Source organism: Thalassophryne amazonica, chromosome 4, assembly GCF_902500255.1.
Source record: "Thalassophryne amazonica chromosome 4, fThaAma1.1, whole genome shotgun sequence".
Lineage (NCBI taxonomy): Eukaryota > Metazoa > Chordata > Actinopteri > Batrachoidiformes > Batrachoididae > Thalassophryne > Thalassophryne amazonica.
In genome coordinates, this window is record NC_047106.1 from 25,100,868 (window position 1) to 25,222,763 (window position 121,896).

Sequence of the window (121,896 nt, forward strand, 5' to 3'; positions counted from 1 at the left end):
GTCTGTGTGACATGCACGACGAACGGCTTGTAGGACTCGGGTAGCCCTTTCACTACCATTGCAATCATAAGTCCATCACTGATTTGTTCGTCTGCTCTCCTTAAGGACGTGAAAATAGTCTCTGCTCGAATTATGTACTCGGTAGTCATCTCATCGTTAGCTTTGCAGAGTGAGGACAGTTCGCAATAAAGACTCACGATTCGTGGCTTATCTTTGCCAACGTAATGTTTTTGTAGGATCGCTAATGCTTTTCTTCCGTCTCGTTCTGCTTCTCTCATCATTAACGATAAACTTTTGTTGTCCAAAACTTGCACAAGTTCTGCATACGCCTCACCATTCTTTGCTTCATCTTCTGCGAGAGCTCCTTCATCCCCCTCGTCGATATCTGGTGTTTCCGTGATGGTCTCCCTGAGACCACGGAGCTCCATGTGAGCGAGGAACCTTGCTTCCCAGAGTTCGTAATTTTTCTCTTCGCCGTCGAATAAAAGTCTGTTCCACCTGTAGCCTACGTGACTGGGCCCATAACCTGTAGAAATGTTCACCATCTCTGCTCGGCAGCACTTGCGTTTTACTTAGGAGTAACACAGTGGAAGATCTTTATCGGCTAACATGAGTAAGAGAAAAACGCTGGACAACCGTGTTTCTTTTGCTAGCACACCTGCTCACCGCATCGGGGAGACCGCCATTTATTAGAGAGTACAACGCACGCACACACACACGGTTATAAGCCTGGGCATACACAAGATCTCTGACGTCATTACGTCTTATAGATCTAATTGGGTGCTGATCAACATGGCTTTGTCTTAATAACTAATATGCCCAACAAATCCATTTGATTGCTTGGGATGAAGTGAGTCCATCTCAAAGGAGCTGCTGTGGTCGTAAATGATGCATGTGCAGTGGAGGCAGGGCGGATCAATTTTTAGGGGGGGACCATTTAGTCGGCAACACCGGATCAAACATTTCAGTTGATAAAGGACACTGCCCAACATTACGCTTTCAAATATGAAATATGTTTGCTCTTTTTGGACAGAGTTATGAATTTTGAAATTTCATTCAGTGCTAAAGATAGGGATTTTTCCTGACTTTGACCTTTGACCTATGACCTTGAAACTTGAATCAGTTCTTGCCTATCAGGATATGAATCTTGGAGTAAAAAAATAAATAAATTCATAATGGTGTGAAAAATTGTGGGCTCCAGGCTGTTCACAAACAAACAAACAAATAAACAAACATGGACCTTCATTCTTCTCTACAAGAGTCAAGACAGAAGTAAGACTGCAGAGCAAGAAATTTAGCTGAGGCAGCTTCTGCAATTAGAAGAAAAATGTCCTCGTGTCAAGCAACCCAGTCCAGTCAAAGATTCAAGCTTCTCTACTATGGAAACCACCTGGACAACTGAGAGCCTTCACAGAAACAGGGGCAAAAGCATAATCTCCTCCAGTTGGAAACTAACATACCTATGACAACAAGCTAACATGCAAAGAGAAAGAATGTTGGAAATACAGTGCATTCGGAAAGTATCCACTACGCTTCACCTTTTCCACATTTTATGTATACCCTTATTCCAAAATGGATGAAATTCATTTTTCCCATGAAACTTCTACAAACAATACCCCATAATGTTAATGTGAAAAGTTTTTTGTTTTTTTTGTTTTGTTTTTTTTTAATGAGCGGCCTGATTATTTTATTTTAATTAAAAATATAAATACAAAAAAAAATCACACGTACATAAGCATTCACAGCCTTTGCCATGAAGCTCAACATTGAGCTCAGGTGTATCCTGTTTCCACTGATCATCCTTGAGATGTTTCTACAGTTTAATTGGAGTCCACCTGGGGTAAATTCAGTTGGTTGGACATGATTTGGAAAGACACACACCTGTCTAGATATAAGGTCCTACAGTTGACAGTGCATTGCAGAGCACAAACCGAGCATGAAGTCAAAGGAATTGTCATCATCCATACATCATTATCATCCATAAAAGGAAGAAGTTCAGATCCATCAGGATTCTTCCTAGAGTTGGTCGCCTGTCTAAACTGAGCCACCATGGAAGAAGGGCCTTAGTCAGGGAGGTTGATTCCCAGGAATGCTGTCAGAGCTCCAGCATTCCTCTGTGAAGAGAGGAGAACCTTCCAGAAGGACAACCATCTCTGCAGCAATCCACCAATCAGGCCTGTATGATAGAGTGGCCAGACGGAAGCCACTCCTTAGTAAAAGGCACATGGCAGCCCACCTGTAGTTTGCCAAAAGGCACCTGAAGGACTCTCAGACCATGAGAAACAAAATTCTCTGGTCTGATGAGACAATGATTGAATTATTTGGTGTTGCCAGGTATCATGTTTGGAGGAAACCAGGCACCATGCCGACAGTGAAGCAGCATCATACTGTGGGGATGTTTTTCAGCAGCAGGAACTGGGAGACTAGTCAGGATTGAGGGAAAAATGAATGCAGCAATGTACAGAGACATTCTGGATGAAAACCTGCTCCAGAGCGCTCTTGACCTCAGACTGGGGCGAGGGTTCATCTTTCAGCAGGACAGTGACCCTAAACACACAGCCAAGATATCAAAGGAGTGGCTTCAAGACAACTCTGTGAATGTCCTTGAGTGGCCCAGCCAGAGCCCAGACCTGAATCTGATTGAACATCTCTAGAGAGATCTGAAATGGCTGTGCACCGACGCTCCCCATCCAATCTGATGGAGCTTGAGAGGTGCTGCAAAGAGGAATGGACAAAACTGCCCAAAGATAGGTGTGCCATGCTTGTGGCATCATATTCAAGAAGACTTGAGGCTGTAATTGCTGCCAAAGGGGCATCAACAAAGAGTTGAGCAAAGGGTGTGAATACGTTTTTATTTTAATAAATTTGCAAAAAAAAATGTGTTGTCATTATGGGGTATTATGAGTAGAATTATGAGGGGAAAATTGAATTTACTCCATTTTGGAATAAGGCTGTAACATAACAAAATGAGGAAGAAGTGAAGCACTGTGAATACTTTCCAAATACACTGTATATTAACTGTGCCTGGTTTTCGCTTTCATTCCCAGTTCAAACCCTGATGTGAAGTAAAACTCCAACATTGCCGGATCATGAAATTAGTTTTGAGCACAAAGGAGAAGTAAATACCAAAGAATGTTGGAACTAAAGCACTTTTTTTCTCCTGCTATGAAGAGAACTCTGGATTTTGACTTTAATTCCTTCATGTAAGGATTTGATCAATACCAGAAAAGTTGGTAGGCAACCAGTATTCTTTGGGACAAAACACAATTATCTATCTGCTGTTCAAGTCCAAGGCTTTGGTCAGTCACGCAAAAGGTACATATCATTTGCTGAGATTTAAGTGGTTCTCTGTCCAGTTTTGCCAAAAGAGTTTTTATGTCAAGAGTTAATTATGTCAATACATTATAGAATCATATTGTTCTATGTTGCCAGTTCTAACATAAATGTAAGTAATATATACATATATACACAGAAATATAAAGTTCTGTATCTTGAAAGGGATATGATCAGAAGGGTCTATATGTCCAGTGTTAACAGTTTTTATACAGTGTTAACACTGTGTTCACGAAGAACTGATCTGTTTTATCCTTGGGAAATGCTTTATGGATATTGTGTTAGATAGGTCCTTTAGTACATCTGCTGTTTCCGTATTGGATTGGCCATAGACCAGTTCATAACTTTGTTATCTTCATCTTTATCGTTGCTTTGTCAGTTTGTTGATTCGAGTGATGGTGGCAGAGAAGAGAAAGCTGGACAAACTGCTGGACATTATAGACGATGCCAGTCACCCTCTGTAGTCCGTCATCAGCAACCAGAGGAGCCTCTTCTGCCACAGACTGCTCCTTCCCAAGTGCAGGACCAACAGACTGAAAAAACTCCTTTGTCCCTCAGACCATCAGACTGTACAACTCCTCACTCAGGGGGAGGAGGAGTAACAGGAAGACAGAGGATGAGAAGGACAGGAACAGCAGTAACCAGTAAGCCAGTAGCAGGCAGGTGCTGTTATACAATGCTGCTGGAACCTCAATTTCCCATCAGGTCCATCGGACTGGTGTTCATCTCCAGATACCCTAATGTGAGGCAGACGTCAGTTTACAACTCCCCCTGGAATGGATGCCAGTCTGTAGCAGGTTACTTCCCCGGCCAAAGCTGGTACCCATTTATAGTTGAGTGGAGAGGAACAATGCAGGCAAAGTGTTTTGTCCAAGGACACTGACAGGTAATGTACAGCACACACCTTGAATCAAACCCTGGTATGTATATTGGTAGTCCTCCTGTTCTGCTCCGTGCTGATGACTGGTCCAAGTCTTTATGATCCTGGTGCTTCCTGACTTACTGCATTCATTGGTAACTGGAGGCTAACCAGTGACCTAAGGTGATGACTGGGTGTCTTTGGAACTTGGTCCCTTTAGAAGAGCCTTGGGTACCACTGGAATGTCTTTGTGTCAAACAAGCAGTTACTTAGAGAGACTCAGAGGAGGAGTATCATTTACATGATAATGATAATGTCAGTTATGACAAGATCAGGTAGTGCATTTTTCTGGTCATGACCCAGTATGAAGGTGCCTCAGTGGTGAGGGACCTGCCAGCTAGCAAGGCCAAGAGGATGCCCACATTCCACCCATCTGCGATGGATCGATGGTTACTACTGCGTGGTAGAGATGGACCGCTTTTCTGCCTGGGTGGTTACCATTCAGAAAATACGATGGTTCCATGGTATGATTCAGGGTGGTGGACTGTTGTGTTGGTTGGTCCCATCAATTATCAGGACTTCTTGTCATCCCAAATCCTCCTGGGTCTGGGGAAAACCAAACCAGAAAGCCAGGAGGGATTGTGGGTGCAGGGGTAGTTAGCAGTTCTAAACCCAGATGCCCTTTGTGATGGATCTTAGTGTTCATCTGCCCTTCCAGACAGGTACTGTTTTTAATCCTGTCAGTTTATCCAACCGTCTCAGTGCTTGCGGTGAGGAGGTTGGAAATACTGTCTGACAACGACAGCGATGAAACAGAAGGTACTAGTGCACGGGCAGCACGGTGGCTTAATGGTTAGCACTGTTGCCTCACAGCAAGAAGGTCATGGGTTTGATTCCCACCTGTGGCATTTCTGTGTGGAGTTTGCGTGTCCGGGTTTCCTCCGGGTGCTCTGGATTCCACCCACATTTCTAGACATGCAGATTAGGTGAATTGGAAACTTTATAATTGTCCAAGTCTCCCCTTGCAAAAGAGGCCTCGATCTCAACGGGACTAATGTGATTAAATAAATAAATGAAACTGGTTACACGGTACAAGTAGCAGTTAAAAAGCCAACCTGTCACACACCCCCACGTTGAATAATTTTATATTTATGTCAACAAACTGATATGAATAACTCCAAATTCTCTTTGGTTGTTTTGTGATGATGAAGTAAGATAAAAAGTGAAAGGGGAATTCCATAACACTTCCCTTTCCCACCCCCTCCACAGCCACAGAGAGTCCAGCAGTTCACCTCACAGCCATCAAAGCTACTTTGTCAAAAGGGGGGAAAAGAAAGGCAAAAGCGGAAGGAGGGGTTTTGCTGAGAGTGGAATGAGACGAAACTAGAGGCAGCGTCACTGATGAAGTCAGGACAGGACATGCATCACATGAAAGGGAGGAGAGTTGAGCAATGCAGAAACATATATGGAGAGAACCAAATACCACCAGGGGGAAATGAACTGTTTGTCAGCCACAAACTGACAGCACAGACCAGCTGCTTCCACTCCACCAGTGTTCATCAACACTTTGTGATGTACCATTAGACGGAGCAGCAGAGGGACCACCGCTCTGCAGCCTCACTCATGTCTGGAATAACGGACTGTGGTCTGGATTAGGATACTCTGTGAATAAACGAGGATATCTCACTGGAATCTGAACAAAAAAATGGATATACACCACAACATACAGTTTCTTATTTTCCTGAATATCTACACAAACTCTGTGTCAGGTAGGTCAGGTCTGATTTTTTTGAAAGATTTATGTTTTGTATTATTGTGGTTGTTTTTGTTATTTACAGAAGCACAATGCTTTCACGTGAGAGGAAAAAAATGCAGTTTTTCTGAATTAATGTAATGCATACAGTTGAGGAAAACAATCCCCTGTTTTTGTGAATTAACAACATATTTATCTCATTAAATGAGAAAAATGACCCTGTTTTTCTTATTGAAACCGAGACGTTTTTTTGGAGGCAAATATGTTGTTAATTCCCCAAAAACAGGGGATTTATAGTTTTTCTTCAACTTTATGCATTATGCTTCCATAATTATTATCATTATAATGCTGTTGCTATTATTATTGTTGATGCTGTTGATGTTATACTTTATATTATTGCTGTTATTATTATATTTAATAATGATATATTATTATTATTATTATTGGGGGAGGTGATGGTCTAGTGGTTAAGGCATTGGGCAAGGTCTTTAATCCCCTAGTTGCTCCCGGTGTGTAGTGAGCGCCTTGTATGGCAGCACCCTGACATTGAGGTGAATGTGAGGCATAATTGTAAAGCGCTTTGAGCGTCTGACACAGATGGAAAAGCACTATATAAATGCAGTCCATTTACCATTGTTGTCGATGCTGTTGATGTTATACTTTATATTATTGCTGTTATTATTATATTTAATAATGATATATTATTATTATAATTATTAATATTAAAAGTGACTAATTACTGTATGAAATTCTCAAAAAAGGCTGTCTGACAGAATACATTGAAACTTTTTTAACCAAAGTTTTTCAACATATCAAATGCCTGTTGAGGTGATATTTATGGAGGTGAAAAAAGCACATTATACGTAAGATCTGTGGTGAGGTTTCATGTACCAGCTGATGTGATAATTACCACATTTCCTCTGAAAACAAAGGAACTACAAAATGTAATGGTTATTACAGATCCCATGATTTGCAAGACTGGTTTCCTTTTATCATCCAGACTTCCTTTTCTTTACTTGACCACGTCCTGTGCTGAGCACTGATGTAAATGGACATTTTCTTGCATTTGCGTGATTTGCAGCAGATGGGTCTCTCTCTCTCACACACACACTTAAAAACTTAAGTTCAATTGCTGCCTTGAAAAGTAAACTCAACTCACATACTTAAGTTATGTTGACACATTTAAATTTACATTTCACTGAACTGGCTTACAACCTCGCGTTGCACTGCCAATAACCCATGAAGTTAAGGTGAACTCATTATGTTAAATGGAAGTAAAATATAGAAATAAGTTGTAGTAACTATTAGAGCAGCCAAAACAAAGATAACATATATAAAACATGAGGGTTTTTTCTTTTTCTGTCTGCAGGAAGAGACATTCCTCATCTTGACAAACCGACAGTGGATATTTTGGATGGAGAAGTCACTGTATTTTGGGATCATCCCGTGGACGCCCGCTCAAAGTCATTCAAGTATAATGTAGAGATGGCAAAGTACGTTTTATTTCACGTATTACAGCTAAAGTACAGCCATACTGTCAAGATCCTATTTCTACATTTGTCTGATGTGCATAATACTGTTTCCCTCATTACGCAAATTTTTGACCTAATCGAGCTGTTTAGCAAACAGCACTGACGCATGATGTAGTTCTGCTTCAGTTTCCCTGTTTTTTTTTTTTTTGTTTTTTTTTTACATTTCTCAGGTACGGGGGTGAATGGGCCGCAGTGAGGAGCTGCACAAACATCAGAGTGCCGTTCTGTGATCTTAGCAAGTATATACACGACTACAGTGCTGCCTACAAGGTCAGAGTTCAACTGGTCGTAGGAGACGAGGTGTCAGAGTGGGCAGTCAAGAAAAAATTCCTTATAAATACAAGTAAGCAGATTTGGACCCATGATGTAAAGTCACAGTCTGTGTGTTTTCTGTTTCAAACTGCATAGCTGCACGACTTTTTCTTTTTTTTTTTTTTTTACATTTTTCCTCCTGTGTTTCTGCAGGTGAATTACAGCCTCCGGTGTTCACTCTGTGGGCGACATCCAGCACTCTAACCATTAAAGTTCAACCACAACCCATTCTGAAAAAGATTTTCCCCTTTGGGCTCAGATACACCATATACCTGCAGGAAAAAGGACAAAATAATAAGGTGATTACTGTCAGTATCACTTTTATGAATGAATGAGAGATTTATTGTCATTGTCATTACAAATGCAACAACAACGAGATTACGTTTACACTCCAGTTACCTCAGAATACAGCAATTAATCCACAGTTATTACTTGTTTACCGTAATAAAGGCACACATCAAAATTAAAGACAACACATATACATTTGACATTGTTTATGTGCTCTAAAGTTGAAGTAGTCCATCATCCGAATTGAGGCAAAATGGGTGAAGGCTGCAGCAAACGTGAGTTGTGCTGCCATCAGCTTGAGGCTGAGTGGCGTGAGCGGGGGCCGGGATGGGGTGTATGGTAGGGAGTGGGGGGGGGGGAATGGAGCATGCTTCCAGTCTCTGTCCATGTGTGAGTCAGTTGTGTCCGTGTGACAGTTAAGACAAGATAAGGGAAGCCAAATGTTCACCAAGGCCATAGACATTCTTCTGGAGGAAAGCATCGGGCATTTTGTCCTTCAGAGGCTGATAAGCCTGCCGTGTTTGTGGTTGAGCAGTGAAAAACACTTTTACAGTTTCACATGACCAAACCAGATCCCAAATTAAGAATATTCCCCAGTCTCTGAAATCTTCTTCTGCAAGGTGCGCATCTGCTCCGAGATGTCATCCAACTTGCGTCTAAGTTCAGGGGTTAGCGCAGTCTGAGAAGGCATCGCCTTGCCCAACTTATTAATCATGACGGACAGGTGAGGGGTCGTGGTTCTGGTGGCAGCCATCTTGCCAATTTTCCGGTAGGTCAGGGCAGCACATAAGCCAAAAAGTACCAGCCCTCCTACCATGAAACCAAATATAAATAAATCCTTGATGTCCTCCACAGAGAATGGTGCAAAGCATGCAACTCTCCCAGGCGTCGAGAACATAGCACGCAGGGTAGGTTCCATCTGGGCACGCAGGGTCCCCCGGCCCTGATCTTCTCGTGGAAAAAATAGTGTCAATAGCATTCAGAGACCAGCTGATCAATTCCATGGTTAATCCAATATAGTTTGAAGAATTCACAGTCTGGTGAAGTAGGGACTTTGAAGGTTGGAGCAGAGATAAGGGAGGAGATGCGTCTGCCCTCGCCGGAGTGCCAAGCTGAATAAGGATCCAACATCCATTTGTCTCAGTGCCTTTCTGGGTTTCTTCACTACATTTAAACTGGCTATCTCAGCTGTAGTTCAGGATGGCCGGCTGGTAAATTATATGTATTTTAACTTCTTTTTTATTTTTTGGCATGCATTCTGCATGCCAAAATCTACAATCCAGTTTCCCTCTAGGGAACAATAAAGTAGCCGTCTATCTAGTCTAAGCCCTTTCAAAATTGTCATATGATAAGGAATCCTGGTTTTTCTTCAAAATAGACTTTTTCATATTTAAAAAAATACCAAAACAAGAGGGTCCACTCAGACAATATAACCTCGACGCCTTATGTGTGACACTGAATCATGCATCTGTCCACTTTACCATTGACTAATGCACAGCCCTTACAATACATGCTAGCTCCAAATCGCGTGAATTAAGCAGTTACGACCTTTCAAGGTCAAATGTCATGTTACCTATAGAAAGAAGAGACATGACATCATATTAATGTTTAATAGTAACTATTAACAGTTCCACAAAATAGCTATTCTAGGTAAATATCACTTTATACTGTATATAAGCATTGGCCCAAACATTTGACCTTGACTTATGACCTTGACTTTTATCTGATTTATCTGAAAATCAAGTCACTTTCTCTGTGACTAACCTTCAAACATTCCACCAAGTTTGGTGCAAATCAGATGGACAACAGGTTATTTTATTCACACTTGCACCAGTAGACAGTTCTTTTAAAAGTCTATGACTAGATGAAAACTAAGTCTGTGATTATTCTATGATTATTTGAAATTAATGTTTGCCACCAAACAGGAGTAAATCAAATACATAAAACAACAAGAGCTTGATTTTGTTAAGAAGATTCTGTGAATATATCTGCAGTCTGCAGATGGAATAAAGAATTTGCATCTTGCACCAAGAAGAATTTGAAAGCAGAGGTTTGAGTATTAAAAGGCTCCATGTTTTTTTTTTTTCTTTTCCCCTCACCCTGCAGAATACCACAGCATATCTGACAGATGATTTTGGAGATGACCAGAAGTCCAAGACCTTCACTTCACTGTCTTGGGGAAAAGAATACTGCATCAGCGTGAAGGTGGAGAGCATCAGCGCGCTCTCCAGCAGCGCTGCATCCCAGAACCAGTGTCTGCAGCTGCCAGAAGGAGGTGAGCCACAGCAACAGTCACACTGATGGAAGCTGATAATCACAAACCTGCAAACGTTTTTCAGTGCAAATGCACGAGCCATACCATAGTGACATATATGTGTGTGTGTGTGTGTGTGTGTGTGTGTGTGTGTGTGTGTGTGTGTGTGTGTGTGTGTGTGTGTGGTGTGTGTGTGTGTGTGTGTGTGTGTGTGTGTGTGTGTGTGTGTGTGTGTGTGTGTGTGTGTGTGTGTGTTTGCCTCCATCAGAGTGGTTCACATTGGCGGTATCATCTTTGTCCATTCTGGGCTTTTTGTCCGTTATTGCTGTTATGATCGCTATCCTCTTCTGCTTCCTGAAGCGTCCAGAGAAAACGCCCGTCGCACTGGTGAGTAGGTCAATGTCACATGTGACAGGAAACTGGGGAAAAAAGAGCAAAACAATTGATAGAAGGGGAGCAGAAATTAACATAGTGTGCAGGAAATAATGTGGTTTTGTGTGTGTGTGTGAACACAATCACTCAATCACAACAAAAAGTACATACATATCCACAACAGAGGAACCGTCTGAGCAGCAGATGAGCTGATTTGATCTGGAAAGAGTTTTATGCATAGTAAGACCCTTCGGCTGCTCCCTTGTTTTCACTGGGGGTCGCCACAGCAGAGCCGAGGTGGACCTGCATGTTGATTTGGCACAAGTTTTATGCCGGATGCCCTTCCTGATGCAACTCCACTTTGGCTGCCACCCCTGCCAAAGAGCTCTACGCATAAATTTGCATATTAAACAGAAAGCAATATCAGAAAGCAATATCAAGCAGAGTCTGCAGTGTACATATGGTCCCATGCTAAACCAGCTCAATCACAGTGCTTTGAAATACTGCATATTTTCCAGGTTTTCCATATTAATAAAAGATGGAATATCTTCAGTGTGTCTCACAGTCCCACAGTTTTACAAAATACTGTAGACAGTATGTTTGTCAAACAAGTGTGATGACATACGTGTTCTAATAACAACATACAAAGTGTGAGCGGGTCATTAAGCCAGTCAACTTCCCCTCGTTTTTATTTTATTTCATGACACATCTCTCTTCTGCTTCAGACATCTCCGGTCAGTGGCTGGCTTCCTCTTTCTGTGGGAGAAGACCTGATGGAAGTTGTCACTGACAAAGCGTGGTTCTTCACCCTCTCCAGAGCGGACGTGACAAACTGCATCACCAAGAAGACGGAAGAAGACCTCGATGAAAAAGCCGACAGGAGGACGAGCATGGACAGTGGCGTCAACATGGAGCCCGACTGTGTCAACAATGGAGGGAGTCCTCCAATGAGACACGAGGACAGTGGATTTGGAAGCATGGGAGGACGGGAGAACTCCTTGTGCTGCAGCGCTCGGTCAGATTACCCCGTTGAAGGTGAAACGACAGAGAGGAAGCGGGGCGACAGCGGGGTGGGACTAGGCTGCCAGCTTGATTGTTCTGTGAATCTGGGTGGACAAGATGTTGGACCTTCAACAGAAGGTGTTGTGGGGGGAGGTTATCACAGCCAGAACCCCCCAGCTGGGCAGAACCACTTCTGTGATGAAGATATGTTTAAAGAAATACTTCCTGAGTGTGCTTTGGCTGAAGTGGTCACAGGCTACAGAGCTGGACATCGGCCATGCATGTGCTCAGGAACAGGTCGATGCGCCTGGTGTCAAAACAGAGACGCCGCACCTGAACTGATTAAAGAATACCGAGCTACGCGCATCGAAAACATGCCTGTTTATAGTAAAAAGTACTTTGTGGACTCTTATGACGAGCTTAAACTTCCAAATTATCATAAAAAAACAGACACGTTGACTGTCGCAGATGCAGATGTCAATCAGACTTTCCCTCTGCTTACGTCTTTCTCATCGCTGCCCCTAGTGGATGCAGGACAGGACTTCAATATGAACAATATTTCCCTTTCGCTTTTTGACGTAGAGTTAAACACTGACTGATTTATGGTGAAATGAAATGCTGATGCAAGACACCTGGATGCTGGAATTCCCTTTTCTGGCATGACTCAATTTCAAAATGAGATCACAACATTTTGGAGTGTTTTGGGTAAAGAAATTGTCAGATAAGAGGAGACCAGCGGTGGAAGCAGTGCAGCGAGCAGGCACCTGTTACAGAGGAAGAGGCGTTGCGTGAGATTAGGGAAGTTGCTCTGTCTTTCAAACAGAATAACGCGCAGTACAGAGGAAGTGAAACTGCGTGGGGAGAAATGCAAAGAAACGGTTTGACAGTCAAATGCTTTTGGACATTTTGTGGCGCCTCTCTGTCTCTCAAGTTACAAACTGTAAGAAGCCAAAGCTCATGAATATTTTTAAGTTTAAAAATATTAGATAAAATATCTGAAGAGGAACATTTTCTCTTGATCTGATTCATGATGTGGAGGATATTTTATTATTGCTCCATAGTGACTTTTTTTTTTTTTTTTTGTATAAATGTAAGACTCTGACTCACTTTGAATATTTATTAAATGTTACAGAAGAATCTATTTATTTGTTATGTTCTACTGTAAATATGCCACTAAAATAATTGTCTCTGTATAAATGTGTGTGTTGTTTTGTTTTTGCACATTCTTAAAAAGCCCAAACAGGAAGCAGAATGAGGATCACAACCTATGACTCAGTGAAAGAAGCAAACACATGAAATTCCCTGAAACAACAAAGTGAGAGCGACTGGAAAGAAAACACCACATACGAATCATGGAGGCATACACGGGATTCCCACATGCACATTCTCTACGGAACTTAGAAACCAGGACATTGGTTTCAATGATTCTGAGCAAAGAAACACTTCGGGAAAGTCAGCAAAGAAAACAAGCATCATCAGAAGTTTTTTTATTTATTTATTTTTTTTACAGATACTATGTAGCTACATATCTCAGTAAAGGAACATCTTCTGATGTTGTGGTAGCAGGAAGACAAACAGTGTGACCTATTTCTCCATATGTCATATCAGGCTCGGCACCGGTGGCACAGGCCAGGTCCAGGGGTATTTCCAGAGTGTGCTTCCAAATACATCAATATGTCCTGAAATTTTCCCTACAAATAAAGTACGAATGTGGGTCCAGAGGGCAGCATGGCGGATTAGTGGTTAGCACTGTTGTCTCACAGCGAGAAGGTCATGGGTTCAATTCCCGTGGCCTTTCTGTGTGGAGTTTGCATGTTCTCCCAGCGTTTGCGTGGGTTTACTCCGGGTGCTCTGGTTTCCTCCCACATCCAAAGACGTGGGTTAGGTGGATTGGAATCTTTAAAATTATCCGTAGGTGTGTGGGTGTGTCTGTGTTTGTTTGTCTGTTTGTGGCCCTGTGACAGACTGGCGTCCTGTCCTGGGTGTACCCCACCTCGCGCTCTATGACTGCTGGAATAAGCTCCAGCCCCCCGTGACCCTTAATTGGACTAAGCGGTAGAAGATGAATGAATGTGGGTCTAGATAAACAATAATTTAATACTCTAAAAACATGTGATCAAAATGGATCCAAAGGGAACAAATAAACAGGATTACTTTGAAATGTAATCCAAAAGTAATCAGATTACAAGTAATCCAAATGTATGTACATACATATATGTAATCCACATGTATTCTTTCAAAGTAATCCTACCCAACCTTGCAAATAACAAAGGTAACAAGCATTTGCACTGAGGGTACAAGGCCATTTTGGGGAGTGTCAGAGGTCACGTTGTGAGTTAAGTGGTGGGAGATAGCGGCACAAAGCCGTTATCTACTACAAAATGGCCATAAATAATGAACGCGGGCTGTGTTTACCGTGTTCATTATTCGTGGTTCTTCTAATACTGTGATATCAAGTAGTGTTGTAGTACTTGAGTCCAGTCTTAGTGTCCAGACCATAATAATTATACAACCTCAATTCCATTGAAGTTGGGACGTTGTGTAAAATGTGAATAAAAACAGAATACAATGATTTGCAAATCCTCTTTAACCTATATTCAATTGAATACACCACAAAGACAAGATATTTAATGTTCAAACTGATAGACTTTATTGTTTTTGTGCAAATATTTGCTAATTTTGAAATGTATCCTTGCAACACGTTTCAAAAAGCCTGGGACAGTGGTATGTTTATCACTGTGTTACATCACCTTTCCTTCTAACAACACTCAGTAAGCGTTTGGGAACTGAGGACACTAATTGGTGAAGCTTTGGAGGTGGAATTCTTTCCCATTCTTGCTTGATGTACAACTTCAGTTGCTCAACTTTCCGGGGTCTCTGTTGTCGTATTTTGTGCTTCATAATGTGCCACACATTTTCAGTGGGTGACAGGTCTGGACTGCAGGCAAGCCAGTCTAGTACCTGCACTCTTTTACTACAAAGCCACGCTGTTGTAACACGTGTAGAATGTGGCTTGGCATTGTCTTGCTGAAATAAGCAGGGACGTCCCTGAAAAAGACGTTGCTTGGATGGCAGCATGTGTTGCTCCAAAACCTGGATGTACCTTTCAGCATTGATGATGCCATCACAGATGTGTAAGTTGCCCATGCCATGGGCACTAACACACCCCCATACCATCACAGATGCTGGCTTTTGAACTTTACGCTGGTAACAATCTGGATGATCTTTTTTCTCTTTTGTCTGGAGGACACGACGTCCATGATTTCCAAAAACAATTTGAAATGTGGACTCATCAGATCACAGCACACTTTTCCACTTTGCATCTGTCCATTTCAAATGAACTCGAAGCCAGAGAAGGCGGCAGTGTTTCTGGATGTTGTTGATGTATGGCTTTCGCTTTGCATGGTAGAGTTTTAACTTGAACTTGTAGATGTAGCGACAAACTGTGTTAACTGACAATGGTTTTCTGAAGTGTTCCTGAGCCCACGCAGTAAGATCCTTTACACAATGATGTTGGTATTTAATGCAGTGCCGCATGAGGGATTAAAGGTCACGGGCATTCAATGTGGGTTTTTGGCCTTGCTACTTATGTGTAGAAAGTTCTCCAGATTCTCTGAATCTTCTGATTATATTATGGACTGTAGATGATGGAATCCCTAAATTCCTTGCAATTGAACGTTGAGAAACATTGTTCATAAACTGTTGGACTATTTTTTCATGCAGTTGTTCAGAAAGTGGTGATCCTCACCCCATCTTTGCTTGTGAGCGGTTGAGACTTTTGGGGATGCTCCTTTTATACCCAATCATGACACTCACAATTAGTGTCCTCAGTTCCCAAACGCTTATTGAGAGTTGTTAGAAGGAAAGGTGATGTAACACAGTGGTAAACATACCACTGTCCCAGCTTTTTTGAAATGTGTTGTGCAGGCACTCATCACTCACTCATCTTCAACCGCTTTTCCGGGTCCGGGTTGCGAGGGCAACAGCTCCATCAGGGGACCCCAGACTTCCCTTTCCTGGGCCACACTGACCACCTCCGACTGGGGTATACCGAGGCGCTCCCAGGCCAGTGTGGAGATAAAATCTGTCCACCTAATCCTGGATCTTCCCTGGGGTCTCCTCCCAGATAGACGTGCCTGGAGCACCTCCCTTGGGAGGTGCCCAGGAGGCATCCTTACCAGATGCCGGAACCACCTCACCTGGCTCCTTTCAATGCGAAGGAGCAACGACTCTACTCCGAGCTCCCCACGGATGACCGAACTTCTCACCCTATCTCGAAGGGAGACACCAGACACCCTCCTAAGGAAGTCCATTTCGGCTGCTTGTACTCACGATCTAGTTCTTTCGGTCATGACCCAACACTAATGACCATAGGTGAGAGTAGGAACGAAGATTGACCAGTAGATCGAGAGCTTCGCATTTTGGGTCAGCTCCCTCTTCGTCACAACAGTATGGTAGAGCAAATGCTATACCGGCCCTGTTGCACCGATACTCCGGCCAATCTCACGCTCCATCGTCTCCTCACTCGTGAGCAAAGCCCCGAGGTACTTGAACTCCTTCACTTGGGGCAAGACTGTAGTGTTGCAGGCATCCATTTCAAAATGAGCAAATATTTGCACAAAAACAATAAAGTTTATCAGTTTGAACATTAAATATCTTCTCTTTGTGGTGTATTCAATTGAATATAGATTGAAGATCATTTGTAAATCATTGCATTCTGTTTTTATTTAAATTTCACAAAATGTCCCAGCTTCATTGGAATTGGGGTTGTACATATTCTTTAACTCTATAGCCTATAATGTACATATAATATATACTAAATATGGCGTATAGCATTTTTGGATGTGTTCTTGTTGGCTTAGCGGGACCCCCCCCCCCTTCCCCCATTACAGCAGCACTTCCCAAACCCAAATCCTCTTCCCACAGCCCTGCTCAAAAACACATATTCACTGACACGATCTTGTCTCTGAATTGAAAGCAATTGTACTCAACCTTGACTCGGCCTCAGACTAGAATGAGTATACACATTAATTAAAAATGAAAACAACAATTATTATTATATTAACAATTATTAACACACTCTAATATGAGCAGTCAAAAGAGCTCAATATCTAATCCAGAGACTTTTACAACATATTCAGTTTTTGTATATATATATATATATATTTTTTAACTTGAGACCTCATACAGTGTTGATCCCAGCTGAGCTGCTGAACCCATATATCACTGTTGAATATTAAGAGGGGTGATGTTAAGTCTACTAAAATTCATAGACTTGAAAACAGACTTGCTTTTATTAGTTCTTGGTCACGACTCTGTCTTGGATTGGTCTCAACCAGTCCAAAATCCCTAAGTCTTGGCGTTGACTCACACTCAATCTATTAAGGTCTTGGTTTCAACTTGGGTTTCACCTCTTTAAACTGGACTGTGCTCGGAGCAAGTGAGAAAAAGGAGTTCTGCAAGAGTGCACAGCAAACAACAGCCGCAAAAGCTCCCTGGGGGGGAGTGCTGCAAAACCAAGGTTATTTTTTTTTTCCATATGAAAGCTTACTTTAATTTCTTTTAATGGCTCCTTTCATGTATTTTACACATCTAGTGTCACCTGCCTTATGAGTGGGAGGAAAGCAAAGAAGGCACTCTTTAAAATGTGAAGGCTCTTTTTTACTTTTCGCTAAAGTGGTCATAATATACTGTCATGTTAATATTACAGCATGCACATGCATTGTAAAGCTGCTGTAAGAGAAACCTAGACTTTAGACCAGGTTTTTGGTGACCTGAGGTGCAAATACATCTTGGTGATAGAAAATACATGTGTCAACTCTGTACCTGATTACACCTCATTTTTATACCAACATGCCCACAAGAGTGCAAATGGTTGACTCTTTTTTAAACACACACCAACGTACAATTGCAGACATATAGGTAGCTGACATTTTTCAAGGGTGGTAATAAATTATGCAAAGTTTCTATAATGAGTTGGAATGGCGTGTGCATCCAAAATGTTTTTAGAACCTTAAACCTCAACAATGTTCAGAATAAAAACTCTTATTTCCTTTTATTTCCTGTTAATTATGTAATTTTGTAATGTTAATTTACTGTCTTAACGTATTTATAATTTTCTTAGGTTCCTGTTATCATATACACAATATATTATCATCATTATTGTTATTATCATTATTACTATTATTATTTTATTTATATTATTACTTGTATTTTTTCATTTGATTTTTAAATGGACCACAATGGAAATAAGTGTTTTCACTTTCTTGTGTCATCCATGTATTTTTAACATATTTACAATCATATTATGTACTTACATTGAACTTACGAAATAAAATCACACACACACACACTCACGCTTTTAATATAAAGATGATTTATCACCCCCTGCTGGAATGGCACATGACTCCAGAATGCAGTTAGCAATGGTAGATTATGTCCATAGCTTCTCCAAAAATATTAGTCCTATCAACATTCCATTTTGGCGGCATTCATCCTTAACCCAAAACACATAAATATAATAAATGGAAAATGTCAACTCTCCCTAGTTTGTCTATGATCAAAGTTACACACACGCACACACAAATACACAGCTTTTAGTCTTTTAGCAAAATTAGAAGCAGGTGCTTCTAATTTTAGATACAAACAGAGACAGTGGCAAAAGATGCAATGTTTGCCCTGAGAACGTGTTACATTGTGTGTTTATGGATTTAGAGAAAACTTTAGAGAAGAGTTGTGGTATTGTATGAGGAAGTCTGGAGTGGCAGAGAAGTATGTTAGTGTGACCGTAGGACCTTTGTGGCCAGGACGGCGGTGGGATCAAACCTCGGACTGCTCACACTAAAAACCAGAACTCTACCAGGTCAGCCAAAGGGGAATTCCCCATTACCCAAGCTAACGGGAACGTCTTTTCAATCCGGACTTCATCTTGCTATATATACTGCATGACATGTACAAGGACAGTGTGACAGCAGTGAGCTGTGCAGTATGAATGACAGACTCATTCAAGGTGGAGGTGGGATTACAGCAAGGATCAGCTCTGAGTCCTTTCTTGTTCGCAATGGTGATGGACAGGTTGACAGATGAGATCAAACAGGAGTCTCCATGGACTATGATGTTTGCAGATGACAATGTGATCTGCAGTGAGAGTAGAGAGCAGGTTGAGTCTAGCGTGGAGAGGTAGCGATGCTCTGGAGAGAAGGGGAATGAAAGTCAGTAGGAGCAAGACTGAGTAGATGTGTGTGAATGAGAGGAAGCCCATTGGAATAGTGTGGTAACAACAGGTAGAAGTGGTGAAAGTAGATGAGTTTTAAACACCTGGGGTCACATGTCCAAAGTAATAGAAAGGTAGAAAGGTAGAGTGCAGCCAGGGTGGAGTGGGTGGAGGAAGGTGGCAGGAGTGATGTGTGACTGAAGAATATCAGCAAGAATGAAGGGAAAGTTTACAAGACAGTAAGACCAGCTATGTTGGATGGCTTAGAGACAGCAGCACTAACAAAAAGACAGGAGGCAGAGCTGGAGGTGGTAGAGCTGAAGATGTTGTGATTCTCTTTGGGAGTGATGAGGATGTATAGGATTAGGAATGAACATATCAGAGGGACAGCTCAGGTGGGACGGTTTGGAGGCAAAGTCAGAGAGGTGAGACTGAGATGGTTTGGACATGTGCAGAGGAGGGACCCAGGGTATATAGGGAGAAGGATGCTGAGGACGGAGCAACCAGGCAGGAGGAGAAGAGGGAGGCCAGAGAGCAGGTTTATGGATGTGCTGAGGGAGGACATGCAGGTGGTTGGTGTGACAGAGAAAGATACAGAGGAAACGATTGATCTGCTGTGGCGACTCCTAACGGGAGCAGCCAAAAGAAGACGAAGAAGAGAAATTAACATGGAAAATATTCATATTACAATTTGTTGTCATGTTATGACTTAATAAATACCTAACACAACATTTCAACTCAAGCTTTTTGTATCAGTAATGTTTAAGTTACAATTTTCAATGAAGAGAATGTTTGACCTGAGTCCACCCGGCAGCTAACGTCATAAAAACAAGAGATGGAGAGAAACATTTTTGTGTTGTGCAGAGGAAAGAAATGAGACATCAAAGAATGTCTGTAATTTCATCAACAATAGGAAGTATCAAAAAGGTCACAAATAGGTGAATTTAGGGGAAAGCCATCAAAAGCTTACAAGAAGTCATCCAAGTCTCAGCTCTGTGGTTAAGATGTTTTTCTGCCATCGCCTCAACATTTTCTCATCAGCAGCCTCATGTTTGCACATGACTGTGTACATGTGTTGTGTGTGTGTGTGTGTGTGTGTGTGTGTGTGTGTGTGTGTGTGTGTGTGTGTGTGTGTGTGTGTGTGTGTGTGTGTGTGTGTGTGTGCGCACGCGCGCACGCACGTGTTGTGGATTACGTTTTGCTTCACAACAAACCAACACAGAGTTGAATTGCAAGTACATGTGTATTTATGTAGTGTATTTTGTAGCAATTATTTAAATTACATTAAAATGTCACAAAACTAATTTACATACATAGCAGCATGTTATATGTGTCTTTCATTTTCAAGAGAAAGCATTCATGTGGAATTTACCTTTTCCAAGGATGTTGCTTAGCTACTGACAGAATTTCTCAAAAACTCATGAACACATTTTTACAGAACTGAAAGGTTGCAGCTTCACAGGGAGATTTTTTTTTTTTTTTTTTTTTTTGGCAAACATTTACCCAAAAATCACACTGACTAATCTGATTTTCACAAAAACAATAAGTCAGAGTCAGCATTTGCCCTTTTGGCATTTGAGCATATTTAAAGAGGTTGTGATGTCATTCGAAAGCAGTACCTCAGAAATTCTAGTCCAGTCAAAATGGGCAAAAATGTTGGAAAAAATTAGTAAAAAGCTGAAAATTGGTGTGTGCTTTCCCATCAGTAGCCTTGATAACACAGAAAGTTCCCGTGTATCCTCACTGAGCTTTCACTGTTATGACATCATGACATCATAGCCTATATTTACATGAGAAATGACCTCGTCTGGATATATAATTTAGGGTATATTTTTGATTTTTTTTATTATTATTATTATTAAACAGCCATACAGTGCTTTGGAACATTGACATAAATAAACAAGATGACATGAGATCATAATGTCATGACCTCATTTATGACATCATAATATGATGTAATCATATTGAATGACTTCATAGTCTGTAATTATAGGGATTATCACTGGAATGTTGAAGAACCACAAAATACTTTTAAAAGAGGGTATTATATAATCCAGGATAGGTGTTCTATGCAATTTTTCAAATTTGAGGACTTGGGTTCACAATATTGTATTGCGGTTTGAATCAGACTGTGCCTACATGGAAAGTTATTAAGGGGAGTTTTGGTTTTGTGGATAAAAGTCACACTCATCAAACTGATCTTCGCCAGCCATCTTGAAATCAAATGTTTAATATTTGAGTATCAGTGAATTGGAATTGAATTCATCTTTGCTTTCTTTTCCATCAAAGTCCTGCTCTTGATCAGTGTCTGATACACAAGTGTTTGGTTTTTCAGAATTCTTGCAGCCATTTCCATGGCAATGGTCATATAGAATTGTACAGAACAGACCTGACTTCCTGCAACCACACGATCACTCACAACGGCGTCTACTTGATATCATAATATAATATTTGCTTTATTTTAAAGGAATCTTATCTATCAAAGAATGAAGATACATATACCACTGCAAATAATTAAATGATGAACAAACGTGTGAAACACTATTTTCGACATCCAAGACACTCACGGAATCATGACGTCATACCAGGAAAAGCTTGAGGAGGACACATGGGGACTTTTAGAATGTTGTTTATGACGGTTAAAGGGTTGCATCCAGCAATTTTCAGCTTTCTACCCATTTTTTCCGACCTTGTCCAAAAAAAAAAAAAAAAAAAAAAAAAAAAAAGATGATATTACTGGACAATTCTTTGGATTTCAGAATACTGATACAAAACAAACATCATGAAAAGGAATAATTTTTTTGAGCAATGCAGGGGTGATTATTGTTCTGTCAGATTGCAGGAAAGTGACAGAAAAGGTGTTTTCCCCTCTCCGGGTATGGATAAAGTTACGGTACTTTAAAAAAGAAGAAAACTGAACAATGCTGTTGTCACTTGATGGTGCCGCTGATAGTGAAGGGAGAATTCTTCTTCCCGCCCACCTTCCTAGAAAGAGAGAGAGAGAGACAGAGAGAGAGACAAACAAGCATGCCGTTAAGAAAGGTAAAAACACACAGACGTCTTTCCCCAAAGCAGGGGGGGGGTTAGACAGGGATGCAGTTTGAACCCAAACCTCTTTAACATATACATCAATGAATTGGTCAAATCATTAGAACAGTCTGCAGCACGGGGCAACACTTTAGTGGACACAGAAATCAAATGACTGTTTTTTTGCAGATGACCTGGTATTGCTGTCTCCAACCAAAGGGCAACAACAAGAACGTGAACTTCCACACAATTTCTCCCAAACCTGGGCTTTGACAATCAAATCAATTTTATTTATATAGCGCCAAATCACAACAAAAGGTTGCCCCAAGGCGCTTTATATTGTAAGGCAAAGCCATACAATAATTACGGAAAAACCCCAACGGTCAAAACGACCGTGAGCAAGCACTTGGCGACAGTGGGAAGGAAAAACTCCCTTTTAACAGGAAGAAACCTCCAGCAGAACCAGGCTCAGGGAGGGGCAGTCTTCTGCTGGGACTGGTTGGGGCTGAGGGAGAGAACCAGGAAAAAGACATGCTGTGGAGGGGAGCAGAGATCAATCACTAATGATTAAATGCAGAGTGGTGCATACAGAGCAAAAAGAGAAAGAAACACTCAGTGCATCATGGGAACCCCCCAGCAGTCTAAGTCTATAGCAGCATAACTAAGGGATGGTTCAGGGTCACCTGATCCAGCCCTAACTATAAGCTTTAGCAAAAAGGAAAGTTTTAAGCCTAATCTTAAAAGTAGAGAGGGTGTCTGTCTCCCTGATCTCACCACTTTAATCATATCTTAGATCTTGTTCTGACTTATGGTATGGAAATAGAAGACTTAACAGTATTCCCTGAAAACTCCCTTCTGTCTGATCATTTCTTAATAACATTTACATTTACTCTGATGGACTACCCAGCAGTGGGGAATAAGTTTCATTACACTAGAAGTCTTTCAGAAAGCGCTGTAACTAGGTTTAAGGATATGATTCCTTCTTTATGTTCTCTAATGCCATATACCAACACAGTGCAGAGTAGCTACCTAAACTCTGTAAGTGAGATAGAGTATCTCGTCAATAGTTTTACATCCTCATTGAAGACAACTTTGGATGCTGTAGCTCCTCTAAAAAAGAGAGCTTTAAATCAGAAGTGCCTGACTCCGTGGTATAACTCACAAACTCGTAGCTTAAAGCAGATAACCCGTAAGTTGGAGAGGAAATGGCGTCTCACTAATTTAGAAGATCTTCACTTAGCCTGGAAAAAGAGTCTGTTGCTCTATAAAAAAGCCCTCCGTAAAGCTAGGACATCTTTCTACTCATCACTAATTGAAGAAAATAAGAACAACCCCAGGTTTCTTTTCAGCACTGTAGCCAGGCTGACAAAGAGTCAGAGCTCTATTGAGCTCAGTATTCCATTAACTTTAACTAGTAATGACTTCATGACTTTCTTTGCTAACAAAATTTTAACTATTAGAGAAAAATTACTCATAACCATCCCAAAGACGTATCGTTATCTTTGGCTGCTTTCAGTGATGCCGGTATTTGGTTAGACTCTTTCTCTCAGATTGTTCTGTCTGAGTTATTTTCATTAGTTACTTCATCCAAACCATCAACATGTTTATTAGACCCCATTCCTACCAGGCTGCTCAAGGAAGCCCTACCATTATTTAATGCTTCGATCTTAAATATGATCAATCTATCTTTGTTGTTGGCTATGTACCACAGGCTTTTAAGGTGGCAGTAATTAAACCATTACTTAAAAAGCCATCACTTGACCCAGCTATCTTAGCTAACTATAGGCCAATCTCCAACCTTCCTTTTCTCTCAAAAATTCTTGAAAGGGTAGTTGTAAAACAGCTAACTGATCATCTGCAGAGGAATGGTCTATTTGAAGAGTTTCAGTCAGGTTTTAGAATTCATCATAGTACAGAAACAGCATTAGTGAAGGTTACAAATGATCTTCTTATGGCCTCGGACAGTGGACTCATCTCTGTGCTTGTTCTGTTAGACTTCAGTGCTGCTTTTGATACTGTTGACCATAAAATTTATTACAGAGATTAGAGCATGCCATAGGTATTAAAGGCACTGCGCTGCGGTGGTTTGAATCATATTTGTCTAATAGATTACAATTTGTTCATGTAAATGAGGAATCTTCTTCACAGACTAAAGTTAATTATGGAGTTCCACAAGGTTCTGTGCTAGGACCAATTTTATTCACTTTATACATGCTTCCCTTAGGCAGTATTATTAGACGGTATTGCTTAAATTTTCATTGTTACCCAGATGATACCCAGCTTTATCTATCCATGAAGCCAGAGGACACACACCAATTAGCTAAACTGCAGGATTGTCTTACAGACATAAAGACATGGATGACCTCTAATTTCCTGCTTTTAAACTCAGATAAAACTGAAGTTATATATATATATATATATATATATATATATATATATATATATATATATATATATATGTAGTAGTAGTAGTTGTAGTGCAACACAATGTTTATACTTTGTTAATACTAATGAGTGTTGTTGTAGCAGCTCAGTATCAAAGCACCACACGATCAGCACTGCTGGACATGCTCAAGAATACTATATCTATAGCCACTATCGCTTGGAATATGAGTTTAAAATTTGAAGCTATGTCCAAATAAAATGAGGGGCTTGCCGTAAAATGTGCTTCTTTCTTAGCCTTATTTTCAAATAAAACCATTTTATTTATAAAAAAAAAAAAAAAATGATTTTAGAAAAAAAATGTCTTGGGGGGGTCGTCTTATATTCAGAATAATTTACATGCATCAGAATATCAAAGATGTTGGGTCTGAACCCACAAATTTCTGGTGTGTCATGTCACAAATCTTTGTCTCTTTTCTAACTCAGCTCATGTATAGCGTTACAGTTATATACACTCCAGCATGTGCGTACACTCACAGACTGGATTGTATTTGAGAAAATAATGAAACACACTTACTTTAGCACTCTGTCTTTCAGCGGCGTCTCTACAAAAAGAAGGACACAGTGTGAATATGAATTTGTTACAGTTTATGAATGTTTGTGACCATTTGGGTCATTTAACGGCTTCACTCACTCTTTTTCTTTTTCTTGAAGAACTTTTTACACTTTTTGCATTTGTATTTCCAGCAGAACTGTACAATGGCGATGGTGAAGAGGATACCTAGGATCCCAAAGCCCACAGCGATGCCCACTGCCACAGAGTTTGATCTGCTCTCTGCAAACACAGACGTGGATCAATAACTGCATATTAACTATGAATGAATATTCACTCGGTGCTTGTACCACCAGATGAAAGATTCCCATGAAATATACTGTTATCTGTTACACTATTTTGTTCACATGCAGTTAACAACCTTCCATACTGTCATTTGAGTTCGTCTTCAGAGACGCTGTGTCAGGTCAACGTGTTTCCCTGTGATCGATTTTACAATTCCACTCCCAAGTGTAAATGGTAAATGGACTGCATTTATAAAGCGCTTTTCCATCTGCATCAGACGCTCAAAGCACTTTACAATTATGCCTTACATTCACCCCAATGTCAAGGTGCTGCCATACAAGGCGCTCACTACACACCAGGAGCAATAGGGGATTAAAGACCTTGCCCAAGGGTCCTTAGTGATTTTCCAGTCAGGTGGGGATTTGAACCCAGGATCTTCTGGTCTCAAATCCAACACTTTAACCACTAGACTAGTGTGGCAAAAACCCTTGTAAGGTACATGAGGAATTTTCAAAAATGCATGGAAATTATTCTTTCAGTGATAACTATTCCTAGACATGCCCAATACTGATGATTGTAGTATCAAATCTTTTAGACCACCTGAAATCCAAATTTGGAGCTCCACAAGCTATTCTCCAACTGCTGCATGCCAAGTGTGCAGCCTACTAACATGTAGACCTGGGTTCATACCTGGGTTCATATTCTACTGGTTGCGAGTGAAGTCACCCCACTGCGAACTTGCCCCAGTTGAAGTAACCCCAGTCCAGCTGAAGTCACCCCTCTCCAGCTATCCATGCTTATTTTTTAAATAATTAAGAATGACTAGTTTAAAGTTAGGGACACGCCAGTGTGATGAATATAAATGGGCAAAAAACTTGAGTAAGAACAGTGTATTATGCCACTGGTGTGTATAAAGAATTTATTACATGAACATATCAGAATTGAAATATAGTGTGAATGAATGAATGAATTTATTTATTCGGTGCACATAGATCCAAAAACAAAAAAGGTACAAAGAATGAACTGAATTTGCTGGTTATAAATGACTTTAGGTTGATAAACACTGCAGTATGTCGATTAGAACATAATATTTGTCCATTTGTGAAGAATCAGGTCAGTTGTAAGTTTCATCAGATTTAATCTGTGTGTGGTTTTTGCTAATGCACGCACAGACATTCTGCTGAGTTTTCTGAGGAGAACCAGTAACACTGGACCACTTCTTCTTCACTTTACTAACGTGGTTCCTAGAGAAGTTATTTTAGGTGGCTGGGAACATGCCTGAACAGAATACGCCACTAGGGGGTGCATAAACACAACAAACAGAATAAACTGGCCATTTTAACAGCCGCCCCCAAATCTATGCAAGTAGATTTGTGTCCATTTAGGCCAGTTGAGGATCTTCTTCCTCATGAGGAAAGGTAGGCAACTTGATAAGGCGAGCCACAGGTCTAACATAGGTTTTGTCCTTAACTTGAACTTCTGCAGCACGAACCTTGTTATCACTTCCCTGTAAGATGGTCTTGACAGTTCCAACCAGCCACAACGCTTTTGGAGATTGCGGGTCTACCAACATGACCACAGTTCCCACCTTAAGATCATCTGTATCCTCCATCCACTTGTGACGAGTCTGCTCAGGATCTGACTGTGTCTCCACCGTTTTCTGCTGAGGAGATCAGATTCAGGGTACACTACTTGTGGCAAAGCTGAGTCATGCCGCCCCATTAAGAGAGTGTTCGGAGTAATGGGGTATGGGTCTGCCACATCAGAGGACGCATAACCTAGAGATTTAGAATTCAAGATTCCCTCTATCTCTACTAACACTGTCCTCAGTACTTCTTCGGAGACAACTTGAACTCCCAGGGTGGTGCGTAGAGCAGATTTTACTGATCTTATCTCTCTTTCCCATGTTCCTCCAAAATGTGGGGCTTTAGGAGGGTTAAAGTGTAAATCAATCTGCTGAGAGGCCAACTTTGTTTTCAGTGGAGGGACTAGTTCACCAAAGGCTTGCTCTAGTTCAGCATTACCTCCCTTAAAATTAGTCCCTTAGTCAGAAGAAACTTTGTGAGGTTTGCCTCTTCTGGCTATCAGCCGGCGCATGGACATCAAGAAGGCATCACTATCAAGGCTGCAGAGGAGGTCAATGTACACAGCCCTTGTTGTCAAGCATTTATACAGAATGTCCCAACTATTTTCAACTCTTCTGCCCACCTTGACCTCTAGGGGGCCAAAACAATCCATTCCAGTGGAGTAGAATGCTGGATGGAACAGTCTGAGGCGGGCTGGAGGTAAATCTGCCATTTTTGGTACCTCTGGATTTGCTCTCCATTTCTAGCATTCTGCACACCCATGCTGGAACTTACGGATCGCTTGTCGGCCTCTCAGAATCCAATAACACCTGCGCATCTCTGCAAAGACTCGTTCAGCTCCTGGGTGATGTAATTGCTGATCATAGGATTTGATGAGAAGCTGTGTAATGTGATGTGCTGGATCAAGTACAGTCAGATGAAGAGTATCAAGACTCAGGTCACAGAGGCGGAGACGACCACCAACTCATATCAGTTCATTTTCTGGGTCCCACTCGGGTGATAGTTTCAGCAGCCGACTATCAGATTGCCCAGTTTTCCCAGCCTTTAGGTGCTCTACTTCAGTGGGGAAACTGTCACTTTGTGCCCGTTTAAGAATTAATTCAGCCTCCCTGAATTCTTCTGCTGAAGGGCTGTAGTCCTCATTTGCCACCCCATGAAGGCTACGGGCGGTGGTTTCCAGCAGGGCTTGGAAATGGTTGAACTGCTGCAGATCAGGTAGAGGTGTGACTGTGGTGTCTGAAATCTGACCACAGAATATGGATTTTCGCGTCTCTGCAGTACCGTAGCTCATTGTGTTTTCAGGTTTGACTGGTCACTGTGATGGATGCAGTCTCAGGAATTCTGGTCCTTGACTCCAATGGTTATTCTGTTTAAGGTAAGTTAAAGTCTTTCCTCGCGTGATGTCATCTGCAGGATTATTCTTGGAGTCAACATAGCACCAGGACTCTGGATGGGTGAGCTCCTGTATTTCAGCTATTCTTGTCCTGACAAACACTTTGTACTTACAGGACTCAGACTGCAACCACGTAAGAACTGTTGTAGAGTCGGTCCAGTAGATGTACTCCTGGATTTCAACAGTGAAGTCCCTTTTCAGAACTGCAGCAAGCTGAGCTCCACTGAGAGCAGCACAGAGCTCTAATCTGGGCATGGAGAGCTGTCTTTTGGGTGCCACACGTGATCTTGCTGCTAGAAAGGACACCTGAACACTCTTTTCATCAGAACTGGAACATAGGTAAGCTACCGATCCATAACCTTGCTCTGAAGCATCGCTGAAGATGTGAACTGTTCTATTGCAGGCGAACGGGTTGATCTTGAAGTTAGTGTAACATCGTGGAATGGAGATTTCAGTGAGTTGTGAGAGCTCATCCTGCCAGGTATTCCATGCTTTAATTAAGTCCTCTGGCAAATTTGGGTCATCCCACTCTTGCCCTTTCATCCAAAGTTTCTGCACTAATACCTTGGCTCTTGTGATGTACGGGCTGATGAATCCCAATGGGTCAAATTGACTGCGAGCACTTTGTATATGACTCTCATGGTCGGTTGCTCTCTGATTGATAGGGCTGGCTTGTAGCCCAGCGTATCGGAATGGCAATGCCACATCAACCCTAAGGCCAAATCTTGGGGTTTATGGCTGCTTTGGGTGAGCCATAATTTGGTGCTGTCTGAAGTGCATTCTGGTGGTAGGTGACTGATCACCTCTGGATGGCTGGTTGCCCACTGACATAGCTCAAAACCACCTTCTGCTAGTAAACACCTTAGTTTGTTGGCTAATGTCTTGGCTTGTTCGACTGTGAGCAGACTTTGTAGCCAGTTGTCCACATTAATCAATCAATCAATTTTATTTATATAGCGCCAAATCACAACAATCAGTTGTCCCAAAGCGCTTTATATTGTAAGGAAAGGCCATACAATAATTACGTAAAAACCTCAACGGTCAAAACGACCCCCTGTGAGCAAGCGCTTGGCGACAGTGGGAAGGAAAAACTCCCTTTTAACAGGAAGAACCCTCCAACAGAACCGGGCTCAGGGAGTGGCAGTCTTCTGCTGGGACTGGTTGGGGCTGAGGGAGAGAACCAGGAAAAAGACATGCTGTGGAGGGGAGCAGAGATCAATCACTAATGATTAAATGCAGAGTGGTGCATACAGAGCAAAAAGAGAAAGAAACACTCAGTGCATCATGGGAACCCCCCAGCAGTCTAAGTCTATAGCAGCATAACTAAGGGATGGTTCAGGGTCACCTGATCCAGCCCTAACTATAAGCTTTAGCAAAAAGGAAAGTTTTAAGCCTAATCATAAAAGTAGAGAGGGTGTCTGTCTCCCTGATCTGAATTGGGAGCTGGTTCCACAGGAGAGGAGCCTGAAAGCTGAAGGCTCTGCCTCCCATTCTACTCTTACAAACCCTAGGAACTACAAGTAAGCCTGCAGTCTGAGAGCGAAGCGCTCTATTGGGGTGATATGGTACTATGAGGTCCCTAAGATAAGATGGGACCTGATTATTCAAAACCTTATAAGTAAGAAGAAGAATTTTAAATTCTATTCTAGAATTAACAGGAAGCCAATGAAGAGAGGCCAATATGGGTGAGATATGCTCTCTCCTTCTAGTCCCCGTTAGTACTCTAGCTGCAGCATTTTGAATTAACTGAAGGCTTTTCAGGGAACTTTTAGGACAACCTGATAATAATGAATTACAATAGTCCAGCCTAGAGGAAATAAATGCATGAATTAGTTTTTCAGCATCACTCTGAGACAAGACCTTTCTAATTTTAGAGATATTGCGTAAATGCAAAAAAAGCAGTCCTACATATTTGTTTAATATGCGCTTTGAATGACATATCCTGATCAAAAATGACTCCAAAGATTTCTCACAGTATTACTAGAGGTCAGGGTAATGCCATCCAGAGTAAGGATCTGGTTAGACACCATGTTTCTAAGATTTGTGGGGCCAAGTACAATAACTTCAGTTTTATCTGAGTTTAAAAGCAGGAAATTAGAGGTCATCCATGTCTTTATGTCTGTAAGACAATCCTGCAGTTTAGCTAATTGGTGTGTGTCCTCTGACTTCATGGATAGATAAAGCCGGGTTTCATCTGCGTAACAATGAAAATGTAAGCAATGCCGTCTAATAATACTGCCTAAGGGAAGCATGTATAAAGTGAATAAAATTGGTCCTAGCACAGAACCTTGTGGAACTCCATAATTAACCTTAGTCTGTGAAGAAGATTCCCCATTTACATGAACAAATTGTAATCTATTAGATAAATATGATTTAAACCACCGCAGCGCAGTGCCTTTAATACCTATGGCATGCTCTATTCTCTGTAGTAAAATTTTATGGTCAGCAGTATCAAAAGCAGCACTGAGGTCTAACAGAACAAGCACAGAGATGAGTCCACTGTCTGAGGCCATAAGAAGATCAATTGTAACCTTCACTAATGCTGTTTCTGTACTATGATGAATTCTAAAACCTGACTGAAACTCTTCAAATAGACCATTCCTCTGCAGATGATCAGTTAGCTGTTTTACAACTACCCTTTCAAGAATTTTTGAGAGAAAAGGAAGGTTGGAGATTGGCCTATAATTAGCTAAGATAGCTGGGTCAAGTGATGGCTTTTTAAGTAATGGTTTAATTACTGCCACCTTAAAAGCCTGTGGTACATAGCCAACTAATAAAGATAGATTGATCATATTTAAGATTGAAGCATTAAATAATGGTAGGGCTTCCTTGAGCAGCCTGGTAGGAATGGGGTCTAATAGACATGTTGATGGTTTGGATGAAGTAACTATTGAAAATAACTCAGACAGAACAATCTGAGAGAAAGAGTCTAACCAAATACCGGCATCACTGAAAGGAGCCAAAGATAACGATACGTCTTTGGGATGGTTATGAGTAATTTTTTCTCTAATAGTTAAAATTTTATTAGCAAAGAAAGTCATGAAGTCATTACTAGTTAAAGTTAAAGGAATACTCGGCTCAATAGAGCTCTGACTCTTTGTCAGCCTGGCTACAGTGCTGAAAAGAAACCTGGGGTTGTTCTTATTTTAGTGATGAGTAGTAAGATGTCCTAGCTTTATGGAGGGCTTTTTTATAGAGCAACAGACTCTTTTTCCAGGCTAAGTGAAGATCTTCTAAATTAGTGAGATGCCATTTCCTCTCCAACTTACGGGTTATCTGCTTTAAGCTGTGAGTTTGTGAGTTATACCACGGAGTCAGGCACTTCTGATTTAAAGCTCTCTTTTTCAGAGGAGCTACAACATCCAAAGTTGTCTTCAATGAGGATGTAAAACTATTGACGAGATACTCTATCTCACAGAGTTTAGGTAGCTACTCTGCACTGTGTTGGTATATGGCATTAGAGAACATAAAGAAGGAATCATATCCTTAAACCTAGTTACAGCGCTTTCTGAAAGACTTCTAGTGTAATGAAACTTATTCCCCACTGCTGGGTAGTCCATCAGAGTAAATTTAAATGTTATTAAGAAATGATCAGACAGAAGGGAGTTTTCAGGGAATACTGTTAAGTCTTCAATTTCCATACCATAAGTCAGAACAAGATCTAAGATATGATTAAAGTGGTGGGTGGACTCATTTACATTTTGAGCAAAGCCAATTGAGTCTAATAATAGATTAAATGCAGTGTTGAGGCTGTCATTCTCAGCATCTTTGTGGATTCACACACTATAATGATCTTATCTGAGCTAAGCACTAAGTCAGACAAAAGGTCTGAAAATTCACAGAGAAACTCACAGTAACGACCAGGTGGACGACAGATAATAACAAATTAAACTGGTTTTTGGGACTTCCTATTTGGATGGACAAGACTAAGAGTCAAGCTTTCAAATGAATTAAAGCTCTGTCTGGGTTTTTGATTAATTAATAAGATGGAATGGAAGATTGCTGCTAATCCTCGGCCCGTGCTACGAGCGTTCTGGCAGTTAGTGTGACTCGGGGGTGTTGACTCATTTAAACTAACATATTCATCCTGCTGTAACCAGGTTTCTGTAAAGCAGAATAAATCAATATGTTGATCAATTATTATATCATTTACTAACAGGGACTTAGAAGAGAGAGACCTAATGTTTAATAGACCACATTTAACTGTTTTAGTCTGTGGTGCAGTTGAAGGTGCTATATTATTTTTTCTTTTTGAATTTTTATGCTTAAATAGATTTTTGCTGGTTATTGGTGGTCTGGGAGCAGGCACCGTCTCTACGGGGATGGGGTAATGAGGGGATGGCAGGGGGAGAGAAGCTGCAGAGAGGTGTGTAAGACTACAACTCTGCTTCCTGGTCCCAACCCTGGATAGTCACGGTTTGGAGGATTTAAGAAAATTGGCCAGATTTCTAGAAATGAGAGCTGCTCCATCCAAAGTGGGATGGATGCCGTCTCTCCTAACAAGACCAGGTTTTCCCCAGAAGCTTTGCCAATTATCTATGAAGCCCACCTCATTTTTTGGACACCACTCAGACAGCCAGCAATTCAATGAGAACATGCGGCTAAACATGTCACTCCCGGTCCGATTGGGGAGGGGCCCAGAGAAAACTACAGAGTCCGACATTGTTTTTGCAAAGTTACACACGATTCAGTGTTAATTTTAGTGACCTCCGATTGGCGTAACCGGGTGTCATTACTGCCGACGTGAATTACAATCTTACCAAATTTACGCTTAGCCTTAGCCAGCAGTTTCAAATTTCCTTCAATGTCACCTGCTCTGGCCCCCGGAAGACAATTGACTATGGTTGCTGGTGTCGCTAACTTCACATTTCTCAAAACAGAGTCGAGTGGGGAAAAATGGTTAGAAATGTGAACGGGTTGGCGGTGTACACGGGGCTTCTGTTTAGAACTACGCTTTCTCCTCACAGTCACCCAGTCGGCCTGCTTTCCCGGCTGCTCGGGATCTGCCAGAGGGAAACTAACGGCGGCTAAGCTACCTTGGTCCGCACCGACTACAGGGGCCTGGCTAGCTGTAGAATTTTCCACGGTGCGGAGCCGAGTCTCCAATCCGCCCAGCCTGGCCTCCAAAGCTACGAATAAGCTACACTTATTACAAGTACCATTACTGCTAAAGGAGGCCGAGGAATAACTAAACATTTCACACCCAGAGCAGAAAAGTGCGGGAGAGACAGGAGAAGCCGCCATGCTAAACTGGCTAAGAGCTAGTAGCTGCGCTAAGCTAGCGGATTCCTAAAAACACACAAAGTGAATAATGTGTAAATAATTTAGAGGTGATTCAGCAGAGGGAGTGCTTTAGTTAAGGCACGTGAAGATTACACTGTGAAACAAATCGTTATCTAGGTAACTAGATCAATCTAACTGCGCAGATTAAACAGCTAACAGATACAGCAAAACAATGCTGTGCTCCGGAACAGGAAGTGATACAATACCGCAGTGAGAGCCAACCACCAGTAGAGGCAAGCAAGAGCTGTCACATAAAAACAATGTTCAACTGCTGTGCGTGTGTCTTCCTTGGACTGACTGTGATTTATCACATGAGTTTGTAGAGCAAACATTGCACAGCAGGGGCTTGAGGTTCTTCCAAATGGTAGTACTAACCACTGGTAGACTGCCTGGTAGACTGCAGGAGGCTCCGTATTAGTGTCCTGCCATAGAAACCTCAGGTACGGCAGGTCCTCCGGTAAGAGATGTACCTGTAACCTTTCACATCACTACTTATGGCAACTGCATTCTCTCTGAATCGCAACAGAACACCTAGAAAAGTTGAGCCGAGTGTAGGCCAGGAAGTAGATGTTCATTTAATGATAGTCCTTTGTACTTGACTGAACAATTAAAGACAATATGGTTCTTTGCATTGTGGGTAACCATGTGGTGGGGGATGTACCATCCTGGAATTGCATGGGCTTCAGCAGGTGAAATCCTCTTCACATATCCCGAGTCGAGAAGCTTGTGTATTTCAGCTTTGTAGGCTTCAGTTCTGACACAATCATTTGCTAGCCGTTTCTCTGTACCTCGTAGGTCGGGGAATACAGCCTCTTTAGGTGTCTCAAGCTGAGGTAAGTTCCTTTTCCACAACAAGGGTGTTGCATACCTTTTGACGCCCTCCACTTCTACCTGCACTGTTTTCTCCCCCAGTGTCCTGAGTGCTTCAGAATCCTCCCATGACCTTGTAACAACCTTCTCACTCCGGTACGGCAAAATGTCCATCTACCATAAATGTTAAACGTGAGTAAAGAGGTCAGCTTGTGGCAGGGGAGTGGATGTGAATAAGCACTGTGCAGTAGGAAGGGAATGCTTTAAAAACTTTGACGGACCTTGAAGGATCCAGCCCATTGGTGTCTTTACAGCTGCAGGACCATCTGGAGGCCCCCGACGAACTGGCTCTGTTGGAAGGATAAGGTGTGGATGGTCAAACCCTATCAGTAGCAGTGGCTATGCATGTTCTATAGTAGGGATTTGGAGATCTTTGAGGTACCGATATTTTCTCTTGAGGTCTGCTACTGAGTAGGTATGACTTCCCAATGCTAGCTCCTTAGCCATAAAGGCATGCTGGATTTTGTACTCCTGATTAGGGTGAAGAGCAGAAGAAACTTAAAATGACACAGAGGCACCCTGAACAATACAGATGTCCTGCCGTCCCGTACGTAAGTGTAAAGCCTCTGGGCTTCCGTGGAGGCCTAGTGCCTGTGCTGCTTCATGAAGTAGGATGGTATGCTCAGATCCATCATCGAGCACAGCATAGGTGTCAACAGATGCGTCTCCATTTCTCAGGACAGCTCAAATAACTTTAAGAAGCACCTTGTTGCTAGAAGTGGGCCTGTCCACATACAATGTCTCAGTAGTAGAACTGATTGCAGGGGTGCTTTCTGCAGCAACAGGACCACTGGATGCAGGAGTAGAGTCATGATTTGTATTTACCTCATGTAAGATCTCTAGATGTCTCCCTTTTCATTTTTTACACTTAGCCTTTAATGTACATTGTGATGATAAGTGGTCTCGTCCACATTTTCAACATTTCTTGTTTGAACGAATCCAGTTGTCTATTTGCTCCTTTGTGAGGATTTTGAAGTTAGTGCATTGATTAAAGAAATGCTGTGTTGTGTTGCAGAAGGGGCAGAATTTAATTGGTTCTCTTGTGTTCTCCCGAACTTCCCGGTTGAATGATTGCTTGTCCATTTGTTTCCCTTACTCCCATGAAGTACAAAGGTGCCTTTGGTTTTGAATTCTCATCCCTGTTCCTTTCTGGTGATAGGGCACTCTTTGTTAGTACTGTTACTGACTTGTATGCTATCCTCTTGCACTCTGACTTTGTATTCCAGCCAGTCAGCGAGATGTAACAGAGTGGAAATGGGTGTTCGGAGAGGGTTGATATGTCTCCTGAAGTCAGCTCTAAGATGGTGTGGCAACTTAGTTAATATCTAGAGACATGTGACCCATATTTCAGTTCAGTTTGGCCAATGTTTCCCAGCTGATCCAACATTCCAACTAGAGCACGTACCTTTAATGCAAATTTGTGGAATGACTTTGTATCACCACTTCTGATATTTGTCTCATCCATGAGCTGGGCTATACGTGTCAATGCCACTGTATGGGGCTGACCATACTGTTCGTTAAGGGCATCCATAGTGTCATTGTAAGGGTGATAACTGTTACAGTATGAATCGGCGATCAGTAATGGCTCTTCCAACTTGAGGTGATCCAGTAAGATCTGGTATTTCAATTGTTCAGTGGCATCTAAGGGCAGCAGATTATCGAGTGCAACTTTCAATCGAGAGAACTCTCTAGGATCTTCATGCACAAAGTTAGGGATAGTTGGAGTTGGTCCTCGATATACAGGTTCGGAGCGCACCAAAGAATGATAATGTCTGTAGCGAGAATAATCATGTGACTCACTGTTGTGGTGTTCAGATTGCTGATTATTGTAGGACCCGTTGCTGTACTGCTGAGAGGCTGTAGAGTGGTATCTTGGAGTTGACATATTATGATAGTCAGGTGCATTCTTGATGAGTCGTAACGTCCATGGTAATGGACCTGTCCTTCAGCTTGGTAGTAGGGTGTACTGTAATGATGACACCTTGAAGATTCATGATGGGGATGACCTGAATATTCATGGTTATTATATCTAGTAGTCTCTTGTTGATGGTGTTGATTCAGAGACTCATGCTGACAATGTGGAGACCTGTGGTGGTGACATGGACTCTGAGACGCATGCTGACGATGTGGAGACTTATGGCGGCGTGGACTCTGAGACTCATACCGACGACCTGGAAACTTGCGACGGCGGCGTGGTCTCTGAGACTCTTACGGACGACCTGGAGACTTGTGGCAGCGACGTGGACTCTGAGACTCATACCAACAACCTGGAGACTTGTGACGGCGGCGTGGTCTCTGAGACTCTTACGGACGACCTGGAGACTTGTGGCAGTGACGTGGACTCTGAGACTCATACCAACGACCTGGAGACTTGTGACGGTGGCGTGGACTCTGAGACTCATACCGATGACCTAGAGACTTGTGACGGCAGTGTGGACTCGGAGAGTCATGATTCACGCCTCTTAATGTGTCTTTATTAGGTCATTGCCTGTCCTCTCCTACCTTCAGATCCTTCTTACATACTGTAGGGGGATTGTTGTCTACTTCTCCTCCAGTTGCTATGCAGGGAGACACCCTTCCCTCAGGTGACTGATCTGCTGACTGATCTCTTCTTCCTCATTACTTTCAACTCTGACCTCATAGTCTTTTAGGTAAGGTGGAGGTTGTGTTGAGCGATGAGGTCTGGCTGATTCATCCTGGGTGGACATTTTGTGGTCTGCAGTATTTTATCATCCGGCTCGAAGGACCATGAACTGAATTTGCTGGTTGTAAATGACTTTAGGTTGATAAACACTGCAGTATGTTGATTAGAACATAATATTTGTCCATTTGTGAAGAGTCAGGTCAGTTGTAAGTTTCATCAGATTTAATCTGTGTGTGGTTTTTGCTAATGCATGCACAGACAGACATTCTGCTGAGTTTTCTGAGGAGAAACAGTAACACTGGACCACTTCTTCTTCACTTTACTAACGTGGGTCCTAGAGAAGTTATTTTAGGTGGCCGGGAACATGCCTGAACAGAATACGCCACTAGGGGGCACATAAACACAAACAGAATAAACTGGTCGTTTTAACAAAGAAAGAAAAGAAAAGAATCCAACAATGCACCATGCACTCAAAAGGCTGTAGGCAGAAGCAAAAGCTTGTAAACGCCCACCCCTTTAAACAAAAAATAAAAATTATACTTATGTATATAAAAAATATACATATACCCATGATAACTAATACAAAGTATAAGGTAATCCCTGAACTAAACTTTCAAAAACACAAATATGCAAACAGCAGTGCACCAAAAACAAAACAAGATCAATAAACCTAGTTCATCGTGCTATAACAAGTAATCAAATAATTTTTGTAGATCCTTTTAAAGCCAACCAAACTACTGAGTGATTTTATGTTATCTGGACAATTATTCCAAATATTAACAACTTTAACAGAAACACAATGACTTTTTATGGTAGTTTGAATATTTGATTTCTGAAGTAATGATGTTCCTCGCAAATTATAACTGGACTCCCTCATTTTGAACAGGTCCTGGACATGTTGTGACAAAAGCTTATTTTTTACTTTAAACATAATTTGTATTATGATATAATCAATCAAATCCCAAAATTTTACAATATACAAACAAACAATGGATTTGTTAGCTCACTATATGGTTTCTTACTAATAATTCTCATAGCTTCTTTTGAAGTAAAAATATAGGATTTGTATTACTTTTGTAGGTGGTTCCCCAAACTTCAATACTAGAGTGGGGTGACTTCACCTGGGGTGAGTTCGCAGTGGGGTGACTTCACTATGAACCATCCCACTCATGATACCCGTCTGTGTTGTCAGACAATACATTTCATCTGTACCATTGCAGTTCAACCAGCTGTAACTGGGTACCAGCCTTGGCTGGGGAAGAAACCTCTGATGGACTGGCAGCCCTTTCCCTTTTTGGAGTTGTAGAATCACAGCACAGTCTCACGTTTTTTTTGTGCTCCCGTGATGAAATGAGTCAAATTTTCATGACAGGGTTTTTTTAACTCACTATTACTAACCCTACTCCTACCCCCGACCCTAACCTTAACCATAACCTCTTACTCTTTCCCCCCACCCTAACCATAACCATGAGGCGCTTTTCGTCACAATATCACGAACCAATTGATTAATGTGTATTTCGTGCTGCTGAATCACGACTTGCTGTGAGACTGGGTTGAGAATCACGTGATATAAGGAGATAAGCGCCGGACCAATGTGCCTCAGGTCATCAGCCACTTACTTATTCATCAACAAAAACGTTTTTCCAAACCGGTCCATGCTGGTGGGATTTTGTACAATTCAGTATGTCAACTTGAAAATTTTGAGTGGCTCTTTCATAAGAATAATGTCTCAGGAGTATTTTTTTTTTTTTTTTTTTTTTTACCAAATTTGGTGCTTGTACCACCATGTTAAAGACTGCTTCTGTTTTCTGCTGCACTGAAACAATATTGGCACATGGTTCCATTCAGTGAGAATTTAAAATGTTCCTCCTTCCGTCTCTTGGAACTCTACACGCATTTGATGGACTTTGTTACTGATTTAGATTTGAACATTAAAATCCTTCATCTTTCAGTGAATGTGCAGATTGTAAATGGTCTTTACAGACTCTAGACCAGCTTAGTGGAGACAACAAAGTCGCAGACTACATGAGACGTACAACAAACAAACACGTTGAACTTTTAAAGTAACGAATTTTAAAAAAAGAGAAATAAATTCTATACATTAGGAGAAAAGGAATATTGTGGCTAAATGTTTCAGTAAGAATTGTTACTGTATAACACTGTATAGAATGTAACCGAGCGGCTCGGCCCTTACTTACCTTGATTCCCCATCGCTGACGGGCCAGAATTCCAACCGTATTCTGTCCTCTGGTTGTTTAGCTGTAATTTGTATCACTTTCTTAACCTTACGAGTTCTAATTCTTTCTGTGATGTTTTAAAACAAAGTCTACAGTCGCTCCTTCCTTGTTTAAACACATTAGTCCACGTCCCCATACCAGACATTCCTAGAAACCGGTCCCGCTTCTTTCTCTCTTCTGCCTGTCTTCCAACTTGATTAGCAAATAAAACAAAAAGAACACAAAGCAATGAGTTGTTTTCACAGAGACGGTCTTTCCTTTAAGAGCTTTAACTTTAGCTGCCGTGATTCAGCACATTGTTTCTTTTAAGTCATTATCATAATCAACAGAAACTTATCAAAATTCTCACCAGAACACTCGAGTCTTTTCAGCTCGACCCTGAAGTGAGGGGCCACACACACACACACACACACACACACACACCTGATTGAAGCAGGGCAGGAGGACACCTACTGGATGACAGACTTACTACATGTCTTTGTCGTCAACAACTTGAGTTCAAAAGTATTTGGACAGTGGCACTTTGTTTTTTACTTAAAAGCACTTAGAAATAAAACTGTTTCCCCTCGACCTCCTTCATTTTTCCTTGTCTCCTTAGTTTTCTACTTCTCCCATAGAATAGACTAGAATAGAAATACTTCTTTGCAGTAGCAGCATTTACACTTAGACAGTGCACCCTTGTTCCCACTATTAATAGTAGAATAAAATAAGGAATAAAATATATAAAATTAAATTTCAAAATAAAGAAAAAAATATAATATGTACAGCAAAGTGTGCAATAATAATGTACAGTAACAGTATATTAGAGCTGATATATGGATTAGCAGTATACACCAGATGTCATGGGGTGTCTCAATATACTGATAAAGGATGGATCAGCTTTTATTATACAATGTGATAGCATGTGGCAGGAAAGATTTCCTGTATCTATCCCTTCGACAGCGGAGCTGAAGCAGCCTGTGTGAGAAGCTGCTCCATGGTCCTCCTTCTCCTTCTTCCCTCCTCTCCTTTTCCCTTTTTGGATCTCTCATCTCATTCTCCTCCTTTTTCCTTCCTCTTTTTTCTTTTCTACTTCTTTCTTTCTTTCTTGTTTATTTGATGAGGACAATGCACATTAATGAACACTTTGTACATTTTCATGCCTTAGTGTAAATATGCCAGATTTAGCTAAAAGCCACTTTCCATCACATCATCACCATTTCCATCACATCCATGTTGTTGTGTGTCCTCAGACACAGAACAACAAACAATAATTACAATAAATAAATTAAAACAAAACATGAGATTATGTACAGTACATCTCACCTGTGTTGACAGGTTTGATTGTATTGAGCCATTTTTTAAGATCATTTTTAAAAGCACTCAGAGTGGGACTGTCTCGTATAATTGTTTTTATAATTCTCCTCCCCTCTCCTCATCCTCCTTCTTATTATCTTCCAGTCAATTTTTTGGACTCGTTATATTATCTTGATTTTGATGTCTAATCACTGAAAAATGTTGTTGTCACTGAAATACAGTAAAGAGGGCTTCCTTGCGGGTTATATGTCAAAACTGTTTCCAGTAACTTTCAGGGGTAAAGTAAATTGAATTCGAATACACAGAAAGTGGTTGTTTCTGATTAATTTAAGCTCAGTGGTTCTGTCACGTTACTCGTACATAATGTCAAACCTGTCACGAAGAAGGTTCCGTGTACGATGGTCAGTTTGGTACAAATACAGACTACCTCACCGTATCTGTGTTTCAACAACTAAAAATTCATTCTGAAAACATTTTTCCTTTGAACATTTTCATTATTATATTTATTATTATTATAATTACTATTACATATGTTAACTTTTGAACACTTTAAAAGAGGAAACTAATGAAAGACAGTAGTTAACTACATATTTATTGAATACTGTTGATAGAGCCTGAGATAACGTTAGGTCATTGGCTCATGCCTGCTAAGTGGGCGGAATTTCCTGGTATTTAACCTCTGTGGATGAATCAGACTTCAACAAACCATACAAACTCAACCACAACATATTTCAAAGAATCACAATGACTTGACTTTCATTAACACCAAACTTCCCCAAAACCTGTTTCATTTTTAAACGTGACTAACGGCATCTTTATGTCATGCTGCTGCTGCTAGAAAGAGATGGAAATCCTTTAGATGAAACTATGACTTATGTGTTTACTGAGGTGATGGTCTAGTGATTAAGCGTTGGGCTTGAGACCAGAGGATCCTCTGTTCAAATCCCAACCTGACCGGAAATCACTAAGGTGCCCTTGGGCAAGGTCCTTAATCTCCCAGTTGCTCCCGGTGTGCAGTGGGCACCTTCCATGGCAGCACCCTCACATTGGGGTCAATGTAAGGCATTATTGTAAAGTGTTTTGAGCATCTGATGCAGATGGAAAAGCGTTATATAAATGCAGTCAATTTACCGAGTACCTCCTCAAGAAGGTTATATTGTTGCCGATAGCTGTTTAAAATGATATGAGAATGAAAAATAACTAAACAATTTTCATATAAATTTAGAAAACTGAAGACATATTTCCAAGTGAAATGGGATATTTGTTTCTGATGACATTCCCGATGGCTCAACTTAGCCTCAACATTATTCAGAGTAACTCATGGAAGGAAGGTTTTGTAGGGGGAAAATATTCAAGGTTTGTGGGAACATTCAAGGCTCCTGAGCAATTATACAGTAACAGAATTACAATGGCAGCAAAATTTGGCCATATTTTAGCTTACCTAGGGTCACCAAATGTCCTGTTTTCCCAGGACATGTACTAGTTTCACATCCTCTCCTGGCTGTCCTAGATTTTTTTAGAAGGTGATGAAAATGTGAAAAGTGAGAAAATGAGGAAGCTTTAAATGTATTGAAATTATCAGACATCTTTGAGTAAACATTGAGTATCATTTGAGTATTGCATTGCTGGGTCGAGTGTCCTGGTTTTCGGTAATCAAAATATGGTCACCCTAGGTTACCATTAAAAATTTGCTTTGATTGTAATTCCCTTACTGTAGAATTTCACCTCCTACAATCACTCATGCCTTTGCTCTGAATGTGGCAAATGCAGCGCTGGCAGAAGAACTCTGTTGGTCTCCCTTGAAATAACACTGCATCTCATCATGATGATGGCAAGCATAGCTTCTAGGAAAAATACTCTGTTTTAAAGAAACCCTGCTTCCACTCAAAGGTCTTCCACCCTCGCTGCTGGTCAAAACAAAAAAACAAAACTTTGAAGTAAGGAAATTCCACCGTGTAAGTACAGCGTAACAGAAAGCGAAATAATGATATTGTCAACTGATATCTCAATGTACATGGAAAATATCTCTCTGAAAGTTGGCTTTGGTGGCCACCAGACAAAGGCTTTGGAAATGGAAGCAGACAAACAAGAACATTTCAGACTACAAGAGACCTAAAAACCACACATATACCGAAAGAGACAAATTCATCAAATGACTCTTTTTTTGTTTTGTTTTGTTTTGTTTTGTATAGTTGTGTTCTTTGATTTCCTGTTTTCTGTTTCTTCAGCTTTGTAAAACTTTGCAAAAACCTTGTAACATAGAATGGCCTAAGCAGTGGGTCATCCCTTTGAGTCTGGTCTGCTTGAGGTTTCTTCCTCATTATCATCAGAGGGAGTTTTTCCTTACCACTGTCGCTTGTGTGGTTGCTCTAGGGGTTGTTAAGGTTAGACCTTACTTGTGGGTGATTCTTTAACTACGGGCACTATTGGCCTTGTAAATGTAATTTCCACCACACCATTGCCTTACAATATAAAGCGCCTTGGGGCAACTGTTTGTTGTGATTTGGCGCTATATACATGTGCTCTGATGTCACTGTTTATCTCCATAGAAACTACCCAAATAATCTTTCACACAAACTGTTTAGGGACATTACAGTATTGTGGTGGAAATTACGGCAACTGTGTGGGACAACTACATTTTGTTTAAAAAAAAATCACAACAGTTGTATGACATTGAATACCCCAATTATGTTTTGATTATTTTACTGATATTTTATTCAGAGATATTTTAAAACATTAGAAAAAACGTTTCTTTACCATTCATTTTTATCATTGAAGATCAAAAGTCTGGGTGTGGGACAAGCACAAAACGGCAATATTTGCATATAATGATGCTGAAAAAAGGTGAAAAGGTCATCATAGACTACTAGAACAAATTTCTTAACACACTTTCATTGTAAAGATAACTATAAAAGTGTGAAATTTCCCCTTTTTTCTGTTTTTCATACAATATGATCAAAGGACATAATAAGTGCCCATAGTCTAAGAATCACCCTTGTGTGAAGCTCCTTGAGGCAGCTTTGATTGTGATTTGGCACTATACAAATGAAAGTAAAATGAAACTGAAATATAAATTGAAAGGGAAGGCAGCATACAAATTTCTTTCTTCAGAGTTGTGTGAACTTGTGATCATGTTATTTGAGTGTTAGACCATAGTCACTGTTAAACAATAATAAATAAACAAATTTTCCAATGTACTTGTAGGACATTTCTGTATATAACTCTGTACTGAACCTCATTCACTGCATATTTCACTCAACCATCTTCCTCACTGTCTTTTCTTTTGTTGCTAAATTCATAGAAAATCCTTTCTGCAGGGTTGTGGAGTTGTGTGACCGTGTCATTTGAATTGTCACATAACTGCTGTGAAACAGTCAGAAAACAACAGTTGACTTTTTTTTAAATGTTCTGTCTCAGTGACAACCACACCTGCTCCTAATCCATCATCAGTCCAACATTCACAAACCATCCACTAGATGGCTGACACTTACAAATATTACATGGGCAAAACAAAGTTTTTACTGAGTTTGCCCTATTTGTTTGTCCTTTTAATCTGACAAGTTACAAGATTATAGCATAGCATATTTTTGAGACGGTCATCTTTAATCCAAGGAGTTTAAGAAAAAAAATACCATTCACTGTTTATGAATTGCATCCATTTGTATAGTCCTTCCAGTTTCAGAGCCCAAAGGTAATTGGACAAACTAAACATAAGGACTGTTGTTCATGCAAATCAGTACTTTAACAGGATTTTCTTTAGGCAAGTCAGGGGATGGACATGTGGACATTTCCCATCCACTCAATAGGTCTTGTACTTCATTTTTATCAATCACTAAGAAATACAAACAGTATGGTACGGTTTGGAGTAGACCATGCAAAAACTGAAAAAAGTGAAACTTTGAATCAACTTTTAAAATGTTACTCGAATTTGTTACACCTAAATATATAGATTTTTTTTCTCAAAATATATTGATAACATGGTTGAAACCTTTAATTATGAATTTGAGATAACAAACAGGTGTAACGAACTTGAGTAATCAAAGTTGGTCCAAGTTTCACTTTTTCAGTGAAGAAGACCGGTGACGAAAGCCACCAAGAAAATGCAAACACCTATACGAACAACTGTCCCGATAATGGACAAAAAGATATAATGCTTTCAGGTGGCCATGTTGACACTGATCAATCTGAAAGGGTCATTTGTCTGGACAACTGACCAATACAGCTTCCACACGCTGACAAACCAGCTTCTCAGGGGGTTTATTATTCTGTTACCAATTATAACTTGGCTAGAGATGCAAAGATAGTTTCATCTCGCATTTTTTAATACTGTAATTTAACATTTGCTTGACCCAAACAGTGGAACATTAGCGTATTTTCCTGTGGTGCAGACAGAGGAAAGTGTGATTATGGGAAATGCTTTTGGGATTTCCTGAACATAGCGTGCACTTCCAGGAAAGAATTTCAGATTACACTCACACATATTGAGAAGTGTCACTGATCCTCTGAACAGTGACACCGATAACAGAAGCATCAAGCTGTGATGACATTCACTAACACTGTGACATAACTGAGAAAACAACCCACTTCCATGTGGGCAGCCTAGGAGTGAGTTTTCCATTTCTCAGCAGAAAACAGAAGCCTTTCCTCGTACAGTAAATCCTGACAGTTGATACTGTGCGTGGCGGCTAACACAATGACACAGCTTTATGTTCCCACGGGACGGTGACGAGAAATTAAGATCACATTTGGCCTGATTATTTTTGGAAAATACATGGATTTACTTCATGATGCAATGATTATATGACTTTACGGCAAAAGTAACTTTTCACAGACATACCTGATGATATTCTAATTGTATTTCCTGTCTCCAGTCTTTTCTTTGCCCTATGTTCATTAAATGCACTCATTTCTTTTAAATAAATTATATCACTAAACTGACTCTAACATTAAAAACAGCTGTGGCTTGTCTTTAAAACCGAACGCTTTTAATAGCAATGATTTACAAAGTGTGGGCCATAGCTTCCTGGTTGGTTGCGAAGGTACTGCAGATGGGTCATGACTATAATATACAATTCAATTTTAATTTATTCAATTTATTTCATTTATATAGTGCCAAATCACAACAAAGCTGCCTCAAGGCATTTCACACAAGTAAGGTTTAACCTTACCAACCCCTAGAGCAAGCACACGGACGACAGTGGTAAGGAAAAACTCCCTCTGATGATATTGAGGAAGAAACCTCAAGCAGACCAGACTCAAAGGGGTGTGACCCACTGCCTAGGCCCTTCTAACAGTTTCAAGGTTTTTTTTACAAAGTTTTACAGAGCTGAAGAAATAGAAAACAGAAATTTTAAACATCTGCTGCATCAGTTTCAGGCATGGCATCTCACGGTCAGTCCAGCATCCTGTTGTCTACAGATGCCACTCCAGCGCATTTCCCTCCACACCTCGGACAGAGAGAAAAAGAGCAGAATCAGTCGGGTGGAAGAACCACACCTGAGGTATAATTCATCAACATTAAATTGACAGGAAAGCAGAGTTGAGAATGAAAATGACTTTAAAAGGGCAGAAAGCCTAGTTCCATACTATGCCAGTATCCTAGCCATATGAGTGGGAGAATAGACGTGTCTTCAGTCTGGACTTAAATGTCTCTACAGAATCAGACTGTTTTACGTGCATAGGGAGATCATTCTACAAAACAGGCGCACGATAAGAGAAGGCTCTGTGGCCCACAGTTTTTATTCACCCTAGGGACAAAAAGTAGTCCTCTGCCCTGAGAACGCAAGCCCCGAGCCGAAAAGTTGGGTTTAATAAGGTCAACTAAGTAGGGAGGTGCTAGTCCATGAATAATTTTATAGGTTAATTGCAGAACCTTAAAATCTGATCTCACAAGGACAAGAAGCCAGTAAAGAGACACCAAAATGGGTGTAATGTGGTCAAACTTTCTCCTTCCTGTAAAAAGTCTGGCAGCAGCATTTTGAACGAGTTGGAGAGTCCTAATGCTGGACTGGGGTTAATGCATGGATCAGAGTCTCCGCATCAGCCACAGACAGGATGGGACGAATTTTCACTATATTTCGCAGATAAGGAAGCAGTCCTCATAATATCTTTAATGTGTAGGTCAAAGGACAACATGGGATCAAAGCACCCCAAGGTCAGTGTGTCTTTGTCAGTGTGATGTATGACACACAAGCCAAGGTTAAGCGTTAGCTGTGCAAACAAAAATATCTTTGATTTTTAATTTTGTAATAAAGTCTAAAATGACCAAAATTAATTTAGCATTCCTTTTAAAATGTTGCCATAAGTAATAAAATAGAGCCATGGCATTTAATGTTTGTGTTGTCATTTATCTGACCTAGTTTAGCATTAGACAGACAGACAGAGGATTGAGGTTGATAGATCAATAGCTACAGACAGATAGCTATATAACAGATATAGATTGCTATAGACAGCTATCAAGTGCAATATGAATACAGAGATATTGGTCGAGAGAGAGAAAGAATAACATACCCCAGCAAACTTTAGTCAGACTGAGTGATCCGATAACTCAAGTAGGCATTATAACTACATAGAAATAGAACTAACAGAAAACCAATATTTACTATTTTTTCTTACTAGGTATGCTGTTGTCAATCAATCAATCAATCAACATTTATTTATAAAACGCTTTACAGCGCCGACTGGTGTCCAAAGTGTTTAACATTCAAAACAAAAATTCACAAAAATAAAACACGTATATAAGAAAATTTTAAAACAGCACGTAAAAACAGAACATGTCACCTCCCCACTAAGTGTTAAAAGCCAGTTCAAAAAAATAAGTCTTTAACTTAGATTTAAAAAGTGCTATGTCAGGAATAGTACTAATTCAAGAGGTATCTTGTTCACCCCAGCGTTTGTATTTTGACCTCGGAACATCTAAGTAAAGCTGTCCAGATGCCTGTAATGTCCTACTGTAAGTACGCAAAATTAAAATTTCAAACAAGTAGGGAGGTGCAAGGCCATAAATAGCTTTAAAAACAAACATTAAAATCTGAAAAATCAATTCTAAAACGAACTGGAAGCCAGTGGAGTGAGTACAAGATGGGCGTAATATTCTCACGTCTGAAAGTGTTTGTTAAAAGACAAGCAGCAGCATTCTGCACCAATTGGAGACGTGCAAGAGAAGACTGATTAATGCTAGAATAAAGTGCATTACAATAATCAAGTCTGGAGCTGATGAAAGCATGAATGGCTGTTTCAAGATCACATCTACTGAGGAAGTGCTTTATTTTAGCCAAAAGACGAAGCTGGAAAAAACTTGATTTGACAACAGAGTTGTTACACGAATAGGTGTAACATCTTACAGTATTTCTTTTAATTGATCCAAGTTTCACTTTTTCGGTGGCAGAGACTGGTGAGAGAAGCCATCAGTTGTGGATAATACTATAAATGTTACTTGCTTCTTTCATCCATTACCAATTAAACTCTTTAATAATGACATCTTCAATTGGACCCACTATACTGAAAATTATTAATCTGTCACAAACACGTGGCTCTGTTCCTGCATGCTTTACTGTAAATCTTAAACCTATTCTTCAGAAACCCAACCTAGATCCAGGTTCACTGGCAAATTATGCTGCTCAAAAATTCTTGAAAAAGCAGTTACACAGCAGCTTGTGATTTATTTGACTAACCTTATCTCTTTGAGTCCCTACAATTGCTTTTAGAACTCTTCGCCGCATGTACTGAAGTGGTAAATGATCTTCTGCTGGCAATGGACTGAGATACCACCACAGTACTGTTGATCTTAGTGCTGAGCTTGATATGGGTGATCACTGAATATTCTTGGATAGGCTTGGAAATTATTTTGCAATTCCTAGTTGGGTTCTCCCGTGGTTAGCATCATATTTATCTAACCAAACTCAATGTGTCTTGCATACCAACATTACTTCGAGACCCGCCCAGGTAAAATATGGGATACCACAGGGTTCTCTATTAGGCCCTCTGCTATTCTCTCTTTGCTGCTGATGCTATGGAATTACATTTATGCTGAAGACACTCATCTTTACATGCCAATCTCTCAAAAGAAAATTTATACAAGTGTCTGGTGTTTGTGAAAAAGTGTAATTTCTTACTTTTAAATACAGACACAGACACCAATTTTGATCAGGAGACGTTAACATTGTATGTATGTGTCATTGGTCATAGTAATAGAGCAAAAAAATCTAGGAGTGATGTTTTATCCCACACTGTCCTACTTGTATGACCTACACAACACATTAGAGAAATCACAAAGAAAGCTTTCTTTGAACTGCAAAACACTGTAAAGATTCAACCTATGCTGTATGGCAGGGGTCACCAACCCTGTTCCTGGAGAGCACCTGCCCTGCATATTTTCCATGTCTACCTACTGTTGAGGCCGAAGGATTTTCAGGTTTGTCTGTCGAAGAAGAAAGAGTCAGGACATTGACTGTTTGTCAAATAACAGGCTTTAATACAAAGTTTTGGATGCTATTTCAACCAGAGAGTGTGCTCTGATTGGAACAATGTAAAGTGTGGCTTTCTGAGCTCAGCTTTTATCCACATCAGGGCAGGAAGAAATTATACATACGGTGTTAACACAATACATTTGTTCACACATAAACACAGAGTGAGAGGAAAAGGAAGTAGTGGTTGTTCTATCTATGAGAGTGGCAGGGCTGTGATGATCAAAGGGTCCTTTTCATTTGCAAGTCCTTGGGGGTCTCGGAGCCACATCCCACTGTGAGACTGGGTGGCATTGTGACTGATCAGGGTTTTGCAGTGTGACACAAAGCCATTTGTGTGACATGTAACAAGAAAAGGGAAGGCTGGAGGAACGTCTCAGATACCTTCACATTAAGCATGTCTTAACTTTTAGGTACAGAAAGGTGACAGGGCTGTCGAACAGTACATTTAGTTAAATAAAACATTTAGTAAAACATGCGATATTTATCATTTTAACACTACTCAAGCCACAGCTGATTTTTTAAAAAGTGGTGTTTTCCAGCTCTTGATTGGCTGAGCACACCTGATAGAGTTAATTGCCTGGGAGTGGAACAGGGACAGTTAGAAAGCATGTAGGGCTGGTGCCCTCCAGGAACAGGGTTAGTGACCCCTGCTGTATGATGAATGCTTTTGTTTCATCTAGAATTTATTATTGTAATGGCGTCTTGTCTGGCTTGCCACACACACTCACAGAAATAATTAACCCTAACTTTTAAGATTTATGTAATTTTATTACATGACAAATTCCCATTTACTTTTTAAGATAATTTTAATACAAACCTACCAAATAAACCTTACATGATGCATATTAATTACTGTAATAAATCCTATTCATTTGAAATGCACAATCCTCAGCTTTATGTATTTAGTATTAATAAAATAGAATTACTCTAAGTCAATAATGATGGCAGTATTTATTTAAAATACAGTGGTTAATGTGCTTGGTTTCCGTGCAGAAGGTTCCGGGTTCAAATCCCACCCCTGCTACATTTCTCCATGTGATGTGGAGTTGCGTCAGGAAGGGCATCCGGCGTAAAACCTGTGCCAATTCAACATGCAGATCCACCTTGGATTTGCTGTGGTGACCCCGAGTGCAAACAAGGGAGCAGCCGAATGGACTTACTAAAGTATATTGTTTGAATTGCATAATAATTATGTTACCTATGCCATTTATCTTGTATAGGTAACATAATTATATGCATCATGTAAGTTTTATTTGGTAGGTTTGTATTAAAATTACCTAAAAAAAAAAAGGTAAATGGGAATTTGTCATGTAATAAAATTACATAAATCTTAAAGGTTAGGGGTAATTATTTCTGTGAGTGCACTCGTATCAAAGGTCTTCAAATGGTTCAAAATGATGATTTTAAGGTTTTTTTATACAAAATCCTACATGGACAAGTGCCTTCCTATCTGGCTGGTCCAGTTAAACCTTATGTACCAGCCCATACTCTGATTTCTTGGGATATAGGAATACTGTGTGTTACAAAGGTAATGAAGAAGTCAGCAGGTCACAGAGCTTTTTCTTACTGTGCACCTTTGCTGTGGAATGGTTTGCTCACTAAGATACATCTGATTCCATGGAGTTGTTTAAATCCAGATTAAAGACTCATTGTTGTGAAAGTGTAGGAACACGGACCCACAACAGGGGGCGCAAATGAACGGACAATGGAGGAAGTCAAATAACAACACTTTACTGTTGTGAATGAGCACAACAAACACGGCAGGTCACAATAGTATGCAATGAAGTCAATGTACAGAACGTGTCATGTGGGCAGGCTCGAAGATAAGAGACGTCTGTCCAAAGCAGAACCGGAACCACACGATTTCCTCCGCCACCGAACCCCGGGAATACTGGAGCCGCCAAGTCCCGAACTCCCAGGTGGTCACTGCCTCCGCTTGTCGGATCTGGTACTGCTGGCGAGGAACAAAAACAGTTAGATGTAGGTGGGTTTACACCCAGCAACACGTATGGTGGGAAAATCCACCTCCACCTCTCATCAAAAAGCTGGTAAATGCAGGAGTATGGTTACTTATCAACAGGTAGGAGAAAAGTCCAACTCGGTCTCCAGCTGCAAGCACTCACTCTGCTGTCAAAAACACAAAGCAACAATATTCTGCTGTCAGAAAGATAATTCAATCGGCTGAGCTCGTTACCTCCTAGGAATAGCGATATCTCGGCAAAGAGGTGGAGATGTCGTCCTGCTGATATACAGATGAAGATCAGATGATTGGTGACAGCTGTCATAGGTGATGAGTGTCAGCTGTCACCCCGGCGGCTCCTGTGAGGCGGCAGCGCCCTCTTGTGCCTGGAGCCCACACTCCAGGCAGGGTGCCCTCTGGTGGTGGTGGGCCAGCAGTACCTCCTCTTCAGCGGCCCACACAACACTCATCTGTTCTCTGTACTAATTGACATAGACTTAGTTGTACTGAATGACTGTCTTTCCCTCCATTACTGGTGGAGAACAATTCAGTCTTATCACATCCAAATTCTATGCAATGTTAGCAAAGCATAGGACAGTAATACCATCCCTGGTTCTCAAGACCAGGCACCTAAGTGGCTGTAATCTATTCTTTTCTATTCTCCTATTTTACTCTTCCTTTTTAGATATTTAGATATACCTTTGTATACTGGCATAGTTCCACCTTAGAACTGGAATATAATATATAAGATATACCTTACTGAATTTTCATGTAACACATGTAAGCTGAGGATTTGATGAACCATCATGTGAATGGAGTCTGGAGGGTGTTTCTGTGACTGATTTGACACTGATCACTGACACGGCATTTGTGGTTCATTTGTTGGAATTCTAGTCTCGGTCATTTGGATTTGGAATTTTATGCGCCATTGGTTGTTGTGACCAGGAGACTCCATATGATTGCTGAGCTGTAACATTTCTGTCTTTGCATGCGTGACAGTCGGACTTCACTGCATTGATATAGTGGTTTTATGGTCAAATCGCTTTACCCTGACTCCTCACATCCCCCACACCCCTACACAGTCACACAACGATGTCAGGGTGCTGCTGTGCAAGGTGCTCACAACACGCTGAGAGCAACTGGGAGCAATTCTTTGCTGCACTCTCTTTTATTTGTTATGTTGTTGTTGTGAACATGGTCAAAGCAGATGGTGAGTTTGGTCTACTTGAGGTTTCTTCCTGTCATCAAAAAAAAAAAATGCTTGAGAGAGGTTTTCCTGACCACTGTTGCTAATGCTTGCTAATGGAATGAGTAAACTTAGACTTTACACCTATGATGCGCCCTGGGGTGACTTAGTTTGTGATTTAGCTTTGTAAAAATAAATGGGCCAGGGGGGGATTTGATAGCAGATTTCTTATTTCAACATTGGCAGTGGTGTTCTCATGTGTGGGAATAACTGGTTCATATTAATACTTTAATCCTTTGCTCAAATGGGAGTCTGTCGGATTTCCATCAACAAATCTTTGACCTGCAGGGAACACGTAATTCCAGGGTGTTAATGATTAACCGGCTATTGTCCAAGCTTATCCGAAGCTTTACTTCCCCTAATCCTGTTTCTCAAGTAATAGGCAGGTTGTAAACAAACGAACATCCACATGCACAAAAGAGCCTTTCGGTATTTGGGCTGATACACAGATTTAATGGTGTAACAGGTGCGACAGCAGATTGAGGTGGTGAGAAAGGAAGAAATAAAGAGAGGGAAAAGAGTGAGAGTTAAATTGTTGGCTGTAGAAGTAGAGGACAGACACGTGGGACAAACAATGCAAGGCAGGCGGTAGCTGTTAAAAAGATAAATAATAATCATTAAAACAATATAGGATAGTTCAGAAGGCCTGAAAGAGAATCTAATGCAGAATTTTGGACACTGGGATTGTTTCAGCGTCACTGTTCACTGATCAGCAGAAGATCTAACAAGGACTAAAAGCCATATGACAGGTGAGGAACTTATGCACTTATTATGATCAGCTTGATGCTCCTTCTGCTTTACATCAACTTAAAAGAGAATGTGGTCGTATTAGGGTTGTAATAGAGGTGCACCGATCTCATAGTTTGGATCGGTTTTGGTCCAACACTGGCCAAAACTGTTGGTTTGGATACCAGGGAGAATCCAAGTTGAGTCTTCTACAGCATGTCATGTTGTGAGTTATGAATTTTTTTCTTTAGGGGAGTCGAACTTTTGGTTCACAGTCTGAGTTGGTATTTTGTAAGACAACTAGGTTAAAGTACATCTAGACAAATGTATTAATTAACAGATTTGTTGTTTTAAGGTAGAGGGAAGAGATGTTAAATTGGTATTTGGTATCAGCAGAGCTGAATCATTCCAGTATTGTTCACCAGTACAAGTCATGGTTTGGAGATCACGGCACAATAAAGGCATTGTGTGTTCCTCATAAACCTACAGAACAAAATACAAACACAAAATTAAAAAGCAGTAATATACTGTATCACTTGCAATGGTGAACAATTACATTAAAATACACATCTGAAGATGGCAAATATACTTCATGGTCAATAATTCAGACCTCACAGTGTTTTAACAGTTCACAGACCACAGTTCGGTCTGTGTGAAATATTGTAAGGTTCTGAGGGTCGTTTTTTGGCCTGTTGCACCCCCTAGGTTGTATCATGATTGCTTGGATGATTTTCATTCATTAATTTCTTTTTTTTTTTTATTTGTCCATGAGGGATGATTTACTGATGCAGACTCAGAACAGATCTATTATCCATCTTTAATCACGTTCCTTACTGAACTTTAGTGAACTATCCTCTTATCGGTCTGTCTGGGGAAAAATAAATAATAATCAGTATGATGTCTGAAAGAAATTCGCTCGATTTACATACAAGTTTTAATAGTTTGGCGGTCATGTAGTTTTGAATCCTAAAATTTACGAGTAAATTACTTTTACTTTTGTAGGTTTTTAAGAATCAGCCCAACTGTGCAGCAGGTTCTCTTTCTGCAAGAGAACCTCACTATTGTTGTTTTACATGTTTGTGTTTATTTAAGTCAGGAAAAATCTTGGATAACTGGAAAAATCCCTACAGTTGTATCTAAAAGTTTGGCACCCTTGATGCCAAACTTTGGCATCAAGGGTGCCAAAGTTTGGATCAGCAATTTCAGTTAAATATATCATATAGCAGACAAACACAGTGATACATGAGAAGTGAAATGAAGTTTATAGGATTTACAGAAAGTGTGCATTAATTCTTTAAGCAAAATCAGGCAGGTGCATACATTTGGGCACCCCAACACAAAAAATGCATCAATATTTAGTAGATCCTCCCAGAAATAACAGCCTCTAAACGCTTCCTATAGCTTCCAATGAGAGTCTGTATTCTGGTTGAAGGTATTTTTGACAGTTCTTTCCAACAAAACATCTCATGTTTGTTGGTTTCCGAGCATGGGCAACCTGCTTAAAATCACACCACAGATTTTCAATAATATTCATGTCTTGGAACTGAGATGGCCAGTCCAGGACGTTGTACTTGTTCCTCTGCATGAATGCCTTAGTAGATTTTGAGCAGTGTTTAGGGTCGTTGTCTTGTTGAAAGATCCAGCCCCGGTGCAACTTCAACTTTGTCACTGATTCTTGAACATCGTTCTCAAGAATCTGCTGATATTGACCGGAATCCATGTGACCCTCAACTTTAACAAAATTCCCAGTACCTGCACTGGCCACACAGTCACACAGCATGATGGAACCACCTCCAAATTTTAGTGTAGGTAGCAAGTGTTTTTCTTGGAATGCTGTGTTCTTTCTCAGCCATGCATACCGCCCCTTGGTATAGATAGATAGATAAGAACTTTATTAATCCCGAAGGAAATTGCATTTGGCCTGCTGCTCACAAAACATCAATCATACAACAAATAAATTGTTATGTGCCAACGCGGGTTGAGGAGCGGACCTGCGTCTGACTGAACCCAGCGCTAAATAACCAGAAAGCGGTTCCAAAAACAAAACATTTATTTCCCTTTCTGTGCAATAATTGTGTACAACATAATATATGGTTTGTCTGGCGGAGTGAAGGACGGCGCGCTCTCCAGCGCCCAAAGGGATCAAAGCCCGGTGCTTCTGGACTCAAATTCACAGCCAAACACCCCCCAGGTGGACACGACAAACTGACTCTCTGATATGTGCTGACAGCATGTGTCCCTCACCCGTCCTCCTTCACAGGCACGATGTGTCAAACCTAGGCACGGTCCTCAGCATCTCACAAACGAACGTCACAAGGTCGAGTTCCCGGCAATTCTGCTTGAATCACTCATGGCTTAAATGCAGAACACCATCTCATTATCTGCTTCAGCTGAAAGTCTTTAAGTCTGCACGTGAGCATCATCCACAGGAGCTGCGAGTCATTAGGCCTGCACATGAACATCCTCCACAAGTGCAGCCAATAATGTTGATGAGGGTGAAGGATTCTTCTGCCAGCACCTTCTCCACAGACAAAAACCAGTTTGCATACCACCTGGAGAGCAAAGAAAAGAAAACAACACAAAAACATCCAGCCAAACCCCCCAACACACAACAGTACCCCCCCATCAACGGGAAGCCTCCCGGCGACCGAACAGACCAGGCCCGAGAACAGCACCTCCCTCCGGGGTCCACGACAGCAAGCAGACAGCGTAACGCTCCCAAGGTCCATAGTAGACAGCAGGACAGGGCACCGCGGCTGGAAGGCCGGCTGGCATCAACAAAACCCCAAAAAAGTCCCATATACAACCCACCATACAAGAAAAACACAAAACCCACCCAAAACCTCCCCAGGGGACCGTCCCATCCAACCCCGGGAAGAAAAGAAAAACCCCCAAATGCAAAAACCCAACACAGCCCCAACAACACAATACACACACAAATTCACAAAGAAAAATAACAAACAACCCCCCCCCCCCCCCCCCCAGAATGATATGCAGAGCCCAATCCCCCCCCCCTCCCCCCCAGAAGACCTTTACCGCCAGTTCCAGGAGAGACAACCAAAACCGGAATCCTACAGAGGTCCCCAGGTTTACATGGAGGAGCAGCGCCCCCCAGAGGACCGTCCCATCAACCCTGGAGGTGGAACCCGGAAGGAAGCATAAAAACACAAAAATCCAACCCCCGGCGGACTTCATTAAAACACCCCGGGGGCAAATAAAACAACTGGAAAACCCTGTTACCTCCCCCAGCACCCCGAAAGACCCCAGATCACTCCCAGAGCCAGTCGTTAGCTCCATTTTGGCGAACGGCACAAAACCACTAAGCCGGGGAAGGAAACAGGAAAAACTAACCTGGTCCCAACCCCGAAGCGCAGCAGAAAACCGGAAATACGTCCGGTGCCCCTACCCGACCATACCACCAGCCTATCGGGAGGGGCGGAACTACCGAAATGGCGAACGGCAACAGATCGGCCCACCCCTCCGACTGAGGTATGTTCCCGCTGCACCACACCCCGGTAACACCAATGACGAACGGTCAAAGGCCCACCGAGGCTGGAGTGGAACCGGGCCCTAACCAAACCCAAAAAAACGCCCCTGACAACCCCCCCCAGGTGCAGAGGTCTTCTGAGAAACACTCAGCGTGACCAACCTGCACCACCCCACAACCCACAAGACAAACGGTCTTAGAGCAAATGAGGTTGGGGTTAGGGAAGCAGGGAAATAAAAAACAACAAAACAAAACGACCCAATCCCAAACAGAAAATACCTAAATTCAAATGATAAAAACCAACGATTGGCTGAGTCCAGCCGAGCTCCGAACCGCCAGTCGTTCACCCCACCAGAACCGCCTCTAAACACCCAAACAATTTATAACCCCTTACAAAAGAACAAAAACAGCCCACATAACTAATTATGTTTTTTTTTTTTTGTGTCCATTATTGTGCCTGTCCCAGAACACCTGGAGATACGTCATCACTATCTTTCTTGACGCTTATGTGACCGGGGCAATATGGCGGCTTCAGCTCGTCCGAGCTGCATGGGCTCATCTGCAAGAGGAGCCAGAGGTCCCGTCGGAGGAGTCTCAGTGGGGTGAAGAAGAGGCAGCCCAGATCTGTGTCGGGGAAAGCCCAGAGACGAAAAGACCCGCTCTGATGTCCACCCTCTCTCGCGTCCACGCTCCTTTATCCGATCATCTAGACGAATAACCAAAGATATTAGCTCATCTAAATCTTTTGGTTTGTCACGGACTGCTAGCTCGTCTTTTAATGAATCCTTTAAACCATCCACAAACACTCCTCTTAAAGCTGCGGCATTCCAACTGGACTGAGCAGAAAAAATTCGGAAATCCACGAAATAATCCGCCGCACTCCGCCTCCCCTGCCTGAGATTCAGCAACCGTTGGGCAACGGTATTTGTTTTCACTGGATGGTCAAAAACCAATCGGAACTCCCGGGAGAAATCCTTAAAGGATCCTAACAATGGAGAGTTATTACTCCACAACGCAGTGACCCAAGCTAAGGCGTCACCTCGGAGCAAATTTGTCACATATGAGACACGGCTACCATCAGAAGAGAAGGAAGCCGGTCGCTGAGCAAAAACCAGAGAACATTGCATCAAAAACGGAGCACAAGCTTCAACGTTTCCCGCATAAGGCTCCGGATGACAAATAATTGGTTCGGAAGCCAAATCTCTGGGTGATGGAGTTATCTGCACCGGTATCGATGGTGCCGCAGCTGGAGCAGCAGGAAACGGAACGGCTTGCGCTGCAAGCTCCGTAACGCGGGCATCTGTTTGTTTAATTTGGTTTGCGAGATGCTGTAATTGCTCCCATATTTTCTCCAAGTGTTCTTGAACTCTTTCGGCAAATGGAACTACTTCTGCCACTGGGCTTCAGTGTAAACATCCTGCAAGTGTCATTGTTCTATGACTATGCAAATAGAAATTCTGCTACTATAATTATAATAACATTTGGCCTTGGATGGCTCATTTTGGACTTCTGTCACATATGTCACACAAATCCACATCTGGAGTACATCAGTCTACTCATTCCAGCTTACTATAAAGAAGGCAAAACGCAGTGTATCACAATTTCCAGGGTGCCCATTTATTAAGTATCAGGAAGGATTTTAAAAAGTCTACTGTTGAAAAATACAAATTTTCGTGACATATGCAGGTATGTCCATAAACGTCATTTGACAGGGAAGATGGTGACTGTGAAGTACGTCCGAATCATTCCCAACTATACCCTCACTCACATCTACAGTGGTGGCCAAAAGTATTGAGACAAAACAAAAAAAATTAAATTTTTTAATCAAATTTATATTTTACAGAGAATCCTAGCTAAAATTACAGCACATAACAATGTACATCTGTTATACAGTACTCAGTACTTCGTATGGAGTCCTTTGTTCTTCAAAACCTGAGCAACCCGCTTTGGCATGGAATCAAACAGGCAATGACAGTAATCCGGTGTGACTTCTTGAATCCATGCTTGTTTGATTGTCTCTTGAAGTTCATGCACTGAGGAAGTTTTTTTTGGCAGCAACGGCTTTCTTCACTTGGGTCCAACAATTCTCGATTGGGTTGAGGTCCGGAGATGACCCTGGCCATGGTTCCAAGAGCTGGATGTCCTGGTCCCTCAGCCAATTCTTCACCACTTTGGCCATGTGGCATGGTGCTCCATCTTGCTGAAATATGGTGGTCCCATGGAATTTGGAAAAGTAAGGAAGCTCTTCCTTTAGAAACTCCAAGTACTTCTGGGAATTGACTGTTTCTTCTGGAGCCAAACTGTGAAGTCCAGCTCGCCCATGGCAGGAAATGGCACCCCAGACCATCACCTTTGGTGGGTTCTTGACAACTGGAATGGTGTACCATGGTGAATACCATTGGCTGCGTGGTCTCCGGATGGTTGCCTTGTAACAGTTGAACTGTAAGATCATTGCCTTGTCACTGAAAATAACTTTCTGCCAGTCCTCAGCAGTCCAGTGAACATACCGGCGGCAGAAGGCAATGCAAACCCGCAAATTTTTGCCATTACTAGTTTGTTTTGAACTGGGGTCTGTGATCGTATTTCTTATATATATATATATATATATATATATATATATTCTTCTTCTTTGTCTTTCGGCTGTTCCCGTTAGGGGTCGCCACAGCAGATCAATCGTTTCCATCTCACCCTGTCCTCTGTATCTTCCTCTGTCACACCAACCACCTGCATGTCCTCTCTCAGCACATCCATGAACCTCCTCTTTGGCCTCCCTGTTCTCCTTCTGCCTGGTGGCTCCATCCTCAGCATCCTTCTCCCTATATACCCTGGGTCCCTCCTCTGCACATGTCCAAACCATCGCAATCTCACCTCTCTGACTTTGTCTCCAAACCGTCCCACCTGAGTTGTCCCTCTGATATGTTCATTCCTAATGTTGTCCATTCTTGTCACTCCCAAAGAGAATTTCAACATCTTCAGCTCTGCCACCTCCAGCTCCGCCTCCTGTCTTTTTGTTAGTGCCACTGTCTCTAAGCGATACAACATATCACAAATCACTCCTGCCACCTTTCTCCACCCACTCCACCCTGCCTGCACTCTCTTCTTCACCTCTCTACCACACTCTCCATTACTTTGAACAGGTGACCCCAAATATTTAAACTCATCTACTTTCACCACTTCTACTCCTTGTAACTGCACTATTCCACTGGGCTCCCTCTCATTCACACACATGTATTCAGTCTTGCTTCTACTGACTTTCATTCCCCTTCTCTCCAAAGCATATCTCCACCTCTCCAGACTAGACTCAACTTGCTCTCTACTCTCACTACAGATCACAATGTCATCTGCAAACATCATAGTCCATGGGGACTCCTGTCTGATCTCATCCGTCAACCTGTCCATCACCACTGCAAACAAGAAAGGACTCAGAGCTGATCCTTGGTGTAATCCCACCTCCACCTTGAATGAGTCTGTCATTCCGACTGCGCATCTCACCGCTGTCACACTATTCTTGTACATGTCCTGCACTACCCTAACATACTTCTCTGCCACTCCAGACTTCCTCATACAATACCACAACTCTTCTCTTGGCACCCTATCATAAGCTTTTTCTAAATCCACAAACACACAACGTAACGCTTTCTGTCCTTCTCTGTACTTCTCCAACAGTATTCTCAGAGCAAACATTGCATTGTAGTGCTCTTTCTCGGCATGAAACCATATTGCTGCTCATAGATCTTCACCTGTTTTCTAAGCCTGGCTTCTACTACTCTTTCCCATAACTTCATGCTGTGGCTGATCAGCTTTATGCCTCTGTAGTTACTGCAGCTCTGCACATCACCCTTGTTCTTGAAAATAGGAACCAGCACACTTCGTCTCCAATCGTCAGGCACCTCTCACTTTCCAAGATTTTATTAAACAATCTGGTTAGCAAAGTATGATGCAATATTACATCTGACACATTTACAACCAATCAGAGCACATGATGAAATATTTCATCATACTTTATGAGTAATACGATAGAGCGCTAATAAGCAATTAACTAAAAATTCAATTTTATCATGCTGTGTCAATACTTTTGGCCACCACTGTAGTATGCAGTACTGTAACTGTTGGGTAGTATGAACTAACCGATGTTAAGTACATAATTGGTATTCAGATGCGGATTGGACTCCTGATTTCTGTGTGAGATGTGACCACTCAGCCTCTGCACTTTTTACCTGACACCCATACAGACTGTCGAAGACAGATTGAGAAGTCCTCTCTATAAAAAAAAGTGGGCTCAGTGAGCAGCAGCTCCTTCACATTTAAAGTGACAGGCACAGAAACAGGTCTTTTCTTTGAGAGCTGAGCATTGGATGTGTCAGCAGGCATCTTCTCAGTACCATCTACGTGGTGATTTCGGCTAAAATATTAATATCAGTTTCTAAGACAATTTTGACCTTTTGCATATCAGTTTGCTGAAACGCGTGTATAATGTGACCCCTTTAATGTACAAGCCGCAGTGGACTTGGTGGCCACCAGACCTAGGTTTTGGAAATGAAAGAAACTGACAAACACACTCATTTCAAGCCCCAAATCAGACAAAATTTGTACAGTATTGAAAATGGCAAACAAACAAACAAAAACATGCAACGATTCTTACATTTCACAGTATGACCCCCAAGATATTTCATATTCTATGTGGTCAGCTTCATTTTATTTGTTAATATACATCCATCCTTGGATTTAAATCCAAGTCATAATGCACCATTAACATTTTAGGACATTATATGCTATCTTCTTAAGTACTGATTCCATTTGCACACAATCTGTTGCAAACGTCACATGAGGTAAAAGTAAGCATTTTTATTTCTACAGTTGGGTTCAAAATAATAGTAGTGTGTTTAAAAAAGTGAGTAAAGCTCAAAATCCTTAAAATAGCTTTTATTTCCAAACACACAAATGCATTGAGAACGCTGCACATTCTATTCCAAATCAAAACAAAGAAAAATGTATCCAATTTGTTACTATTTTGCAGAAAGTGGAGAAAAGGGAATATTATGCTGTTCAAAAAAATAGCAGTATCTCCATTTTTCTTTACAAACTCATTTACTGTATAAACTGAAAAATGTTTGAAGATTCAGTGAATCAGTGAACTAATATTTAGCTGTAGAACCACTGTTTCTGAGAACAACTTCACATCTGTGTTGCATGGAATCGACCAGTTCTGGCACCTGTGAATTCCAGTCCAGGATGATTGGACTACATTCAAGAATTGCCTCAGAAACAGTATTTTTGAAGTCACCCCGCAAGTTTTCTCCTGGATTAAGGTCCTGGGATTGGGCTGGCCACTCCATAACATTAATCTTGCTGGTCCAGAACAAGGTGCTGCTTGCTTGCTGGTGTGTTTGGGGTCATTTGTCTTGTTGAAACAACCATTTCAAGGGCATTTCCTCTTTCGCATAAGGCAACATGATCTCTTCAAGTATTCTGATCAAACTGATCCATGATCCCTGGTATAGACAGACCCCACACCATAGTATGAGAAACATCCCCATATCATGATGCTTGCTCCACCACTCCTCACGGTGTTCACAGTGTACTGTGGCTTGGAAGTCATCTTTTAGATTAGATAGAACTTTATTGATCCCTTAGAAAGACAGGGAAATTGAGGTTACAGCAGCATTGTGTAACAGCACACAGGGTAAGAAGCACACAGAGCATCAAAAATGAAAGTAAAAAAACAATTTATAAATATAAATACACAAATATAAATACCAGACATACTGATCTCTACTAGTTTACTGGCTACTCCTGTTCCTCTCCTTCCTATCCTCTGTCTTCCTGTTACTCCTCCCCCCAAGAGAGGAGTTGTACAGTCTGATGGCCTGAGGGACAAAGCAGTTTTTCAGTTGGTCCTGCACTTGGGACTAAGCAGTCTGTGGCTGAAGAGGCTCTTCTGGTTTGCTGATGACAGTGTGCAGAGGGTGACTGGCATTACCCATAATGTCCAGAAGTTTGTCCAGTGTTCTTTTCTCTGCCACTATCACCAGAGACTCCAGCTTCATGCCAACCACAGAGTCAGCCCGCCTGATCAGTTTGTCCAGCCTGGATGTGCTGCCCCCCCAAGCACACCATGGTGTAAAAGAGGACGCAGGCTACTACGGACTGGTAGAACATCCACAGGAGTTTTCTGTAGATGTTAAATGACCACATCCTCCCCAGAAAGTTCAGCCTGCTCTGTCCCTTCCTGTACAGGTGGTTGGTGTGGGTTGGCCAGTCCAGTTTGCTGTCCAGATCAGAACTGGTCACGGTCTTGGTCTGGAGTCTTTTGGTCCCCTAGACTCAGAAAGTACAATAACTCAGCCACATGGGATGTGCAGCCATCTGTAGTGAGAGTAGAGAGCAAGTTGAGTCTAGTCTGGAGAGGTGGAGATATGCTTTGGAGAGAAGGGGAATGAAAGTCAGTAGAAGCAAGACTGAGTACATGTGTGTGAATGAGAGGGAGCCCAGTGGAATAGTGCAGTTACAAGGAGTAGAAGTGGTGAAAGTAGATGAGTTTAAATATTTGGGGTCAACTGTTCAAAATAATGGAGAGTGTGGTAGAGAGGTGAAGAAGAGAGTGCAGGCAGGGTGGAGTGGGTGGAGAAAGGTGGCAGGAGTGATTTGTGACTGAAGAATATCAGCAAGAGTGAAGGGGAAAGTTTACAAAACAGTAGTGAGACCAGCTATGTTGTATGGTTTAGAGACAGTGGCACTAACAAAAAGACAGGAGGCAGAGCTGGAGGTGGCACAGCTGAAGATGTTGAGATTCTCTTTGGGAGTGACAAGAATGGACAAAATTAGGAATGAACATATCAGAAGGACAGCTCAGGTGGGACGTTTGGAGACAAAGTCAGAGAGGCGAGATTGAGATGGTTTGGACATGTGCAGAGGAGAGACCCAGGGTATATAGGGAGAAGGATGCTGAGGATGGACCCACCAGGCAGGAGGAGAAGAGGGAGACCAAAGAGGAGGTTTATGGATGTGCTGAGGGAGGACATGCAGGTGGTTGTTGTGACAGAGGAAGATACAGAGGACAGGGTGAGATGGAAACGATTGATCTGCTGTGGCGACCCCTAACGGGAACAGCCGAAAGGAAAAGAAGAAGAAGACTCAGAAGGTACAGCCTTGCTTTCATCAGTCCACAAAATGTTGTGCCATTTCTCTTTAGGCCAGCTGATGTGATCTTTGTCTAATTGTAACCTCTTCAGTGCATATTGTTTTTTCAACAATGGGACTTGGTGGGAGCTTCTTGCCCATAGTTTGGCTTCACATAGGCATCGTCTAATTGTTACAGTACTCACAGGTAATTTTAGACTTTATTTGATCATGCTGGAGCTGATCAATGGCTGAGTCTTTAAATGTCTATTTTCTTCCACATTTTTCTGGTTTTCATTGCCGTTTTAAAGCATTTGAGATCATTCTGTCATTTTCTGCACTTCTTTAGATGTTTTACCCTCTTCAATCAACTTTTTAATCAAAGTACACTGTTCTTCTGAATAATGTCTGAAAGGACGCATTTTACTCCCATTTTCAAAGAGAAGTGCATTAAAACCAACAAGTACAACATCTTCTGCCTTTCTCCATAAGTAAGGGCCAAATGTAAGGATGTAATGACAGTCACAAAAAGAAAAAATGCAGAGACTGCTTTTTGGAACAGCATCGTATTAATTTTTCTTCACTTTCTGTAAAGTAATAACAAGTTTGATCTTTTTTTTTCTTTATGTTTTTATTTGGAATAGAATGTGCAGTGTTCCTAATCCATTTACATACTCAACAAAAATATAAACGCAACACTTTTGGTTTTGTTCCCATTTTGTATGAGATGAACTCAAAGATCTAAAACTTTTTCCACATACACAATATCACCATTTCCCTCAAATATTGTTCACAAACCAGTCTAAATCTGTGATAGTGAGCACTTCTCCTTTGCTGAGATAATCCATCCCACCTCACAGGTGTGACATATCAAGATGCTGATTAGACACCATGATTAGTGCACAGGTGTGCCTTAGACTGCCCACAATAAAAGGCCACTCTGAAAGGTGAAGTTTTATCACACAGCACAATGCCACAGATGTCACAAGATTTGAGGGAGCGTGCAATTGGCATGCTGACAGCAGGAATGTCAACCAGAGCTGTTGCTCGTGTATTGAATGTTCATTTCTCTACCATAAGCCGTCTCCAAAGGCGTTTCAGAGAATTTGGCACAAACTGTCAGAAACCGTCTCAGGGAAGCTCATCTGCATGCTCGTCGTCCTCATCGGGGTCTCGACCTGACTCCAGTTCGTCGTCGTAACCGACTTGAGTGGGCAAATGCTCACATTCGCTGGCGTTTGGCACGTTGGAGAGGTGTTCTCTTCACGGATGAATCCCGCTGTTCAGGGCAGATGGCAGACAGCGTGTGTGGCATCGTGTGGGTGAGCGGTTTTCTGATGTCAATGTTGTGGATCGAGTGGCCCATGGTGGCGGTGGGGTTATGGTATGGGCAGGCGTCTGTTATGGATGAAGAACACAGGTGCATTTTATTGATGGCATTTTGAATGCACAGAGATACCGTGACGAGATCCTGAGGCCCATTGTTGTGCCATACATCCAAGAACATCACCTCATGTTGCAGCAGGATAATGCACGGCCCCATGTTGCAAGGATCTGTACACAATTCTTGGAAGCTGAAAATGTCCCAGTTCTTGCATGGCCGGCATACTCACCGGACATGTCACCCATTGAGCATGTTTGGGATGCTCTGGACCGGCGTATACGACAGCGTGTACCAGTTCCTGCCAATATCCAGCAACTTCGCACAGCCATTGAAGAGGAGTGGACCAACATTCCACAGGCCACAATTGACAACCTGATCAACTCTATGCGAAGGAGATGTGTTGCACTGCATGAGGCAAATGGTGGTCACACCAGATACTGACTGGTATCCCCCCTAATAAAACAAAACTGCACCTTTCAGAGTGGCCTTTTATTGTGGGCAGTCTAAGGCACACCTGTGCACTAATCATGGTGTCTAATCAGCATCTTGATATGGCACACCTGTGAGGTGGGATGGATTATCTCAGCAAAGGAGAAGTGCTCACTATCACAGATTTAGACTGGTTTGTGAACAATATTTGAGGGAAATGGTGATATTGTGTATGTGGAAAAAGTTTTAGATCTTTGAGTTCATCTCATACAAAATGGGAGCAAAACCAAAAGTGCTGCGGTTATATTTTTGTTGAGTGTATGTGGACATTAATGCTATTTTAAGAATTTTGAACTTTACTTACTGGGTCACACTGCAATATTTGAACATAACTGTATATTGCCATAATGTGGCCTAGTATTTCACAACACCCTCAAATCCATGTTTTTTTTTTTGTTTTTGTTTTTTAATTTAGCATACAGTGGTTCTGTCCTCAAACATAGCACCAAAATGATCCTTATACCATTCTCCACATATGTGCTAATAGACTGCATCTCCAAAATGGGGAGTATTATGATATTGGTACCTAACATAATTAAAATGCCATTTTACAAAAAAATAATAATAGCCACAGACTGCTCCTTCCCAAGTGCAGGACCAACAGACTGAAAAACTGCTTTGTCGCTCAGACCATCAGACTGTACAACTCCTCATTCAGTGGGAGGAGGAGTAACAGGAAGACAGGGGATGGGAAGGAGAGGAACAGTAGTAGTGAGTAATCCAGTATTGATCAGTATGTCTGGTACTTATATTTATATTTGCAAACTGTTTTTTTTTTTTACTTTCATTTTTGATACTCTGTGTGCTTCTTACCCTGTGTGCTGCTATACAATGCTGCTGGAACCTCAGTTTCCCTGAGGGAGTCTTCCCAAAGGATGAATAAAATTATATCTAATCTCTAATCTAATCAAGTAATAATAATAATAATAATAATAATAATAATAATTTGGTTCGGACAGTTCTGTACCAGTCCATACAGTCTGCCCTTGGATCCTTTTCCCAACACCTTAAGAATGCAGGCATTACTGTCTCTTTTTATTTTTCCTTACAATATCAACTTTTTTATGATTTGGGATTGTAACTTCAAAAACAACACATACATACATACATACACACACATACACACACACACACACACACACACCATGTTGAGACAAAATAAGAGAGCATGAAGTGTCTGTTTCAAATGCATTCATACAAAACTGTGAGTGTATTAACTTTAACAACTTTGAAACACTCAGAAAATCATGAGGTTATTTTCCAAGATTTTCTACTTTTCTGTGTAGAAACAATCTGCCTCAAGAACAAGTACACCTGTTCCTAATCTATCATCAATTCAGCAACCCCAACTGCCCAGCAGGTGGCAAAAATGCCTACAAGATACTGCGTAGGCCAAAAAAAAAAAAAAAAATTAATTTTGTAACTTAGAAGATGATAGGATTTATTGTTTACTTAACTACCTACCTACCTAGCTACCATATTTTAGAGGATGTACCAAACATGGGTGCATGTTGTTGTGAAAGCTGACGGGAGTATGAACCAGATTAACCTGTTTCAGCAACATAAAGGTCAACAAGGGAAAAACACAAACGTTGTCAGTCAAACACGCCCAAACATGTCAAACATGAGGTCAGAGGAGCTGTATGATGCTTTATTGTGTAAATGGGAAATCACATACACTGGAGAATATGAAAAACAGATGAGTATATGTTTCATGTACAGTATGATGGGATGGTTTTTATATGGTATTACCCCAAAGCCATTGCTAACTGAATGATATTGAATTTAAAAAAAACAGCTAGATAAACATATAAAAGTAGACCATGTGCCAGGTTACAAAACCGTTATGATACTATAAAAGTGTTTTATGACTACCTGCATTTCAGTGAGGTTAAGAGAGGTTATTGCCTTAGAGACCTTTTCTCGAGAAGGTTCAGAGGCTGTCTGTGTATCACAGTATTTTAAAACATCTAGGTCTCACAACATGTTATGTTGGAATCAAACTGTTTCTCTGTTAAACAACCTCAATGGTTTTGGGGTTTTTTTGGGGGGGGGGGGGGGGGGTTCCTCACACTGCAGATTGAGATTATTTAATTTGTTTTATTTCACTGTCTCATGCCATTTGCAGTTTTACTTTTAGAAGCACTGACCTTGTGAAAAGAATGGTTATCACGTATTTTTAAAACATAGTTAATTAAGAGGTTTGACAGACATCACTGTTAATAAAACTACACAATGTTCAGATGAAATCACAGGTCAATTTTTGACTTATGCAATCAAATTTCTGAAATAATGTTTTCATGAAAATAAGCATTTCAAATGTATTCATGCCCTGGCTTGTGGGCAAGTCAAAGTTATTGGGAATAGTGAGTTGGGGTTTGCATTACTTACACCATGGTGTTGCCTTATGCAACAACACTTTATCTGCCTAAGAGTGTTTGAGTCTTTGACAATTACCGTCCAATTCCGACTATAAACCACACTTCCATGTAAGACTGAATGTAGATGAGGCTCAGTCGTCTATCGTGCACAGCCAAGTTTAGACCTACTGCACATATGCCAAATATTTTACAAATGCACGACTAATACAAAACATCAAAAACTGATAATACTTTTGATAAATTTAATCCTGAAATTTTGGAGAAAAAAAAAGTGGACAACCTGGAGTGAATGATTTACCCCAACCTGGTCGGCAGAAGTATAGATTTGCTATATGTCAAATTAATTGATTTATATTTATATATACTTATATTTCATAAGATATGGGCAAAAATAGCGCAATTATTAAATTAACCAAAGCACTAGTGAATAAGTGCCTGAACGTTAAGCTTCTCCCATTTCTGCACAGAGTCACCACAGCAGATCTGGTAAGGATCCTCATGTTGATTTGCCACATTTTATGACAGATAACCTTCTTGACACAACTCCAGATAAATGGGACAAGAGTAGCCTTGAACTTGAGACATTCTTGTTGGCAAGAAAACATACTAATCCCAAAAACTGTTCAACCTTGGGGCACACATTGACCTCACATGAAGAAGTCTAAGTCTACACAGGCCCAGACGTCTATTAGTGCCTGCTGCTCATGTCTGGATTCTGTACCATAGATGGCAGGCCAGTCTGATGCAGGTTTTTTAACCAAACAAGTTCAGTATCCATTTACAGCTGGGTGGACTGGACTGAGGCAAATAAGGTGTCTTGCCCCAGGACACAGACAGGTACAGTGACTGTGACTCAAACCAAAATGTACACATTGGAAACCCAATGCCTTTTCCCGAGGAGCTGCCTGTTCTACACTGATATCACATGAAAGACAGAAAATCATCTAGCGAAAGAAGGTGATTACATCCAAAATTCTTTGACATCTCATTTACATAATGTATGACTTGTTTGTAAATGAGATGAGATATACTTTATTGATCTCACAGTGGAGAAATTATGTTTACACTCCAGTTACCTCAGACAGCAATTAGTCCACAATTATTACTTGTTTACAGTAATAATGGCACACATCAGAATTAAGGACAGCACATACACATTTGACATTGTTTATGTGCACTAAATTTGAAGAAGTCCGTTATCCGAATTGAGGCAAGTGGGTGAAGGTCAAGCAGCAACCCTGAGTTGCGCCACCGTCAGCTTGTGGGGGGAACGGGGACCAGCAGCAGCTAAAACCGCGCCGCCCCTGCAGAAGAGAAGGGGGGTAACGTGAGCAGAAGCCAGAGTGGGGTGTGTGTGATGGGGGGTAGGAGGGGGGTGGGGGGAGGGAGTGGAGCATGCTTCAGTCCTATGAAAAACAGTTTATTTTCTTTGTGGGTTGAGATAAGAAAGGAGCCAAATAATAATCAGTAAGGCCTGAAGACATTCCTCTGGAGGAAAACAGTCAGGCAGTTTGTCCTTCAGGCTTGATAAGCCTGCCGTGTTGTGGTTTTAGCAATGAAAAACACTTTTTACAGTTCCACTTGAACAACCAAATCCCAATTATGAATTAAGAATATTCCTAATTATGAATTACGAATTTTCTCCGGCCTCCGAAATCTTCAACTTCATCTTGCTTTCAACTTCAATCAATCAATCAATTTATCAATCAATTTTTTTATATATCGCCAAATCACAACAAACAGTTGCCCCAAGGCGCTTTATATTGTAAGGCAAGGCCATACAATAATTATGTAAAACCCCAACGGTCAAAACGACCCCCTGTGAGCAAGCACTTGGCTACAACTTCAAATTCATATGGCAGCATTCATTCATTTTCCATTCACGGGGGGCTGGAGCCTATTCCAAAGGTCATTTGGAGAGAGGCGGGGTACACCCTGGTCAGGCTGCCAGTCTATCACAGGACCTACACATACAAACAAACAAATTCACACCTGCAGTTTCCACTTCATCGAACCTGCATGTCTTTGGAAGTGGATGGAAGCCAGCGCACCTGGGGTGCGTCCACACAAGCACGGGGACAACACAAAAAAGACCAGGTGGGAAGCAATCCCAGTACCTCCTCACTGTGAGGCAGCAGTGCTAACCACAAAGCCACTGTAATATGGGAGCATATGTTCTGAAATCGGTTTTCAAAGAGAGCTTATGTTATTTGTCATATTCTTGTTTTGGCATAAGAGGTTCTATGGTATGAGTCACAGCAGAAAATTCAGAAAAGACTTCCGGCAGATACCAACTGACTTTCATTAGACTGTCAGAACAGCATGCCTCGCCCTCAGGGCGACCGACCGTCAAACCACAACTGTCAGCTTTCTCTCATGTGCGTTTCAACTTTTCTATCTAACCTGTGCAGATGCACGGGCGTTTGAGTGTTCGATGCATTTTACCAAAAATTCAACCACTGGAGGGGAGTTAATGAAGTGACAGACACAAAAGGGGCACATAGTAAAGGGTGGTGTGCTTCTATGCAGAAAGTTTAGCACATCTGAAGTGGGAGGAGAACTGATGAAGATGCACAGGTAGGGAGCGGCACGGACACAGAGAGGAGGGTTGAAAATCTCATATTACCTACAGTCGTGTAGTTTTGTTTTGTGAGGAAGGTTGGGTCATTCGAAAACACTTCCCTCTCAATTTGAAACAGAAAACGACACAATATCACGCTTAATCACAGACTGTGAAGGGAAAGTCGGGTTTGAATCGTACCGGATTAGGTTACCCTACGGCAGAAACAAAAAGGGAGGAGGAAGAGAGAGAATAAACCAAACCTGGTTTTGGAGTTTAAGTCAGTGGAACAGGAGGGTTTAAGAAGAAGAACAAGGACATCCAGAGGACAGAGCGTTTAGGGGAGGCCCACCTCCAGGGAGGGAGGGCAGTGTTCACTCTGAGCCCCCGTTTGATGAGGTACATCTGGGCCTTAACAAGAAGGACAACTGCATCATGTGGGTGAGTGGAATAGGAAAAGGAACTGACAGACACGGACTACAAGATTCTGTGACAATGACGAGCCACGTTAGTGGTTTGAATCAGAGGGAATATCTGCAGCATCGTCGCCAGTTTCAGCACAAAGATGTGTTTTTTGAGCACATGACTACCGTCAGTTTCTGCTGTGTACAGGACTTAGTAGTTGACATTAGTCAGGGTACACACTGTAAGTGTACACACTTATTTTGATTATACCCAAAATTTAACACTTTGTAGCTCAAAAAGTCCTGAATGGATTTGCTTGGAAATTACACCAAAAGGCACTCGAGCACTACCAAAAATGTGTACATACCAAATATTCCTTGAAATAGCACACCAAAGTCCATTTTAGCTATTATTATTAATAATGTGATTAATGTGAGTCTTTCATGCAAAAAGACTCAGGACAACAGCGCAAATGCCACAAAACCCCATTTTCTCCCATTTTTGTAGATGTATAAAGACAGAATGTAGATAGAATTTTCATAACGTACCTAAGGGGCTTACTTACCTATGCTCAGTGTAGCCATAATGCACCCATTGTAATTTTTGGACACTACAGTTGTGTGTAAATGTTTTGGCACCCCTGATGATTTCCATGATTTTCCTTTATAAATCATTGGTTGTTTGGATCAGCAATTTCAGTTAAATATATCATATAGCAGACAAACACAGTGATATTTGAGAAGTGAAATGAAGTTTATAGGATATACAGAAAGTGTGCAATAATTCTTAAACAAAATTAGGCAGGTACATAAATTTGGGCACCCCAACAGAAAAAATACATCAATATTTAGCAGATCCTCCTTTTGCAGAAATAACAGCCTCTAAACGCTTCCTATATAGTCTGGATTCTGGTTGATGGTATTTTGGACCATCCTTCTTTACAAAACATCTCCAGTTCAGTCAGGTTTGTTGGTTTCCGAGCATGGACAGCCCGCTTAAAATCACACCACAGATTTTCAGTAATATTCAGGTCTGGGGACTGAGATGACCATTCCAGAACTTGTTCCTCTGCATGAATGCCTTAGTAGATTTTGAGCAGTGTTTAGGGTCGTTGTCTTGCTGAAAGATCCAGCCCCGGCGCAACTTCAACTTTGTCACTGATTCATGAACATTGTTCTCAATAATCTGCTGATATTGACTGGAATCCATGTGATCCTCGATTTGAACAAGATTCCCAGTACCTGCACTGGCCACACAGCCCCACAGGATGATGGAACCACCTCCAAATTTTACTGTAGGCAGTGGTGGGCACAGCTAACCAAAAAGTTAGCTTCAATAACAGATAATCAGCTAACTGAAAAGTTATCTTTTATAAAACTAAACCAATAAACCACCCCAAAATTTATCGGAAGCTACAGCTAACCGATAACTTTCAGTATTGTCTCCAATCCACTTACAACTACTAACAAGCTGATTTTGAGTTTTAACACAATGATCGCTTCTGGTAGCGTCAAAGACGACCACAGACCCAAACAATGAGTCAACACTTCTGTCTTTGTGCGCCCTGCCCACTGCTGGAAGCTCCTGTTTGCTACACAGCTTGCAGCAGTGAAACAGTCGAGAGGAGCACCGAAGCTCAACTCTCAACTCAATAGCAGTGTCGCTGTGAGGCGGAGGTCTTGGAAAATAAAGCAGTGCTGACATATGATTTGTGATTTATAAATAAAATGAATATGGATAGAATAACTCCATTATTGTCAATTCTGTCATTTGTACAAAGTTAAAATATAGCACATTTCTTTTCATTTTAAATAATGCACTAATTCTGAAGTTTTGTAACAAACGGACAGATGCGAATGGGATTATGAGTAACTGAGCCTCCACTAACACTGACTGGCTGACTCATTCATTCTATGTAAAAACCAACACGTGAATGTGACGTGACGTGTGTGTTGGTATTTAAATGTGCTTTTGTAAAATATGACATTTTATTTATATGTAAAAAAAAAAAAAGTCATTTGCAAAAGCCATCTAAGTCAAGTTGTGATTTGAAAACCGTCTGATGTAACTGGGGTCAGAATGCAACACTGCCATCTGCTGGCACCCAGACGCTCAGCCCCTTTCCCATAATCCTTTGTGTACCAGTTTTTTAAACAACAAAATCCACAATGACAATTGTAAATTAACATTATACAACCAATATGTATACTTTTATTTCTTTAGCTGCAGTAAGAAGCTGCAACAACTCTCAGGTGCGCAAAGAATTATAATTTATGGGATATCGCAATACTTGCGAATACTGCCATGAATACTACTGGCCAGTAGATGGCAGTAGAGACCATAGAGCAAACAGGAAAATACTGGAAAAGCAACCTGAGCTTCTTCTGATATTTAAACAAACACAGTAACAAGTAACAACCTCTATAAACCCAGAGAATATATTCATGAGAGTTTTAGGCACAATATACAAAGAGTTTAATGCTGTTGTCTGTGTGGAGCCTGGTGAGAGCGTCTCAAATGCATTTCTCCTGTCGTGACTGTACCCATAATGCACTGGGCAGCAGAGCATGTCCACACTAAAACCTTCAAAATTACTGCAGTACAGTGGTCCCTCGCTATAACGTGGTTCACCTTTCACGGCCTCGCGGTTTCGCGGATTTTTTTGAGTGCAATTTTGCATGCTTTTTTTTAACAGCACATTGTGTTCTGCGTCCTTATCAGGCGGGCCGGTCGCGGCACCGGTCGGCATCACCGTGATTGCTCTCACTGCCTTTGATGAGCTTACTGAGTCTGTGGGCTCGGTAAACGCAGCAGTGGGCCACTCCCACTGCCCTCCTGTCTGCTGTGCGGAGCTGCACTAAATCTGGCAACAGGTCCAGAGACTACGCTCGCTGTTTTGATGCGGCATTTTGTTGACCACAGCCGCAGAGCTCCATGGCCACCGAGAGAGGACTTGGATTCTTTGCGGGTCCCGCATCCGTACCTCCAGAGGCAGTGAGCGAAGGGAGAGTTCTGCGTGTGTCTGTTTATAATCTTCTCGCCCAGAAGAAAAAAGAGAGTGTTTACACAGGAGAGAAAAGTGAGAAAATGTTAATGCCTGTTTGAGAAAAGTGTATAAAATGCGTAGTGAGGGGTTTTGCAGCCTTAAAACATCTATAATAATTTCAAAAAAATAGAGCTGACTACTTCGCGGATTTCGCTTATCGCGGTTTATTTTTAGAACGTAACTCCCGTGATAAACGAGGGACCACTGTACTTTAAAACATATAGCTGATATTTTCACATTCTAAAACTTCAGAAGTGACGTTAATTTAAATAACATGTCCGAAATTAGTTTGGTTAAGATTTTAACCATAAGTTAAAACTGTATGCCTCTGGATGACTTGGGTGATATTGCCAGAGAGTTAGTATGGTGTCAGGAGCAATGATCTTGTGACCAGTTTGTCTCTAACTGCAGAGGATAGAGCAGTTTCTCCCTAAACCAGCTCTCCTCTGTTTATAAAGAACAGAGCTGTTTATCTGCTACAAAACAGGTAAGCGCTAAAATCTTTGATATCAGATTTAACAAAGGTTTTTTATCTGTTAAAGCGTTATTTACTTCACCTGCAAAAATATGTTAGCGATTTAAAAATTATCGGACAAAAATGTATCGGAAGATAATTGGTCTGATGATGGTTTTCAAAGTTATCTGAAAAGCTAATCCGATAATGGAAACATTATCTTCGATAATTAGCAGATTAGCGGAACTGTGCCCACCAGTGACTGTAGGTAGCAAGTGTTTTTCTTGGAATACTGTGTTCTTTTTCAGCCATGCATACCGCCCCTTGTTATGTCCAAATAACTCAATTTTAGTTTCATCATTCCACAGCAACTTATTCTAAAATGAAGCTGGCTTGTCCAAATGTGCTTTAGCATACCTCAAGCTACTCTGTTTGTGGCATGTATGCAGAAAAGGTTTCCTCTGCATTACAGCATCATACAGCATCTCCTTGTGCAAAGTGCGCTGTATAGCTGAATGAGCCTTTCATTGGATTCAGGTGTGTTGGAGCAGGGAGACAACTAAGAGTGTCAGGAAGGTAGATCTGGAGGACCGAACTTGGGCACCCCTTCCCTAAACCATGATGTTGAACAATCTTTGTTTTCAGGTCATTTGAGAGTTGTTTAGAGGCTCCCATGTTGCCACTCATTAGAAGAGATGCAAAAAGGGGAAACATTTCCAAATGGCCACCTTAAATATCCTTTCTCATGACTGGATTCACCAGTGTAAGGAGGTCAAGGGTCAGTGAGCTTACCAAACCAATTTGGTGTTCTAATAATTAGTGCTAAATGTATTCAAATCAATAAAATGTCAAATTTTAGGTGTCACATTACTTCCCTAATGTGGTTGTAAATTGAATATGACAGTCTGCACTAATTCCCTCTCCTTCCCGTCCTCTGTCTTCCTGTTACTCCTCCTCCCCCCAAGTGAAGAATTGCACAGTCTGATTGCTGGTGTTCCTACTGCCTTATAAACATGACCTGTTCTGAATCTTAATTTTCTTTAAAAGTGAAACAGAGTGTTCTTCCATCTCCTGAAAAATTTCCCTCACTCCTGTATTAACAATAACTGTCCATAAACAGATAGTATGTTTTGTATGTGCCTCTAAATATGTAAATATGCTGACTGTGCTGTTCTCTTTTGTGTCAATTTACAGGAACTCTACCCAGTAAAGTTCATAAATAACAGTATAAACGCGTAATTTTAACAAAAGGTTTACAGTATCAAGGCTTTTATCTGGAAAGGCTCCGGCTGTCTCACTGACCCATTTCTGCATCAGTGCTGCAGCTGTTCCCACTAGTAGTTTAGGTGTCCGGAAGAGACATGTAGGCCAGACTGAGGCACAAAGGAACAAATTCAGTCCTGAATATAAAAGGAGGTGGGATAATAGAGATAAGGTCTGTAAATTGTTGTGTTCAACTAGCAACAACAACAATAAGAATAAATGAATGTCAAAATCAAGGTCCAGATGGACAGATACTTGTCCCTCATATGGGGTGTTGTTTTTTTTTATTTATTTAGGAAAAAAGTTTCCTCAGAATCATGAACATCTCATTTAAATAAAGAAAACGTTATAGAGTGATCAAAGAATTATATGAAATAAGGGCATTTGTTCTTAAATAATGGAAGCGGTATGTTAGATATCAGACAGCAGTGACAAAGCTCAAAGAACTAATATGAAACAGTGAACTCTTACTTTAAAATGAAATTATACTGGGGAAAGATTTAATGTCTATATGTAGAGAAGTAAGTTCTATAAAGGCCCTGAAGCTGATTATATGTAGAGTGGAAAAAAAAAAAATAATAATAATAAAAATTGTGCATCTGTTTTCAGAACAATAAGGTAACACACAAAATACAGGTTAATGTTGGGGAATATTCCTTTGTTTGTAAATTATGTGCTTGCAGGGCTCCAAAGTTGAACAATTATTAGTTATTATAATTATTATTTTAGTTGACTTGTCATAAATATACTCATCTTACCAAAATGGGTCTCAAGGGATCCCAACCACAAACCTTTCACAACCGCTATGCTAAATTATACATGCTGCTTTATGAATTATTAAGATCATTTTGTTTAAAAAAAAAAAGGATTATTGTCTTATAAAAGAGGATGTTCCTTCACCAAACTGCCTGTGAAAAACAGCTGATTCATAGCCAGATTTAAAAGAAAGACAAAACTATCCCGAGATTAAGAACCAGTTCAACAACATTCTTTGTTGTCTTACCCAAACAAGTCCACACACTCCACTTATTCTTTCTGTTCAGCCAGTAAGAAAAGACAAGAACGAACACCGGAATCTACTTTGACCTGAACTCTATTTTAAGCAATTAGCATTCTTATCTCACTTAAAAAACAAAAGATTATTAGTTGTTTATTCCCATTATTTCGTCTACACTGAAATTTACATTTCGTCCTATGCAACATTTCTGTTTGGTCTACTCCCGTTTGGTCTGCACCCATTTCGTCTACACTTATTTTGACCACTACTCCCATATCATCTACTTCCAGTTTCTATTACCCAAAAGTGTTGAATTTATAAATAAATCAAAGAGGAGTGATACTGCTACATGAAATTTTGTAATATGTTGTTAGACGTGTAAAGTGATTTGCTAAGGTGTGATAATTATCAGTCACACCAATGTGTTTTAATCTAATTACTCAAAGCTTAATCAAAGATGAAAACTTTTATGTCTATGTTCTGCTTAGACACCTGACTACCAAAACAGATGAATAAAAAAAATGCACTTTTAGACAAAGTTAGACAAAATGGAAAAACAAAACTGTCAAAATCAGGTGTAGACGAAATGGGAGTAGATGAAATGCGACATAGGCGAAATGGGAGTAGATGAAATGCGACATAGGCGAAATGGGAGTAGACCAAATGGGAAGTTACCGTTCTACCATCTGAACGAAACTGTAGTTTCATGAATCTAGCAATGGAGAAACATGCAAATGAGGGACTTTTGCCTTTACAGCATTAAAGCAGAAGTGAATATCAGATATATATTTATAATATTGTTCCCACAGCGTGATTTACACAGCTAGAATTCTGGAAATTCCTCAGTCATCAAAAAATATAATATTGGTATTTATATAATACAGTATTAAATAACATGTATAAAATCTGCTGAAACCAGCCTTATATTCCCAAAACCAATACCTAATCCACAACTCCATAGTTTATTTAGCTTCAACAAATAAAAATACATTCTCTCAACCACACTGGGGGAACCCCCAAGAACAGGATCTATGCGGGTTTGTTAAATGTGGAAACAATCTGACCATGTCAACTGAAAATCAAATAGTTTGGAGATCAAAAAGTTTCAATTCTGAAACAGAAAATAAAACAAAGTGATTGTAACAATTGAAAGTAGGTGTGTATTAGCTACTTAGTGCAAATATGGGGTGAAAATTAAGTATCACAATTATTTGTTATTTTTATTTTCCATTGGCATGTTGATGTTAGACCTTACCCTTGTGAAGCACCTCGGCACAACTTATGTTGTCATTTTCTGTTGTATGAATAAGATGAACTCAACTGAAATTGAATCTGAGTTGTTTTAAAATTTCCCTTTATTTAGAAATGAAGCAGACATTCCAGTTGATGTGTTGCACATATTAGGTAATACAAAATGTCTTGAGGTGGAGAAACTTGAGTTTGAACATTTTTAAACAACGTGTAGTTAAAATTATAGCCTCAACTACATAGAACCAAGGTTCTTGATGACACCACAGTAGACTTGCAGTCAGTTATGCTACATTAAAGACTACACATACAATTACAGTACTTCCAGGCCAGGTTTGGGGAATGTGAAGAAGGCATTCTGGGAAATGCCTGCAGCACGTGGAGTCTGTGAAACATGTAGGGAGGTGTATGGGTGTAACATGGCATTTTATCATACCACATGATGTTCCAACTATCCGTGATCAGTATTGCTTTAGAACTCCACCCGTGCCGCTTACAAATGCCACCCAGACACACAAAGCCATACTTAGCAACCAGCACTGAAAATGACATGCACAAAATAATTTACACAATTTGACAAACATGGATGTATCTGTTATTAAATTTTATTTTACTTAGCCTAATGTGTCTCTGCAATCCTTTCCTCAGGCGGTCACCCACCTGCCTGAGGAAAGCTCTACACCACTGCATCCGAGGCCACAGGGTAAGATACAGCGTTGGTTCCATATTAACTCATTTTTCTTGGAGTGATGGGTCACTTTTAGTTTACGTCACCTTTCCACCCTCACATGCTGTTTCATGTTTCCATTTTCTCACCTCTGACTGTCTCGCTGATGTTGCTGCTCCACTGGTTTATCTTCCCTCTGTCTCTGTGTTTGCTAGGCGTTCCACAGCCGGGCCGTCAGAGAAGGCCCATGACGGCGCCAAAGACTCAGAACAACAAGGCGCCTAAGAGCAAGAAAGTATTGCTGAGCATTCTGACTGTCATCGTGTTGCTGGGTATACTGGTCACCGCAGGATACTTCAGTGAGTTCAAATGAAGGCCGTATATACAGTAGTGTTCAGAATAATAGTAGTGCTATGTGACTAAAAAGATTAATCCAGGGTTTTTTTTTTGTTTTTTTTTTTTTATTTAACCTTTATTTAACCAGGAAAGTCCCATTGAGATTACTAATCTCTTTTTCAAGACAGCGGCACAGATCACAATTTCAAGACATAAAAGACATTTTCATACAATAATAAAGTTATTTAAAAGCATTTACAAATCATGGATTTAATTTCCAAACCTTTGAGCAAAAGTTTAAACTTGCCAACTGGAACCAGTTCCTTTAGTTTCCAGTCTTTCTGTAGATTGTTCCATGTTGTGGGGGCAGAAAACTGAAATGCCACCTTCCCAGTTTCTGTGCGGACACTTGGTACAGACAGGAGCAGTGATTCTTGAGAGCGTAAGGAATACAATCCAGCCACTTTTGGTTGAATATATTCAGAGAGATATGAGGGGAGCAGACGGAGAATACCCTTATAAATGAACATACCCCAGTGAGTGAGTCTACGAGAATCCAAGGCTGGCCAGCCCACACGTGTGTAAAGTTCGCAGTGGTGTGTGCGAGGCTTACAGTTTGTGATGAACCTCAGAGAGGCATGGTAGACTGAGTCTAATAGTTTCAATACTTGAGTTGGGGCATTCATATAAATGAGGTCACCATAATCCAAAATTGGTAAAAATGTTGCAGCTACGAGTTTCTTTTTTGCATTAAAAGAAAAGCATAGCCTCTTTCTGAAATACTCGTAGAAACCAGTTTTCAGTCTCAGTTTCCCAATTAGTTGTTCATGTCCTTTAAAGTTAAGGTTGTCATCAATTAAAATTCCTAGATATTTAAATGATTTGACCCTTTTGATCTCTGCCCCTTGAGGAGTAACAATTGAAGGGCTCATCAGCAGATTGTTTTTTGTTTTTGAGAACAGCATCAATTTGCTCTTATTAGCATTTAAAGAGAGGTCTAGCTTTAGAAACATCTCCTGAACTATGCTGAAAGCGTTTTGTAATATAGAGACACTAACATTTAGAGTTTTTGCAAAACTATAGATGACCATGTCATCAGCATAAAAATGATATTTTATGTCCATGAGATCCCGGCCAACGTTGTTCACATAGATGGTGAATAGGAGTGGCCCCAAAACAGAGCCCTGGGACACTCCTTTCGTTAATTGTAGAATATTAGAACAAATCTGATCAGATTTAGTACATTGGGATCGGTCAGTAAGATAATTACAAAGCCACTGTTTTGAGTATATTTCTTATTGTTACATGGGAAACAAGGTACCAGTAGATTCAGTAGATTCTCACAAATCCAACAAGACCAAGCATTCATGATATGCACACTCTTAAGGCTATGCATTTGGGCTATTAGTAAAAAAAAAAGTAGAAAAGGGGGGTGTTCACAATAATAGCATCTGCTGTTGACGCTACAGACTCAACTATTATGTTCAAACTGTTTTGGTTTTTTTTTAGCAATTCTGTGAATCACTAAACTAGTATTTAGTTGTATAACCACAGTTTTTCATGATTTCTTCACATCTGTGAGGCATTAATTTTGTTGGTTTGGAACCATGCTTTTGCTGGTTTACTAGTGTGCTTGGGGTCATTGTCTTGTTGAAACACCCATTTCAAGGGCATGTTCACTTCAGCATAAGGCAACATGACCTCTTCAAGTATTTTGACATATCCAAACTGATCCATGATACCTGGTATGCGATATATAGGCCCAACAACATAGTAGGAGAAACATGCCCATATCATGATGATTGCACCACCACGCTTCACTGTCTTCACTGTGAACTGTGGCTTGAATTCAGAGTTTGGGGGGTCGTCTCACAAACTGTCTGCGGCCCTTGGACCCAAAAAGAACAATTTTACTCTCATCAGTCCACAAAATATTCCTACATTTCTCTTTAGGCCAGTTGATGTGTTCTTTGGCAAATTGTAACCTCTTCTGCGCATGTCTTTTATTTAACAGAGGGACTTTGCGGGGGATTCTTGCAAATAAATTAGCTGAATTAGCTGAATGCAACACTACTATTATTGTGAACACCCCCTTTTCTACTTTTTTTTACTAATAGCCCAATTTCATAGCCTTAAGAGTGTGCATATCATGAATGCTTGGTCTTGTTGGATTTGTGAGAATCTACTGAATATACTGGTACCTTGTTTCCCATGTAACAATAAGAATATACTCAAAACCTGGATTAATCTTTTTAGTCACATAGCACTACTATTATTGTGAACACTACTGTATACTGGACAAGCCTCCGTGACGCCACTCATAGATTTTCTTAAGAGCGGATTTGAAGCTCAAATGAGGCGGCTGAGAAAGGGCAAACACAGTCGAGTTCACAGCAGCTAGTGGCTAATGCTGGCAGCTGTCTCTGGCACACCAACTGTTGATCTAAGGGAAGACAGCTGTAATTATTTGTAACATTACGGCTTAAAATAACTTAAATTATAAATAAATTATGTAAAAATTGACCCCCATACATTTGTCACGAGGTACACTAGCTATAGACACCAAACTCAATTTATTTATTTTTTTTTACTTACTTTTGGTGCCAGTCCCAAGTGGCCATTCAAGGAAGTGCAGGTTTTGGCGCTTCTGCATTGGCTTAATCTTTCAGCACCGGAGGTGCCCAGCAACATGTATACTGCATACACCACAGGGTGTCATATCAAACAGGCCCTTATGTCGTATTTGGTCAGGTTTGGTCTAGGTGTGAAAAAGTGGAAACTTGGGGTTAAGAGTCTGTGTCAGTGACTGTTTAACGTCTATCCAACATATATGTGATGCTGACTTCATCCCTCCTTTTCCAATGTTTCAATTTCTTTCCATTGCAGTTAAAAACTTGATTGACAGCAAATACTACTTCTGTAAGCGTTCGGTGAGGTTCATCCCGCTAGAACAAGCCTGTGACGGGAACGATGACTGCACTGGAGGAGAGGATGAACTCACATGTGTGCTGAGCTTTAAGGTCAATACTACCTTTCCAGGTATATCTGTCCCTATTGCTCCTCGTCGTCGCACAAATGAAACACGGATAAATGTTTGAATGCTGACCTTTCTCTTCCTCCTTTTGGTGCGATTCCTGCGTCCAGTGCGTCTGATGACTGAACAGAGCGTGCTGCAGGTGTACCGTGAAGGTTCAGGATGGAGGAGTGTGTGCAGTGACGGATGGACTGAGCAACACACAGAGACAGCGTGTCAACAACTGGGATACACAAAGTGAGCTGACAGATATGTGAGATTAATTGCACACAAACCACCTGGAGAGGTCTGGGATCATTGCAGAGAATAATATTACTGCATGCATGTTAGAAATTTGGAGCAGCTGTGGTTGAAGTTACATGTAGCTTGTTTTCAGTAGGTCTGGTGGCCTCCAAAGCCACCGCTACTTACAATTTAATATTAAACTCTGCATAGTTTGCCTGATAGCTTCTCCACTTCTGTCTGACAGCAAACCTCAAAGCAAAAGAATCCCAGTGGAATCACTAACATCTTCCATGAAATCTGGGCCGTTCACATCCATCAGACCTGGGAGTACGAGCATACCCATACAGCAAGCTACCACTGACCGGTGAGGAACACATCTGGCCTTACATAAAAAATAAATAAAATCCTGCTGCATTCTGTGTCACACTTCTACAGATAAGTGATTAGAAAAATCTGGAAGCTCAGCCAAGTCTTCAAAAAAAGTGGGATTCTGATGTATGTAGAAATGAAAGCATATTAAAACTTCTTCCATCCTCTTTTGCATCGGAAGTTGGTGATTCTAAGCAGTCCAACAGGCAGTCAGGGTTTTCCTCATAGTTTGTTTCTACAGGTTAGAAAATTAGTTTCTCCTCCGCAACCCTACTAGAACCTTAAAAAAAAAACCAAAATAGTAAAAGCAGATGTACCTGTGATGGTGTTTTACGGCCATATTAAGGGTTTTTTTTTTTTAGACTTGGAGAATAAAGTCATAATATTACGAGAATAAAGTCATAATTTTATGAGAAAAGAAGTTGTCATAGTACAGGAAAAAAGTCATAATATTAAGAAAATAAACTTGTAATATTGTGAAAATAAACCTGTAAATTTATAAAACTAAAGTACCTCATTTTATGAGAGAAAAACTGCATCTCAAAATGAGATCTGTGGAGCACTTTGTTAAGTTGTATTTCCGTATAGGATTTACAAATAAGGAAATACTTCATCTTTTGGCCCATCTGTATGAAGGGTCAAAGTGATCAAAATTAATTGAAATATTGAATGTGGTAAATATGAACGCAGTAAAACATAGATTGTGGTAAAAATGAAAGCAGTAAAACTTTGAATGTGGTTAAAAGTGAAAGCAGTAAATACTGAATGTGGTAAAAAATCAAAAGGGTAAAACTGAACTTGATAAAAATGGAAGGTGTGAAGTACTAAACATGAAAATGAGTGATGTAAAAAAACAACATCTGATTAATATTGCCCCTTTGAAAATTTGAATCCTTAAATTTGGATGCCTTTAAAATCACATTATGGTAAATATTAATCTTATACATATTATGTCTTAAAAATATAACATTGGCTAATTTAATTCATTGCCTCGATTTTAGCACCTCCACTTTACCCACTTCAGTTGTATCATTTGCTGTACTCGATTTAATGTTGAATGTTTTCATTCACTGCCTCAGTTTTAGCAGCTCATTAATTAATTAATTAATTAATTAATTAATTAACCTTCCACATTAATTGTTTTACTGCTTTCATTTTAACCACATTCAAAGTTTTACTGCTTTCATTTTTACCACAAACTATGTTTTACTGCGTTCATATTTACCACATTCAATATTTCAATTAATTTTGATCACTTTGACCCTTCATACATCTGCACCACATTATCATTAGTATCAGAACTTTGAAAAGAATATACAAGAAAATGTGTCTATTCACAAGGAGGAACTACACAAACTTCACCTGCAGTTCCAGCAATTAGTAGGTCCCAAAATCACCTTTTTCGTGTAGGAGGAGATGGCTGGTACTGGCAGTCTGCAAGGTTATCGCTTCTCATATAAATACAACTTTATTCTCATAATATTACAAGTTTTTTCTCATAGAATAAAGACATTTTTGTCATAAAATTACAACTTTATCCTCATATTAGGACTTTCTCGAAAGTCAAAAAAAAAACTCAATTTGTAATATACCAGTACTTACACAAAGCCAAAAAAGAAATTAAACAGAAAGACAATTCACAATCTGGGTGTTCTCAGAGCAGAGTTTGGTTGACTACTTTAACTGTGTGTACGTTTGACTTGTGTAGTAAATTTAAATATCTGATCAATGCCATTTTCTCCCATAACAGCAGTGTTTGCTCCTCTGGATCCGTGGTATCATTGTCCTGTTCAGGTGGGTGCTATTTTTAGAAGCTCCATTGTTTAACAATGTTGAGCCATTGAGCGGTGTTTTGTTGAAGTAGTTTCACACTAACAGGCCCATACATGTCCTCAGGAGGCAACAAAGAGACCGCAGGTTTCACCTTTCTTTACAGCTGATGAAAAATATCTTGTTCCTTTGGCCGCTCCCTTTAGGGGTCGCTACAGCAGATTATCCACCTCTATTTCACCCTGTTCTCTGCATTTTATTCTCCCACACAAAACATCTGTATGTCCTCCATCACCATAAACCTCCTCTTTGCCCTCCTGCTGCCTGGTGGCTTCATCCTCAGCATCTTTCTCCAGATATACCCCCTGTTCCTTCTCTGTACATGTTCAGACCATCTATGTCACATCTCTCACTTTGTCTCCAAACTGTGCTCCCTGTCAAGCATCCTGTCTTTTTGCCTCCAAACCAAATCAAATCAAATCAATTTTATTTATATAGCGCCAAATCACAACAAACAGTTGCCCCAAGGCGCTTTATATTGTAAGGCAAAAGCCATACAATAATTACGGAAAAACCCCCAACGGTCAAAACGACCGCCTATGAGCAAGCACTTGGCGACAGTGGGAAGGAAAAACTCCCTTTTAGCAGGAAGAAACCTCCAGCAGAACCAGGCTCAGGGAGGGGCAGTCTTCTGCTGGGACTGGTTGGGGTTGAGGGGAGAGAATCAGGAAAAAGACATGCTGTGGAAGAGAGCAGAGATCAATCACCAATGATTAAAAGCAGAGTGGTGCATACAGAGCAAAAAGAGGTGAATAAAAAGAAACACTGAGTGCATCATGGGAAACAACCCAGCAGTCTAAATCTGCTCAACCACTCAACATAGCCGGTCTCACGACTGTCTCGGAAACTTTACATTATTTCCATATTTAAACTCGCCTTTAACAACTCCACTCCTTGCAGCCTCACCAATTTACCACGCCCCTCTCATTCATGTATGATTTTCATCTTGATCCTAATTCTTGATGTTTTTGTTACTGGTAGTAGGGCCAAAGTAGATGGCTACTGAGTTGAGTTTGTTTGAGGTTTAGTCCTCAAAATGGCAGAGGGAGAGTTTCCTTTTTACAACTGCTGCCAATGTGCTTGCTCAAGGGGTGGTAAGGTTAGACCATAGCCCTGTGAAGAGAGCCTTATGTTGTGATTTGGTGCTATATATATATATATATATATATATATATATATATATATATATATATATACACAGAATACAATGATTTGAAAATCCTATATTCAGTTGAATACACCACAAAGATATTTAATAAAAGAGAAAAATGCAACACGTTTCAAAAAAGTTGGGACAAGGCAACAAAAGACTGGGAAAATTGATGAATGCTCAAAGAATACCTAATTGGAAACAGGTGAGTGTCATGATTGGGTATAAAAGGAGTATCCCCAAAAGTCTCAGCTGTTCACAAGCAAAGATGAGGCAAGGATCACCGCTTTCATTTGCAAGGAATTTAGGGATTCCATCATCTACAGTCCATAATATAATCAGAAGATTCAGAGAATCTGGAGAACTTTCCACACGTAAGCGGCAAGGCTGAAAACCAACATTGAATGCCCGTGACCTTCGATCCCTCAGACAGCACTGCATTAAAAACCGACATCATTGTATAAAGGATCTTACCACGTGGGCTCAGGAACACTTCAGAAAACCATTGTCAGTTAACACAGTTTGTTGCTACATCTACAAGTGCAAGTTAAAACTCTACCATGCAAAGCAAAAGCCATACATCAACAACATCCAGAGACGCTGCCACCTTCTCTGGGCCCAAGCTCATTTGAAATGGACAGACGCAAAGTGGAAAAGTGTGCTGTGGTCTGATGAGTCCATATTTCAAATTGTTTTTGGAAATCATGGACTTTGTGTCCTCCAGACAAAAGAGGAAAAAGACCATCCAAATTGTTACCAGTGCAAAGTTCAAAAGCCAGCATCTGTGATGGTATGGGGGTGTGTTAGTGCCCATGGCATGGGCAACTTAAACACATCTGTGATGGCACCATCAATGCTGAAAGGTACATCCAGGTTTTGGAGCAACACATGCTGCCATCCAAGCAACATCTTTTTCAGGGACGTCCCTGCTTATTTCAGCAAGACAATGCCAAGCCACATTCTGCACATGTTACAACAGCATGGCTTTGTAGTAAAAGAGTGCGAGTGCTAGACTGGCCTGCCTGCAGTCCATTGAAAATGTGTGGCGCATTATGAAGTGCAAAATACAACAACAGAGACCCTGGACTGTTGAACAATTGAAGTCGTACATCAAGCAAGAATGGGAAAGAATTCCACCTACAAAGCTTCAACAATTAGTGTCCTCAGTTCCCAAATGCTTATTGAGTGTTGTTAGAAGGAAAGGTGATGTAACACAGTGGTAAACATACCACTGTCCCAGCTTTTTTGAAACGTGTTGCAGGCATCCATTTCAAAATGAGCAAATATTTGCACAAAAACAATAAAGTTTATCAGTGTGAACATTAAATATCTTGTCTTTGTGGTGTATTCAATTGAATATAGGTTGAAGAGGATTTGTAAATCATTGTATTCTGATTTTATTTACATTTTACACAATGTCCCAACTTCATTGGAATTGGGGTTGTGTTTTTATATATATATATATGTTGTTTTTGTTTCACACACATACCCACAAAGCACATGAGATTAGCTTAGCCCCATTTCTACTGGTTGTACAGATCAATAAATAAAAATTGAACAACGTATCAACTTTGTTTCTCAGACTGTGGCAAAGTGAACAGTCAAGATCGTATTGTTGGCGGTACAGATGCTGTTATTGAGAACTGGCCATGGCAGGTCAGCCTGCAGCAGAATGGCCAACATACATGTGGAGGTTCGCTGGTGTCACCACGTTGGGTCGTCACCGCTGCCCACTGCTTTTCACAGTCAGTAACTCCTAAATATATAATTTTATATTAAGTACTTTATGGTTTAACACATTTATCACTCACACTGCACTCTTGCATTTCTGCTGTTGGACCTTGCAGGACAAAGAAGGAGCTGAGTCGCTGGAGAGTCGTGTCAGGTCAGACCCATATGAGCTTGTTGGGTGGTTCCTACGTGGACAGGATAATAATGAATGGGGACTACAGTCCTGCAACAAATGACTATGACATTGCAATGATGAGACTTGCCAGCCCTATAACAATAGGAGGTTTGTGTTTCATTTACATATCTAATTAATTAAATAATAGTAAAAATTGCACCTACATGATTGCACAACTGCCATTTCTACAGCTACTTCAACTGATGCCATTTGTGTATTGCATTTTTGGCAGAATTACAAAAAGATCTAAAAAAAATTAAAATCTGTTGCCCTGACATGCAGAGGCAGCTTTGAAGCCCTTTCATGATCGAATCAACATGTCTTTGTGTCAACTCAGCTGTAACATGTGCCCTTTTGCTGCTACATTTCTTTGAAATTTCTGCCACTGTCCCAGTAAAATTTAAAGTCTTTTCAGAAATAATGAGCCGTTGTCCTGAGTCATCCACAGAATACCATGTCATCAGTTTAATGAAAAGCAATTAACTTCAGTGACTGGTTCACAGCAAGAAATATTTTAATACAAGTTTTCGCAACCCCGAGTGAAAACAAGGGAGCAGCCGAAGGGACTTACTTTAAAGCTGTAGGGCTTTTCTAATGTCACAAAACTGGGAAATTTTAGTTTCTACCAAAATCCTAGCATTATGATGTAGGTTTATTTTTGTAACATGTTGCAAAATTACAGCTCATTGTAATGAAGAGGATATATTTATCTGGGTGGAAATTCCAGAGTGAATATTTCCTTCATCACTATCATGCAGACAAACAACAGGAGGAAACGTGTGTATGTATGCATGAATTTCTGTGATTATCTGTGACCCATTTTATGTTAACATCCATAAGATGTCTTGTAAATCACTTTCAGATCTACCAGATGTTGGTCATAGCATCTGATCCCTTGAATTTCAGCCCCTCAGGGGTTGAAATTCTAAACTGTTTCCAGACAACATGAATTGTGATCATACTGGCAATATCATATTATGAATCCATTATCTTTTGCCTCACAGCACGAAAGTCATGGGATCGATTCCCACCTGCTGACTTTGCATGTTCTCCCCGTGTTTGTGTGAGTTGCATGTCTTTGCATGTGTGAGTTCCCTCCGGGTGCTCCGGCTTCCTCCCACATGCAAAGACATGCAAGTTAGGTGAATTGAAAACTTTAAATTGTCTGTGTATGTTTTTGTTTGTCTACATGTGGCCCTGTGACAGACTGGCGTCCTGTCCAAGGTGTACTCTGCCTCATGCCCTATGACTGCTGGGATAGGCTCCACCCCCGTGACCCGATATTCTATAAGCAGTTGAAGATGTGTGTGTGTGTGTGTGTGTGTGTGTGTGTGTGTGTGTGTGTGTGTGTGTGTGTGTGTGTGTGTGTGTGTGTGTGTGTGTGTGTGTGTGTGTGTGTGTGTGTGTGTGTGTGTGTGTGTGTGTGTGTGTGTCCACATGACAAGGAATAAAATTACAGTGGTGCCAAAGAAAATTCTTTTCATGACTTCAATACAAAAAAAAAAAAGTGACATTATACCTTGAAGAAAGCAAAAGTCTTAATTACATCTATATTTGGGACGTGGCAGAATTCTTAATCAACTGAATTGGTTTTCTTACATGATATGTGACAGAGTGAAGTGAAAGACATTCATGTTTTAAAAACCAAAAACTACACTATATCAAATCAAATCAAATCAACTTTATTTATATAGCGCCAAATCACAACAAACAGCTGCCCCAAGGCGCTTTATATTGTAAGGCAAGGCCATACAATAATTACGGAAAAACCCCAACGGTCAAAACGACCCCCTGTGAGCAAGCACTTGGCTACAGTGGGAAGGAAAAACTCCCTTTTAACAGGAAGAAACCTCCAGCAGAACCAGGCTCAGGGAGGGGCAGTCTTCTGCTGGGACTGGTTGGGGCTGAGGGAGAGAACCAGGAAAAAGACATGCTGTGGAGGGGAGCAGAGATCAATCACTAATGATTAAATGCAGATTGGTGCATACAGAGCAAAAAGAGAAAGAAACACTCAGTGCATCATGGGAACCCCCCAGCAGTCTAAGTCTATAGCAGCATAACTAAGGGATGGTTCAGGGTCACCTGATCCAGCCCTAACTACAACCCCTGGCAAAATTATGGAATCACCGGCCTCGGAGGATGTTCATTCAGTTGTTTAATTTTGTAGAAAAAAAGCAGATCACAGACATGACACAAAACTAAAGTCATTTCAAATGGCAACTTTCTGGCTTTAAGAAACACTATAAGAAATCAAGAAAAAAAGATTGTGGCAGTCAGTAACGGTTACTTTTTTAGACCAAGCAGAGGAAAAAAATATGGACTCACTCAATTCTGAGGAATAAATTATGGAATCACCCTGTAAATTTTCATCCCCAAAACTAACACCTGCATCAAATCAGATCTGCTTGTTAGTCTGCATCTAAAAAGGAGTGATCACACCTTGGAGAGCTGTTGCACCAAGTGGACTGACATGAATCATGGCTCCAACATGAGAGATGTCAATTGAAACAAAGGAGAGGATTATCAAACTCTTAAAAGAGGGTAAATCATCACGCAATGTTGCAAAACATGTTGGTTGTTCACAGTCAGCTGTGTCTAAACTCTGGACCAAATACAAACAACATGGGAAGGTTGTTAAAGGCAAACATACTGGTAGACCAAGGAAGACATCAAAGCATCAAGACAGAAAACTTAAAGCAATATGTCTCAAAAATCAAAAAATGCACAACAAAACAAATGAGGAACGAATGGGAGGAAACTGGAGTCAACGTCTGTGACCGAACTGTAAGAAACCGCCTAAAGGAAATGGGATTTACATACAGAAAAACTAACAAAAGCCATCATTAACACCTAAACAGAAAAAAAACAAGGTTACAATGGGCTAAGGAAAAGCAATCGTGGACTGTGGATGACTGGATGAAAGTCATATTCAGTGATGAATCTCGAATCTGCATTGGGCAAGGTGATGATGCTGGAACTTTTGATTGGTGCCGTTCCAATGAGATTTATAAAGATGACTGCCTGAAGACAACATGTAAATTTCCACAGTCATTGATGATATGGGGCTGCATGTCAGGTAAAGGCACTGGGGAGATGGCTGTCATTACATCATCAATAAATGCACAAGTTTACATTGATATTTTGGCCACTTTTCTGATGTTTAAGGATGATGAAATCATTTTTCAAGAAGATAATGCATCTTGCCATAGAGCAAAAACTGTGAAAACATTCCTTGCAAAAAGACAACATAGGGTCAATTTCATGACATAGGGTTAATGTCAACGAGCAGATGTGATTTGATGCAGGTGTTAGTTTTGGGGATGGAAATTTACAGGGTGATTCCATAATTTATTCCTCAGAACTTTCCTTTTCGCTAAGGCTTATAGTTAGGGCTGGATCGGGTGACCCTGGACCATCCCTTGGTTATGTTGCTTTAGACGTAGACTGTGTTTCATAATTATTGTATGGCCTTGCCTTGCAATGTGGAGCGCCTTGGGGCAACTGTTTGTTGTGATTTGGCGCTATACAAGAAAAAAGTTGATTGATTGATTGATTGAATTGAGTGAGTCCATATTTTTTTCCTCTGCTTGGTCTAAAAAAGTAACCGTTACTGACTGCCACAATCTTTTTTTCTTGATTTCTTATAGTGTTTCTTAAAGCCAGAAAGTTGCCATTTGAAATGACTTTAGTTTTGTGTCATGTCTGTGATCTGCTTTTTTTCTACAAAATTAAACAACTGAATGAACATCCTCCGAGGCCGGTGATTCCATAATTTTTGCCAGGGGTTGTATAAGCTTTAGCGAAAAGGAAAGTTTTAAGCCTAATCTTAAAAGTAGAGAGGGTGTCTGTCTCCCTGATCCAAATTGGGAGCTGGTTCCAGAGGAGAGGAGCCTGAAAGCTGAAGGCTCTGCCTCCCATTCTACTCTTACAAACCCTAGGAACTACAAGTAAGCCTGCAGTCTGAGAGCGAAGCGCTCTATTGGGGTGATATGGTACTATGAGGTCCCTAAGATAAGATGGGACCTGATTATTCAAAACCTTATAAGTAAGAAGAAGAATTTTAAATTCTATTCTAGAATTAACAGGAAGCCAATGAAGAGAGGCCAATATGGGTGAGATATGCTCTCTCCTTCTAGTCCCTGTCTGTACTCTAGCTGCAGCATTTTGAATTAACTGAAGGCTTTTCAGGGAACTTTTAGGACAACCTGATAATAATGAATTACAGTAGTCCAGCCTAGAGGAAATAAATGCATGAATTAGTTTTTCAGCATCACTCTGAGACAAGACCTTTCTAATTTTAGAGATATTGCGCAAATGCAAAAAAGCAGTCCTACATATTTGTTTAATATACGCATTGAATGACATATCCTCATCAAAAATGACTCCAAGATTTCTCACAGTATTACTAGAGGTCAGGGTAATGCCATCCAGAGTAAGGATCTGGTTAGACACCATGTTTCTAAGATTTGTGGGGCCAAGTACAATAACTTCAGTTTTATCTGAGTTTAAAAGCAGGAAATTAGAGGTCATCCATGTCATTATGTCTGTAAGACATTCCTGCAGTTTAGCTAATTGGTGTGTGTCCTCTGGATTCATGGATAGATAAAGCTGGGTATCATCTGCGTAACAATGAAAATTTAAGCAATGCTGTCTAATAATACTGCCTAAGGGAAACATGTATAAAGTGAATAAAATTGGTCCTAGCACAGAACCTTGTGGAACTCCATAATTAACCTTAGTCTGTGAAGAAGATTCCCCATTTACATGAACAAATTGTAATCTATTAGATAAATATGATTCAAACCACCGCAGGGCAGTGCCTTTAATACCTATGGCATGCTCTAATCTCTGTAATAAAATTTTATGGTCAACAGTATCAAAAGCAGCACTGAGGTCTAACAGAACAAGCACAGAGATGAGTCCACTGTCTGAGGCCATAAGAAGATCATTTGTAACCTTCACTAATGCTGTTTCTGTACTATGATGGATTCTAAAACCTGACTGAAACTCTTCAAATAGACCATTCCTCTGCAGATGATCAGTTAGCTGTTTTACAACTACCCTATATGGCCTCACTGAACATTTCTTTCAAAGAGAAAATAATCATCAACACTTTGCTTCAACTTCAACTAGGGATTTCCCATGTCTGTAAACCAGGGGTGGCCAAGTTTGGTCCTCAAGAGCCACCTTCCTGACACTCTTAGTTGTCTCCCTGCTCCAACACACCTGAATCCAATGAAAGGCTCGTTAACAGACTTTTAATGAGCCTTTCATTGGATTCAGGTGTGTTGGAGCAGGGAGACAACTAAGAGTGTCAGGAAGGTGGCTCTCGAGGACCGAACCTGGCCACCCCTGCTGTAAACTATAACATACTGCCCTCTAGTGGCATATAAATGTCAGGTTTATTCAGTGCAAGCAACATTTTTTTTTTCACCTTTGAAAAAAATCAATCAATGATGATTAAATGTTTTTGTAATAAATGCCCTGACCTTTTCTTCTAGAGGGCAGCAAGCCCGTTTGTCTGCCTCCTAGTGCCTTCGGACTTACTCCTGGAATCTCCATGGTTGTGACTGGCTGGGGATACCTGGAAGAACGAGGTGAGGAATCATTATCATTCGCTACATTATCAACTATATAACTATGTTACCATTGCTTAAGTTTTGACCTTCCACTCAGATTTGACACCCTTATTGTGTCTTCAGGTCAGGTTTCTTCTACGCTACAGAAGGCCTCCATCCCTCTGATAGACCGGGATACATGTTCCGATCCAACAATCTATGGTAGGTCCATAACAAGCAGGATGATCTGTGCTGGTTTCCTAGAAGGAAAGGTGGATGCCTGCCAGGTAAGTAGACCAATAGCGCTATTTACACTGAATGACAAACAAGAATATCACAGAACGTTCTCACACAATTATCTCCAGGGAGACAGTGGGGGCCCTCTGGTATACCTGTCCTCCTCTAAGTGGTACCTGGTAGGAGTGGTCAGCTGGGGCATTGGGTGTGCCAGGGAGAGAAGGCCAGGTGTCTACTGTAACGTTGAAGAGATGCTCAACTGGATACACACAGTCATTGAGGTACAGTATTTACTGTATGTTTTTCCAGAGGGAACCTAAGGAATGCTAAAAAAAAAATCCAGCTGCCAAGTAAAGGGACACTCCCTCATAACTGTTCAAGCACAAAACCACAACCCCAACTGTTTTTCACTGCATTGCACTGTTTTTGCTTTGAAACAGTCAACACATGCCTGTTTTAAAGCACCTCCTTACACACTTGCCTATGAGCAGGTTCCCATTGGGCCTCGTATCAATGTTGCACACTTGTGGCGTAAATTTACGGCGCAAACTTGAAATACACCAAAGTCACCGTGACATGTATCCAGCAGTGCGCACCTGCCCATTTCTGGCGTACGCCTGACGTGATCTTGATAAATGCGGCGGGTGGAAACGATCGTAATTATAATAAACGCGCCCATAAATATTCAGACTCTGCTTCAGACACACCCTCATTTTACGACATGGAAGTTGGGAAGATGGCAATGAAAAAGAACTCCACCAATTACGACGCGTGCCAATAGAGCGTCAAAAGCGGCCGTCGTATCAATTGTTTTGTAGTATATAATCAATAAAGTGTTACAGTGGTCCCTCATTAATCGCTGGAGTTACATTATAAAAAATAGCCCGAAATACGCGAAACCGCGACGTAGTCAGCGTTATTTTTTATAATTATTATAGACGTTTTAAGGCTGTAAAACCCCTCACTACACAGTTTATACACTTTTCTCAATCAGGCATGAACATTTTCTCACTTTTCTCTCGTGTGTATTTTTATTTCTCAAACAAATGTTTGGCCCTGAAAACAGTTTGGTATTATTTTCCTACTACTTCCTCTTTCAGCCAACCTCTTTCCTCTAAGGTGATAACTGCTCAGAAAAAAAAGCTGTCAGACTTCAAATAATTATTAAATTAAATTAAAAAAAATTAATTAAAAAAATCCCATAAAACAAAAACTCAAATAAGAGGAAATAAGAGGGATGAACTTCTTCTTCTTCTTTGTCTTTCGGCTGTTCCCGTTAGGGGTCGCCACAGCAGATCAATCGTTTCCATCTCACCCTGTCCTCTGTATCTTCCTCTGTCACACCAGCCACCTGCATGTCCTCTCTCAGCACATCCATGAACCTCCTCTTTGGTCTCCCTCTTCTCCTCCTGCCTGGTGGCTCCATCCTCAGCATCCTTCTCCCTATATACCCTGGGTCCCTCCTCTGCACATGTCCAAACCATCTTAATCTCGCCTCTCTGACTTTGTCTCTAAACCGTCCCACCTGAGCTGTCCCTCACATCAATTAAACATGCAATTAAAAACCTAACTACAGTATGGCCCCCAAGATTATGAATCTGTGGCACAAGGTCACATAGAGCAAGAGCATTTTGAGCCTACCACCTCTGAAAAATGCAGAGGCAAAGGAAACATGTCTTAAACCCCGCCCTCTATCCCATTAATTGGCCTGTAAAAATTTGTAATGCAGCTCATGCTAAACTTTACATGTTTTAAAAAAACCTGTAATAAAAAGCTCAGGGGACATGTCATATGTACAGTCAAAATTAAATGTCTGTGGAAATATACAGTAGCCATAATTATTTTCAGTGAACTGGATTTTCACCCTGCAGGTTGGAGAAGCTGTAATAGGAGGGTACTGCTTTCACTGGCGTGTGTGTGAATTCAGAGATGATAACTCAATAATGGATGGACAGATTTCCTTGAAAGTTGGTGGAGATATTACTTGGATAGATATATTGAGGTTTTATTTTTTAATAGTTTGCTCAAAGAAAACATGGTCTAAAAAAACCTTTTTACACTTACACACACACACACACACACACACACACACACACACACACATATATATATATATATATATATATATATATATATATATATATATATATATATATATATATATATATATATATATATATATATATATACACACACACACACACAGTGGGGGAAAATAAGTATTTGAGACACTGTCAATTTTGCAAGTTTTCCCACCTACAAATAATGGAGAGGCCTGTAATTTTTATCGTAGGTACACTTCAACTGTGAGAGACAGAATCTAAAAAAAACAAAACAAAACAAAGCAATCCAGAAAATCACATTGTATGATTTTTACATCATGAATTTGCATTTTATTGCATGAAATAAGATTTTCCAAAGATTTGCTATTGAGTTCAGGTCTGGAGACTGGCTAGGCCACTCCAGGACCTCGAAATGCTTCTCCATAGTTGTCCTGGCTGTGTGTTTGGGGTCATTGTCATGCTGGAAGACCCAGCCATGACCCATCTTCAATGCTCTTACTGAGGGAATTCAATTCAATTCAATTCAGTTTTATTTATATAGCGCCAAATCACAACAAACAATTGCCCCAAGGCGCTTTATATTGTAAGGCAAGGCCATACAATAATTACGTAAAAACCCCAAAGGTCAAAACAACCCCCTGTGAGCAAGCACTTGGCGACAGTGGGAAGGAAAACCTCCCTTTTAACAGGAAGAAACCTCCAGCAGAACCAGGCTCAGGGAGGGGCAGTCTTCTGCTGGGACTGGTTGGGGCTGAGGGAGAGAACCAGGAAAAGACATGCTGTGGAGGGGAGCAGAGATCAATCACTAATGATTAAATGCAGAGTGAGAGGGAAGGAGGTTGTTTGCAAAAATCTTGCAATACATGACCCCATCCATCCTTCCTTCAATACGATGCAGTCATCCTGTCCCCTTTGCAGAAGAGCACCCCCAGAGTATGATGTTTCCACCCCTATGCTTCACGGTTAGGACAGTGTTCTTGGGGTTGTTCTCATCCTCTAAACACGGCGAGTGGAGTTGATACCAAAAAGCTCTATTTTGGTCTCATCTGACCACATGTCCTTCTCCCATGCCTCCTCTGGATTATCCAGATGGTCACTGGTGAACTTCAAACGGGCCTGGACATGTGCTGGCTTGAGCAGGGGGACCTTGCTGCCCTGCAGGATTTTAAACCATGACGGCCTCATGTGTTAATAATCAGTGGTGGGCACAGTTCCGATAACGTTTTCATTATCGGATTATCTTTTAAAGAGCATCATCTGACTAATTATCTTCTGATGAATTTTTATCTAAACCGATAAACAAAATAAACAAAGCTGAACAGCGACAAGCATTTTTAAAATTAGTTCTGCACCCACCTGTTAAAAGTTCTGTGTCCAACGCACAGTTATAACCTTTGCAAACAAAAGAGAAGTGCCTGGATAAAAAGCATCTCAATCCTCTGCAGACATGCGCACATTCTCTCCACATTCTCTCCACATGCAAAAAATTTTGCGATGACACTTCCAGAGCTCCATAAAAATGCCTGTTTTTACAAATAAAAAAATGGAATATTTTACAAACGCACATTTGAACACCAACACACAACAGACGTCACATTAACGTGTTGGTTTACATAATGAATGACTGAACCAATCAGTGTTTAGCAGGCCTCTTTACCCAGAATCCTTTGCGATCTGTCTCTTTGTTACAAAACCCCAGAATTAGTGCATTATTCAACATTAAAAGATATATGTTATATTTTAACTTTGTACAAATGACAGAATTGACGTTAATGGAGTTATTCTATCGGTACTAATGTTATTTATAAATCAAAACCATAAGTCGATATGACATTATTTTTTAAGACCTCCGCATGACCGAACTTTTACAATTGATTCAAGGCTGGCTTTACAGTTGCTCTCAGAGTGTCTCTGTGTTGTGTGGGCTGTAATAAACAAGAGCTTCCAGCAGGAGCTGAATGTTGAAAGAAAAAAGTATGGTCTTATTGTTGGGGTCTGTTATTTTTAATATTATTAGAAGCTATTACATTTGTTTTACTAATATTTGTAAATGTGCCAGAGGTAATATTGGAATTTATCCGTTATCGGTTATCTGTAACTTCCGATAAGTTTTTTTGTGGTTTATTGTTTTATCTTTATCGAAGATAACTTTTCAGTTATCTGATTATCTGTTCTTCTTCTTTGTCTTTCAGCTGTTCCCGTTAGGGGTCACCACAGCAGATCAATCGTTTCCATCTCACCCTGTCCTCTGTATCTTCCTCTGTCACACCAACCACTTGCATGACCTCTCTCAGCACATCCATGAACCTCCTCTTTGGTCTCCCTCTTCTCCTCCTGCCTGGTGGCTCCATCCTCAGCATCCTTCTCCCTATATACCCTGGGTCCCTCCTCTGCACATGTCCAAACCATGTCAATCTCGCCTCTCTGACTTTGTCTCCAAACAGTCCCACCTGAGCTGTCCCTCTGATATGTTCATTCCTAACCTTGTCTATTCTTGTCACTCCCAAAGAGAATCTCAACATCTTCAGCTCTGCCACCTCCAGCTCTGCCTCCTGTCTTTTTGTTAGTGCCACTGTCTCTAAACCATACAACATAGCTGGTCTCACTACTGTTTTGTAAACTTTCCCCTTCACTCTTGCTGATATTCTTCGGTCACAAATCACTCCTGCCACCTTTCTCCACCCACTCCACCCTGCCTGCACTCTCTTCTTCACCTCTCTACCACACTCTCCATTACTTTGAACAGTTGACCCCAAATATTTAGACTCATCTACTTTCACCACTTCTACTCCTTGTAACTGTACTATTCCACTGGGCTCCCTCTCGTTCACACACATGTACTCAGTCTTGCTTCTACTGACTTTCATTCCCCTTCTCTCCAAAGCATATCTCCACTTCTCCAGACTAGACTCAACTTGCTCTCTACTCTCACTACAAATCACAATGTCATCTGCAAACATCATAGTCCATGGGGACTCCTGTCTGATCTCATCTGTCAACCTGTCCATCACCACTGCAAACAAGAAAGGACTCAGAGCTGATCCTTGGTGTAATCCCACCTCCACCTTGAATGAGTCTGTCATTCCGACTGCGCATCTCACCGCTGTCACACTATTCTTGTACATGTCCTGCACTACCCTAACATACTTCTCTGCCACTCCAGACTTCCTCATACAATGCCACAACTCTTCTCTTGGCACCCTATCATAAGCTTTTTCTAAGTCCACAAACACACAATGTAACTCTTTCTGTCCTTCTCTGTACTTTTCCAACAGTATTCTCAGAGCAAACATTGCATTGTAGTGCTCTTTCTCGGCATGAAACCATATTGCTGCTCACAGATCTTCACCTGTTTTCTAAGCGTAGCTTCTACTACTTTTTCTCATAACTTCATGCTGTGGCTGATCAGCTTTATGCCTCTGTAGTTACTGCAGCTCTGCACATCACCCTTGTTCTTGAAAATAGGAACCAGCACACTTCGTCTCCACTCCTCAGGCATCCTCTCACTTTCCAAGATTTTATTAAACAATCTGGTTAGAAACTCTACTGCCATCTCTCCTAGACATTTCCATGCCTCCATTGGAATGTCATCTGGACCAACTGCCTTTCCACTCTTCATGTTGTGTGGCTGGGGTGCCTGGCTGGCTTTTGTTTCTGTCTTCTGTTTTCTGTCTTCTGTTTTTCCTTCCAGGTGGCATGCGTTCAGGACTGAGTGGCTGTGTGGCTGAGTTATTAGGACCTCACCCTGATCACCTGAGGCTGGTCATGTGCAGCTCGTCAGGACTCACAGCTGTGGTGCATCTATATGGATTGGGGCATGGTTGCATTTAAGTCTGGAGTACACAGTGTGTATTGGCCAGAGACTACTGTTATGTGTCGGACGCAGTCGGAGAACCGACCAGCGTTTGACATTAGGACCCAGCATAAAATAAGCAGAGCACGGTTCAAAGGATAACAGAATTTAATGACATAACAGTGAGTGCTTAATTAATAACAAATAAGTGCGCGGTCTGGCGAGGTGGAAAAACGGTGCGCTCCCAGCAGCACAAACGGTCCGGAGCCAGAACAGTTCGGACCCAAGGACCCCGCCGACACCCCCCAGGTGGCCGCGACCAACCGAGTCTGTGAAAGAAGAAACCATAATGTGAGTCCACCACTCCACACACAGAGAGACCACTCAAAGGTGTACATAATCAGCAAACACTTCCTGGCTTAATCACCAATCAGCTTCCCACCCTGCAGGCATGGAACACCCAGTTCAATTCTCCACTGCAGTGGAAGCTGATTAAACGACTAACATAACAGCTCAATATAATAAGGTGTGAGGGACACCATATCTACTGACTGTACTCATGTTAGTCACAAAACCTAAAGTACCTCAGGAAGTGTGCTGACGAGCGTGAGACCTCACCCCCTCCTCTTTCACAGACCATGGCATCAAACCTGGTACGGTCTCTGCGTCCATGATGATGAGATGGTTCTCCGAACGTCGATCTCACCCGTCTGGACACAGAGACCGTACCAGGTTTGATGCCATGGTCTGTGAAAGAGGAGGGGGTGAGGTCTCACGCTCGTCAGCACACTTCCTGAGGTACTTTAGGTTTTGTGACTAACATGAGTACAGTCAGTAGATATGGTGTCCCTCACACCTTATTATATTGAGCTGTTATGTTAGTCGTTTAATCAGCTTCCACTGCAGTGGAGAATTGAACTGGGTGTTCCATGCCTGCAGGGTGGGAAGCTGATTGGTGATTAAGCCAGGAAGTGTTTGCTGATTATGTACACCTTTGAGTGGTCTCTCTGTGTGTGGAGTGGTGGACTCACATTATGGTTTCTTCTTTCACAGACTCGGTTGGTCGCGGCCACCTGGGGGGTGTCGGCGGGGTCCTTGGGTCCGAACTGTTCTGGCTCCGGACCGTTTGTGCTGCTGGGAGCGCACCGTTTTTCCACCTCGCCAGACCGCGCACTTATTTGTTATTAATTAAGCACTCACTGTTATGTCATTAAATTCTGTTATCCTTTGAACCGTGCTCTGCTTATTTTATGCTGGGTCCTAATGTCAAACGCTGGTCGGTTCTCCGACTGCGTCCGACACATAACACTTCATCCCCTTCATAGCAGCCCTCACTTCTTCCTTGCTAATCTCTTTTACTTCCTGATTTACTCTCACCACATCATCCAGCCTTTTCTCTCGCTCATTTTCTTTATTCATCAACTCTTCAAAATATTCCCTCCACCTTCTCAGCACACACTCCTCACTTGTCAGCACATTACCATGTGCATCTTTTACCACCCTAACCTGCTGCACATCCTTTCCAGCTCTGTCCCTTTGTTTGGCCAATCGGTACAAGTCCTTTTCTCCTTCCTTACTATTCAACTTCTTGTACAGCTCGCAATATGCCTTTTCCTTTGCTTTTGCCACTTCTCTTCTCGCCTTACGCCGCATCTCCTTGTACTCCTGTCTACTTTCTTCATCTCTCCGACTATCCCAAAATTTTTTCACCAACCTCTTTCTCCTTATGCTTTCCTGGACCTCTTCATTCCTCATCACCTCTGTTCCCTTCACCAACATGCCCATTGAAGTCCGCTCCTATCACCACTCTTTCATGCTTGGGCACACTCTCCACCACCTCATCTAATACACTCCAGAAATCTTCTTTCTCCTTCATCTCACAACCTACCTGTGGGGCATATGCACTGATGATATTCATCATCACCCTTCAATTTCCAACTTCACACTCATCACCCTGTCAGACACTCGCTTAACCTCCAACACACTTTTAACATACTCTTCCTTTAAAATGACCCCAACACCATTTCTCTTCCTGTCCTCACCATGGTACAACTTGTACCCACCGCCGATGCTCCTGCTCTTACTTCCCTTCCACTTGGTCTCTTGCACACACAATATGTCTACCTTTCTCCTCTCCATCATATCAGCCAGCTCTCTCCCTTTACCAGTCATACTACCAACATTCAAAGTCCCCACTCTTATTTCCACCCTTCTAGTTTTCTTCTTCTCCCGCTGTTCTTGGCAATGTTTTCCTCCTCTTCTTCATCTATCTGATTATCTGTTATCGAAGTTAATTTTTTGATTATCTGTGCCCACCACTGTTAATAATGTAATCTTTGCAACTGTGGTCCCAGCTTTCTTCAGGTCATTGACCAGGTCCTCCCGTGTAGTTCTAGGCTTTCTGACTCATCCTTACCTCATGAGGCGATCAAGATCTTGCATGGAGCCCCAGATAGAGGACAGTCATCTTGTGTTTCTTCCATTTTCTAATAATTACACCAACAGTTGTTGCCTTCTCTCCAAGCTGCTTGCCTGTAGTCCATCCCAGCCTTGTTCGTGTCTACAGTTTTGTCCCTGGTGTCCTTAGACAGCTCTTTGGTTTTGGCCATGGTGGACAGGTTGGAGTGTGATTGATTGAGTGTGTGAACAGGTGTCTTTTATACAGGTAATGAGTTCTAAAAGGTACAATTAATACAGGTAAAGAGTGCAGAATAGGAGGATTTTTTAAAGAAAAACTAACAGGTCTGCGAGAGCCAGAATTCTTGCTGGTTGGTAGGTGATCAAATACTTATTTCAAGCAATAAAATGCAATTATTAAAAAAAAACATACATTGTGATTTTCTGGATTTTTTTTTTTTTTTTTTTTTTTTGATTCTGTCTCCCACAGTTTTGTTTTGTTTTTATTCTGTCTCCCACAGTTGAAGTGTACCTACAATAAAAATTAGACATCTCCATTCTTTGTAGGTGGGAAAACTTGCTAAATCAACAGTGGATCAAATACCTATATATATATATATAATCAACTAATCAACAAAGAAGCCTAGATCGGTGATCTAAAAACATATATTGACCGACGAATAGTTGTGATTGACTGGTATGAATGACTTCGTAATGATGTCACACATAAGTCATACAATGAACTCATACATAGCCAAACATATCATTATAGACATATGTGTATTTACTTGTACATTTATGTCATAGTGTGTAGAGTGCACAGGCTATGTTATCAGATTTCTGGTATCTTTCATCAATGGGTGCAGACATATTTAGGCTAATGTGCTCAGCATCACACTTATTTTAATACAGGAAGAGGAAGGCAATTTTTTTTTAACTGAATATGAAGCTCCCTGTAATGATTTGTTTATTTCCCCATTTATCTCTGCAGAAACATTCCTGATGTCATCCTCTCTAACAAATATATACCACTAAACTAGCCTGGACACACTGAAAAATGAAAAGGAAAAGCTTTGTTTCAACGTGGGAGACGGAATCCACAAAGAAGCTGAAGATGTATGTCAGCAGCAACAGACTATTGAACACCAACAAACTCACTTCGGTCACACTTCTGGGTGTTCATGCCATTTCAGCTTCTTATCTCAGGGGACAATTTTGTAGCCATGTGCTCCAAAAATGTTTTCCAATCCACTATTGCATAGTTTATTCAAAATAAGAGTAATGTCAGATGCAAAGACTTCTTCAAACTGTTTGGAAATCTGAGGCGTACCCAGCTGGTAGACCTCAGACATAAAGTAATATACTTGACAGATTTGTACAGGTGTTCAAGACGTTAGGATTCAAATTGTACCTTCTACTATTAAGAAAATGTCTTTGATTAGAGTCCTTAAAGGTGACGGAGTAAACCTCTGCCAAAATATTCCATCATGAGACAATACAAAGCCAAAGTTTGATGTCTGCATTGCAGCAGTCAAGTTCCAGGGATGAATGCATTTATGGTGCACTGATTCTCACACAACCCCATTAAGGGGCAAAGGCATGTTTTGTCACTGCTAATGTTGCACCCACAAAATAATTTGCATGAGCACTTTAAGTGGAAAATTACTTGATCTTACTTCATGCACAGATGGGGAAAAATGTTCCTTTGAGTCCTATTTATTATGTTGTGGATTAGAACTTAAGGTGAACATTTCTGTTCAAATTGATTTAAGCAAAGTGTTTTACAGATAATGAATTTCTGTGGATATAGCTGGGGGCAGAAATTGGACAATTTGGTGGTAATCTAGATAGATAGATAGATAGATAGATAGACAGATAGATACTTTATTGATCCCAGAGAGAAATTCAAGATCTAATCTAACTCAACCTCTTTATTTTTTTCATTGCAGTTGTCCATTTAGATACAAGTCTGAATATTGGCAGTGCTTCTTTTGCAGAGTATGTTGAGTTTTGTAAGCGTATGTTTTGGTTGTTTAGATTAATCTGAAATCTCACAGGATCCTCAAGACGTTGCTGGGCATCATAGCCAGCTTATACATAGGAACTGTGAGTGCTGTACACAGCGGGGACAATCCCAGAGTAAGTCCCAGAGTATTTCCCAGTGACGCCTGGCGTTCCTCAGGGATGTGTTCTGGCACCTACTCCTTTCAATGCTTGCATGGATTGGGTGTTTTTTTGTGGGGTTGTTGAGAAGCGCAGCTTAGGTGAGGAAGGTTTGTGTGGATGATGCTGTGATCTTTGAGGAATCAGTGGATACCCTGATTGTATCACTTGAGAAGCTGAGTCAAGAGTAAGTGTCTGGGTTTGAAATTGTCCTACACTGTAAAACCTGGTCATCTTACCAAGCATATCTGTCAAATTTCTAGTCAAACTATCTAATTGCACTTCAGACAAGAAAAAAAAAAAAATCTTAAGTAGTAAAATTTCAGTAAGCTATAATTACTTGTTTTTCTCCATGCAATGCGTAGTTGCGTCAAGAAGGGCATCCAGCATGAAACTTGTCCCAAATCAGTATGCAGATCCACCTTGGGTCTGCTGTGGCGACCCCAAGTGAAAACAAGGGAGCAGTCAAATGGACTTAGTTGCATCTTAAAAATCTTAAGAGTCTTTCATACATCTTGTTTGAAGATGCTCTGCTATTAGTAAAAGATGCAACACTTCCTAAACTTAGTAAAATATATCTTAAAATTAGGAAGCTGCATTTTTTAAGTCCTTATATCTTAATTGAAATTTTACTTGTTAAATGATTTTGTCTTATATTAAATGTAACTACTTTTTTGTTTTAGAAATTTGGTAAGATGTTGCCTTTTTCAGTGTAGCTCAAGACTATGAAATGTGTTTTTCTTTAATCTTACATCATTTTCTTCTGCCTTCATCACTAGACACTGTAAGAATAGTTGCCAATTTTTACATTCTGCAAGTGGACATTCTACATTATCTCTGCCAAGCAGGTTCTTTTCACTCATCTGTTGCTTTACTTCTGGGCTGTCACACAGGATGACTAAAAAACAAATATGGTGATTTTCATGAAGCATGGGGAAAGGGAAGGGTATGTGCACCATTGTTGCCAAACAGCCCAAAAGCTGTTAAAACACACACACACACACACACACACACACACACACACACAAAACTGCTTTTAAAAAACCACTAGATTGATATCTTGTTCTGTCTTTTAGCTGTCCCTAGTGCTAAGGCTGGTCTGTCAAAATGCAACACAGGCTAAGCATAAACTCCTACAGTAATAAGATGCAGCAATAACATCTACTGCTCACAAACCAGCTCCTACAAACCCATTAATGATGTCATGTAGCCGACTGATTATGCATTCCTGGGCTTTGTACAATTTAGCATTTAAATGTATTTTTAAAACCCACCAAATGGATCCCAAACCAGCCCAAAGCTATTTTTACCCACAAAATAAAATTAACATCCATCCAATCTGGCAACACCACCCAATTTGGCAACAGTACCAATAAAATTTTAAACTGCCCAATTAAGCAGGAAACTGCCCAATCTGGCAACATAATATTTACCTTAAAAGGTAAATATTTAATTAAAAAGTTCTAATCCACAAGTCCATTGGACTGTTGGGCGCTGGTGGTGTGGAGTCTGAGTGCCCTGCAGTTTTAAAGTGATGGCCTGATGTGTTAATAAACAAATTAAATATGAACCTGTATTTTTATGATTCTCTGGTGTCTACATTCAATAGGAATTGAAACATCCATATTTCTGAGAAGTCATTGTTTTATTGTAATTTGAAGTAAAGCCTGTTAGACAGAAAAAAACCTCAGTGTGGCTACAGTCATTTGCTTGTATATATTGTAAATTCTGTAAAATTTTAAATTCTTGTAAAAAAAAAAAAAACACACACACACCATAACAAATACAGTACATTCAATGCTGACTTGTGTGAGGTGACTTTTTTTGTAATAAAATGTGTAATGGAAAACTGGATCATCCAGAAAACTTCCTTCTTTAAAGTAAAAACACATTTTCTCAGCAAAGTACTGAAAGTAGAGAACATATCTTTCAACTCTGTGATGACAAACTAAGATAATGACAAATAAAATCACTCTGGACTATGTTTTGTTTTAAGATCAGGATGAAATGTTTTGCTCAAAGGTACCTTAAACCTCTGCATTAGTAGTAAGTCCTACACAGACTCTGAGGCACGTTGCTGTCTGCGCTTCTCCCCGGACTATGTACGAGATGCGGGGGAGACTCTTTGACTTCTCCTGGACAGGATGTCAGCCCAAAGCAGGTTACTTCCCCAGTCAATCCCAGTCTCCACTTACAGCTGGGAGGATGGGCACCACGCAGATGATGGGACTTGTTCAAAGACACAGACTGGAAACTGGTGGTAATTCATTATCTCTCTCCCTGCTCTTACATTTGCCCTACATATTGTAGAGACAAAAATTTAATTTCGACATACAGAATATTCTTAGTTTTGTTCTCTCATAATGAATAATCCTTTGTTACCCAACGCTTTTCACATTGTGCCTCTACCTGGAGATGTCAGTTTCTGAATGATCAGTTTTACATTTCCACATTTAATAGACACTTCTATCCACAGAAACAGCTGCAGAATCTTTTTCTCTACATTTACTACCCACCTTGCAAAAAAAAAAAAAGAAACCCTACTTCTACCTTGCATGTATTTGGTGGCAGCAGCTACCGGCAGTCTGTTTGTAGTCTGTATCAGCTCCCTTTCACCTTGCCCTCACTTCCTCTGCTGCCAGCACATTATGTCAACAGATGGCTAGTTTTCTGTCAGAGGAGGACATCATCACTCAGAAGGAGATCATAATTCACAGACAAAGAAGCAGTTGTGTGTGTTGGAAAAACAAAACTTTATTATTTCCTCTAAAATCAAACACCGTTGACTGTTGTTGGAGCAGCTGTGTAACAGCAAAGTTCTGATTAGCAAAAAATCTCTATCTTTCACAGTGGCAAGAAAAATATGTAAACTCTTAAATTATTACATGTCTAAATGCTGGAATGGCATCAAATTAAATAAATAAAACAAAAATCAGGCTTCTGTATTTAAAAATTCCTAAAACAATGCCCTTTAAACTCATAGTAAAATCTAATTTCACTGATCTCCTTTTGTGCGCGATCCTCCAGATTTACCATACAGTTCCATAAGGTTTGTATTTCTTAACGACTGTTGTAAATAAAATGTTCATATATCCATCCCGTGACTCATTTGAAGAAAACTGGCCACTGCATGACTCAAAAATCTTAAATGGAACATAATGGACAAGCGCTCAGGCTAACATTGTTTGATGTTATTTCCTTGAGGTGGCTGAAATGTGTTCATTTTGGTGTGTACTCTGCAGTGGTGGGTACAGCTAAACAAAAAGTTAGCTTCAATAACCGCTAATCCCCTAACTGAAAAGTTAACTTTTATAACGATAGCCCGATAAACTGAAAAAAGAAAATTGCAGAAGCTACAACTAACTGCTAACTTTTAGTATTGGCTCCGCTACAGTATCAGCTACTGACAAGCCAGTTTTGAGTTTAGGCACCGCCAACACTTCTGACTAGAATCAAAGGCGATCACAAACAATGAGTCAGAGCTTCTGTCTTTGTGCGGCTTGCACACTGCTGTAAGAAAGAGACATTTACATTCAACATACACTGGCCCAGATGTGTGGCAAAGGCATAAAAAGCAAAGCAGGTTTAACTTATGGTTTGATTTAAAAATTTAACTAATTCCAGATGGTTTATTGATATTAACTTTAACTGTCATTTTTACAAAGTAAAAATATCACTTTCCCATAATGCCTTTTGGCATCTGTGAGTTTTAATGCGCAAACCTTCAGAATTAGTGCATTAATTTAAAACTAAAAGATGTGATATTTTTCAATTTGTAAAAATGATAGAGTTAATGTTAAAATCAATAAAACCCCCCGAATTAGTTTGGTTTTTAAATTAAACCATAAGTCAAACCTGCTTTGCTTTTTATGCCTTTTGCCACACCTCTGGGCACTCTATGTTGAATGTAAATTACTTTTTTCTTTTCTTTGTAGCAGCTGGGTCCCTTCTGCTGGGATAGGGTTGAGCTCAGCTCCTCACAGCTGCCTAACTGTTGCAAAACACATAACAGACTGGAACTAACGTGTGGGTCTACAAACCTTTTTGACCATTCTGCTTTACTTACTATGCCAGCAAAAAAACATTAGCAGAGTAAAAGTTATCAAAACTAAATTTAGTGGAAGCTAATTGGCTTGCTGATGGTTTTTGAAGTTAGCTATGAAGCTAATCCGCTAACAAAAAAGCTAGCTTTGCTAATTAGCAGTTAGCGGAACTGTGCCCACCAATGGTACTCTGTTTGGTAGGTTGTGGTTTTTCTTAAAACAATTTCAGCCCAAATTTTATAATCCTCCCTCATGGAAGATGTTGCCTGGAATGGGCTTGTGCTTCTGCCAGTTTTGTAAGTGTAAGTGCTCCAGCTAGTTTTATATGCCGGCACTCATGAGCCGTTGTAGTTTGCGTGCATAATGGAGAGAAAATCCGCATGGCCTGATGGCGGAATGTACTCTTTGATGTCGCAAGGGAACACTAGTGGAAGGGGCCACGGCTTGAATTTCTCACAGTACTCAGCGTTTCCTCCAAAAGGTTCCGTTTTTCTTGACCTATTCTGTACTTTAATGTTTCCCATAATCCCCATGTGCTTCCCAGAATGCCCCACGGCACCGCAGAGTTACGGTGCCCAACAGTGCATGTAAACTATGGCAAAGCGAGGATGTGGATGGCGTCGATTCAGCTAGTTCACAAGTGATTATGATGATGACACGTTCTCCCAAGTTGAGAGGGTTATCTAGAGGAGGTATAGCACCTGTGATGGACTTCTGCCGTGCCCCGATGTTGTCTTGCTGTCCATACTTCACGAGGTGTGTTGACATTGTGCCCTAAACCGGAACTCTGCTGAAACCGACCTCTCCGTGAGTCACGGACCGCGAGATTCACAATTGCGAAACAGCAAATGCTCTTTGGCGTTGACAGGTCTGGGTGTCCGAGGCTCCAGTCGATGAGAACTGTTGTGTTGCACAGGACACATTGCCTGTGTCTTTGATTAATACTTACATTAAATATAAAAGCCTAAAGGATGCAACCCATCATTATGGCTTTTATATTTTTAATTAATTTCTGTCATGTCGAGATTAATTTCTCTGTGAGTTGAAAGGGCATTTTCGCAATTTTTATAAACAGAAGCGTGTTTTTTATTTATTTAGTTTTTATTGCATTCCAACACTCAAATATGCAAGCACTGAAAGGTTCAAATACTTTTTTTGCCTCTGTACCATTTTCACTAAAACCTGATGAATGAGCAGTTTTTCCAAAGCAGCTTATCAATGGATTAAATCAGTATTAAGAATAACGAGTATGGGCAACTGAAACAAATGCACTTGTGAACATGACTGCTGCCACTCAGTTGTCAGTTGATAGCCTTTGTTAGCGAGTCAAAAATGTGAGCAGTTGCAAAAAGGATGCATTTATGGATATCGCCGCCCATGATGGGTGGGGCCTTTAAATGGATTATCCTGCAAGGAAAGACAAAAGAAAAGGAAAACAAACATTTAATTAATATTAATGCATTAACAGTAATGCTGAAGCACAAGATCAGCCAATTGATAAGGAGAAGTTCAAGCAAAGACAGATCAAATGAGTTACAGGACCTACAAAAAGACCTTACTCACTTATGTCATGACTTCTAAACAACAACAAAATCAAACTCTTCCTGATTTACTAAGATCCCAGATAACGAGCGCTAAATTGCGTGACCAAACCAAACTTGCGTGTGTTGGGGTGGACACAGTCTCGCCAGTGATTTACTAAGAATAAATGTGCAAGTTATTGCGGGCGGTAATATGACACAGACATCAGTATTTATTTGAGGGTCTCGCGTACTTTAATCACCGTAAACACAAAATGAAATGCACTCATCACTCACTCATCTTCAACCGCTGATCCAAGATTGGGCTGTGGGGGTTATAGCTCCAGCAGGGGGACCCCAGACTTCCCTTTCCCGTGCCACACTGACCACCTCTGACTGGGGGATCCCGAGGCATTCCCAGGCCAGTGTGGAGATATAATCTCTCCCCCTAGTCCTGGGTCTTCCCCAGGGTCTCCTCCCAGATGGGCGTGCCTGGAACACTTCCCTTGGGAGGCGCCCATGGGGCATCCTTACCAGATGCCCGAACCACCTCAGCTGGCTCCTTTCAACGCGAAGGAGCAGCGGCTCTACTCTGAGCTCCCCAATGATGACTGAACTTCTCACCTTATCTCTACGAAATAAAATGCAATCGGCTACTACAACCTTTGATCCAGATTTAATGTATATAAAAGACAACTTTGTCCTCAAACAGCAGTATATTTTATTTAATACTGATGCACACAGTAACGCACAAAGCAGAATGCACATGCGGCACATACAGATGTGAGTGCATTATCACACATGGAGTTGCGCACAGCCTGGAGTCTGTGAGGGACGAGTCATAAACAGCTGGCTGTGTACCAGCAGAATGCACAGTTGTATGCACTCTGTGCGCACAGTTGTTTGTGTGTTTCATCAGCAGAATACACACAGCAGAGCGCACACACAGCACTCACAGAAGTGCATGCATCAACCACATGAGCCCTAAGATGTGTGTGTTTATTTGCATAACACAGCGTGACAAATTGATGACCGTAATTAAAATGAGTTGCATCAAAATGCACTCAGGTCTACCAACAACAAATGGAGACATTTATTCTTAAAGAAGGGGGGGGTGGATGAGGTAAACTGTTCATATTTTGAAATATCCCTGACGTTTACAATGAACGATTTTTCTTTATTCCGTGTACCAGGAGGTAGCGGTCTGGGTGCTCCTGGAACAGCAGTTTGTCCAGCACAATAAATTAACAGAAAGGCTTCAAACTCACAAAATACAGATGCAATCAGCACCCATGAATTTTCATTTTGACCCTGTGTGTGTACAACTGCTCTATTTACATGCTCCCTCACAGAATTCTGCGCACTCATGTGGACAAACCCAAAACTGCATACTGATAAAGGCAAATGCACGAAATGGACAATATGCGTTATTTTGCGCATTTGACAGATGCAATCCTCAATATGCAACTGAGCATGCAGGTGTATTTGGTAGTGCAATGATGGTTGCACAAGTTTTTACACACACAAACCTTTAATAAATCAGGCCCTTAACCTCACCTACCACATGATCTAAATTAACCAAGACAACAAATTAACAATTTGCACTTACATCCATTAATATAGTGTAATTCGAACCACATTTTAGACAAGGGACAATATTATAAGAAATGTTTGAATTACGGCACTAAATACCCGTTGGGCTCATTTTTGAATAAATTGTTAAGACAGAATTACATGATATAGGATGATAAAAATGTCTACAGCGGGCCATCTTCAAATAATATAATGATAAATAAAATAAAAACAATGAAGCCCTGAGGCCCAGTGATGAAAGTGGGCCATTAAAAAAAAAAAAAACCTGAAAATGTTTGGCAAGGGTCAAAGGCCCGAAGCCCCTGGTGGAGGGTCTGGGGGTTCTCCCCCAGAAAAATTTGAGATCTCTTTGTTCTGTAATTTGTGTCTGTAGCATGGCCAAAACAGAGGGTCACCCCTTTGAGTCTGGTCTGCTTGAGGTTTCTTCCTCAGAGGGCGTTTTTTCCTTACCACTGCTGATCTGGGGGGTTGGAAAGGTTAGACCTTACTTGTGTGAAGGACCTTGAGGCAACTCTGTTGTGATTTGCTGCTATATAAATGAAAATAAACTGAAAAATCTCAGATGCATTCTGGTGCATTTTCAGGTCTATTTACCCACCAAAAAAAAAAATCTCCAAAAAAATGTATTTCTTTTGTTGGGTCAGGTCAATTTTTCCACCCCCGTCTTTTCACACGACTTGTATTGTGCTGCCTGTCTTTAATACAAAAAACATACACTGTGGGTTCAGAAAACTACACCGTAAAAGAAATGACAATACAAAGAACTCAAAAATAATCATTCTCATTATCATTCAAATGGAACAATCTGAATATTTACTGCACATTAATACATCAACTTGTTCAACCTTTACTCCTGAATTTTCCTTGGTTTTGGCAGGAGCTTTGAAGCTGTTTATCTGTTTTCAAATTCTTGGCCACCTTAAAATCCTTACAAATATGTTTTTAATTCAACATTAATTTCTGATTACTGTACATTTTGAAGTTAAACAAACTTTTCTTTACATTAGAAAACTTTATTTTTTCGACAAATAAAATGAAAAGTAATGTGTACATGTACTAATGTAGATTCATTCATTCATTCATTCATTCAGCAAATGTATGTTTCTGATGTGGTCAAGAAATATAATTCTTAAATATAAAGAAATATGAAACAGCACTGTGCTATTTTCTTTGACTACTTGATGGTTAAAAAACTTTAAATAAAAAATCTGTTATTTCAAGTATTTAAACTTTCTTGTAGTTATGGCAGTAACAACAAAAACTGTGTAGCTTTATCTTGTAAAAATAAAAAATAGGACAAACACTCAGCTCGACAGTGATTACAGCTAAAAGCTAGTTTAGTTGATACACCTCAGCAGAGCAGTAACGTCATGTATTATTTTCACTCACTCACCTCAGACAAATTTTTGTCCATTGCTCAAACTCATTAATCTTGTGGTTTTGAATACATGGTAAATGGACTGCATTTATATAGCGCTTTTCCATCTGCATCAGACACTCAAAACGCTTTACAAATAATGCCTCACATTCACCCTGATGTCAGGGTGCTGCCATACGAGGTGCTCACTACACACCGGGAGCAACTAGGGATTAAAGACCTTGCCCAAGGGCCCTTAGTGACTTTTTCAGTCAGGCTGGGATTTGAACCGAGGATCTTCTGGTCCCAAGCCCAATGTCTTAACCACTAGACCATCACCTTCCCTTTTGACTCGCAAACTCTCGTCTGAATGCTAACGGCATTAGAATTTTTTTTACAGCTGGAAGCATCACCTGTTAGCTCCACTTAATGTATGATGACTGAAGGAAAAACGCAGCTCATGACTTTTAATGTCCACAACAAAGTAAATTGTTAGAAAAACAACAGCGCAGTCCACAAAAATATGACTTTATAAACTCTTAAAGCCCAAAACAAATGAACCCTTGTTCTTCTTTGGAAATTATTGGCGGCTTGCAAACCAACATGGTGCATTACCGCCACCAACTGTTTGGGCGTGGAACTAAAATGAACTGAATGAATGGACTCGTTTCAAAAATAACCCGGAAACGTTCACCATGTGAGTAAAAACCCTGACTTCCGGTCATTTCCGGAAAACTTTCATCACTGGAGGCCCATCAGGCTGGTGCTCATCCACAGACTCCACAGCAAGAAGTGGATGAGAGCGTACAACTCCCCTTGGATGGGACACCAGTCAGAGCAGGTTATTTCCAAAGCGTCTTACTGGACACAGACAAGAAGCACGATTGGGAACTGAACTTTGGTCTACATACTGGCAGCACAAGTCCTCATCTGACTAATTGACACATTAGAAATATTATGAGGATTGCTCCGTACATGGCGGCGCCCGACAACTCAGCAAAAACACTGTTAATTCCACCACCTACAGCGAGCGAAGTGGTGCTAGAGCTACATACAACCGTCAGGTTTTGTTTAGTTTAAGCAGTTATTTAGTCTCCATAAGCACAGAGACATGGACCACACTACAGAGCCTTAGTCTGCTATGCCAATTAGATCCAGTGGCCTACAAAGCAGTGGAGTTTCCCACAAGCATAGGCCGCACATACCAGCCTTTGCTCACCAGAGAAAAGCCTGCAGTGAAGAAGGTGAGAGTGTCGCCTGAGGGTGCTATAGGCCCCCTGACACGAGCATGTCTTTGATTCACACACTTGCACGCATGTCGTCGTGATGATCCCCACCCGCTGTTTCCCAGCTGAATGCTGTTCTTTGTTTCTACCCGGCTGCCACGTGCTCTGCGCTGGACGCTGTGTATATAAAATAATAATTTTGTGTCGGATTGATCGTCTTCTCTGCAAAGTGGCCATTGAAAATGGCTGTAATCACTTCCTGAATCACAGAGGACCGCTGCAGAAATCATTTTGAACCATCTAAAAACGTAATTATTTGTCCTGTTTACATTGTCATGGCATGATTAAAACAGTTGTGTGTTCTTTCCTTCTTGTGTGCAGCTGTTAAAGCATGTTTATGAGAGATTTAACTTCTTGTTATAATCCTTCAGACGAGCTGCACTCTCATGTGATCCGCTGAACGTCACCACTCGCTCTGTTCACTTTTCTTTACTCCACTTGACGAGCTGCACATCGTGTTGGCGATTAGATCGCGCCACGTAACACGACATTTATGCGTGAAAGATTTTTTGAACATTTCAAAATTCTCTGTGTGCATAGCACTCACCGGTGCCCCTCTCACGTCCTGTTTGCACCCGTTAAAGATGAGTTTACTCTCCAGCATGACATAGGCCGTGCTAGTGCGTGACTCAAAGACATGCTCATGTCAGGGGGTCTTCTATCTGCACTGCAAGACTGCTTTGAGCGCACAGAGTGGGGTATGTTCAGGGAGGCGGCAACGGACAGTCGCACACAAATGTGGAGGAGTACCGGTATGCTTCGTCTGTGTCTGACTATATCCAGTGGTGCATGGAGGAGGTCACAGTAAGAAAGATAGTAACTCGTGCCAACCAGAAAGCTTGGATGACAAAGGAGATGCGCTCAAGACTGAGGGTGCTTTTAGATCAGCAAGGGCCAATCTGAACTGTGCATCAAGGTAGCAAAGCGGGCCCACAGACAGAAGATCCAGGGTTTCTTCTATGACCCCAGCAACACCAGACAACTGTGGAAGGGCACACAGACTGTCACATGCTACAAGGCACGTCCTATCGCTGCCAAAATGACATCAGCATCCTCAATGAGCTCAACAACTTCTTTGAGACATTTGAAGTGCTAAACAACACCAATGTGAGGAAAGCAACCCTGCCCCGATGAACAGACCCTCAGGCTCGAGACCACTGCTGTGCGGAGAGCCCTGAGAAAGGTCAATGCACGAAAGGCTACAGGCCCTGATAACATCCCAGGTCGGCTGATCAAGGAGTGCGCAGACCAGCGGGCTGACATGCTCACGGACATTTCAACACTTAACTCAACCAGGCCGTCGTCCCCCTGTGCTTCAAGTCAGCCACAATCTGTGCAACTGGCTGCTGGATTTCCTCACCGGCACAACCCAGTCAGTCCGTGTGGGGAACAACACCTCCACTCTCATCTCCCTGTACACCGGCTCCCCCAAGGCTGCCCTCCTGAGCTCCCTGCTGTTCACCTTGTTGACCCATGACTGTCATCCAAGTACAACACCAACAATATACAGTTGTATGTAAAAGTATGAGCACCCCTGATGATTTCCATGTTTTCCTTTATAAATCATTGGTTTGTCTGGATCAAAAATTTCAGTTAAATATACATATAGCAGACGAACACACTAATGTTTGAGAAGTGAAATGAAGTTCGAGTATTTACAGAAAGTGTGCAATAATTATTTAAACAAAATTAGGCAGGTGCATAAATTTGGGCACCCTTGTCATTTTATTGATTTGAATACATTTAGCACTAATTATTAGAACACAAAATTGGTTTGGTAAGCCATGAGAAAGGGTATTTAAGGTGGCCATTTGCAAATGTTCCTCCACTTTGCATCTCTTCTAATGAGTGGCAACATGGGAGCCTCTAAACACCTCCCAAATGACCTGAAAACAAAGACTGTTCAACATCATGGTTTAGGGGAAGGATACAGAGATTTCAGCTGTCAGTTTCAGGCAAATGTCAGCTGTCAAGAAATGGAAGACTGCAGGCACAGGACTAGTTAAGGCTGAAGTGGCAGACGAGAAAAATCTCAGATAAGCTGAAGCAATGGATGGTGAGAACAGTAATCGTTAACCCACAGACCTGCTCCAAAGACCTACAACATGATCTTGATGCAGATAGTGTCTCTGTACAGTGGTCCCTCGGTTATCGCGGGACTTACGTTCTAAAAATAACCCGCGATAAGCGAAATCTGCGAAGCAGTCAGCGCTATTTTTTGCAATTATTATAGACGTTTTAAGGCTGTAAAACCCCTCACTACACACTTTATACACTTTTCTCAAACAGGCATTAACATTTTCTCACTTTTCTCTCTTGTGTAAACACTCTCTTTTTTCTTCTGTGCGAGAAGATTATAAATAGACACACTCAGAACACAATGTCCGTGCTCTCCCTTTGCTCACTGCCTCTGGAGGTATGGATGCGGGACCTGCAAAGAATCCAAGTCCTCTCTCGGTGGCCACGGAGCTCTGTGGCTGTGGTCAACATCCGCATCAAAACATCAAGCGTAGTCTCTGGACCTGTTGCCAGATTTGGCGTAGTTCCGCCCCACAGACAGGAGGGTGGTGTGAGTGGCCCACTGCTTCGCTTACCGAGCCCGCAGAAAGCGCATCGGAGGCAGTCAGAGCAATCGCGGTGATGCTGACCGGTGCCGCGACTGGCCCGCCCAATAAGGACGCAGAACACAATGCGCTGTTAAAAAAAAAAAAAAAAAAGCATGCAAAATGGCACAAAAAAATCTGCGAAAACTGCAAGGCTGCGAAAGGTGAACCGCGTTATAGCGAGGGACCACTGTATGTCGTTCAACTATACAGCGCACTTTGCACAAGGAGATACTGTATGATGCTGTAATGCAGAGAAAGCCTTTTCTGTGTACACACCACAGAGTCGCTTGAGGTATGCTAAAGCACATTTGGACAAGCCAGCTTCATTTTGGACTAAGGTGCTGTGGACTAAGGAAACTAAAATTGAGTTATTTGGACATAAGGGGCGGAAAAAGAACACAGCATTCCAAGAAAAACATTTGCTACCTACAGTAAAATTTGGAGGTGGTTCTATCATGCTGTGTAGCTGTGTAGCCAGTGCAGGTACTGGGAATCTTGTTAAAGTTGAGGCTTACATGGATTCCAGTCAATATCAGTACATTCTTGAGAACAATGTTCAAGAATCAGTGAAAAAGTTGAAGTTGCACCAGGGCTGGATCTCTCAACAAGACAATGACCCTAAAATCTACTAAGGCAGGGATGCTCAAGTTTGGTCCTCGAGATCTACCTTCCTGACACTCTTAAGCCCCTTTCACACCGGGGCTGCTCCCAGTTGCTTCCTGTGGTGTCATGACGACGCGGGAATATCTGTGTCAGGTGCGCGCAGCAGGGGCCAGAGAGGAGGTGAGAACACAGCCTGCAGGTTCTCTGCACAGAGAAGTCAGAGTGCACAGTTTGGCTGCAGACAGACTGTGCACTCTGACGTCTCTTCTACTTGTTGTTGTGCTGAGCTGTAGGGCTGCGCTCTGAGTTCTGTTATAGTTTATCTTTCCTCCTTTGTCCGTGAGATGCGCGCGCGAATGAACCGTTCTTGAGCAAATGTGGAGATGTCTGGAGTTCTACTTGATGTTGACGTCCTGGACTTATGTCCTTTTTTAACTGTGATGAAAGAGTTTGAGAAGAGAAGGAACTAACTGCCTGCAGACAATTATTTTCTTTAATTGTTCACATGTGCGCGCGTGAGAGAAGAAGCTGCTTCACAGTGCCTCTCTTCAACAGACAGCGCCAAACAGAGAGGAGCAGCAGCTGCAATCAGCATTTTTTTTTACGGTGGTCTTTTTTTGTTGTTTTTACTGCATTGAGTACACAGTTAAAACAGTCTTGCGTGATTTATACATCGGGGAACAACGGAACACAGCAGAAATCATAATTGGCGTCGAGTAGCATGGTCTTTCGAGGGTGTGGCTTCTGAGTCACGCCGAGTAACGCCTCTTTGCCCCGAGTTACACCTCTTTGCCCCGACATGCGCTGGAACCACTTCATTTCTGCGTCAAGCACAAGATGGCAAAAAAATTAAACTGGTTTAATTTTTCGGCGCCCGATTTGCTTACTTCTTTGCGCCCCTCGCACTGTTGTGGCGTTGAGCTGCATCATCTCGGCACTGAGTTGCTTCCACGCTGCGGCGTCATAATGACACATGAACTGGGAGCAACCGGGAGCACCCCCGGTGTGAAATGGGCTTTAGTTGTCTCCCAGCTCCAAAAAACCTGAATCCAATGAAAGGCTTATTAAAAGCCTGCTAATGAGCCTTTCATTGGATTCAGGTGTGTTGGAGCAGGGAGACAACTAAGAGTGTCAAGAAGGCAGATCTCGAGGCCTGAACTTGGACACCCCTGTACTAAGGCATTCATGCAGAGGAACAAGTACAACGTTCTGGAATGGCCATCTCAGTCCCCAGACCTGAATATTATTGAAAATCTGTGGTGTGATTTTAAGTGGGCTGTCCATGCTCAGAAACCAACAAACCTGACTGAGCTGGAGATGTTTTGTAAAGAATGGTCCAAAATACCTCCCTGGCAAAGAGAGCTCAGCAGCGTCTGTATTTCCTGCAATGGATGAGGAGAGCCTCCCTCTCCCCTCCCATCCTCTCCACCTTCTATAGAGGGACCATCGAGAGCCTGCTGACCAGCTGCATCTCACTCTGGTGTGGGAGCTGTAAGGCTTCAGATTGGAAGTCTTTGCAGAGAGTGGTGAGGACAGCATAGAATTGGCGTGCCCAAGCAGTCGATCACGAACGACCTGTCGATCACGGGTTGAGTTCTAGTCGATCGCATAAAAAAAACAAAAAAAAATCCGTCACTGGACTCGAGAGGATTTAGTGCTGCTATAACAGACTGATGCAGCAGGTGGCAGCAATGCACCAACAAGGATGCCGTTAAATGCCAGAGGAGCTCTTCTTCTATGGTGGATAAGAACAATTATAATTTTCATCCTTGGTGGGCTCAGGGTCTCATCACTGCTTTTTGCAGATGATGTGGTCCTGTTACCTTCATCGGCTAGTGACCTCCAACACTCATTGGATCAGTTCGCAGCCAAGTGTGAAGCGGCTGGGATGAGGATCAGCACCTCTAAATCTGAGGCCATGACTCTCAGCAGGAAACCGATGGATTGCCTACCCTGGGTAGGGAATACAGCCTTGCCCCAAGTGAAGGAGTTCAAGTACCTCAGGGTCTTGTTCATGAGTGAGGGCACCATGGAGCATGAGATTGGCCGGAGATATATAAACGCAACACTTTTGGTTTTGCTCCCATTTTGTATGAGATGAACTCAAAGATCTAAAACTTTTTCCACATACACAATATCACCATTTCCCTCAAATATTGTTCACAAACCAGTCTAAATCTGTGATAGTGAGCACTTCTCCTTTGCTGAGATAATCCATCCCACCTCACAGGTGTGCCATACCAAGATGCTGATTAGACACCATGATTAGTGCACAGGTGTGCCTTAGACTGCCCACAATAAAAGGCCACTCTGAAAGGTGCAGTTTTATCACACAGCACAATGCCACAGATGTCGCAAGATTTGAGTGAGCGTGCAATTGGCATGCTGACAGCAGGAATGTCAACCAGAGTTGTTGCTCGTGTATTGAATGTTCATAAGCCGTCTCCAAAGGCGTTTCAGAGATTTTGGCAGTACATCCAACCAGCCTCACAACCGGAGACCACGTGTAACCACACCAGCCCAGGACCTCCACATCCAGCATGTTCACCTCCAAGATCGTCTGAGACCAGCCACTCGGACAGCTGCTGAAACAATCGGTTTGCATAACCAAAGAATTTCTGCACAAACTGTCAGAAACCGTCTCAGGGAAGCTCATCTGCATGCTCGTCATCCTCATCGGGGTCTCGACCTGACTCCAGTTCGTCGTCGTAACTGACTTGAGTGGGCAAATGCTCACATTCGCTGGCGTTTGGCACGTTGGAGAGGTGTTCTCTTCATGGATGAATCCCGGTTCACACTGTTCAGGGCAGATGGCAGGCAGAGTGTGTGGCGTCGTGTGGGTGAGCAGTTTTCTGATATCAATGTTGTGGATCGAGTGGCCCATGGTGGCGGTGGGGTTATGGTATGGGCAGGCGTCTGTTATGGACGAAGAACACAGGTGCATTTTATTGATGGCATTTTGAATGCACAGAGATACCGTGACGAGATCCTGAGGCCCATTTTTGTGCCATACATCCAAGAACATCATCTGATGTTGCAGCAGGATAATGCACGGCCCCATGTTGCAAGGATCTGTACACAATTCTTGGAAGCTGAAAATGTCCCAGTTCTTGCATGGCCGGCATACTCACCGACATGTCACCCATTGAGCATGTTTGGGATGCTCTGGACCGGTGTATACGACAGCGTGTACCAGTTCCAGCCAATATCCAGCAACTTTGCACAGCCATTGAAGAGGAGTGGACCAACATTCCACAGGCCACAATTGACAACCTGATCAACTCTATGCGAAGGAGATGTGTTGCACTGCATGAGGCAAATGGTGGTCACACCAGATACTGACTGGTATCCCCCCTAATAAACAAAACTGCACCTTTCAGAGTGCCTTTTATTGTGGACAGTCTAAGGCACTAATCATGGTGTCTAATCAGCATCTTGATATGGCACACCTGTGAGGTGGGATGGATTATCTCAGCAAAGGAGAAGTGCTCACTATCACAGATTTAGACTGGTTTGTGAACAATATTTGAGGGAAATGGTGATATTGTGTATGTGGAAAAAAGTTTTAGATCTTTGAGTTCATCTCATACAAAATGGGAGCAAAACCAAAGTGTTGCGTTTATATTTTGTTGAGTGTATATATATATATAAATCTTATCCAAAAAAATTCTGCACGTGATTATGACACTGCACTCAAAATGCTTCCTCATTGTTTATTCTGGTTTCTTTTTACCTCATCTTCATCGCTGTCATCAAATGCAACCTCTCTCGATTGGCTCTGACTCTGAGAGCTGTGCCGAGTAATGGACGATGATGGTGCTGTTCTACGGTAAGAAAAAAAGATTTGAGATATGGGGTGTGGTGCAAGAAAATCTAAAGCAATAAAATGCAATTTACTTGTACATAAACATCCCTCTGAAGACTGAAATGCCACAGGACACACACACATACTTTGGAGGAGGCCGGGTAGCTTTCATTACAGGTGAATCATCATCATCGGAGTCATCGATAGTTATCTGGGAAAAGAGTGAACACACAATGACGAAGCACTGCACAAGTCACAAGACAGCTATTAAAGAAGTGTGTGAGCGTGCGTGTTCATTTGAATTACTTCATCTTGTACATAAGACCTCCTCGGTCCACCACGAGAAGATGAAGACTGAAATGCTTTAGCAAGAAAAATAAAGACACCAAAGGAGAGACAGAGTGACAACTATTAATGCAACAACTATCATTCAGACATATTTGAATATGACTTATGACCAGTCTTGTTTCATTTATTGTTTTATTAATTTATGAAGGGTACTTTAACCTGTGTATCCACTTATCATCACACACTCAACTACCTTGCATGATGTTTCTGCTTTGGGTTGAGGCTGAGGATTTCTGGGCACGTCCCCGGCCGGCTGGCTTTGGTTCAGAAGCAGCTGCACCTTGATGAATAGTTAAACATCAGCTAAATAACAGGTGAACAATACAGATTTACCATGCGATAGCTATGACTAACCATATGCAAACAGTACTTTATGTTAGCACATTAGCATGTCACTGTTCCATCCCTGTAATGTCAATTATAGAATTCTCAAAAAAATACTGCGAAAACCAATTTAACCTCATCACATATAAGCACATTTTGCTACAAATCCATTAAAATCATTACCTGTTTATTATGAAATCTCTGAAATTCAACATTAAACCCTTACTCCAGTCTTGTTTATTAAATGTCAGTAATCCTCATACATATGAGGGATTTATTGCATGGCCACTTATTTAAAGCTGTTGCCACATGGCTGAAATTATAAAAAAGTAGTACCTTTTTTTATAATTTCAGCCATGTGGCAACACGATCCTTTTATTCATAAATATTCAAATAAAGGATTCACAATCTTTTTTTACTCTAAACGATTTTGAACCACCCTGGTAAAAACGGCAAACGAGAGTTAGTAACCCAGTTACAACAATATAAAATTAATTACTTACTAGGGAAAGTAACTATTGCGTCACTTTTTAAAAAATGTTCAAATATGTCAATGAATTTAGATTCCTCCCCACCTTTTAATGGAACTTTAAATTCAACTGTATGTTCAATTATTTATATTAAAACTGAATATTAAATATGTTCAATGAATTAAATGGACAGTTAATTAATTAAATATTTTCCAGTAAACACTGTACATTAATCTAAATTATTTTAATGTTGCTGTGACAATGTGAGACAAGACACCTATCAAATTTAATACATCACTGTAGATACTGTCATTACAATATTAGAACAATCAAACATAATAGATATTTTAGAACTTCTGATATTTATTGCACCTCAACAGGCCACAACTGGCCATCAAATAAATCTAAAATTAAATCATGCTTGTTCGCATGCACATTCTTGTCTTTGATCTAAATAAGGGGAAAATAATGTGTAGTTCCAGTTGAAAAACGCTAATGGTGTGTGC

General features: G+C 41.1%; 2 protein-coding genes across 4 annotated transcripts; both read left to right on the forward strand.

Annotated features, from left to right (window-relative positions):
* Positions 1–5,672: 5,672 nt before the first annotated feature.
* Positions 5,673–12,902, forward strand: il10ra (interleukin 10 receptor, alpha). The gene is made up of 7 exons (XM_034169268.1): positions 5,673–5,961; positions 7,315–7,438; positions 7,648–7,820; positions 7,943–8,088; positions 10,184–10,352; positions 10,600–10,718; positions 11,429–12,902. The coding sequence occupies exons 1-7, from the start codon at positions 5,898–5,900 to the stop codon at positions 12,302–12,304; spliced, it is 1,671 nt and encodes a 556-aa protein (XP_034025159.1). The 5' UTR covers positions 5,673–5,897; the 3' UTR covers positions 12,305–12,902.
* A 39,800-nt stretch (positions 12,903–52,702) lies between these two features.
* tmprss4a (transmembrane serine protease 4a) lies at positions 52,703–102,326 on the forward strand. 3 transcript variants are annotated; one of them, XM_034169271.1, is made up of 13 exons: positions 52,703–52,897; positions 78,356–78,410; positions 78,590–78,733; positions 81,597–81,749; positions 81,855–81,981; positions 82,214–82,333; positions 84,089–84,132; positions 86,901–87,063; positions 87,166–87,332; positions 92,726–92,821; positions 92,927–93,069; positions 93,148–93,300; positions 102,264–102,326. In XM_034169271.1, exons 3-13 carry the CDS (start codon positions 78,622–78,624, stop codon positions 102,273–102,275), a joined length of 1,290 nt encoding a protein of 429 aa, XP_034025162.1. In that variant the 5' UTR covers positions 52,703–52,897; positions 78,356–78,410; positions 78,590–78,621; the 3' UTR covers positions 102,276–102,326. The 3 variants fall into 3 exon arrangements, with proteins under 3 accessions (XP_034025162.1, XP_034025160.1, XP_034025161.1); XM_034169269.1 differs by lacking the exon at positions 52,703–52,897 and adding an exon at positions 70,347–70,735; XM_034169270.1 differs by lacking the exon at positions 52,703–52,897 and adding an exon at positions 70,347–70,735 and having other exon boundaries at positions 86,946–87,063.
* Positions 102,327–121,896: the final 19,570 nt, after the last annotated feature.

Coding starts and splice junctions, on each gene's coding strand:
- il10ra (XM_034169268.1), top strand. CDS start 5,898: ATGGATATACACCACAACATACAGTTTCTTATTTTCCTGAATATCTAC. Junction 5,962..7,314: donor CTACACAAACTCTGTGTCAG/GTAGGTCAGGTC, acceptor TTCTGTCTGCAG/GAAGAGACATTCCTCATCTT. Junction 7,439..7,647: donor TATAATGTAGAGATGGCAAA/GTACGTTTTATT, acceptor TACATTTCTCAG/GTACGGGGGTGAATGGGCCG.
- tmprss4a (XM_034169269.1), top strand. Junction 78,411..78,589: donor ACTGCATCCGAGGCCACAGG/GTAAGATACAGC, acceptor TGTGTTTGCTAG/GCGTTCCACAGCCGGGCCGT. Junction 82,334..84,088: donor CAGCAAGCTACCACTGACCG/GTGAGGAACACA, acceptor CTCCCATAACAG/CAGTGTTTGCTCCTCTGGAT.